Genomic DNA, 144,179 nt, shown 5'->3' on the forward strand with positions numbered 1-144,179 from the left:
ATATTATTATATTCGTAGTATTAATTTAAAATTTTAGGTGCATTCAGAACAAGGTAATTTACCTTTACCGGTATCATTCAGATTTGTAGAAAGTTAGAAATGTAAAATCCTCTAGTATTGAAAAATAAAGTTTGTATTCGACTGCGCCGAAATTAAATACCCACCATCAAAATATTGTAATGTATTGATATTAATATCAGCATCAATGTGATTTTCAGAGGAGGTCTAATTAGGTTTTTTTGTGTCAATTTTGGTCCAAATTTGCAGCCCAAATAGAATGAGTCTTCTAACTCGTGTTTTCAGCTTACAGACACAGAATGTGTATACTTTTTGGGTCGGTCTACGACCAACATTGCAATGTGCTAACAAGTAAAAAGTTATAGTTGGGCGAAGCCTACCATATAATACCCTACACCAGTTATAAAAATAAAATGTGATTTATTGTTCATAATAAAGCATCTAAGTTGAATTGTACCTTGCCTCAGATATAATTTAGCTATTTTTTGTTGAATAAAATTGTGTACATTTAAGTCATATTTCGAAGGGGGCTTTGCATAGGGGCTAGGGTCAAATGAGGCCGCATCATCAAAAAATGCATCAGGGTCATGAAGGCTAGTATAGAACTTGGTTTTGCAGCTTTTTGTCGAGTTACGAATATATTGAACATAATTATGAACTTAAAAACCCTATTTGGGGGGTTCAGTTGTGTGGGGGCTAGGTCAAATATTGGACCGATGTTATCCATTTTCAATAGGATCCGTCTCTAGTACAATAGAAGATCATGCAAAATTTCATTGAATTATCTTCAAATTTGCTGTAGTTTGTTTACAAGGTTTACACGGACGGACGGACAGACGGACGGACATAGCTAAATCGACTCAGAAAATGATTCTGAGCCGATTGGTATACTTTAAGGTATAGGACCAATATTATTGTGTGTAACAAACATCAGCACAAACCCAATATACCCTCCCCACTAAAGTGGTGTAAGGTATAAAAACGAAGTGAATAAATAAATTTATATGTGCTATGTGTATGGACTCATACCACTTTAAAAAATAAAAGGTTCAAATATGTATAAAATTAGCTCTGCGGAATTTTGTTTTGCATGAGTCAAAAATAAAATAAGATCGTAATTTTCAAATTAATGAAAATTATGGCTCAAAAAAAGAAAATAAAAACAGTTTTTTGAAACAAATCCTAATCCCGAAAAAATCCCGGGATTTATTTTCCAAATCCCGGGATTCGGGATTTGCCAATCCCGAAAAATCCCGGGATTTTCGGGATCGGGATTTCGGGATTGGCATCCCTAGTGATAATGGTGTGGGATTTTTGGTGGAAGGTGGTGATATGGGTGTTTTTGTTGTAATTCTCAAACTGTTTGTTGTTAATGAAATTTTGCCGAAGGTCGTGCAACTCACCACGTATGAGCACGTATGAGTAATATTAAAACTGCGGTAGAGTGGGACAAGCGACAAAAAACCGCCGACGTTTTTTCTTGCCGTCGACGAAAATAAGTTTTTTATTTAAAAAATTTAATTGAAAAAAGGAAAGAAAGAAAAAGAAGAAGAGAAAAAAATAACAGAGGTAAGTAAAAAAAGAATGGGAGGTTGTTGGTGTATGAGTAGGTGTGGAAAGGGGGCTGGAAGGAAGGCAGTGACAGATGAATCAAAAAAAGCAAAGTTTTTTTTAAGAGAAACTTACCACACTTGGTATGTTGAACATACATAAACTCACCACACTTAGTATAGTGAAATTGTTATTCACCAACAAAACTGTATTATCGACCATAAAATGACGCCAGCTAAAACAACTGCTGTAACGACAAAACCTGCTTTATCAGTGGTGAGTATGTTTAATAGTGATACAACGCTACAGCTGATACACTGTATTAACAGCAACGGCCTTATCCAGAATACTGCTTTATCAGGCTAAATGTGAAATGGTTGTTGAATTAACTGCAAGAAAAAAAAAAGAAATATTTATTGTGTTTTTCTTTTTGCAGAGCTGTGTATGTGTTTTCTTAATTTTTACGCTATTAAATAAAACTCCTTTAACTTTTTTTTTTATTCATACAATATTTTTGTGTATTTTTATTTTTTATTTATTTTAATATTTTATTTTATTTGTTTGTTTTTTTTTTCGTATTTTTATTTAAGTTTTTTAATGTTTATTAAATTTAATTTGATTTTTTTACCTTTACTTTTTGGGGTTTTTTTCCGTTCGTTATGTTTTGTTAATAATTTTTTGTGTTATTTTATTAATAATAATATATAATAATGTTAAATTTATATGCTACATATAAATATTAAGGTTTTCTTTTTTTTGGTTTATAACTACATTTAAGGGGTTTTTTTATAATATTGTTTAGGGTTAATATTTATTTTTATTTTATGTTTATTAAATCAATAAAATAAAATATAAACAATTTAAGTTAAGAATTTAGTAAAATTATTAATACAAATAAACAAAAACTGTTGGTTTTCCCTTCCCTGGTTGGTAGTTAAGATGGAGTTTTGAATCTTCTTTAATTAGGGAGGTTAGGGATTTTAATGGGTTTAAATTTGTTTTTAAACTTATATTATTTTACTTTTTACATTTTTAAATAATTATTATGTGTTGTTGCTGTTTTTTTTTTTTTTTTAATTTTTGGGCGGACTGTCAAAGATTTCTTTATATACCAGTTTTTGTTGTTGTTTGTTGTTTTTAAGGGCATTTTTTTATTACTTTTTATTGAAAATAATTGTTTTTGTTATTTTCGCAAAATTTTTAAATTATTTTATAATTTTTTTTGGGGGACCCCCTTCTATTTAAAATAAAAATTTATTAAAAATAAGAAAAATTATGTATTATTTTTAAATTAATTTAAAGTTTGGAAGGCAGAAGAAATTTTTGTTGAATTTTCTTTTTCCTTTCAAGAAATTTAACAATTTCTTTTTTAATAAGAAAATTAAGAAGGAAGGGAGGAGGAAGGAGGTGTACGAGTATAAATAAGAAGTAGGGAAATTTTCTTTATTTAGTATAAATTGGCTTGAATTGGGGATAAGGATGTAAGGAAAATTTTTGGAATTTCTTAAAAATTTATTTATTATTTGTTAATATTTTAGAATTTCTTTAAAATTTATTTTGGAAAAAAGGTCCCCCGTTTTTTGTTTATTTTTTATTTTAAATTGTGTAAAATATTGTTTGTTTTTTTTATTTATTTAATATTAATAGTGATATGGTCTGTTTTAATTATAATTTTTTTTTGTTTAATAAATTATTAAAAAAAGAAATATTTTTTATAGTTTTATATACAAAAAAGTGTTTTTTTAGAAAAGTTTTTTAATTAAGGAAAAATATAAAGTGCCTTTTTTGGGGGGGATTTTTTATAAGAATTATTTACAAATTTAATTAAAATAAAATGTTTAAATATTTAATTTTATTTATTTTAAATTTTTATTATATTTTTTTAAATTTATTTTTTATTTTTATATATATTTTTTATTTTTATTTATATTTTATTTATATTTATTTTTTTATACTTTAATTAATTACGTATTTTGTTTTTTTTTTTATAATTATTGTTTTTTTTTTAATTATTTTTTATATTTAGCACCTTTTTTCTATACAAACTTTCTTTTCTGTTGTTGGGGAGGAAATTTAAATAAAAAATTTTGTTTTTTTTTAAATTTTATTTTATTTATTTTTTTGAGGTTATTATTATTTTTTATTAATTATTTAAATAAAAAATTTGTTTTTTTAAGTTTTTAATTTTATTATTAAATATTACGTACTTGTTTATTCTTTTAAGGAAAACAGGGGGCTTATTTTATAAGTTTTTTTTTAAAGATATTATTTTTAATAATATTTATTTTGTGTTGTTTTTATTAATATATTAAACTAAATAACTTTTTTTTAAGAGTTTTTTTTAATATTTTGAAGTTTGTGTTTTAAAAGTCCAAAATTTTTTAGATTTTTTTTTTTAATGCGAGGTTTAAGGTTCCCCGTAAATTTTTTGTTTAATAAAAAATAAAATAAAATTCTGTTGTTGTTTATTTTTGTAATAATTTCAGTTTGTTGTTTTTATTTAAAAATGTATAAGAGAAATTATAATAATAAAACTAAGTTTTTAACTAAAGCAAATTGTTAAAAAAAAAATTTTAAAAAATAGAAATGCAGTAATAATGTTTTTATTTTAATAATAAAAAAAGTTTGTTTAAAAATTTTAAGTTTTTTTTTTAACAAAAAAAAATAATCAAAGATAATAATAAAAATTTAATTAAATACTAGATTTTAAGCTTAAATAACTACTATATACATATTTTATTAATAATTAAATTTTTATAGGAAAACTTAGGATTTTTTTTTAGTTTTAATAATAATAATAATAATTTTTGGAAAACTTATTTATATTTATTTTATAATAATTAAAACGATATGCTAAATTTGTTTTGTGTGTGTGTGTAAGTTTTAGGTTAAATAATTTAAAGAAATTTAAACTATTATAAGCTACTTGTTATTAATTTTTTTAATATTTAAGGGCAAGTTTGTATATATTTTATATATAATAATTATTTTATAATTAATAATTATTGTTTTTTTTTTTTTTTTTTTTGTTAAAAAGAGATTCAGTTTTAATAATTAAAGTTTAACTACCTTTTTTTATAAATATTTTAAATTAAATTTTATTTTAATGTTAATTTTATTTTGTAAATTTTAATTTTTTATAAAAAAATTTCTTGTTTTTGTTTTCTGGTGAGATCAAAAAGGAAGTTAAAACTGTTTTTTTTTTACTTAAAAAAAAGAAATACTTAAACAATATAATAAAATAAATCATTTAAAAATATTTACAAGATAAAAACTATATACATTAAAAAAAAAACCTAAAAAATTAAAACTAAATTTCTAAAAATAAAACTTATAACTTACAGTCTTGTTTATTAAATGATAAAAAAGAAAAAAAGTAAGACTTAAACTTAAAAAAAACTCCTTTTAAATAATACTTTTTAATTTTTTGCTTAAAAAAAAGTTTCTTTTTCTTTTCAAAACTACAAACTATTATATACATCTTAATCTCTAAAAACAAGAAACTTTCTTTCTTATAAATTAAACTTAAAAACTTAATCACAAGTTTAAGTTTCATTCAAAAAACTTAAAACCCAAAACTATTTACCAAATTTTATAAAAGAATCTCTCAATTTTATAAGAAATTTTTATTAAATCTTAAAATATTGTGGTTTACGTTTTAAATTCCTTCAACAAAACTTAAGTTTTAAAATCTAACCTAAAAAAAAAATCTAAATAAAAACAAACATTTTTTCTTCATTGCACTTGTCTAAAAACTAAACTATTCCTCTTTTCAAAACCAGAATTTTATAAAGAGTTTTTTTAAAACCTAAAAACTCTAAAATCCCTTAACTTTTTTGCTACTTAATTATTAAATCTCTAATAATTCCACGCTGTTGCTGCTGGGTTGCTGGTGGCAGCATTACTGCTGTTGGCCAAGGTTTCCTCCTCACTGCTTAAACGATTGACACGCACCATTCTCAGCTTGTCTTCTTGTATTACCTTTATTCTTTCCTCTGCTAAACTTTCCTCATTTATTCTATCCTTTTCATTATCACTTTCGCAGTCTTCTTTTTCCTGTTTGATTACCACCTCAGGTTCCATGAGATTGGGGTGTGGAGCCTCCATCATCATGTCGTTTTCCTCTTCCTGTTCTTTATTACCTAAATGCTCCTCCTCCTGAGCCAATTGCTGCTGCTGCTGTTGTTGGGCCTCTTCTTGTGCCTGCATCACGCATACGCCATTGATAATGCGTTCGCTTTCAGAGGGCACGGCTGGATTGACCCATTGTGGTGCGGCAGGTTTTCTTCTATTCAAACGCATATTGTTGAGAAATTGCTGGGCATTTAAACTGCTGCTTAGGGCAGCATTTCTATAATCACTTGTCTTATCCTCATCGTCCAAATCCTCATTTTCATTTTCGGACATATGACTCTCATCCATATCATCTTCGAAATCATCATTGCGCTCGCGTTTCAAAGAGCTCATGGATAAATCCAAGCCAGACATTTGTTCTCTAAAAGCTTGATTGAGGGCTCGTAATTCGGCCTCATTGGTGGGCAAGGCGTTTTGGGGATTGGTGCCGGGCATGCCGGCCAATGAACGTCCCAGTAAAGCTGCTGCTGCGAAATAGGGTGGATAAGGCAAGGGGGTATTGCCACTCAAACCCATGCGTTCCTTGTGCAACTCTAGCAATCTTTGCTGCAGCAATATGCGAAACTGGACGGGATCAAAGGGTGTGGAATTGGTGTTTTCCCTAGTGGGTATATTGGTTTCCTGCCCAGGTGGCCCATGTGGCACTTGTTGTTTCAAACGCATGCGATGATTATGGAACCAGTTGGTTATGGTGCGTGTGGCCAAACCCAGTTCATTGGCCAAAAACTCTATAGTGCCCACATTGGGATAAGGATCTAAGGCAAAAGCTAATCTCAAGGCCTCTTTCTGTTCCTCAGAGAATAAAACGCGCTGTTTCTTATTGGGTGGAGCACCTGAGCTGCCCACGGAGCCGGGTCCCGGACTGGAGGTGTAAAAATCATTGGTATCATTGCTGGAAGTATCAGAGCTATTGTCCTGTTGATTAGGTCCAGTGGAACGTCGGCGTTTGGAGGCCTCTCTTCTCTCATTCTTTAAAACCTGCAAACGCTCCACATTATTGGCATCCGACAGCCACAGCTGCATGCGTATGAAGGGTTCTCGGCCCTTAATCGATAACATATGCCAGGGTTTAGGTTTGCTCAGCAATTCGGATACGGAACCCTGGGACAAACCCAATACAGCCTCGCCAAAGATCTTCTGGCCAATATTGTTGGTTAGCAAGGCTTCCTTGATTTTGGTGGTGATAACCTGAGTGTCCAAATCCTGGGTCAAGGCGGCCATTTCATAAACGGTGGGTGACATATGCTGGTGCATATTGCGCATGGCATTACCTTGGTGGGGTGAGTGTATGGGCATCATCATGGGCTTCTTGTCGGGTGTAGGACCGGCGGGTGTAGTAGTGCCTGAGGAAGGTTGTGAGTTGGCGGCCGGCAAGGCGATGGTATGCTGGGGAGGCAAACCCGGCGAAGTCAAAAGCATACTTTGATGATGTTGAGCCGCTTGAGCGGCAGCAGCCGCCTGGGCAGCTTGTACAGCCGCTTGAGCTGCCTGTTGTTGTTGATTTTGCTGAGCCACAGCGGCGGCCTGCTGCTGTTGATGTTGTTGCATGGCGGCGGACATTACAGCGGCTGCCTGCATTTGTTGCATAATGTGAGCTGGTTCCTGCAACTTCAGTTCGCTCATCATTTTTTGCATGGGCAAAGAGGCCTGCATTTTACTGGCCAAACCCTGAGGTATTTGTGGCGAGCCACTGTAATTACCGGTTCTCATAAGCTTCTCGGGAGCTATTTTATATTGGGAAGCCACCAGTTTGTGTACTGCATTTTCATCTTCCAAAAACATTTTCATGCGTATGAAAGGTTCACGTCCCTTTTGGGTCAACATATGCCAGGGTTTGGGGCGAGCCAAAAGATCGGAGACGGAACCCTGCGACAAACCCAATACGGATTCACCAAACAAACGCTGAGAAATGGAATACTGAGACAAAGCCTCCTTAACGCGACGCACTATATCCTCGGTATTGAGATTGTTAAACATATCAAACTGCTGCTGGGTAATGGGAGGCAAGACCGCCTTGGTGGGTCTTTGTGGTGGCGTATGATGAGGTGGTACGGGTGGTTGTGTAATTAAAGAATTGGTAATGGAGGCCATTCTCTGCAGAGGGCTGGCGGTGGCAGAAAATTCCTCATTGGGTGTCATAGCAGGCGGGAGTATGGAATTGCTGAGAGGACTGGGAGCTGCAGAATTGGTATTGGTGGTAGAAGCATTGCTGGAAACAAGAGGCGCTGGAGTCTTATTGCCCTGTTCAGATTTCACCATACCAGGATAAAGTCTTTCCACTTCGTTGGAGTTAGAATCTTTGGCATTCGGTGTGGTTTGGCCATGATTACTGAGTGAGCTCTGTGAACCCTCAAATGAAGTGCGTTGACCATTTACCTTGTTGTTGGAGTCCTTGCTGGGTTTGCTGTTAGAGTCATCTGGGCCTAAAGAAAGATCCTGGGCACCATTTAACATTTGCTGCTGCAAAGCCATAAGACTAGAGAAATTGGCAAAGTTGGGTGGTTGGGCAGCATGTTGCTGTTGTTGGAATTTTGACATTTCACGCTCAAAAGCCAAACGCATATTATCATCACCCGCCAAACCGGGGAAAGCATTGGCAGCCATACCGGCGGCAGCAGAGGGAAGACCACCACTGAAAAAGGGTGAAAGCAAGAAACTAAAATTAAAATAAGCATTTAAAGTTCTTAAAACAAAAAAGAAAACTTACCCTGGAAAAGCTTCCCGTGGAGCTCTAGCCATTAATTCCTGATAAAGTCTAGCCATTTTCTCAGGATTCATATCATCACCACGCATACCAGCAGATAAACTAGATTCAGCACCCTGCGACTTGCTATGATGCTCTTTATAGAAAGGAGAGGCACAGGGCTGATGAGGTGATTTGGAATCATCATTACTGCGTGAATCTTCAGGCAAAGCTGAAGATCTTCTTTGATGTTCATGCATAACAGCGCCCGATGAAGAAGATTTCATTAAAGAAGAAGCCTCATTTAAAATATGAGCAATACGTTCATCGGACATTGAATCATCACCACGACCACCAGCTGCACCACTGCCATAAGGAGGTAAACCAGAATCTAAAAACAAGTAGAAGAAGAAGAAAAGGTAAGTATTTGCTGAATAATAAATTTCCCATTAACGGTTGTAAAATGGTCTACTTGTAGTAGAGGCAAATGAAGAAGACAAAATCAATCATGTCATAAAAATTAACTTAAAAAAATATAAGGAACCAAAGAAGGGGAGAATGTTTTAAAGGTATAAAATGTTTTTATGATCCTTTTTCTACATGAGTTGTTGTGATGTTATGTGTGTTAAGAGCTAATTCATCAATTGCTTTGGGCGTTTAGATTTTATGACAATTTATTGATCTGACTGACTGAACGAACTGCTTTGTTTTGTTTTTTTCTTTAGAAATTAAGTCATAAATGAAAGGAATTTTTTAGCAAATAAAGGTTTTATGAAAAATTTAGAATTTAAGAAGTTTAAAAACTTTTTTTAAGAAAATTTGTGTTCTGAGGTAAAGTATGTTGAACTTTTTAAAGCAACTCTAATGGAATTTATAATTGAGGTTAGATTGAATGTAAAATTGTGATTGTTTTAGAATTGAGGTTATGTTTAAGTTTGTATAAAGTTTGTGTTAAAGTTGAGGTTAGGTTAAGTTCAGATTTAAGCTTTTGAAATGTTTGTTTCTGTTTTGAAGTTAAATTTGTGGAACATCAAGAAAGAAAATCTCTTGAAATTTCTAATTGAGGTTAGTTTGAAGTTAGAATTAAGTTTGTTTTAAAGTTGAGGTTATGTTTAGGTATGAAATGAGTTTGTTTTAAAGTTAAGGTTATGTTTAGTTAAAATTTAAGCTTTTGAAATGTTTGTTTTAGTTTTAAAGTTAAGTTTGTGGAACTTTTAGAAAGAAATCTCTTGAAATTTCTAATTGAGGTTAGTTTGATGTTAGAATTAAGTTTGTTTTAAAGTTGAGGTTATGTTTAGGTTTTTTAAAATTTGTGTTAAAGTTGAGGTTATGTTAAGTTCAAATTTAAGCTTTTGAAATTTTTGTTTCTGTTTTGAAGTTAAGTTTGTGGAACTTTTAGAAAGAAATCACTTGAAATTTCTAATTGAGGTTAGTTTGAAGTTAGAATTAAGTTTGTTTTAAAGTTGAGGTTATGTTTAAGATGGAATTAAGTTTGTGTTAAAGTTGAGGTTATGTTTAGTTCAAATTTAAGCTTTTGAAATGTTTGTTTTAGTTTTAAAGTTAAGTTTGTGGAACTTTTAGAAAGAAATCTCTTGAAATTTTTAATTGAGGTTAGTTTGAAGTTAGAATTAAGTTTGTTTTAAAGTTGAGGTTATGTTTAGGTATGAAATGAGTTTGTTTTAAAGTTGAGGTTGGGTTAAAGTTGAAATTGAGTTAAAATTTAAGTTTTTTACTTTTTTTAAGGCAAAATCAATAGCTATATCAAATTGAGGTTATGTCAAAGTTCATTTTGTACTTTTTATTAGATTGTCTTTATGTTTTTTTGCTAAAACAATAACATGGCTTAATCCTAAAATGAAGTTTCTCTCTCTCCCTCACTTTTGCTAACAAAAACCTAACACTTCTCTAACACTTGGTTTTTTTTTTTGTTTGCCTCATACTTATTGAACAAGTTTATCCAAGGATATCCTTGTTGTTGTAAAGTATAGGTATTTAAAGTTGTTTTATTTTAGTTGTTGTTGTTGTAATAATAGTATTGAAAAGGTATAAATGTTAGCAACTATTGTTAAAGGACATGAAACATAACAATTCAACCGTTATATGCCATTTGTCATTCATGTGTTGATTTCCGTTTCCTATAAAACGAAAAGAACGACAATGAAATTTCAAATGAAATGATACGTTTTATAAAGAAAATAAAAAGAAGTAGGGGAGAAGGGGGGGGGGGGGGGGGGGTGTTGGTTTCAGAATGAAAGGAAAATATGAATATGAATGAAGGACTGGTTGTTTAGATGGTTGGATGTATGCTTTGAAAAGCTTAAGCGGATGTTAGAACAACCATTTATGTTTGTTAAGTGTTTGGCTCCTTTGGGAATCGATTATTATCCTCTCCTAAGCAATTGTAAAACAATTTATGCAAAAAAAAAAGCAAAAATTCTTTAAATTTTTTTTGGGTTTGCAGGAAAAACCACTTGTATGATTAAATTTTTTAAAAGTTTGTAGAAAAATTTAAGTTTTAAAATAGATTTTTTGTTAGAATCCTATAAATCAAAAGCTTGTGGCATGAATTTTGAAGCAATAATGCTTGATGTTTGGTTTGATTTCAATATAATAAAAATTTTTCTCTCTTTCTTTCTTTAACAACAAGGTCATATACATGTTTAACAAAATTTTTTTTTTGGTTTATTTTTCAATAAACCTAGAAAATAATAAAAAAAATTTTGCATGTTTTTCAAAAGGGAGTTTTATGGACTGCATTCACATGGTCTTTCTATGTCGGAGGGGATATGAAATTTGAATTTGTTTCTGTGTTTTTTAGCGTATTTGTGTGCTTAACCATGCAAGAATAATGAAAAAACAAATTGAATTAGCGTTTAATAATTGTAAAAAGAAACAAAAAATAATAGAAACAAAAAAAAAAAAAAAAAAAATATCACAAAACGTTTGATGTTTAATTAATTTAAATCTAATAAAAAAGGATTTTTTTCCGGTTCATACAGGAGAAAAAAAATCAAATTTGAAATTTAAACAAATTTAAAACTTTGAAAGATTTTAAATTCCAAAAAAAAATCTTAAAAATTTATGAAAAAAATTTATTAAAAATTTCTTAATTAAACAAGAATTTGCAGCTAAAAATTAGAGATAAAAGTTCCAATTTGTGGCAAATTGTTTCTTTTTAAAGAGTTTTAAGTAAAATTTTTTAATTTTAATTTTGTATAACTTTTAACAAAAACCAATTATTCTATAGCATAAATTTATATTAAAATATTCAGTTCGAGTATTTTTCAAAAATTTTTCAATTAACCCCCATCAATGTATTCAATGATTTTTATTTCAAAAATTTTATTTCCACTAATTATTCAATTATATTTTATATTTTTTGCCAAGAAAAACATATTCCATTTTTTTTTAATTAATAATTGCATTGTAAATCAAATTTATGCTAAAATATGCCAACTTCTTTTTTATAAATTTCTTACTCTTTGAATCTGCTGTTAAATTGCGTAAAAATGAAATAAATTCTAATTAAAATGCCTATCAAGTCAAACAACAGCCCTAGATCCTCAAACACCTTATATAACAAACCCTTACTACCTCTCTCCTTAACTTTAAACAGATTTTGTTGTTGTTGCTTTGTGCAAGAACATAATAACACTTCAAAATGCAATAAATTATCTATGGTAAAAAGAGAAATTGCAATTGAAATTGGTTTTTAAAAAAATAATAAAAAAAAAATTAGAATAAGAAATCTAGCTAAATACTAATAAAGCGGGAATAATGATAAGTAATAAAAAAAGGGTGTTAAAAGAAAGACAAAGGTAAATTACAAAGATAATTAGTATTCAAACTAAAGAGGGGTAGTAAAGGTTTGAATTTGAAAAAAGGGAAAATAAGAAAAAAAATTTCTCAAAAAAAAAAAAAAGAATTTTAAAATTTTCAAAGAGAAAATGTTTTAAAATATAATATTTTATAAACATTAACATAATTTGTAATAAAATAGGGCAAAACAAAGCAAAAATTCAACAAAAAATTTAAAATTAAAAAAAAAAAAATATAATAAATAAAAAAAATAATTTTAAAATAAAAAAAATCGAAAATTTTGTAGGCAAAGAGTTTTAAAATATTTATATTATATAAAGTAAAACAAAATTCTAATAAAATTTTGAAAATTAAACGAAAAAATGATATTTTTTAAAAAAAATTTTCTCAAAAAAAAAAAAAAAATAAAAAAAATATTGAATTTTCACATTTTTAAAGAGAAAATAGTTTGAAAACATAATATTTTATACACAGAAAACATAATTTGTAATAAATTATGGAGGAACAAAGCAAAAGTGAAACAAAAAATTTAAAATTTTCTCAAAAAAAAAAAAAAAAAAAAAATTAAAAAAATATTAATTTTTGAAAATTTTGAAGAAAAAGAGTTTTAAAACATCATATTTTATAAACAATAACATAATTTGTAGTAAAATATGGAATTTTAAAGCAAAAATTCTACAAAAAATTTAAAATTTTCTCAAAAAAAAAAAAAAAAAAAAAAAAAAAAATATTAAAAAATTAAAAAAAAATTGAATTTTGAAATTATTGAACAGAAAAGAGTTTTAAAACATAATAGTTTATACACAAAAACATAATTTGTAATAAAATTTACAATAAAAAAGCAAAATTAAAACAAAAAATTGAACATTTTCTCAAAAAAAAAAAAATTAAAACAAAAAATATTGAATTTTGAAATAATTGAACAGAAAAGAGTTTTAAAACATAATAGTTTATACACAAAAACATAATTTGTAATAAAATATGTAATTTTAAAGCAAAAATCCAAAAAAAAATTAAAATTTTCTCAAAAAAAAAAAAATTTAAACAAAATTATTAAATTTTGAAATTTTTAAAGAAAAAGAGTTTTATAACTTAATATTTTATACACAAAAATATAATTTGTAATAAAATATGAAATTTTAAAATAAAAATTCAACAAAAATTGATTTTCTCAAAAAAAAAAAAAATTAAATTAAATTAAAATTAATTTTTATTTAAATTTTTTTAACAAAATTTTATTAGAATTAGTCATTTTAAACAAAAATTGCAATATATTTAAATTTTTTTAATAAAAATAAAATTTTAAAAAATTTTTTAAAATAAAATTACAAATTTTTTTTCTAATAAAATTTTGAATTTTTTTCTAAAAATTTTCTTTTAATTTTCTTAATTTAAAAAAAAGGATTATCATTTCTTTTAATGAACATTTATTATATATATTGCAAAATTTATTTATTATAACAATAAAATTAGAAATTTGTTTTTCTTAAAAATGTTCAAATAAATTTTTCAAAAAAAAAAACCATGACGTTGTTGCTGCTGCTGGTGATAAGTTTTTTTTTTTTTTTTTTAAATCAATAATAATGTCTATAAATTAAAAAAACATGGTTAATCCCTGAATACTCAAACATAAATTTTGATTTACTTCATTAATTTAAAGAAGAAAAAAATGCAAACGTGTATCATCAAGAGACTGATTCTAATGAACAAAAAAAAATAATATTGAATAAATAATAAAATAAATTATAATAAAATCATATAAAAACAAAATTTTCAAAAAAAAAAAAAAAATTAACACCTACTCAATATATAGAAAATAAAACGGCAAAATAAAAAAGAAAATTCAATGAAAAATTTTAATGGTTTTTCTTGTTTTTTGGGGTGATATGCCTATATTTTCTTGTACAAATTTCTTGGTGATTTGTATTAGCTTATAAATCTTGAATAGAGAGAGAGTGAAAGAAAGAAAAAATATCGGAATTTTTATAGTTGTTGTTTAGCTTGTTGTTTTCTACTCATATAATAATAATATTCCTACAAATTACATGTTAAAGAATGTGTCATCATTTTTTTCTGCGTGTGTTTTTTTTTTTTTTTGTTTTAGGTGACAATTTTCGATTTTTCATTTCAATGATGTGTAGTAGATGTTGATGATGGTAAAAAAGTAAAAAATATATATAAAACCAAAACAATTTTTTAAATGCTAATTTATGGCTTTTAGTGTGAGATTTTTTTTGTTGTTTTTGTAGCAAAAAAATGAAGAAGCCCATTAAAATTTATTTAGCCAGACAAACAGGTCAAAATATTTTAAGTAGTAATTTTTAAAATTGTAAAACAATTTTTGAGAAAATAAAACAAAAATTTTATTAGTTATTAAATAATTAAAAACATGAATGTAACTAAATTTTATTTATTTTTAAATTTGAAAAATTTTTGTAAAAAAAAGGATTTCTTTTTAAGAATTTTGAAAATTTTTAAAAATTTCTTTTAATTTTGTTAAAAAACTTGAAATTTTTTAAACTTTAATTTTTTTTCCAAAATATTCAATTTTTACTCTAAAACTTCCAAAATTTTATTTTCTTTTAAATTTTTAATATTTTTTTAATTTTAATATTTTTCCAAAATTTTCTAATATTTCTCCGAAATCTTCTAATATTTTTTCAAAATTTTCTAATATTTTTCAGAAAAATTTTAATTTTTTTTAATTTATATTTTTTTAATTTTAATATTTTTCCAAAATTTTCTAAAATTTTTCAGAAAAATTTATTTTTTTTTTTTTATTTTAATATTTTTCCAAAATTTTCTAAAATATTCAATTTTATTTAATTTATATTTTTGTTAATTTTTATATTCTCTAAATTTTTTTAATATATTTCCAAAATTTTTTAAAATCTTTTTAAAATTTTCTAATATTTTTCAGAAAAATATTCAATTTGATTTAATTTATATTTTTTTAATTTTAATATTTTTTCAAAATTTTCTAATATTTTTCAGAATTTTCTAAAATTGTTCCAAAATTTTCTAAAATTTTTCCAAAATTTTCTAATATTTTTTCAAAATTTTCTAATATTTTTCCAAAATTTTCTTATATTTTTTAAAAATTTTTTTCTAAAATTTTGAAATTATTTCAAAAAATTTTATTTTGTTAAAATTGTTTGAATTTTGTTTTATTTTTTTTTTTTAAAATGTTGAATTTTTTTGAGAAATTTAATTTTGAAAATTATTTTCCAAAATTTTCGTTTTAAAATCCAAAAGAAAATCAAACCTTTTCTTCTAATAAAACTAGCTTTCTCTCTCTCCCTGTCGTCCTCTCTTTCTTGCCATTTATTAAGAAATCTTTTTTAATTTCAATATTTTTTCAAAATTTTATAACATTTTCCAAAATTTTTTAATATTTTTCTAAATTTTTTTTATATTTTTTCAAAATTTTCTTTCAATTATTCTAATTTTTTCAAAAAAATTTATTTTGTTAAAATTGTATGATTTTGAAAATGATTTTCCAAAATTTTCCTTTTATCCAAAAAAGTCAGACCTTTTCCTCTAATAAAACTTCTTTTCTCTCTCCTTCTCTCTTTCCCTCTCTTCCTCTCTTTCTTGCCTTTTATCTACAATCTATTTTAATTTTCAAAATTTTCAACATTTTTACAAAATTTTCTAATATTTTACAAAAATTTTCAAAATATTTTTTTCTTATTTGATTAAAATTGTTTGAATTTAAAAAAAAATTAATTTTTAAAAAAATTTTGAATTTTTTTTTTGAAAATTTTGAATTTAAAAAAAAAATTTTGATTCATTTTCAAAATTTTTGGAGAAATTTATTTCTGAAAAATTTTCCAAAATTTTTCTTTTAAAACTCCTAAAAATTCTTTTCCTCTAATAAAACTGTCTTTCTCTCCCTCTCTCTCTCTCTCTTCCTACCTTTCATCAACAAATCTATTTTTATTTAATAACAGAAACAACAACAACAATAAAAACGTCATTCATTTGTTTTTTTTTTACATTTATAATTTTTCTAACAAATTATTGTTTAAAATTCATTGACGCTTAAAATCTCTAGACGTCATATTTCTCTCTCTCTTTCTTCTTAACTCACTCTTACACACTTTTTTCACTTTTCCCTTGTATACAGCCTTATGCATAGGCTATACGTTTTTTTTTCCTATACAACTCTTTAATTTTTGTTTGGTTTGTTGCATTTTATTGTTGTTTTTGCAACAAACTTCAAAGGTTTACTCTTTCTTCTGGCCCTGTTGTTAAGCTTCCTATTGATTTTTTGTTCTTTTCTCCTTCTCTCTCCATCTCTCTCATAGTTATAAGTTAATACAAACAGTTATTGTTAAAACAAATAATAATAATAAAAAGTTTTAGCTAAAAGTAGGCAATACATTTTGTTAAGAGTTTAAAGATTTGTTAAATATAAACTAAAAAAAGTTGAGGAAAAAAACACTTGCTTTATGGAAAAGAAAATTTTGTTACAAAATTTTTTTTTTTTAAAAACTCAAAAAGGGTTATAATTTTTTATTAAATTTATGTTTAAGTTTTTTATATAAAATATTAACACCCTTATTATTCCAATACTTTTTTGTTAGTTAAACTTCAATTATTTAAAAAATGTTTGGGTTGTCCCGTTTGTTAAGGATTAACCAAACAATGTCACATGTTGTTACAACAAAAATGAAAGGAATCGTGCAAAAAAAAACTAATGGTCAACCCTTGGAATATGTTGGTTTTTTTAAACCAGACAAGTCGAAGCTAAATTTAATTGCGTAAAGTGTTAATAAGTATAACATAAAGAGCAGGAGTTAGTTTAGGCATAAAGTAAAGCATACTTTAAGGCGGTCTTTAAAAATTGCTTAACAAAATAAAACCTTCAATTATAAGGTTTTCTTTCTATTTAAATTCAACTTTTAACCTTTTTCTTATGAACTTATAAGGTATTTCTTCTACATTCAGGAAATCAAAAACCAATAAATCTTTAAAGTGTCAAGTGTCACCTTGTATTTCTGGGCCGTTTTTGGAAAGCTATTTAAGTTTATATTTACCAAATGACTCGCTGTTGCTTTCTTTATAGAAAACGCGTTTATTGCAAAACAAATAACAAGGATATTTGAAAAATTGCATGTTTCCTTTTTGAAAAATACCTAAAGGAAAACACACACACACACACAAAACAAACATACAAATGTCAACATTTCAAAAAGTATTGTGTATTTGTTGCTATTTGCAAATGTCTTGATATGCGCTATATTTGCCCCTTTCTACGGCCCACATTAGTTGTTTTAAATGTGTAGATATATTTATTGGTTTTTAAAGACAAACGTTTTATTTGCACGCACCATAAAAACAACTTTGATTTGTAAGCCAGCAGAAAACCCAGCAAACATTTTAATTACAAATTTTAATAAATTTGTAAATGTTTAAAGAAAATTATGAAAAAACTTGTCTTTAAACTATTAAAATTAAACAATTAAAAAGCAAATAATATAGAAAACCTTTTAAAACCCTTATTGCCAAGAATTTAAATAAAATCTAAAGCCTAATTTTAGGCATAAAAAGAAAAAACCTTAAAAATACCAATAACCAAGTTTAAGTTTCTAATTTTTTGCTTTAAATGAAAGCAAAATAAAAAAATTTAACATGTTTAGAAAGCTAATAGAATAAATTAAGAATTAAGACTAATTTACTAATATAAAACCAAATTTGAAGACTATTTTTAGGCTGAGAAGAAATAAACTCTAAAAAATTTAGTTTCACAGAAAATAAAAAGAAATTGTTAAAAAGGTTTAAACAAAAACAAACAAAACTATAGAAATTTAAAATTTTGAAAAAGCTTAAGAATGTAATTAACATTGATTGATTTTATAAACTGGAATGTGAAGCCTACTTTTAAGGGCTACAGTCTAAAACTTATAGGAATTATGATAGAAACTGAAAAAAGAATAAATTGTTTAAGGTTTTAACACAAAATAAAAGAAAACAATAAAAGTTACACATTTTAAGAAGCCTGAGCCTAAAAACTAGAATAAGAAGTCTACTTTTAGGGGCTAGAAATGAAAAAAATCCTAAGAATTTTGTTAGAAATTGTTAAAGGTTTTAACACAAAATCAAAGAAAACTACAAAAGTTTCACATTTTAAGAAACCTAAGCCTATAAACTAGAATAAGAAGCCTACTTTTAGGGGCTAGAAATCTAAATCTTATAGGAATAATGTTAGAAACCGAAAAAATTAGAAATTTTTAGACATTTTAACACAAAATAAAAGAAAACTATAAAAAAAATTACATTTAAGGAAAGTTGATTTTATAAAGTGAAATATGAAGCCTACTTTTAGGGGTAGGAAATCTAAAACTCATAAGAATTTTGTTAGAAACTGGAAAAAGAAGAAATTGATAAAGGTTTTAACACAAAATTCAAGAAAACTATAGATATTTAACATTCTAAGAAAGTTGATTTTATAAACTGGAATATGAAGCCTACTTTTAGGGGTAGGAAATGAAAAAATCCTAATAATTTTATTAAAAATAGAAAAAAGAAGAAATTGTTAAACATTTTTCGATATAACACAAGAAAACTAGATAAAATATTAGGGACTACTAGAATTTAACAAAATTTAAAGCCTAACCTTAAGGGGCAGATAGGGAAATTGTATAAAATTTGTATGTGGAAAGAAAATAACAAGAAATTTAACAAAATTTGTCTTACAAACAAACGAAATTTAAAAACATATATAAAGTTTTATAAAGACAACAAAATTTAAAGCCTAGCATTAAGGCTTATTAAGGAAATAACACAATTACTTTAATTTTAAGATATTTTTGAAAATTTTATTTATAATTTTCTTTAAGAATTTAAAAAAGAAAACCTTTTAGTTTTGTTTTTTTTAAATAAGACAAGGCTGTATTTAGCCAAACCCTTAAGGATATATTTTAAATTGTGCTAAATTCCTTTTTAATCATTTAAGTTGAACATGCAAATTTGCATGTTTTGAGGTTTTTCTTTTGTAATATTGATGGTTAAATGATGATTAAAATCTTTCTTAAACTTAAGTTTTTTTACAATAATTACAAAATTTTCTTGCTTTTTTTTTAGACAAAATGCATTTAATTGCAAAAAAAGAACTTGCTTCATGTTAATTAAAGTTTTTAGTTTGAAAAAAAGAAAGAAAAAAAAATACCAACAAACGCGCAAATTTGTAAAAATTGATGTCTGTCTACACGCCAAAATTATTTCATTTTAGTTTCAATAATTAAATCAAAAAATACAAGAAAAAAAATCGCAAATGTATACCCTTCAAAGACATTTTGTAAATTTATTGTAAAAAATCATATTATAGACCAAAACTGTCTGCTTATTTTTCAATTTTGTTGTTGTTTTTTTCTTGTCATTCCTGTGCAGAAATCAAAAATAATTATAAAAACAACAACAAAATCTTGATGCCATCTATTGCTGCTGGTAGTTTGTCTATTTGGTGGCTGGCTGGCGTTTAGCCAGTTTATAGATACTTGATTTGAGGCATATAGAATAAATAAATATCTATATATTATTACAAGTATATGACATTAAAAAAAAGAAATACGTGTATAATAGAGAAGACAAAATAATAAATATTTAATTTTGTAAATCGTATTAGAAAGAGATGGTTGTAAGAAAAAACTAAATGATTTTAACTTTACTATTTCATCAAAAATGTTCTCATTTTTGTCCATTTTTTAAAATCCATTACTAATTATATATTTTAGCTTAAATTTTGTTTTATTTTTAATTTTTTGTGTTTTTTAAAGAAATTTCTTTTTTTTTTAATAAAAATAATTGTTTTAAAATAAAATTATTTTTTTTTTTTTGTGAAAAAAATGTGTGAAATTTTTAGCTAAATTTAATGAAATTTATTTGATTAACAACCACATTAAATTTAAACATTATGATTTCAAAATAAATTCTCTAGCAGCAAATTAGAAATTTTATAAATTTTGGCAGCATAATGAAGAAAACAAATCCTCAAACGACTAAATAAACATATTATTTAAAATAGCTGATTCTTTTAAAACTGTAAACCAGCTTAAAAACCACTAAAATTATACTAAACTCCTAAAAATAGGCTACAATTTCTAAAACTCCTTTATAACTAAAAAATTTTTATGAAAATTTCCTCAAAATATCATTAAAAAACTAAAATTTATAAAATTTCTTTAATTTTATAAAAATTTTTAAAAAAGTACTTAAAATTTCCAAAAAGTACCTTATTGGTACTTTTTTAAATTTCTTCAAAATGTCAAATTTTCTTTATATAAATGATTTTTAAAGCAAATTATGTAAGATAAGTCAAAAAAAAATTAGTACTTTTTAAGTACTTTTTGTAAAAATTTTTTAAAATTTCCAAAAATTTTTATGAAACTATTAATAAAATTTCTTTAAAAAACCAAATATTACAAAATTTTTCTTATTTTTAATAAAATTCTTAAAAAGTGGTAGAAATTTCAAAAAAGTACCTTTTTAGTACTTTTTTTAATTATGTTAAAATGCAAAATTTTCTTTATTTTAATGATTTTTAATGCAAATTATGTAAAATTAGCATACGAAAAATAGTACTTTTTGTAAATAAGGGGAAATTTCCTATAATTTCCAAAATTTTGTATGAAACTATAAATAAAATTTCTTTAAAAAACCAAATATTACAAAATTTGTTTTATTTTTAATAAAATTATTAAAAAGTAGTAAAAATTTCAAAAAAGTACTTTTTGTAATACTTTTGTAAAATTTTAATAAAAAAAAGCTAAAAGTAGAACTAATAATGTTACTAACTAGAAATTTTACTATTTAAGTAAAAAAATTAGATTTTTATTAAGTACTTTTTAAGAAAAAAGGAAAATTTTCTGGATTTTGTTAGAAATTTTCAAAAAGTACTTTTTCTATAAGCTTACTCCTTAAAATAGGCTTTAATTGTTGTCATTACTAAACTCCCTCGAAGTATTAATGAATTTGCTTTAAAGTCATCTTAAGCCTTAACATAGGCTAAAATTTTGTAAAATTTTTAAAGCTGATCCTACATAACCTCACTTTATTCAAAATTTTGTGTGGATTACAGTCTAAACTATTTAAAAAAAATTAAACTCTAGAAAAAAAACTTACCTTTTTTGGGTATTAAAGATTTGAGCAGCATCACTGCATTATCATCACAAGACCAGGCATGCATTTTGCGATAACTGTCACGACCCTTCTCGGTCAATTTATCCCAAGGTTTGGGTTTCGACAGCAATTCCGAAACAGTGCCCTGCGATAGACCCAATATATATTTGGCAAATATACGTTGACCAATATTGTGCACCGACAGCAATTCACGTACACGCCTAGAGATATGCAAGGTATCCAAAGCCTGATTGGCATATTTGTCCATATTGTAACGTAACATTTCCTGTAGTTTAGCCTCCATGGGATCACCCTTGGGGATCAAAGACTCACCCAAACGACCGGCCATAGAAGTGCCGGGGGGCAATTGTAAATCATCGGCAAAACGGAAGTGGCCACGTTCTTGAAATTGGAATGGTAAACCAGGCAAAAAGCCATGAGGCAAATGTGAGGCATGACCAGCGCCCATATGATGACCCGTGGGTGTGGCACATAAACTATTGTTATTATCCTCCAGATTCTTAAGTGAGCCATTCAAAGATAAACTATGATGATCTTCTGAGTTCTGGCGTTGTTCCTGCAAATTGGGGGTGCTGGCACTGGAGGCCGAGGAGTCATGATGATTAAGAGCAGACTTATCATGTTCCGACGTTAAATGGCCGGGCAATTGATGGTGCAGGTGGTGGTGATGATGATGGTGGGGCTGTAAATGATGATGGTGTGAAGCAGCGACGGCGGCAGCTTGAGAATGTGAAAAACCATCTGCAGAACGTAAAGAGGATTGAGTTGTAGAAGTATTAGAGTTGGGAGTAGAAAAAGTAGAATTAACTAATTGACTAAGCAAAGTGGTGGAGGAGGGACCACAGGGTGGCTGAGACTGTGGTGTTGATAAATGCGTTTGTGTGGAGGAGTGAGGTTGATGATGCAGTTGATGATGATGTTGGTGTTGTAGGGGCTGATGTTGCATAAGCAATTGCTGTTGTTGTTGGTGTTGATGATGATGCTGCTGCTGCAGAGAACGTTGTTGTTGTTGCTGCTGCTGTTGCAAATGTTGCTGATAATTATTGTTATACAAGGCTTTGCTGTTATCAAAACCCCGACGCCAATAAGTATTCACCAATTCCTCACCCAATAAAGTGCCAAAACGTTCCACATTCTGTTTAAACGAAGAAGAAACTTCTTCGATATCATTTTCAGTTTCTTCTTCTCCTTCTACTGGTTCTTCTTGATCATGTTCTTCAAGTGGCTTAATTACATGGGCCTCTGAAGTTTGTTCGGATTGTTTTATTTGAGAATTACACTCTTCTACCACTTCCTCTTCATCATCATCATCATCGAGTATTTCAATTTTTGGCACTTTTGAGGAGCTGTCTGTAGTTAGCTCTTCATTGTTATGTTCTAGAGCTTGAGTCTTTTTATCAGTTTGTAGTTTAGAATCTAAACTTTGAGGCTCTGGCTCTTCAGTATTTGTTAAGCTTACTGTTTTATATATATATTTTTTTTTGATTTTTTTGAAATACAAGAAGAATTATACAAAAGTTATAAAAAAACCTTAGTGTGTTTTTAGGGATTTTTTGAAATTTTTTTTTAAATATTTTATTTTTGTTGAGATGAGAGAGTAAAGTGAGTAAAAGAGAGAGTGAGATTGTTTGATTTGAATGGCAAGAAAACTTAAAAAAAAGTGTAAGAGCAAAACGCCAATTTGTAAGAACTTAATAAAACTGTTTTAACATGCTTAGCAAACTTGTTGGTTTTTGCTAGTGGTATTTAATAGATAACATTTTCATTATCTTTATAATAATATTTATTTTGTTAAGAAAAAGACAGCCATAAAACTTGGCGCCTATTTGAAATGTAAAAAAAGTACATAAAGCCGCCCACAGTTTTGCCTTTTTTTGTTAAATATAGAATGCTTTTTATGGTATAAAAATGTCCATAATTCTTTTGTAAAAAACCACACCAATAAACACATCAACAACAACAACAACACAGCCATAAATATATAAAATTTTTTCCAATTCATTTGTTTAAGTTAAAAAAAAAACTGAATAAATTTCTTTGTTTGTCAATTAGGTAAATATTGAAATTAAATAATAAAATGTTTTTTTAAGGAAAAAAAGAAGTTTAATTTAAGAAAAATTATAAGGTTTTTTCTTTCAGTGTTTAAAGTTGTTTTATAAATACTAATAATAAGAAAAGCAATTACCTTCGTTATTCTTTAATGCCTCAGCAGCTACCAAAGCTTTGGTTCTTTCCATTAATAATTCTTGGAATTTATTGGGATCATTATTGCAGGCTGCTGCTGCGGCGGCGGCAGCAGCAATGGCATTTTGTTGGCTAATCGAGTCTAAAGATAAGGGTGATCTAAAAAGGAAATAAAGCAAAATTTTTAAGAAAAAAAAATTATTAGAAAAATTTTTTTTATAAATAAAATAAAAACAAAAATTTAAAAATATTGAAATTTTAAATTTTTTAAAATTTAAAATAAAAAATTTCTAGTTCAGTTCTAGTTTAGTTCTAGTTCAGTTCTAGTTCAGTACTAGTTCAATTCTAGTTCAGTTGTAGTTCAGTTCTAGTTCAGTTCTAGTTCAGTTCTAGTTCAGTTCTAGTTCAGTTCTAGTTCAGTTCTAGTTCAGTTCTAGTTCAGTTCTAGTTCAGTTCTAGTTCAGTTCTAGTTCAGTTCTAGTTCAGTTCTAGTTCAGTTCTAGTTCAGTTCTAGTTCAGTTCTAGTTCAGTTCTAGTTCAGTTCTAGTTCAGTTCTAGTTCTAGTTCAGTTCTAGTTCAGTTCTAGTTCAGTTCAGTTCTAGTTCAGTTAGTTCAGTTCTAGTTCAGTTCTAGTTCAGTTCTAGTTCAGTTCTAGTTCAGTTCTAGTTCAGTTCTAGTTCAGTTCTAGTTCAGTTCTAGTTCAGTTCTAGTTCAGTTCTAGTTCAGTTCTAGTTCAGTTCTAGTTCAGTTCTAGTTCAGTTCTAGTTTAGTTCAGTTCTAGTTCAGTTCTAGTTCAGTTCTAGTCAGTTCTAGTTCAGTTCTAGTTCAGTTCTAGTTCAGTTCTAGTTCAGTTCTAGTTCAGTTCTAGTTCAGTTCTAGTTCAGTTCTAGTTCAGTTCTATTCAGTTCTAGTTCAGTTCTAGTTCAGTTCTAGTTCAGTTCTAGTTCAGTTCTAGTTCAGTTCTATTTTAGTACTAGTTCAGTTCTAGTTCAGTTTTAGTTCTAGAATTTTTATTAAATTTAAAAAAAATTTTGAAATTTTTTAAAATTTTTTATGAAAAAATTTGAAATTTTTCAATTTTTTTTTTTTTTATTTTTTAAAATTAAATTTTTTGTTTTATACTCTACTTTTTACTTACTGTGTTTCCTTTTTGATTTGTATATCTTTAACAGAATCTTTAGTATTTGTACACTCTTCCATATCTAAAGAATTTTGATTATTATCTGCTCTAACTTCAGATGAATCCTCTTCCTCCTCCTCTTCTACTTCATCATTATTTTCTTTTTCCTTTATTAAATCACAGTTTCTATCTTTAACAATTTCTTCGCAATCATCATCATCATCGTCATTCTCCACTGGCTCGTCAATGTTTTCAATATTAACAATATCTTGAGCCTTAGTTGTTTCCTTAATCTCTAACATTTCACAGTCTTTGTCCTCAGACTCGGCTGGCTTCTGCTGCTGCTCTAGTTGGTTTTGTTGTAAAGCTTCATTTATTTGCTGTTTATCCAATTTGGATTCTAAACGTATTATATGCTGGCGTTTGGCTTCCAAATGTTCTTCTAATCGATGGATTTGTATTAAGTGTGTTTGTTCTACGTTTCTTAAACGTTTAACTTCTTCGAATAAGGCTTTAATCTGCAGAAGAAAAAAAAAACAAAAGAAATTAAAGAAAATTATTATTAAATAAAAAAAATTTTCTTAATTATTAATAAAAAAAATAAAACAATAAAAAACATCCTGCAAAAAAAAAAATAAACTTTGTCTTTCATATAACTTCTCTCGAAAAGAAATTATTGAAATTTCCCTTGTCAAATTTAGCCAATTATCATATTTTCAACAACACAACAACAACTATATAACAAGAAAATTGTTTAAAAACTTCCACGTCTTGAAAATCTTGCAACACATACTCTTTTCTTTTCCTATCTATCTACCTAATGTTAACTTGATACCTTTGCTTACAACAACAAACCCCCCTTTAAAATTGTCATAAAAAAACAACAACACACATATGAGCTGTGATTTTTACCCTTATGTTAATTTTATTAAAAAATTTTATGTTTTTTTATATATATCCATATAAGAAAAAATATTGTTAAAAAGAAGTTTGTTCAAACAAAAAGAAATTTATTGACGAGCCTAAATGTATGCTATAGAATTTAAACGTTGCTTTACAAGTTTTTGTTATACACCACAAACTGTTGGTTGTTTAATGGTAGTAGTTGTTGTTGTTTTTTGTTGGTATTTTTATGATATATACCTTGAAAAATTTTATTTTATAGGCAAAATAAGCCTTAAAGTATGTTATACAATTTCTTTACTTTTTATTAATATTCATTAAGAAGGTTTTCTTTCTTTCGCTGTAGCAGACAAAGGAGGAGGGGAGTTTTTTGTTAAATAATAACATAACAATCAATTAGGTTTTAAAATTTTAAAATCTATATTTGGTTTTTAATAAAAGTACAGCATACTTAAGGGTTTTTTGTTAAAAAAAATTAATTTACACAATAAAAATTTATTTTAAAAGTGTATTTTGTAAAAATTTTAGTTTAAAATAGAGAAATTTCTTAAGAATTAAAAAATTTTCCAAAAAAGTACTTTTTTGTTAACTTTCCATAAAAGTACTTTTTGTTGGTACTTTTTTAAATTTTAGTAAAAAACTATAAATTGTTAATTTTGTTGATTTTTATTCAAATTTAATTAATTTATTAAAAAAATTAAATTTTTTTTAAAAAGTAGTGAATTTTTTGAAAAAAGTACTTTTTTGGTACTTTTTTCAAATTTAACTAAAAAGCTTTAAATGGTTTATACTAATGATTTTTAAGCAAAATTAATAAAAATTTTAACAAAAATTATAAAAATATAAAAAGTACTTTTTAGGTACCTTTTGGTACTTTTTATTACTTTAAAATTTTGTTAAAAAAATTCAAAATTTATAAAAAACTTAATAATATCATTAAGATATTTATTAAAAATTTTACAATATGAAAGAAAAAAATATTTTTTTTAAATAGTAGTGAAATTTTCAAAAAAGTACTTTTTTGGTACTTTTTTAAATTTAGCTAAAAAGTTTTAAATTGTTTATATTAATGATTTTTAATCAAAATTAACAAAAATTTTGCAAAAAATTTAAAAAAAAATAAAAAGTACTTTTTAGGTACTTTTAAGTACTTTTTGTTACTTTTTGAAATTTTGTTAAAAATGTTCAAAATTTGTTAAAAACTTTATAATTTAATGATTTTTAGTAAAAAATTTAAATTTTTAGAGAAACAAATTTAGTACTCTTTTTGGGGTACTTTTTGCTTAAGTGATAGTTTTAAGACAATTTAAAGTTATATTTAAAGCTTTTTCAAGTTTTTTTTTTGAAACTAGTAATAGTTTTTCAAGTAGTTAGCTAAAAATAATTGCCTAGTTTTAGGCTTTTTTTATAGCAGTTTCACAATTTGCGTGTTTGTAACCAGTATAACTCTTTTTTCCCCATAAACACATGTGTGTTTATAAAGTTGTCATATACATTTAAATCAATGACAATAAATTTTTGTTTTATGGTAATTTTTAGGCGGTAAACTATTTACAAAGACACACATGTTAGTTAATAAGTGGGTTTTAACCCCCCTGTCCCTTTCCTCCCCGGACTTTTCTTTACTTTACTAATATGATTATTGCCAATAAACAATAAAATGTTGCCAACGCAATAAAATGCAATTATTAGAATTAAAAACCTATAAAAAACTCATGTTCATATACATAAACCTAAAAACAAACAATAATTTATAAATAATAATAATAATAAAAATTAACATAGTATAGACAAGAGACATAGATAAATTAACAAAGTTTTTGTAAAAGGCATAAACTTTAATGTTATACAGAAATCAACAAAATTAGCATATGAGTCTACACATGTGTTGGATACATACATACATACATATGTATGCATGTATGTAAGAGTGTATGTGTATGTAACTTTTACCTTGTTTAAAAGTATTGAATATAAAAGGGTGTTTTTGTTTTTTTTTTACCAGATTTCATAATTAATCAAATAAAATTTATTTTTTTTTTTTGGAAATCTTTTATAAGAAAGACACAAACCACCCCTTTTTTATAGAATTTAACAAACAAACAACAAAACTAATTAGTTATAGACAATGTTGTCTATCATCTTAATAACTCAAACTCAAAATTCTAACAAATTTCAAACTCTGAAGGAAAAAAATAACTTTAAGCAAAAACATCAAACTTCAGCTGTCGTCAACACTCCCCTTAAAATATGCTATGGATTTTATTATGCAAAATATGTATACAAAATAATCAATGACTTTTGTTGTTTATTAATTTATTTTTGTATTATTTTATTTCATTTTTTTTGTTGCTATAAAAGTTGTATTAAAGGATCTTGGTATTAAGACACTCTTACACCACCCCTCCCTCCCCTTTCGTTTCAATGCCTTAATAAAATAAAACATTTTCAAATGGTTACAAACTGCCAATTATTAATGAAAATTCTGTAGATCCAACTGTATCATTTAAAATTTTCTTAGAGCTAGAAAAGTTGTGGCATTGTTGGTAGGGAAAACCAGAAAGTTTTTAATATTTTCTCAATGTTCTAAAGTAATCAAGTCATAAGGTAAGCAAAGAATAGATGAAATTGTGTGTAGACAATTTTGTAATAAAATTGATAAATTAGTTTTTTTATTGGGAAAGGGTAGAGGAGAGAAATGTTTATAAGTTTAAAGTTAAACTTTTAAGTTTTTATATTTTTGTAAAGAATTTTTTTTTTAATTTTTCATTTTTTTTGAAAGACAACTGTACTTTATGTAAATAATAATTTTTGTATAGAAATTTAATTAATAACAAAAAAATAAACCCCCTTAAAAGTATGCTTTACTTAATAAGCTTTAACAAACAAAGGGTTAGAAAAACTAAAGCCTATACATAGGCAGTAAAAAAGTAAAATAATACTTAAACACTGTTGAAATCATTAGAAATCAATGATATTTGTCACTTCTACTCTTACATATTTGTCTCTAACATGTCCTGGCAAAAGCAGCCAAAACAAAATCCTTTTGAACAGAAAAAAAAACAAAATTTTAACCCTTTATTGTTTTTAAAAGGCAAAAAAGTATTAGCTGAACATGTGAGTTAAGGAAATACAAAAGACATTTGTGTATTTAAATTTCAATATTTATGTAGTGGTAATATTTTTAAAATTTTTCTGCACGACTGAATTTTAATTTCTATACAAAACAACGTCAAAGTCATATTTATAGCAGGCTAAAAGTATGCTATAGATTTTAAGTCAATAATATAGAGAAAAATAAAACAGTGGAGTTGAAAGGAAAGATATGTGTGAGTAGAGTTATTAAAAGTAACTGTCTTAGATGTTAGTGTGTGTGTAAGAGAGAGAGTGTGTGTGTGTGTGTGGTTGCTGTAAAGTGTGTTAACAATCGTTTGTTTTTTTGTTGATTATTTATGTTGATGATGAGTTTGAGTGGCTGCTTGGCAATTTTGTTAATTACAAATCGGTTTTATATGTAGAGTAGATATTATTATTTTATATTATTGTCTGAGACCTTGTACAGCTTCTTATCATATGAGGGTTGTTTTTTTTATTATTATGATGATTTTTAAATCGTATATATTGTATATATATTTTATTTGTCTAACATGAGTTCGATTTTTAAGAGCTCTTCTTTGTATTCATATTTACTTTTTGTTTCATGAATTTTGTGTAAATTATGAAATATCCCTTGTTTTGTTTTTGTGATTTTTTTTGTGGGTTTTGGTTTTTTGAACATAAAGTGACCATCATTCAAATGCCAATGTCCAAGTTTTTTTTTTGTATTATTATTAAAAGGGTTTAGAGGGCCTTTCACATATGAGTTATTAACAAAAAAAGGACATTTTTTAGAGACAAAAAAAGGTATTTTTATATTTTTAATATGAATGTCATTTAAATGATAAAAATTTCCCCCCAAAAAAGGGAAATTAAGGGAAAGAGCAGAGTTTTAAAAAAAAGATAAAAGCTATTTTTTAAATAAATCAATAATTAAGGCAGAAAAAAAGTAAAATCTTATACCCTAAAACAAAGTAGCTTTAAATAAAACAAAATCTATAGCCTAACTTAAGGCGTGCAAACCTAAACAAAAACAAAGTCTAACTTAAGGCTTAAACTTAAAGTTAATTAAGGCAGAAAAAAGATAAAAACTCACTTGCTAATACAAAGTAGCTTTAAATAAAACAAAATCTATAGCCTAACTTAAGGCTTGCCAAACTAAACAAAAACAAAGTCTAACTTAAGGCTTTAACTTAAAGTTTGTTTATAGATTAGACTGCTAAATAACTTTAAATAAAGCCATAAACACTGCCTAACTTAAGGCTTTACAACTTAAACAAAAAACAAAGTATAGTTTAAGGCTGATAATATGCATTCCTTTAGATATTTTTCAATTTTTTTTGTTTTAGAAAAATATGATTTGTGTTCAACTAAAACAACAATTTTTCTTATGGAAAAAATAAATTCTCATAAATAACACTTAATGATTTTTTGTGGTTTCATTATCTTCAATTCCTAACACAAACAACAACAACAACATTTTATAATATTTATGCTACATTAACTGTCAGTCACTAAGATAACCGGTATATCATTGTTTTCAGCCAAAAAAAAGCAAGGAAAGAAAGACACTGACTGCATCATCAACAGCAGCAGCCACAGACATAAAAATGCTCTTTTCTAGCACGATAATCATCTTTGTTAATGTCTTAATGTTAGACATATTGAAAAATCGTGTATTTTGCAAACAAACTACTTGAAATCTAGGTAACACCCTACTCCTACCCCTTAACTAATACAAACAACAAAAAAAACTAATAATAATTTACATATGCAGCAAGGAAAACCACTTACATGTCTTGCTTTTTTCCCAAACAGTGGAAGAGTTTTTTAGCACAGCTTAACGTAAAAGTCAAGGATTACAAAACAACAATAATATTTGAAGGGGTTTTTTGTTGCTGTAGTTGTTGTAGTATTATTAAGGCAAGGAACAGGTCATATTTATACATATACTTTTTAATTTATTTGTTTGAATTTGAATATTTTTATTTGGGGTTTTTTTAGTGTAAAAAAAAAAACAAAAGAATAATCATTGAAATTGTTTGGTTATTTTTTTCTACAGAAAAGACACAAAGGAAGGAAGGATAAGCCATTAGATAGTACAACGAATTTATACTTTTTTTGGGGGGGTATATGGGGTACACATATCAAGCAGGGTCTCAATGAGTTATAAAAATTTATGAATTATATTTTTTTGGATTTTATTTTGGGAGGAAAAACTCATACCTTAAGCTTACAAGAAAAAATAGAAATATCTAACTAAACAATTTACAAAATATGAAATAAAATATTAAGGGCAACCAAGTCAAGAAACAGAAATAAATCTAAATCTTGATTTTTGCTTTAGCAACATGTAGAGGCAACTTTTTTTTTCAAACAAAACTTTAAAATGTTTCCTAAAGAAGATAAAAACTTAACAAAACTTTAGTTATTCTTCTCTTTAAGTTTTAGCAACATTGTTGTGATACCTAGTATAGCAACATTGTTTGGCAACTTTTGTTGCTCCATATAATATTGTGACGTACTAAACAAAATTTTCTATAAATTAACTTAAAATGTTTCAAAGTATAAGAAACTAACTTAAAATTTAGATTTTTCTGCTAAAACACCAAGTTGAGCTAAAATGTTGCACAACATTGTTAAGCAACATTTAGTAAAATTAACTAAAATTTATTTTTTTTCTATGTAATTAAAGTAAATTTTATTAACATTAAACATTTTTATTAAAAAATACCAAATTTTTGTTAAGCAACTTTGTTGCAAAACCATGTTGTTGAGCAAAATTGTTTAGCAACATTTGTTAAAATTTACTTATTTGGTTTTTTATTTAATTTTTCTTTAATTTTAAATAAAAATCTTGAATTTTTGTCAAAAGTTCCAAAAATTTTCTTAGCAATTTTGTTGCTCAACAATGTTGCTTACAATGATCTGGACAGTTTTTTAAGAAATTTTTATAAAATTTAAAAAAATTTAGTTTAATTATGTTTAAAAGAGTTAAAAAATAAAATTTTCTTGATAAAATATTAAGTTTAACTAAAATGTTGCTAAACATTTCTTAGCAACATTTAGAAATTTTAAACAAAATAGCTTTTTATAAAGATATTGCCGGTAATTATTATAAAACTTAATAGTTGTTGATAAAATTTAAAATTTTTGTTAAGCAATTTTGTTGCACAACAATGTTGCTTAACTTAACATGACGAAATTTAAGGGAAATTTTCATAAAATTTGAGTATATCATAAAAGTAAATGATTTATAGAAAAGTTTAGCTTTATTTTGGGTTAGTTTTCTTAATTTGAGAATTTCTGTTAAGCAACTTTGTTGCACAACAATGTTGCTAAAGTTAATATGGTGTAATTTAAGGGAAATTTTCATAAAATTTATGGATATGATAAAAGTAAATAATATATAGAATACCCTTAATAAAGTTTAGCTTTACTTTGGCTTTGTTTTCTTCATCTGAGGCAGGAGTTTTTAGAGAGAGAAAAAAAGGACAATTGTGATGTGTTACACTTATTGTCGAAATACAAAAGTAACCAAACACATTCTAACTAAAAATTATTATTTATTATGGACCAAATGCTGATGTTCCTGCTGCTGCTGCTGCTCATCATATCCTTACTCATAAATTATTGTCTAGACTATGATTTTCACAACCATTTTTTGATTATGATTTTACGAAAAAAAGTAAAAGGTCTTCTTGTCTTGTGAGTTGTTGTAGTTGCTGGTAGAAGTAGCTAGCTAGCAACATACGCGCGATATCATATCAATGTTATAATATTGACTGTATAAATATGAGTTGTAAAACCAACCAACAAAAAAATTCCCAAAAAAAGGATTAAAAAACATAAAAGGACTTTGCTTGGTTATAAAGATGATGAGTTAAGTAGTAGTAAGCCAATTTTTATTTCTATAAACAAATATAAATGAATGTCAAAGATATATATGTATATATTTTTTGAAAGCTAAAATAAAATATATTTTTGTTCAGAAAAAAAAATGGAATTGATGAGTAAAGGAGTAAGTTTGGTTTGTTAAAAGTTTAACGAATTAGAAAATATGAAATATGTATATATTTGCCCAAGATGTGCTTTTGACGTTGAGTCCATAATAAAATTGATTAACAATATACAAATAAAAAAAAACGAAAGGATATGTCTGCTGGCAATTAAAGTATTACCAAAAAAAGGTTTACAGTTTAAAAAAAAATTTCAATAAATTACTTTAGTTTCAAATTTTTCTTTAAAAATTTTCAAAATATTTAAATTTTTAAAGGAAAACCTTTTGCATGTAGGTTTGCTTAAGTTTACTTTACATTTTTAACATAACTAAATACTCTAAGGAATTATATGCTTGTTATAAGCTTTCAAAAAAACGTGCAGAAAAAAATTTATAAAAAAATATATAAAATAATAAGTAAACATTGTATACATTGTAAATTTTTTATAGAAAATCCTAAAAAAAAACTAAAGAGAGCATAACAATTTTTGTTTTGTTGCTGTTGCATATTTGTCTCTAAAAATTCCATATTTTTTTGCTGCAGCAGCAGCTAAAAGGAGGAACAAAAAAAAAATAAAATTTTGTTATATTATTTATTTGTTGTCTTTCTTGTTTGATAGACAATTGTCATCTACACAGGTATCTCCTTCATATCTCTAGCTCTAGCTGATGGGGAGGTTAGTCAGTCTGTCATCCTCTAAAGGGACTTGGAAGGTATCGTCAAGCTATTGTTTGTTTGCCTTAGACTCTGTATTGAAGTGTATGCAAAGTATATATAGTACATAAGTACATTTAGCTAGAAAAATGGCATTGCAGCTTTAATACCTCCAGGGTCTACTTGTTAACTTGTACATACCTATACACACACAAACAAAACAAAACAATATAACAAATACATGGTGTATAATAGTGTAAAAATATCTTGTTATTATTATTTGTTACTTCTTTTATTTATTTCTATACCAAAAACAACAAAAAAACAAAGATCTTTAAAAAAAAATCTACACAAATAATTTAAAAATAATAAACACTCACGGCAGGCAATGACAATTTCATAAAAAAAATAAATAATAAAAATTAAAAAATTATATATTATTAAAATATTAAAAATTAAATTTTAATTTTTACAAAAATTTTCTAAAAAAATAACAAAATATTTTATATTTTAATAAAAAACAATATACAACCTAAAAATTTCCTAGAAAATCTTGCTTTTTAATAAAAAAAATTTAAGGTTAGTATGCATTTTTGTTAATATCTTGAAAAATCTACCAAAAACTAAGAAAATATTTTATACATTTGTTAGAAATTAATAAAATCTATTATATAAGTACAAAATTTTCAAGAAATTTCCATTTTTAGAAAAAAAAATTTTCAGGTTAGTTCGAATTTTTATTAATAACTTGAGAAATATTGCAAAAATTAAGAAATTATTTTATACAAGTTGTTTGATTTGTGAAAAGCTATCGAATTCATTGAAAATTTGTGAGAAAATCCCATTTTAAGAAAAATTAATTTTGAGGTTAGGTCGAATTTTTGTTAATAACTTGAGAAATATTGCCAAAATTAGGAAAATATTTTATACATGTTGTTTAATTTATGAAAAGCTATCGAATTCATTGAAAATTTCTTAGAAAAACCTGTTTTTGAAAAAATATTTTTTAAGGTTAGAAAACATTTTTGTTAATAACTCAAAAATTATTGCAAAAATTAAGAAAATATTTTATACATATTGTTTAATTTATGAAAAACTATTATATTTGTAAAAATTTTTCTGGAAAATCTCTATTTTGGAAAAATTTATTTTGAGGCTAGGTCGAATTTTTGTTAATAACTCAAAAACTCTTTAAGATATTGCAAAAATAATTTATGCATGTTGTTTAGTTTGTTAAAAACTCTCGATTTTTAAGAAAATCTCCAAGAAAATTCTGTTTTTGGAAAAATATTTTTTTAAGGTTAGAATGCATTTTGTTTAATAACTCGAAAAATCTAAAAAAAAAGTTGTATTGTTTATTGAGATGTATGTATTTTCAAGTAAAACCAAAATATTTCTTTAGAATTTTAAATATTAAATAAATATTATTATTTATTAGAACTATTTTCAGCAACATGTTGCTAGTCCATTTTTTACGTCTCATTTGTTACACGTTTTTTTATGTTTATGTTTATTTTATTTTAATTAATAATTTGTTTTTTATTACTTTTTATTCTATTTTAATATTTCACAAAAAATAAAAATGTTTCCTCAACATTGTTGCTTCAACATATATGTACATATGATTTTCCTTTTCTTTTCTGAGTATTTAAATTAACTTAACAACTTTTCTTGAATGTTTTATGACAGTTTAACATTTTTTTGTTTAAATTAGTGTAGATAAATCATTTTTCTAAATACTATTATGATTTGTTGAAATAGTTTTATGAAATTTTTTCCATACCTCAGAGAACACACTCTTTTATGCCTCCCTCACTTTTTGGATTTTTGTTGATTTTTTTTTATAGAAAAAAAAAGCAATCGATGTGGTTTTGTTTAGTATAAGAAATAAATTATTTTTTATGAGTTTTATAATAAACAAAACAATATTTTTTTTTTTGTTGTTTTGAAACAAAAGAAATTTTTTTAATAAAATATTTATTTATATAGATTTTGAACAAAAACAACAACAAAATTAACCTCTATAATTTGTTAAATCTTTAAAGATAAATTTTATGGCATTTTTTTGGGCTTTAATATAGCTGCCAACATAAAAACTCGTAAATTTTAATAAAATTTATTACATTTTCTATATAAAAAAACTAAAGAAACAAGTCAAAAAAAAATCCTCTATATACAAAGGTATATAAGCAATTTGAATTTAATATAAAAAAATTAGCTTAAAGCTAAGTTAATTAAAATCGATTTATAATTAAAAATCTTTACTACTACTACTACCACTTACTCATTACTACTGTTTTAATACATAAAATTATATTGTGCATTTAATCTTCAAAATCATCAAATACACTCGTGGATTTTTTTTATATATTTTTTCCTACAATCTTCAGTTTGACTTGGTTATTTTGTTGTTGTTGCAGAGTATTTCATGCTAGAAATATAACATTGAAACGGAAATGATGGTAGTATTTAATAGTCCGCAACCGTAATTAAATAAGCTGGATTTTTTTCGAGTTTTTTCTTTCTGTTTAACCACATCTTTTGCTCTTAGTACTCTAAATTTGTGTTGTTGCCTATAAAAATTTACCCTTAGCATTTGTAGCAGAAAAAAAAGACCACCAGACATTAGTTAATTTCAATGACAACTTTTCCTTTAACTTACTTACTTTTTTCTATAAAATATAAAATAAGTATAACCACCAATTAATTACTCTATAGACATTACAACTTCAAGCAAAAAGTTGACATTTTAGTCTGCTTTCCTTTAAGAAACCAAAAAAAAAAAAATTCTGCTTTTCAAATTTATTCAGCTAGAAATCATCATTATCTTCATATATACATATACGAAATGAAATGAGCAATTGTTCTTTCAATTAGAAATTATGTTCTTTTTATTTTTTTTTTTGTCTATCATGATGATTTTGCATGTTAAAATCAATTTGTGTTTATGTTTAATCCTGCCTAACATTTCTATCTTCATTTTCAATTTAATTTATTGCCAAAGTTTAGTTATTGATTTGTGTGTGTGTCGTTTGTTATGGTAAATTTCATATTAAGTATGATTTTGCATGTGTTCTACACATTAGATTGACACAATTTACTTTTTCAAACTTCAAATATTTACACACATGTGTTTCAATCAAATTTAACATATACAAAGTTACGTTTTAATAAATAAAAATCATTAAGCTAATAAAACAAATGGTTTCTTAAGCTAAAAACTATAAAAAACAAAAAATTTTCATTCTAACCTCAAAATTGATTTTTCCTAAACTTAGATTTTCTTTAAAATTTTTAGCCTATCCGTGTCATTTTAATACATAAAACAACTTGTTTAAATTAGTTTTTCAATATCTTAAATAGTTTTCGAGTTATTAACAAAAATTCTTCCTAACCTCAAAAAATATTTTTTAAATAAAGCGATTTTCTTGGAAATTTTTAACAAATTTAATAGTTTTTCATAAATTAAACAACATGTATAAAATATTTTCTTATTTTTTGCAATAATTTTTGAGTTATTAACAAAACTTCATTCTAACCTCAAAAAATATTTTTCCAAAATTGCGATTTTCATGAAAATTTTTCACAAATTCAATAGTTTTTTATAAATTCAACAACATGTATAAAATATTTTCTTGTTTTTCACAAAATTTTCCAAGTTATTATCAAAACTTCATTTTAACCTCAAAAAATTTATTTTCAAAAATCGTCTTTTCTTGAAAATTCTTAAAGTATGTAATAGATTTTAACATTTTATTTAAGATGTATAAAATATTTTCTTATATATATTACAATATTTTCTTATATTTTCTAAATTTTTTTACACAATTTTTTTTAAATTATTTTATTTAATCTTCGAATGTAAAACATTCATTATAAATAAAAAAAAAAACTTATCATCCATCATTTAGATTACTGTCATTTTTAATTAGAATTCTTTTCTAAAAGTGCTGATTTTTTCTTCTATAACTTTATGTGGCCCAACCTACACAAATCAATTAAAAATATTAAGAATTCAATTTCTATGAAATTGATTTTTGTGTTTCTTCTATATTTTGTGAAAATTTTATTTACAAAATTGTATAAATTATCCATAAATTAAAATGATGTCTTTCGTACAGCAGCAACAGCAATCAGAGACAAGTAAAGACGATGAGATAAATGATAGCTGATGCTGCTGCTGTTGCTCAAGTATATAGAGAGAAGATGTCATTTTAACTTTTGCTTCGATTGCTACTAATTGAAATGTTAAATTTCCGTTCAAGCTTGTAATTGACTTTCAAATATCATAAACGCCTACATATTTAAATACATCTATCTCTTGCTACATACAAACATACATTTGTATATGTGAATATGTATCTATCTTTTAAATTTACAGCTAAATAATTTTCAAACTATTACATATTAGAGGGTTATACATACATACATACAGTTCTTTTTGTCATTGACAGTAGCAAATATTTAAATGACAAATTGTCACAATATTCTTGCTCCTACTAATAGCAATAAGCAACAAAAATATGTAATTTTTAAAAAAATGAAGTTCCCAAAATATCAAAAAATTGTTAAGTGTTTTAAATTGATGAAGACATTTTCGACATTTTCACGCCATCATGGCGAAAAAGTAAGTAAAAGTCTAGTTTTTTTCTTAATGTTTATGTTTATTTACACATGCTTAACATGTGTCTAAGAGCATAAAATCTAATTTTTCATATTATAGTTTTCGTTTGAAATTATTGCGTATAAACAAAAAAAAAAAAACACAAAATTTTTTTTATTAAAGATTTATTGATACATTTGGCACGTTTAAAAACATTAGACAAGGCAGATGTTGGGGTTTTTTCTTTAGAAGAAGTTTGTCAATTAACTTACGATTTTGGCCATTAAATATTAATGTCTCAAGTAATAAATAAAATTTGGCCTTAACAATTATACGAAAATTAAGCAAAAAGTATTGAAAATTATTGGTTTATTTTAATTAGATTTTTTTTATAAATTTAATGAGTTTTGTCTTTAAAAATTGTGTTAAGCAATTGATTCACGTCTGAAATTTAATGGTTTAACTATATAATTTTGTTTAATATTTGTAAAAATAATTAAAAATTGCATACGTGCTTGAAAAACAAACCTTTTAATATAAAAATAACTTGATTTTATATAATTTTTTTGTTTGTGGGGGGTAAAATATTTCAACACTTATTTGAAAACATTAACATTTTTTTTTTTTAAATTAAACAATAACTTTAAATTATAAATATTTCATAAAATATGGCAAATAATGCGAAAATATTTTATACATTTAATTTTATTAAATAAACACTTTAATATTTAAACAAAATTTCTAAGAAAATCGTTAAATTTCAAAAAATATTTTTGAGGTTAGAATGAAATTTTATTAATAACTTGGAAAATCTTGTGAAAAATAAGAAAATATTTTATACATATTGTTTACATTATTATAAACTATTGAATTTATAAAAATTTCTAAGAAAATCTCATTTTTAGAAAAATCATATTTGAGGTTAGAATGAAGTTTTGCTAATAACTTGGAAAATCTTCGAAAAAATAAGAAAATATTTTATACATCTTAAATAAAATGTTAAAATCTAAAATCAGCTTTAACAATTTTCAAGAAAATTCGATTTTTGAAAATAATTTTTTTGAGGTTAGAATAAATTTTTGTTAATAACTCGAAAAATCTTTAAGATATTTGAATAATGTTTTATACAAGTTTCTTTATTTATAAAAATATATTAATTTGATGAAAAATTTTAAAGAAAATCCCATTTTTAGAAAATTTAATTTTGAGGTTAGAATGCGTTTTCGTTAATAACTCAAAAAACCTTAAAGATATTAAGAAAATGTTTTATACAAGTTTCATTATTTATTTAAATGTATTAAATTTATGAAAAATTTTAAAGAAAATCATGTTTTTAGAAAAATAAATTTTGAGGTTAGAATGAATTTTTGTTAATAACTTCAAAAATCTTTGAGATATAGAAAAAATGTTTTATAGAAGTTTCTTTATTAATAAAAATATATTTATTTGATGCAAAATTTTAAGGAAATTCCTATTCATTATTCATTTTGTTTGATTTGTTTAAATTTTAAGGGCTTTTTTTGTTCGATTTAGTTTCAATTTTTTTTTTTTTTTTTTTTTTTTTGTTTAAATTAATCATCATTTTCTCTTCAATTTTATTTTAGTTTGGTTTTTTGTTGCTGTTTCTTTTAATAAGGAAATAATCAATTTACAAAAATTCAAATCATTTATCAGTTTTAATACTCAAACAATACAACAAGCACAATTTTCAATTTCAATTTTTTGTTTTTTTTCTCTCTTTTAGTTTAAATTAAACGAAAATAACATAATCATCTCACGATTATCAACATGATCAACAAATGGAGCAACAACAATAATAATAACAACAACTTTTTATTGGTCACAAGTAGATAGTCATCAACAACATCAAAACTACTATAGTAAATATTATTTAAATTATTTGATGACATTGCTTATAACAAAATATAAAGATGTAATGATTTAGACAAAAAAAATTTTGTAACAAAGAAATTATAATAGAAAACTACAGAATTGTTTAATTTTGCCTTAAGTTAGGCTTTGGTTATTGTTAGAAAAACTTACCCAAATTATAGACTCCATTTAAACATTAATATTATTACTAATTACTTAATTTAAAACAAAAATTTAAATTTGAAATTGTTAAGCTTTAGTGTTGAAGGTTTTAAAACCAATTGATAACTAAATTAATTGAATTTATTATTAACTTTAAACTACCAAAAACAAATTTTTGCGCATAACATATGTTTCGTTTTTTGGTTGATTATTAATAAAATATTTCATAATTTTTTAATATTGTTGTTTTAAATAGTAGACAATTATAGACAAAAAAAATTTTAATAATAAATTTTGTTTTCCTGACTGATAGACAATAATCATTTTAAAATAATAATCATTATCAAATTTATTTCTAAAATACACCAAAAAAAATATAATAAAAAAAAAATCCACAAAAACAAAACATATAGAGAGAGTATTATTGATTTGTGACTTGAAAGCTTTGAAATTAAAACCCTCAAAAACCTCAGATCACATTTGAAATTAAGTTTTTTAAACAACAACAGCAACAACAACCATAACATTAAGTTATAAAAATAGAAAACAAACAGAATATAAGAAATAGATTATAAGAATCGATAACCAAAGTTTGAACAAGTGTTTTTCTAAAATTTAAAAGAATTTTTTAAATTTGAATTATTAGTTTAATAACCTTCACTACAAAAAAACAAACTATACAAAAACAAATTTTAGACATTTTAGGTTTTATTACAAATTTATAGATCACCCCTATATATATAGAAAATTAATGTGGTCAAACAAAAAATTCTACATTTAACAAACCATCAATCGATCTATCAATTGATGTAGTCAAGCGTACGTTTTAATTCTATTTTTTTTTTTTTTTTTTTTTTTTGGAAACATCAAAATTTTTTGTTGCCTGTGTGATCTCGCCTACTTTAAACACGCAATCTTAATTATTAATATTTTTGATGGATTTTATGAAGCGTTACAAATTTTGTTTCTGCTTTAACTACGGGTGTTTACAACTGGAGTATAAAGAGCAAGACTAGGGTTTTATGAGGCGCCAATCAAGCTTTACAGATTTTGTTTTTTTTTTCTAGTATTGACATTAACACGCAAAATTTGAAATGGTCAACAAATCACACCATTTAGAAAAAGTGAATAAAATTTATAACAAATAAATAAAATAATTAAATTATTATTGAATTTTAAAAAGAAATTTTCTTAACAATTTGAAAAACTATTTTATACATTTAGGTTAATTTGTTACTAACTAAACAAATCTTTTTAAATTTTAAAAAAAATTCTTATTTTAGAGAAATTATTTTTGAGGTTTTTTTTTTTTTTTTTTTTTTTTTTTTTTTTTTTCATTTTAGTTATTATTTATTGAATCTTTCTTACATAGAAATTTACAATAAGTATTGAAATCTTAACCTAAACTATAACTAACGTCGTTATTGCCACTGCAATTTCAACAAAAGTTCTCGATAATTTGATTATCTGGCAAAATCCAATGTTTCCGTTCTTCTCAGTCGTCTGTGACCCTCAAATGACAGCAACTCCCTGGCAAGGGGATTTGGGTGATCCATTAGTTTCGACAGGTAGGTTAAACAAGAGAGTTTGATCTCCTCGCGTATTATGGGGACATTGAGATCCCTATGAATATTACTATTGCGAATGTACCACGGGGCACCTGTTATTGACCTTAACAGTGCTGACTGCTTTCTTTGTAATTTTTCAACATTTGATGAGGAGGCTGTTCCCCACAGTTGAATGCCGTATAGCCATATCGGTTTTATAACTGTTTTGTACAAAAGCACTTTGTACTCCAAGTCTAGAGCAGACCGTGGTCCAATTAGCCAGTACAATTGAGCTGACTTTAATTTTATTTGTGTAACCTTGGCTTCAATGTGGTGAGTCCATGTTAAGCGGCGATCAAGGTGGATACCAAGATATCTCACATGGCTTTGTTCAGGAATTTTTATATTGTTTATCTGCACGGGAGGACAATTTTCCCTTCTTAAAGTAAATGTAACGTGAGTACATTTTGTAGCATTGACTTTTATTTTCCATTTGTCCAGCCATTTTTCCAATTCGCCGATGTGAAACTGGAGTTGTTCAGAAGCTATTGAAGGGTTTGCATGCATGCTTACAAAAGCGGTATCATCCGCAAATGTAGATGTGTGAGTCAGTGCGCTCGTTGGCATATCTGCAGTATATAAAATATATAGGAGCGGACCTAGAATACTCCCCTGGGGTACTCCAGCAGATATTTTTCGACGTGAAGAGATCACATCTTTAGATCTGATTTGAAAAGATCTTTCATATATGTAATTTTTAAGCAGTTTGTGAACATTCGCAGGTAGTAATGTGATAATTTTGTGTATTAGTCCATCGTGCCAGACTTTATCAAAAGCTTGAGAAATATCTATGAATAATGCAGAGCAATATTGCTTGCTCTCGAAGGCCTTTCGAATAAGAGTTGTTATTCGATGTACCTGTTCGATAGTGCTGTGCTTTCTTCTGAAACCAAACTGATGGCCAGGAATAATGCAATTATCGTTAAAGTGTACTAAAAGGCTTTCAAGCAATAACTTTTCAAAAAGTTTTGAGAATAAAGACAACAGGCTAATGGGACGGTATGATGTCACTTGAGTGACATCTTTCCCCGGTTTTGGTATCATAACAATCTCGGATACTTTCCATGAGTTAGGGAAGTATCCAATACGTAGCATCGAGTTAAAGATGAACAAAATAATTCTCAGTGCTGAATTGGGCAGGTTACTTATCATCGTGGTAGTAATTTTATCTATACCAGGTGATTTTCCTGCCTTTAGACCTTTGATTGTCATCTTCACGGTAGAGAACCGGAATTTTATTGGGTGTGGAACCACATTATTTATAATGTTAGCACTAATAGAAGAATCTGTATCATTTTGAGTAAACACATTCTCCAAGTGATTGGCGAATGCTTCAATTTTTTCTGACGTATTTCTTGCCCATTGACCATTCTGAAGGCGTATAGGTGACTCATATGCAATAGGGCACTGCATATTTTTAACAGCTTTCCAGAGACTATATTCTGTTTTCTTAGTAGGGTCTAAGTTTTTGAGATAATTTCTCAGATTAGATTCCTTATTATCCTTTAAAGCGATGCGAAGTCTTCTTTGGCACTGATTAAGTTTAACCTTTATGTTTGGAGATCGTGATTGTTGCCATTGACGTCTGAGTGTTCTCTTTTCTTTAATAAGAGACTCAATGTTCCTAGGACATTTCGATTTTTTGAAGTCTCCCAAGGTGACTGGGGGTGTAGACACTTTGACAGCATCTTGTAAGATATCCGTAAATATATCGACAGCGAATTGTATTTCATGGTCATTCTTCAATGAAATGTTTTGTGGCAGGTTAGAATGTAATTTTGTTAATAACTCAAAAACTGAAGCAGATAACATGAAAATTGTTTTTAAAAGCGTTTTTGTTTAATGAAATCTATCAAAATCTTTAATAATTTCTAAAGAAATCGCAATTTTAGAAAAATTTATTTTGAGGTTAGAACAAACTTTTGTTAATAACTCAAAAAATAAAGCAGATAACAAGAAAATTGTTTTTAAAAGTGTTTTTATTTAAGGAAAACTATTGAAATCTTTAATAATTTTTAAAGAAATCACAATTTTAGAAAAATTTATTTTGAGGTTAGAACAAACTTTTGTTAATAACTCAAAAAATAAAGCAGATAACAAGAAAATTGTTTTTAAAAGTGTTTTTATTTAATAAAAACTATTTAAATCCTAAATAATTTTCAAGAAAATCCTGATTTTAGAAAAATAAATTTTGAGGTTAGAATGAATTTTTGTTAATAACTTTAAAAATATGATGAAAAATTTACAAATTTTTTATACAAAGGTTTTTGTTTAATGAAAACTATAAAATTCTTTAATTATTTTCCAGAAAATACTAATTTTAGAAAAATTTATTTTGAGGTTAGAATGAATTTTTGTTAATAACTCGAAAACTAAAGCAAATAACTTAATTTTTTTTTTTATAAAAGTATTTCTATTTAATAAAATCTTTTAGAAACTTTAATAATTTCTAAGAAAACCCTGATTTTAGAAAAATTTATTTTGAGGTTAGAATGAATTTTTGTTAATAACTCGCAAATTAAAGCAAATTACTTAAAAATGTTTTATAAAACTGTTTCTATTTAATAAAATCTTTTAGTAACTTTCATAATTTCTGAGAAAAACTTGATTTTAGAAAAATAAATTTTGAGGTTAGAATGAATTTTTGTTAATAACTTTAAAAATACCACAGATAACTTAAAAATTCTTTATAAAAAAGTTTCTATTTAATGAAATTCATCAAATTCTTCATTAATCTTAAAGAAAATCCTGATTTTAGAAAAATTTATTTTGAGGTTGGAATGAATTTTTTTCAAATATTTCAAAAAATTTAGCTGAGAGGGAATACATTTGTTAACTAAAAGTTTTTATAAGATAAAATCTTTTATATTATAGGGATTAAAGTTATAATTATAAAAAATTCGAAAACAAATTTCCACAAAATTCTTTAAAATTGTTTATATTTTTCATTTCTTTCACATAATTTTTCCCTTTTTTCATTTAAATTTTAATGAAAATTATTCATTATTTTCCCTTTTTTGTGGAATAAATTTCAATTTATTTGAAAGCTTTTTTTAAAGGAATAATTTCCAATTGCTGGCTAAACATTATTGTTTATTACCAGACTAATAATAGAAATTGATTTTTTTGTGTTTGTGTTGCTGCTGCAATTTTTGAAAAAATTTGCTAAAAAAAACCTAAAGCCTATTTTGTCATTTGTAGCTTATTGTTTAGGGTGATATACATATATTTTTGCATTATGTATTTTTTTGAAACAAAATTTCTTTTTTTTTTTAACGTATAAATAGTCAATGTAATAGTAAGGGTATTCCTATTATAAGGAAATAAGTTAAAAAAGAAATTTGTTAAAAAAATATAGAAAAATTTTGTAAAAAAAAATAAAAAAAAAAAAATGTGCTAAATGTTAGATTTTTGTTTTTTAGAGAATACCCTTGTTGTTTTGAAATTACAAACCTCTACACCTTCTGCTTATTCTTTACAATATGTTTTGCTGCGTTCACACCTAACAAATATCAGAAGAATATAACAAAAATGTTATGTAACAAGAAAGTTTTAGCTTTAGTTGGCTTTTTTAGATGTTTCAATATTTTTTCTAATTATTTAAATTAAGTGGCAACTAAAACTTTTACATAAAATGTTATTTAAGACTTTTTTCGTGTGAACGCATTAAGGTATTTAAGCTTTTTTTTAATGGATTTTTCTCTTTTTTTTTCGAAATGCAAACATTATGATTGAAATGCATTCAATACTTTTCTTTTAATAGAAATCTAAAATTCAAAAGATAAGTAAGACAATGTGGGTTTAAGTGTAAAGCTAAAGTATTAAAGACAATAAAGGGTTTATCAGGGGGGTAGAAAAAAAATATTTTTTTTATTAGTTTTTTATCATAAATTTTTTAAACATAAACCAACTTCCGCTAAAAATGTATCCAATAATTTAAAATGTTAAAAAAAATTTTTTATTTTTTTTTTTTGTTTGACAAACTGATAAGTCATCATTGGCCACCATCGAACCATAATAAAGGGGACAAATTTTTATATATATTTTTTTAGGTTTCAAACTAATATAACACACTATAGTTAATAAATTTTTGTGGTTGTTTTTTATTTTATTGAAATACTTTTGTTAATTTGATAACTAAAATGAAAATAATCTAGGAATTTATTATAAACAAAAACCACAAAAAATATAATAACCAGCGATAAATACATATTTTAATTTGCTAATCATTTAAAAAAAATTAAAAATTTGTAACATATTTCATAATTTTTCTTTTCACTACAACTAAGATAATTAATAACCAATAATCAATTTAATCGGGTGGTAAAAATTTCTTTTGATTAATCAATTTTCTTTGCCACAAAATCCTCATAAAACTCTTTTAGCCCAAAAAAAAAAAAAAAAACAACAACAAAAAAATTCATCAGCAGGTCGTTCATTTAAAACAACTTGTGTGCCTTAAAATCATCGTCATCTATATCATCATCATCATCTGCTAAAAGATCTTTAGAGACGCATAACAAATATGCAACATATGCGACCATAAAATTTAATGTCTATACGAAATCACAAAAAAAAAAGTCTCAAACCAAAATGCATTTATATATTTATTCAATCGTTTGCAGACAGTGTAAAATATTTTGTTGTTGTTGTTGTTTTCTACTTTACATTATAGATGAAAATGTTCATAATTTTCAATTTTATTTAAGATCTCTTTCGTGTTTTTTTTTTTTCTGTTTCTTTAACCAGACACAATTTGGATTATTTGACAAGTTTGTTTTCTTTACTAAAATCATTATTTACTTTATGGTTTCAGTTTTTTTTTATAATTTTTTTTGAAAATTTTTTCTTAAAGTGTTTGTTTTTTAGTTTTGGAACATGATAAATCTGTTCAAATGTTTTTAAGTGACACTCTCCAATAATTTTGCTTTTATGAAAAATAAACAAAAACAACACAACAAAATTTATTTCTTACATATGTTCATAAATATCATGTAATATTTTTGAATTTGAGAGAAGGGGAGAAGTAAATGAGGAGAAAACAGAAATGATCAAATAAGAAAAATAAAAAAAAAAAAAAATAAACCAAAATAATAATCATAAAAACCATAGATAATAAAAAAAAAAACTGAAAAAATCGCCTAAAAGTAAACTTTACAATATAAAATAAATTTACAGCCTAAAACTATACTTCAATTTTGTATAAACCCCTATAGACTCTAAAAAAATAAAAAAACGCTAAAATTATTTTAACATTTTGAAAGAATTCAATGAATTTCTTCAATAATTTTAAAGAAAATTTAGATTTTAAGAAAATTTATTTTGAGGTTAGAATGAATTTTTGTTAATAACTTGAAAACTAAAGCAAATAATTTGAAAATTGTTCTTTAAAGTGTTTTTAGTTAATGAAATCTATTAAATTCCTCCAAAATTTTAAAGAAAATCGCGATTTTAGAAAAATTAATTTTGAGGTTAGAATGAATTTTTGTTAATAACTCGAAAGATAAAGCAAATAACTTGAAAATTGTTCTTAGAAGTGTTTTTATATAATGAAATCTATTAGATATTTCAATAATTTTTAAAAAAATCGCGATTTTAGAGAAATTAATTTTAAGGTTAGAATGAATTTTTGCTAATAACTCAAATATTATAAATAGTTTCATTTAACAAAAACCATCAAATTCTATATAAATTTCCAAGAAAATCGCGATTTTAGAAAATTTAATTTTGAGGTTAGAATGAATTTTTGCCAATAACTCGTAAATTATGGCGAAAAACTTGATAGTTTTTTATACAAATAGTTTTATTTAATAATAACTATCAAATTCTTTAAAAATTTTAAAGAAAATCAAGATTTTAGAAAAATCTATATTAAGGTTATAAAGAATAAAATCCCAATTTTGTAAAAATTTAAGGCATACAAAATTTTCTTAATAGTTCGCTTGGTGTTTGGTTGTCTTTATTTCAAATTAAAACATGTGTTTTAAGACAATTAATGTTCTTTTTTTCAGAAAAAAAAAAAAAACAACAATTTGTAATTTATCCCCTTTATGTAAAAGTCTCTTATTATGGAATTTTTAAGTAATAAATTAAACATCTTGTTTTTACTTAAAGATCAATGGTTTATTTGTTTTTTTCTTCCACAAGGTCAAATAAGTGTTATAAACTTTAAAGGACTAAAACACAAAGGGGGTCTCTCCAAACCTTTAACCCTTTTAGGAACTCAAAAAAAAAAGGGAAAAGTAGAAATAAACTTTTTGAATTTGTATTGACTTGTCTTTAACTTTTGATTTGACTTTTATTTGTTTAAAAAATTTTCAGCTATTTTACTGTTATTTAACTAGATAATTTGTTTTAAAACAAAACATGCCAAAAAAAAGGGTCGTTTCTAACCCAAAAAAAAATTTTCAAAAATTTTTCAAAGGGGGGACCCTTAACAAATGAAGGCGTAAAGAAATTATGTTGTCAATATAAAAATGAAAGACATAGAGACTTTTTTGTAAATGTTTCTTAAAAAAAAAAAGAAAAAAAACCCTGCCAACAGGAAAAACAAACAACTTCCTTGCAAGCAGCTAAAGGAAAGTAAAAAAAGGAAAAAATTTCAACAAATTTTTAAGCTTAAAAGAAGGGGTTGAAGTTGCTGCTTAAAAGTATCAATGAGTAAAGAATCCAGCTAATAATACTGTCTGCGGTTTAGCTAAACGAGTTTACTATGCAATATGATTTTTTGAAGATAAGGTCCTTTGCAGGACATCAAGTCCAAACCCTTTTAAATAAAATTTGAAAAGTAAAAAAATCCAACTTACCTCTTTATCTTTGGCAGCTAATAATTCCATATGATTGTTTTTCATTTCATTATTGTTAAAGTTGTTATTATCTAATAATTTCCCACTTAATACCTCAGTGGTATCCATATGTTGTTGTTGTGTTTCCTCTTCCTGTTGCTCCTCTTCAGCTAATTTATCTTTAACATCCGTACAATTTTCTGTATTTACACTATTTTTGTTGTTACTATCACTATTAAAACTATTATTATTGTTGTTGTTATTATTGTTATTACTACAATCGGTATTTGAGACAGCATTAGTATCCTGTTCTCTATCTTGATTTTCTACATCATGGGTTGTGGCAAGTAGGCTATGGTTGTTATCCTGTGTTTGAGTATCACTTAATAATTTGGAATCTAAATTATCTTTGATTTCCTTTGTATTGGTGGGTTTAGCTAATAAAGCTTCAACATTTTCATTATCCTGTTGCTGCTGTTGTTGTGCTGCAGGTTGTGGCGAATGCATGGGTGATTGTTGCTGTTGTACTGCAGCCGCAGCGGCTGCGGCGGCCGCTGCAGCAGCTGCTGCTTCCATCATCATGACCTGTTGGGCGTGATTGAAAAACAATTTGGGATTTAAGCAACCGTTCAATTGCTGTTGCTCTTGTTCGTTAAGTTGCTCCTCCTGAGCACCACTAACGTTATTGCCAGCGTCCGATAAAGGAGGCGAGGGTGAGGGTGTGGTAGCCAAAAGATTACCACCGTTTTGGTGTAGTGTAATGGCGGCGGCTACACTATTTAAAAGTTTGGTATTGTTGTTATTAAACGAGGGCGACAGTAGTTTATTTGGTGGGATTTGTGTGGACAAAGCGTTTAAGACTTCGTCGGCGTTTGCTTCAAGTGTATTGCTAGCAGTGTTGCTGGCCAAGTCACCAGCGTTATTGTTATCTCCTTCAGTATTGGGTGTATTGGTGGATAGTTGTTCTTTTAAGGTGTTCACTTCCTTTTCAGCCAAGGTAGCTCTCTGTAAAGAAAACAAAACAAACAGAAAAATTAATATTTTAAAGAAAATTTTTTAAAAAATTTAAAAAAATTACATTGTTTACATCATGTAAACAATAGGAAAAATTGTTGAAAACTTTTAAAGTTTGCAAATGTTACTGTTTTGTTGCAAAAACTTAATGTTTTGCCATACTTTACATTGTTTACCTTATGTAAATAATGCATAAACTAGGTTTTACATTGTTTACATTATGTAAACAATAGAAAAAATTAATGAAACCTTTCAAAGTTTGCAAATGTTAAGGTTTTGTTGCAAAAACTTAATGTTTTGCCATACTTTACATTGTTTACTTTATGTAAACAATGCGTAAATTAGGTTTTACATGTAATTTTTTATAAATTTTATAATTAAAAATTAAAGTTTATTAATATTTGGAATTGTTTACATTGTTGACCTCATGTAAACAATGGGTAAACAATGAGTAATTAACAAATTTTACATGTTTTGAATAAGTAAATCGAAAATATAAAAGATTTTTAATTGTTTACATTTTTGACCTCATGTAAACAATAGGTAAACAATGAGTAATTAACAAATATAACCAGATTTGAAAAAGTAAATCGAAAATACAATAGGTTTTGAATTGTTGACATAGTTTACCTCATGTAAACAATGGATAAATAGGGTTTAAATTCAAGAATTTTAAAATTTTTTAAGTTTTGTTGGAATAATCTTTAATTTTTACTTATTTTACATTGTTTACCTCATGTAAACAATAAGTAAATAAGGTTTAAACGCAAGAATTCTCAACTTTTTTTTAAGTTTTTTTGGTATTATCTTAAATTTTTCCTTATTTAACATTGTTTACATTAGGTAAACTATGGGTAAATAATGATTTATCAAGTAATTTTACACGTTATAAGCAAGTATTATGAAAAACTAAAACATTTGTTCAATTATAGACATTGTTTACCCCATGTAAACAATACATTACTATATGTAATCACTCTTTTAAAGTAAAAAAAATAGTTTTTTTGGGGGAATTTATTCCTTTTTTGTTTTAACTTTTGTTATTTATGTAAAATTTTGTTAAAATTTTTATCTATTTTTACAATTATAAATAAATTTGCAAGAGTTTTTGTTAAGCAATTAACCTTTTTCCATCAAGCTTAGTAAAGAAAATTTATAGTTTTATCCAAAAAAAAAAAAAAAGTTTGACCACTTTTAGAAAAAGTCCAACAAAAAAAACACATATTGAAAATGTTATAAATTTCCAGAGAAATTGTCCTTAATTGTTGTTTTTCTCAGTCATAATAGTTTCCTTTTTGCCAGAAACCCTCATTAATTTTACTTTTAAAGTCATTACGGGTTAAATTTAGCCAAATTAATACATATTACAACAAAGTTTTGTTTTGTAGTCTACCGTCTGGATTTACATTTATTGTAGTTTATCGATAAAGAATTCGTTTTTCTGTATTTAAATATTTCGAACTATTAGTGGGTGTTTTTATGAGAAAATTGCCAAAAACAAAGTAAAAGTTATTTTGGGCAAATTAGTTGGTTATTGTAAAGGGGTTTGTGTTTGAGTATTTTTTTTTTTTTGGGGTTTCTACAAATATTAAATGCATTTAATAAACAAACAGGAAGTAATGAGCTTTCGATTAAATCAACAGAAACTAAAAAGTTTTTTTGTTAAAAAAAATAAGAAAATTAATTGCAAAAGTTATAATAAAAAGAAATCAATATATTTTTTTAAAAGGAATTTATAACCTAAGGTTATATGTATAGCTGTTTTAAAACATGTAATCCGGTGATTAAACATGATCGACTTTGAAATCAATGTTCGCTATATTGGAAAAAAAGCTTAAGGCAATAAACAGCCAAAGCAAAAAGCATTACAAAAAAAGCTTTAAAAGGCGAATATCCTTTGCCAGGCTTATAATAGAATTCAGGCAAAACATGCTTGACTGCTTAAAGTAAAATTGTCTGTGAGACCAACTGTCTAACTGTGGTCGTATTAAAAATCCATTTTTTTTTTTTGCCAGCCAAACAGCCAGACAGACAATCATAAACATCAACATGATGATGATTTCTCATAACGAAAACCTCTTTAAAAACATTGTCAATGTCCTTCAGATTCATCAATATAAAGCAGGCAAAGTATGGCTGGCTTCCTTTACTTTTTAGAGACAACAACCTACAACAAGTCCTTTTGGTTTTCTAAGGACTTAAAAACTCAGATGATGATTGTTGATAATTTCTTTGTTTTATTTTGTCTTTAAACACAAGACGCGTTATTTTGAAATATAGTATTTATGCTTTAGGGTTTTATTTGTCATCAAGCAAAATCTATCAATATTTTTTGTTTTCAACAGCCCAGAAGAAAGGGTTGTTTGCTTTTGCTCTCTTAAGTATTTTAAAGCTTTCAAGTGTTTTTATTGTTGTTTTTTGAAAAATCGATTATTATTTATGATTTCTATTTAATAATTCATAATTACCTTTATGCTTTACATAAAAAGGATTTAAAAATATTGTTAAATAAATATTTGTTTAAGGTAGCAAAAGCTTTAAAATCTTAAATCTAAATTTTGTTTTTTTGTCAAAGATTGGGCCAGTGTTAGCAGCAGCACTTGTTGAAATTCTATCCACGTGAGAATTTAAACAAGTGTTGTTTTCGTTTCCATTTTTTTGTTTTCGTCATATACAAACAAAGGAATATACAACATTTTTTACAGACTCTCTCTCTTTTTCTCTTTGTGTGCTTTAAGTCTAAGGCAGTAGTAGTTGTTGTAGAAAGAATGAAAAAAGCAGTCAACTAGCCTTTAGAGGATTATAAGTTTAAAGTAATAAACAGTAAGAGAGAAGGACTACAAATGATGTTAAAGGAAAGCCAAGGAAATTTAAAAAGCTTTAAAAAAATTTAAATAAAATCTAAAAAAAAAATTATGTAAAATTAAAAAAATATAAGAAAAGCTTAAAAAACTGTATATTAAAAGCTTTAATAAAGCTTTTAATAAAGCTTTTATAAAGCTTAAAAGCTCTTATAAAGTTTCATAGATTTGAAAAATAGCAAAAAACACATAGAAATCATAAAAAAGCTTAAAAGATCTTATAAAGCTTAAAAGCTTAATAGTTTTAAAAGCTTAAAGCTTTATCAAATATTAAAATTTTTACTTTTGGAGGCTTTAATCAAGCATAAAAGCTTTAGAAAAGCGTAAAAGCTTTAATAAACCCCAAAAGCTTATAAAGCTTAATAGTTTTAAAAGCTTAAAGCTTTATCAAATCTTAAAATCTGTACTTTTAAAAAGCTTTAATCGAACTATAAAGCTTTAGAAAAGCGTAAAAGCTTTAATAAATCCCAAAAGCTTATAAAGCTTCAAGCAAGCTTAAAAGCTTTAGAAAAGTTTATAAGCTTTGAAAAGCTTAAATGCTTTAATAATACTCAAAAATACTTAAGGAAACTTTTAGATAACTTTCAAAGCTTTTTTTCTTCATTTTAAACATTTCTTTCAGAAAATTATTGTTTTTCTCTTAAACTTTCTTAAAGTTCCACTTATTTTTCTCGATTCCAATTTACTATTAACAAATTTAATTAAATGATAAAAATCTATCATTTCATGTTTATTCCTTTTTTTCAAACTCTTAACTTTTTTTTAGGGAAAATGAAATATTTGTGGTTTTATCTTTTTAGCAATAATTTTTAAGCCATTGAAAAATGTTATTCAAGAGTTTGTATAACTGCTGAAATAAAAGGGTTGTAATTTTCATAATGATTATGTTAAAATGAATACTTTTTGGCCATTCATTCAGTTTCTTCTTTTTTTTTGGAAATTTTTTAAACAAATCAATTAATGTTCATACAACATAAAGAGTTTTGTATACTCCCTATACACTCTTGTTAACCAAAAAAAAGAAAAATTTCCAAAAAAAGCAAAAAAAAGCAAAAGATTGCAAATGAGTTAATTAACTAAAATGCGGGTGGATTACATTTAATGCTAGACTACTACAGACTAAAACGAGTGTTGTAGGTAGGTATCTTGGCAAATACAGGAAACTTTTGAAATGATAACCTTTTCTTTTTTTTTTATTTTTTTTTTCTATAGATTCATATATAAAATATTTGGCCATCAACGGCAAGAAAAAAAATATATGTATGATATATGGGTAAAAAAAATGTTAAAAGCTTTAGCTTTACTGAAAAGTAAAGGTATGTATGAGTATTCAACAAATTTCTATAGTTTTCATTTTTTTAGGGAAAATTAAAAAAAACATGAAAAGAAAACAAAACACAGCATATGAGTTTTTAACACAACTGTGAAAAATTGCTAAGTTTAAATGCTAGAGTTAAAAGGTCATTTACATAAAAGTGTAATATGTTTATTATGTAAAAACAAAAAAAATGTTTACTTATAGGGGAAGTCTTTGACAGGGGAAAAAACCAATGAAAAAGCAAGAGTTTGGGTATTTAGGTTAAAAAAATAAAGAAACTTTAGAAATTAAAGCAAAAACATTTAACTTAATCGAAAAGCTTAAATGGCTAATTTTTAACAATAAATTGTAAAATTTGCCTTTTTGATGATGATGTAATTTTTTATAAAAGAAGTGCATTTTAAGTAAAAAGCAATTTTTAAGCAATTTTTTTTTTGCAAAATTAGCACTTTTTGCAAATGGAGCTTTTATAGCTTTCTTGAAATATTAAGTAAAATGTTTAAATTTATACTAAAATGTTGAAATTTTAAGTAAGTTTTAAGTCAAAAAGCTATTTTTAAGCAAATTTTTGCAAAATTAGCACTTTTTCCAAAAAGAGCTTTTAAAGCTTTTTGTGAAATATTAAGTAAAATAGTAAATTTTAACAAAAATGTTGAAATTTGAAGTAAATATGCAAATTTTAACAAAAAAGTTCGAAAAATATGATAAATATGAAAGCTATGAAAAAAGCTTTAAAAGCTCTAAAATTTTATTTCTCAAAATTGTAGCGAATTTTGTATAATATCAAGAAATTAGCTTAATTCTTAATGAAATGGTTAATTTGCACAAAATTTAACAAATTTTAACGATTTTTATAAAAAAGTTTTTAAAGCTTAAATTTTTAATATATTGGAAAAAAAGCTAAAATTGTTTTAGAATTGCATAAGATTAAGTAATATTTAAAATTAAGAGAGAAAAATTAAAAAAATATGATTTTGGTTAGAAAAAGCTTTAAAATTTCAAAAGCTTTACATATTTAAAAATTTAAGGTAAATTTTTTTAAATTTAAAAAAAAAATTACATAATTTTAAGAAATCTTCGCAGATTTTAATAAAAATTAAAAAAAAAAAGAAATTTTTACAAAAAAAAAAGCTTTAAAAGTTAAAGCTTAATTTTTTTTAATTTCATTAAAAAATTTGAAAATTTTTTAAGGAATCAAAGAAATTTAAGCAAAATTGTTAAGAAATATGAAATTTTGTTCAAAAAGCTTTTAAAGCTTTAAGCTTTTTAACTAAAATTTAAGAATATTAATGAAAATATAAATGGTTATATAAGTTTTTTGATTTTTACAAATAATCCTTAAGCTTTAAAGGTTTCTTTTCCAAAGCTTTTGTTTTAAATTTCTTTTAATCTTTAAATTTCTATGGCAATTTATTGAGTTGCTATTGTTTACTTTTTCTTTTTTTTTTTTGCAAAAGAGGGTTGATCATAATTTTTGCTACAATTCCAACTCGTGTTGCTCTCAAGTCTTTCTTACACAAAAATTTCTTTGATATTTTTAAAGACTTTTGAAAAAAAAAATCATTTGTTCCTAATTATTAAAGTTTATAAATAAAGCGCTACACAATTTGTTTGCCAGCATTGTGGCTTATATTCAAGCACGCGTCAGCTGCAATTGCAAAAAAAGATTATATACATATGAAGAAACAATACATGGAAGAAAACTATAGAACGCGTGCTAATATAAGTGTTGGTAGGTATACAAATATTTTCAAAAAAAAAAAAAAATTTTTTTTGTAAAAATATTACAATAATGTGCAATCGAGAATGGAGTAAAGAAGGGTTGTTTCCTTTCACTGCTGGTTAACAATAAATCAAAGCAAATCAATGTGTATGACGACGACAATGAGAATGTTAAGGATGTTGATTGTGGGTTTTTTTTGTAGAAAACATACAATTTTTTTGTTTTTGGTCTGTAATATTTTTATGTGCATTTGTCACATGAGAGCCGGGAGTTTTACATATTGTGTGGTGACTTTAAATGGGTATAAAAATGCCTTCAAGTGACAGTTTGTGACAGCAAAATTCTTTTTAAAATTTTTTGTTTGTTTTTTTAAAGATTTTTTAATGAAGTTTTTTTTTTGTTGTGCAGGCAACAAAAGGAAAGCCTGGGTTAAGGCTTTTTTTGTTTAAACTTTAAAAATGCTAAAAAAAATGTTAAAATTTTAAGGAATTTTTTGAAAATTTCTTAAATATTAATTGTATTTCTTATTAAATTTGTTTTAAATATTTTTAAGAAATTTTATATCAAATAAAATTTTTAAAATTTTCAAAGTAACAAGGGGGAACCCTTGGCTTTTAAAAACAAACTTTTTTCTCCTGCCCTGTTTTTTCCGTTTTTTTTTTTATTACAGCTTCTTCAATGTTTTAATGTTTTAACATGTTTTTGTTTTTGAAACATTAATTCCAAACAAATATTTCTTAAACATATTTGCAATTACACACACATTAAACAACAAGAAATGAAAATAAAAAATTAAACAGAAATTTCAATTTATACTCCCCACCCATCCCCCACCACCTTGCCAATCAAAAATTTTAACTCTTCAAGAAATTTAATGAAAATAAAACAATCATACATACATGACAGTTAAAAAAATAAAAAAAATAAAGTCTAACATCAGGCGTTAAAACAAGGCAAAAAGAAAAAAAAGTTTTCAAAACAAATTGGGAGTGAGTAAGTATGGTTTTGAATTTGAACATTCATGTCAATTCAAATTACAAAAGACAAAAATGAAGGCAGGCACAGCATCTCTGACTAAAGCTTCCTTTCCTGCAGCAGCAGCAGGAGGACATCAAGAAAAAATTTATATACACTTGATAAAGTCAATACTGTTACATACCTACATTACACATATGACGCTTCCTTTAAAAGGCAGACAGACAGTCAGTAAAATAACAACATCTAAATGTATGTATGTGCACGTTTAAAAGGCTTTTTTAACAAAAATAAAAAAACGTTAAAAAAAAATTTTGTGTTGCAAGCTTAAGCAGTTAAGTTAGCAACCCTTTTTTTAATTTTAATTTATATTTATGCTTCATTTTTTTCTGCAGTCTTCCTCTCTAACAACAAAAACTGGCATCTTCTTCTTTAGCTGTGCTTGCTGCTGCTGCTAATGTCGAGTGTAGAAGATTCAATGTTTTATGACAAAAGCAAAAATTGTCAAAACCCTTTACACCCAAGCAACCAAACCTCCACCACTCACACCCACACTTCTAACAAGTCCTGTACTCAATACTGTTTGCGAAAAAAGGAATGTATATGTATAAGCCATCATTAGTTACTTTTGTTGTTTTACTTATACTTAGACATACAGATAAATACAAATAGATTTTATTCCTTTGCATACCAACCCCACTCCCCTCCGTAAACCTTTAACAGCCTAAAAATATGCTCATCTTTTTATTTATTTACATTTTTTTATTATTATTATTTCTCTCAGTCATCATACGCAATTTTCTTACATACATACATATTTTTAAGCCTTAAACGTAATTAGAGTGTTTGTTTGTATGTATGTGTGTGTATATATGTTATTTGCTTTATTGTTGTTGTAGCTACATTATGAAATCATCTAATTTTATGCACAGGCTGTATTTTTTGTTAAAATAAAAGAACTCTTATGTTACAGCAAACTCTTACTCCTCCCAAAAGTAGGCAATCCATACATATGTGTAGTTAAAAAAAATAAATAATCCTGCTTGTTGTTGTTGTTTTTTTTCCAACAAATGACAAAAAACCCTTTCCTTTTTTCTTTAAACTAATGTAATTTGTAAATTTTTTCTAAAATAATTGACAAATTGTTAAAAAATTTTAAAGCCTACTTAAGGGAGTTATATAAACCCTAAATTAAAAAATTTAAAATTATTTAATAACTAAAATATTTTAACAAATTAGCTAAAAATCTAGCATATTAAAAAAAACATGGCCTACTTTTAGGTGTTTTTCTAACTTTTTCCCTATTTTCTTTAAAAATCTCCCAAAAATTCTTTAAAAACTTAAGAAAACTTTTTAAATTACTATTTAAAGCCTTAATATGTGTTTCTTTTAACGTTTTTAGCTTTAAAATATCATAAATTAAAATTTTTACTTTCGCCTAAAATTAGGCAACACTTTTTGTAAATAGATTTTTTACCTTATTTTATAACATTTCAAACTTTAAATTAATAACTTAAAGTCCCTTAACAAAAGATCTATTTAGAACCAAAATTTTGTACAAAAAATGTTGCCTACTTTTAGGTTTCAAAACAAAATTTTGTAAAAAATTTATCTTTAAAATTTAAAAAACTCTTTTGAAATCTTCTAATTTTGTTTAAAAGCCTTAAATTTATGTTATTGAAAGCTAAAATATTAAGATTTTGAATATATTGATGCGCCTAAAATTGGGCAACACTTTTTGAAATTTACATTTTTATAATATTCTATAGACTTTTCAAACTATTAACATGATTATAACATTTTAAACTTGAAAACTTAAAATTTTGAAATTTTTAGCTCCTAAAATTAGGCAACAGTTTTTGAAATTTGAAATTTTATAATAATCTGTAGACTTTTCAACCTGTTAACAAGTTTAAAACAGTTTAAACTTTAAAAATTTTAATTTTGAAAAACTTTCAGCGCCTAAAAATAGGCAACACTTTTTGAATTTGGAAATTTTATAATATTCTGTAGACTTTTCAAACTATCAACAAGATGAAAACATTTTTAACTTGTAAACTTAAAATTTTGAAATTTTTTTCAGCGCCTAAAATTAGGCAACACGTTTTAGATACTTGATTTTTTGATACATTTAACAAACTTTTTGGATTCTTTTCATAAATTATTACCTGTAATTAGTAATTTTCTACATTTTTGTGCCCAAAAGCTGAATTTGTTTATCAATTTTGCTTACAAGCCTTAAGTTAGACTTCTAATTTAACTAAAAATCGATTTCCGTTTGTTTTTAAAAAATGTTAATAATATTTTATACCTATAATTTCCTTTGGTCAATAAACATCAACATAATAAAGTTTCTTTTTTTTGGGGTTTTTTATTATCAAACAAAACACCCAAAAGTATGCTAAAGCCTTTCATTAAAATATGTATAAAAGTATTTTTTTTTTTTTTTTGCCCAAAATTTTTTATATAATGTTTTTGGAAAAAAACCTTTTTTGGTAAAAAATTAAGAGAAACACACATGTGTAGCAAAGACCAAAAAAAAAAAGGAAAGAGGTGTAAAGTAGCCCAAAGAGAGGGCTTGAAGGGGGGATCGTAACAGTATGGTTTCATTTCTTTACTTTGTGTTTAATATTTAAATAAATAATTAGCAAAAAGGTTATTTTTTCCTCATATATTGTACATGTATAAGTTTGCATATAAACTCTGTATGACTGTTTGAGAGTTGAATATTTGCTTTGGTTGAATGAATGTTTGTTTTTTCGTAAATACACAATGTTAATGATGTTTGGTATTAAAAAGCAAATGTTATGAAAAGGAAAAATCTTCTATAATTTCTTTTTTTTTGTATTATTATTTCATGCACAATACATTTATGTTTGCATGTATGTATGTATGTGTAGTAGAGGAGTCAGTCATCAATGTTAAATGTTTACCTTTTTATAAAGCAAACACATAGATTTGAGATGCTGTTGCTGCTCTGCTGTTTAGAGGGGGGGGGGGGGGGGGAGTCGAAACTAAAAACTCTTTTTTCAATTAATTGCTAAAAAGTAAACAATACATTAGACGCCTACAAATAGGCTATGAGTTGTTAGCTATCTACTAAAACTAAACAATAATGCATATGTAATTATTACTAATTAAAAGTTGGGAAAAAATAATATATATTTTATGTTTAAACCTTTTTTTTTGAAAGAAAAACTATTAACATTTTATTTATTTAGCCTTAAGCTAGGCTATGATTTTTCATTAATAATTGCTTTCTAAAGGTATGCTTTATATTTTTCATTTGGCACAATAAATTGGGTTTTATATCCTTATGATTAGCTGGTAATAATGTATGCATACCTTTTTTGTTCGTGTAAGTAAATACATCAAAAATTAATGTTTTTCCCCACATGTTAAACAAAAAAAAGTTTCCTTTTTTTTAAGGTTTGACCATTGTAATTTTTGTTTAAATAATTTAAATAAAAAAATTGTACCTTTTTTAGCTTTTTGGTTGGTGGGGGGGTTGTGTAACAAGAGATTATAATGATTTTTGTTTAGACATTATAGATTACCAGGCTAAAAATTTCGTTTGAAAAAATTATTGCTGCAAAAACTGCTCAGTTTTAGATAAAAAAACAGTAACATGTTCTTTGAAATAATTATAACATAAAGCTTAAGCTTTATGTTGCCTAAAGATATAACGATTTCCATTAGATTTATAGCTACTCCTAACAGTAGGCTTTAGTTTTAATCTAAAACCTAACGAAAGTAGCTGTTAGTTTATTTTAAAAGCCAGCAATATCATCACATGAGTGATTACCTTTAAGCAAAAGTTGTTTCTTTATATAACTTAAATCAACCCCTTTAAGTATGCTTTAGTTTTAAAATTTCCCTTTAAAACCCCTAAAATATGCTATATAACTTAAATTTTTCTATTTTAATTTAACCTCTTATTTAAAATATTGATTTTTTCTTTCTGCCAAGAAATATCCATTAATTTAAACTATTTCCTTTAAAAAATAATAAATTGTTATCTATGTTAACTGTCTTTTTAAATACTTAGCCACAAAATCTTGTCTTTTGCTTACTACCTACCATCAAAGTAAAGGTAAAAATCCAATCAAAAATTTCCAATCAATGTCAATTTCTAAAAACCTAACAAACCCGCCTAACTACTCTTTAAACTTTAAACGAAATATAAATGTCATTATCCTTAAATGGGACTGAAATATTGTGTGTTCTCTCTCTCTCTTTCCAACCCTTTTGTTTCTTAATAAAACACAATTTTGTTTTTCGAAAGTTTTGTATTAAAACCGAAACGAATTAATTTAATTAATTACAATCATGTCTTATTAGATTTGGAAATTTTGTTAAAGCTGAAAGAGTTTGCTGCTCCAGCACTTCATACATACATACGTTCTTGTTATTCCTTAAATTGCTACAAAACAAATGGTGTTTGGTTTTGAAAATCGATGTGGCATTAAAATAGAAATGCTTACATCATTTATAAAATGCCTGATTTGTTGAAGCACTTCACTCACTTCAAATTTGCTATTCTTACTTTGTCTTTAGCTGGTGTGTGTAAGTGTGCAAGCACTACATCGATATAAAATTCCTTAAGGACTTTTTGTAAAAGATAAAATTTTCTAATCATTGATAGATATTTAAATGGGTGTCTAAACGTACATATACATATATATATTTAAAAAGGAAAGAAGTTTGTCATTAGTAAACAATTTTTGAATGATTGTCACATACAAAATTTTTAACGATAAATGACAAATGAAAAGGGTTGTCTCTACACTAATCAAGGAAAAAAGAAAATTACATAAATAAAACATAAAAATTTGATGAATTGATTGGTAAAATATTACAAAAAAACTTTAGTTTTTAAATTAATAAAGTAAAAAATAAAAACTAAAGCATACTTAGGGGATTTGAACACAAAATAAAGACTACTTTGGGTTTCAACATAAAGAAATTGCAAGAATTTCTTAATTTCTAGCCAAAAACTTTCAATTTAACAACATTTTGATGTAAAAAAAGGAAATTTTAAAAAGTGTTGCCTACTTTTAGGTGTTTGAAATTTAATATTTTTAAAATTTATTAGATACTTTCAAACATATTGCAAAAGAAATTATATAACACTAAAATCCCAAAATTTTAATAAAATTTTAAAAAGTGTTGCCTAATTTTAGGTTGCTAACATAATAAATATTAAAGAAAAATTTGCAGTTTTTAAAATTTCCCTAATTTTTGTTGTTTTTATGCTAAAATAAACAATTTTCAAATATTTGCTAAGATTTTAAGAAATTTTAACAAAATTTTAAAAAGTGTTGCCTAATTTTGGGGGCTTAACATTATTATATTAATAATATTATATTAAGAAAAATAAGCAGATTTTAAAATTTGTTTTTCTACTAAAAGAAACTTTAAGCAATCATTTTCTAAAATTTCAAAAGGTATTGCCTAATATAAGGTGTTTAAATGAATAAAAATTCAAAAATACTTACAGGAAATTTCAAAAATTTTTAGAACTTTTGTTAAGCTAAAAGAATCTAAAAGATTTGAAAGCATTTTAGGAAATAATAAAAAGTGTTGCCTAGTTTGAGGAGTTGAAATTTTAATAAAAAGTAAAGTGTACTTAGAGAGAAATTTCAAAAATTTATACATATTTTTTATTTTATAATTTATAACTTTATTCATTATTATATCAAAAATCATACAAAAACTGTGGCCTATTTTTAGGTGTTTGCTATAAATCAAAAACTAAAGTTTACTTTTAGGTGTTTTTTTTAATTTTTAGCTAAAATTAGTAACTTTTCATAATTTCCTTTAAACTTAAAGTATTCTTTCTTAAAATTTATTATATTTTTTTTGTTGTTGTTCTGGCAGACACTTCAACGCCTCCATATTATAACACAACAACAACAAAAAATCTTTACAAAATCAAGCCGTATTTTTTATGCAAATTTTCAATAAGATTTATTCAATTAAAATTCATATTCTTTTCAGCACACAAAAAAAGGGATTGATTATGATCATCACAGCCTTAAAATATTAACTTCATTATGAAGTTTAAAAATGATCAAGCAATCACTAAGCTTAATAAATGATGTTGTGATAAATGTTGTCGTCGTCATTTGTTATTTAGTTGTAGTTATTGTTGTTGGTGGGTTTTTATCAATGTTTTTTTTTTTTCTTGTTACAGGAAGAACCCAAAAAATTCATTCATTGAATGGTTTGCTTTATGAACAGCCACAGCCAGCATATGTTTAAATTAAAACCAATCTTTTAGTAGTGTTTTTTTTTTAATAAAAAACAAAATTTTTGTTTTTTTGAGAATATTGATTGTTGTTGTTGTTTTTTATTGATATCAAAAGTTTAAGTTCATTTATGTTTAAATGATTTCCTGTTTTAAGCAAACAATTGATATGCAAAGGAAAAAATACAAAAGAATTGAAAAAAATAATAATTAAATTCGATCGAATTTCAAATTGTCAAAAAAACACAGAACAATGCTGGATGAAAGCTTTATTTAGCATAAAAAGGGAAATTGAATAAAATGCAAAAAATTATTGGCAAACAGCTCAGCGTGGGAGTATTTCTTTGGGAAACTTTAAAATTTTTTTAAGGTTAAATGACCTTGTTGAGTTTAAGATTTACAAAAATTGTTCAAATATTGATTTTCTTGTTTACTTAATTTCTAAATAAGACTTATTCCTTGTTTCTCTAACTCTCTGTCTAGTTTTTATACTTATTTTCTATCCATTTCCGTTTCCTGTTGTATGAGTAAAACTCTTCAAGTTTTCCGTTACTTTTCTAAATATCTTTTCTTTTTTTTGTATGACAACTTCTCTAGCTGTTCTACACATATGAACTACAGGATTTTGTTTTCTCTTAACCAAAACAATAAACCTACTGCTGTAGACGTTTTGTTGTTGTTGTTGTTTTGTCAACTAAACTCCTTTTTTTCTTTGTAAAGATATATCTTATTTTGTCAGTCATCATCATCATCCTCAGCTTTATAATGTTGCAGTTGTAATATAAAATAAAAATTTTCTATATGATTTATAGTATGTCTTTAGAAAGAAATATTTAAAAAAATAATAATCATGTCTATACTTTTAATGGTTGGGTAACAGTAAAAGAAAGGTTTTAAAAAGGAAGTTGATTATTATTTAAAACAAAAACTATACAAACATTTATGTATAAAAATAACAAAAATTTTTAAAAAGAAAATTTAAGAAATTTTTTAAAGTTAACATATTTTTTAGCCTAACTTTTGAAAGGCAAAAGATATTGAGTTGTAATTTGGTATTTTGAAAGACCTTTGCTTGTTTAATAAAAAACTAAAACAAAAATTTCAAAAAATTATTTCAAACTAAAGTTATATAACTTTGAAAGTTACACCAAATTTTAAATTTTTCTTATACATATTTGAATGCTATTTGGCAACCTAAAACTATGTAAAATCTATATATCCTTTTCCTAAACCTTTATTAAAGGTTTATAAAACAAATTTACTTAAATAATAGACTTAAGCCAACTTAACTGCAATACCTTCTGTCTAAACTTCAAGCAGTTTTAGGTTTATTTTGGTTTTTCCCAAAAACAGCTTTCTTTTAATGAAAGTCTGAGGGGTTTAGAGTTCATAGAACTTTCAATGTCATTTGTTGAGGGCAAGGGAGGGGGGTGTGGTGGTTTGGACACCATATAAGCAACAGAATGTTTGCTGTTTTTGCGCGTTTTTTTGCTAAAAATGCGTGAGAATTTGCCTACATATAAACGCCCTCACTCTTCTTCTCTCTATCTATGAAAATAAAAGCCAAGGCAACAACACATGCAATTGACACATATTTTGTTGTAGCCTGGTGTTGGCTACAACTCCATCAACAACATCATACACATACAAACACACAATCAAGGCAACAGCAGCAGCAGCAGCAACAACTTTTTTTCATACAGGCAATGACCGCCAAAATATAAACCAGTCAAAAGACAGACAGAAAGCAAAACGGATGGACAGACAAATAAACATACATACATACATATGTATGTAGAGCACATACATACACACACACATACATACATTTGCATACATACATAATAACAACAAAACCAAAGCTTTTGTTGCATTTACAACCACAAAACAATACCACACACTTATACACAGTGGTGGGGGCGTTAGGAGGTTTAAAATGCAAATGTGTAATGTAGCCAACAACAACATAATAAAGACAATATGCATGATATTTTAAATGTTTGTAGGTGTGTGTGTGTGTGTTATCAACAAAATAGAAGGTTAAGCCTGCAATTGATATGAAAGTGGACATTCAGTCACATACACTTTCCCCACATCCAAACTCACACACACATATAAATTTAGTCCTGTATGCAAAAACAACAAAAAAAAATTAACAACAATATTGAAACAATAACAACAAGTATAACATTTTGTATACAAGTGTTTAACAGCAACAACAAAACCGCGTTTATAACATTAATACAGCCAAGTTAAGCCAAACAGTCAAGCCAATTCAGTCATACAATAGAATATGACTATAGAAACAGCAGCAGGAGGAGGAGGAGGAGAAGGACGAGGAGGAGCAGCAGGTTTGTTTGGCTGTTAGGTTGTGTGGCTGTTATTTTACTACTTTTTTTGTAAAATACCCAGAGTATTTTTATTTAAATTGTAACATGTGTTTGTTGGAGTGTGTTGAGCTTTTTTTTTGTTGGTTGTTGTTGGTTTAAGCTAAATTTGCAACAGTTTTTTTGCGTTTTTTTCCGCAACTATTTTCTGCGCGCCAAAGTTAATGACATGTATTGTGGGTTGAAAATTTCTTTACAGAAATTAAAGGTCAAAAAACAGAGTAAAAATTAGTTTAAATCTGGTATAATTACAATTGTTTACATTATGTCATTTATGTAGAAAATGTAAAAACATTAAAAAAATTACATAAAAGTGAAAAAATTTTGTTAAAACGTCTTAGAACTTGAAAATTTTTAATTGTTTACCTAATGTCAACAATGTAAAGAATGTAAAAATTATATAAAAAGTAGTTTAGAAGTTAAAATAAAGTTGAACATGTAAAAATAACATAAATTTACAATTGTTTACATCATGTCAACAATGTAAAGAATGTAGAAAATCAATAAAAATCGTTTTAAATCTTAAAATTAAGTTAAAAATGTAAAAATCTGTAAATTTTGTAATTGTTTACCTAATGTCAACACTGTAAAGAATGTTAAAAATGCCTTAAAAACCATTTTAAGGCTAAAAAATTGTCAGTGAAAGCAAAAGTATTAAAATTTACAACTGTTTACCTTATGTCAACAATGTAAAGAATGTAAAAAATGGGTAAACATTACTGCAAATGTTAGAATTAAGTTAGAAATGCTATAGTTACTGAAATTTTCAATTGTTTACCCAATGTCAACAATGTAAAAAATGCCTAAAAACGATTTCTAAGGCTAAAAAATTGTCAATGAAAGCAAAAATATTAAAATTTTTCATTGTTTACCCAATGTCAACAATGTAAAGAATGTAAAAAATCAATAAAAATCGTTTTAAATGTTAAAATTACATTAAAAATTTAAAAATATGTAAAATTTTTAATTGTTTACCTAATGTCAACAATGTAAAGAATGTAAAAAATGCCTAAAAACTATTTCTAAGGCTAAAAAATTGTCAATGAAAGCAAAAATTTTCAATTGTTTACCTTATGTCAACAATGTAAAGAAAGTAAAAAATGAATAAAAATTGCTGCAAATGTTAAAATAAAGTTAGAAATGCTAATATTACTGAAATTTTCAATTGTTTAACTAATGTCAACAATGTAAAGAATGTAAAATATGAGTAAAAATTGCTGCAACTGCTAAAATTAAGTTAGAAATGCTATAATAACTAAAAATTTTAATAGTTTACCTAATGTCAACAATGTAAAGAATGGGTAAACATTGCTGCAAATGTTAAAATTAAGTTAGAAATGCTAAAATTCCTCAAATTTTCAATTGTTTACCTAATGTCAACAATTTAAAAAATACAAAAAATCAAATTTTTATAATAAATAAAAAAATTTATTTAGAATTTCTTTTGAAGTTGTTTAACTTTTTGAAAAAAATTCTTATAAAAAAAAGAAAAAGTCTAAAGTTTTAAATAAAACGTATTTGTCATTTTTAATAATGGGATATTTTTTGTTTTGTTATGAACTCTCAAAAAAGCTGCTGGTGAAGAACGACAACAACAACAACATCATTAAAAGAATTTAAGCCATTAGTTTTCTTAGAGATGGGGCGGCTTTTGCTGAAGAGATCTTTCGTATATATTATATTGTGTCTTAAAGTATTAATGTAATTTGCCAACGCATTTTATTTTCTTACTCGTTGGTACTCGTCATATATCTTTAGCACTTCAAATTGTCATACAAATTGTTGTAGGCCTAAATAATCTTATATATGTATAGATATTTTTTACACTAAATTTAGCACTTTTTTTGCTTTTCAAGCAGCAGCAAGGAAAGGAAAAAATTATAAAATATTGTAAATTTTATTTTGCATTGTTGTTGCTGCTGCTGCTGCAGACAACAGCAGACAATGTTTTATTGTTTTTATTGTTGTGGTTGATGTTGTGAAGAGACTTTTTGCTGCTGATATTTAGCATCGATTTTTTCCTATCAAATCCATAATGTCAGGCATTAATTAATTTTAAGTTTTACGCTTTGTAACAACAAGAATATGTAGACTACATTAAGAAAAAAACAACAACAAAAATCATATTGCTTTGTTTGTTAATACATGTCTGCTGTTAAAACACTGAGAAAATTTTGTGTTGAAAAAAATTTCTTTAATATTTTAAGAAATTTTTTAAATTTAAAATTTTTTCTTACAGTGTAAAAAATTTCATTTTATTTGTTGCAGTTTTATAATGAACAATAAAAAAAATCATACAAATTTACACTCCACTTGTCTGTACAAATTGTATTGTTTTGCTGTTGTTATATGTATGCGTTTGTTGTTATTGTTGTGGCATGTTAATAAAAATAGGCAAATAATTATTTAAGAATTCTTGATTAATTGGCATTGTAGTTTTTAGTTTTGTTTTTAATATTCAAATGAGTGCCAAAAATTTTTCGTTTTTTTTTTTCAAGTAAAATATTTTTGAAATTTTAAATTCTATACTAAATTTAAACATTATGTAAATATTTGTCCATTAAGTATAAAAAACAAAACTTAAAATAAATAAAATTTTATCAGATTTTTACATTTTAAAATTCTTTAAAACAAAACTCTAAAAATACATTGTTTACATAAGGTCAAGTTTTAAAATTTATTTACATTCTTTACATTGTTGACATTATGTAAACAATTGGAAACTTTACTTATTTTAACTTTTCGTAGTTTATTTTAGGTTTTAAAGTTATTTTTTTGGAAAATTTTACATAGTTTACATTGTTTTACATTCTTTACATTATTGACATTAGGTAAACAATTGAAAATCTTAATGATTTTATCTTTTCTTACTCTGTTTCAAGTTTTAAAGTAATTTTTAGTAAAATTTTACATTTTTTACATTGTTGACCTCATGTAAACAATTGAAAAATGTACTAATTATAGCTTTTCTTACCTTTTTTTTTTGAAGTTGTTTTTTGGAAATTTTTACATTGTTGACATCATGTAAACAATTGCAAATTTTAATGATTTCAGCTTTTCTTACTTTGTTTTAGGTTTTGAAGTTATTTTTTGGAAAATTTTACGTTGTTTACATTGCTGACATTATGTAAACAATTGAAAATTTTAATGATTTTAGCTTTTCTTACTTTGTTTTAGGTTTAAAAGTTATTTTTAGTAAAATTTTACATTCTTTACATTGTTGACATTAGGTAAACAATTGTAAATTTGCACAATTTTGTAATTTTTAAACTAATTTGAACTTGTAGAACAGTTTTTAGAAAGTTTTTACATTGTTGACATCATGTAAACAATTGCAAAAAATGACTAATTTACCTTTTTTTAGTTTATTTTAGGTTTTAAAGTTATTTTTAGTAAAATTATACATTCTTTACATTGTTGACATCATGTAAACAATTGTAGAATTGAGTAATTTCAGTCTTTATTACTTAGTTTTAGGTTTTAAAGTAGTTTTCAATAAATTTTTACATTCTTTACATTGTTGACATTAGGTAAACAATTGTAGAATTAACTAATTTCAGATTTTCTTAATTTATTTTAGTGTTTAAAGTTATTTTTTAGAAAATTTTACATTGTTTACATTGTTGACATTAGGTAAACAATTGTTAATTTCCATAATATTTGCTTTTTTAACTTAATTTTATACTTTGATAACATTTTTAGAATGTTTTTACATTGTTTACATTGTTGACATGAGGTAAACAATGGAAATTTAGCGATTTTTTAATGAAGTTTTATAAAAAAAGGATATTAAAGCCACAATTTTGTTCTTTTTTGAAGTATTTCTTAAGGTTTTGTTGTTTCTGTTTTCTTAAAGTTTTGTTAAGCTTAATCAAGTTATATGAATGCTTTATAAATTACTTTAACTTTAACTTTAAACTGTCTAAGCTAAGAGCAAGTTTTTCTTCCTTTTTTTGTCATTATTTTGCATTTTGAATTCATTCATAATTTTGTAAAAAACCCAGACCTACAAAACAGCCTTGAATTTGTGTATATGGAAGCCTAACAGAAAAATGACAACAAAACAAAACCTTTTTTAAAAGGAATAAACTGGCTTTTTTTGGAAAGAAAAAAAAGCAACAAAAAACGCACCTTTATTATTTTGTTGCAGCAAAACGCCTACACTACTAAGACAGCAACAAAATAATGATGATTTGCTTATGAATGAAATATTTAGTTTTATAAAATTTTGTTTGGAGCAATTGTTAAAAAAAGAGCTTTTATAGGCATCATTAGTAACAGGCAAAAGAAATAAAGTGTCATACAAATAATAAAGGTTTTCAACTACTGTCTGGGCTGGCAAAGAAGGCTTAAAAGGGTGGCCAGAGGAGAGTTTGTTAAAAAATAAACTTAAATACTTACTTAGAATTTAATTAACAAAATTTGCAAATAATTACCTAAAAAGAAAAGAAAGAGAAAAATTTGTTAATAAAATGTTATTTATTATATAAGTTAAAAAAAAATTTATTACTTTTTGGAAAATTTTTAATTTAAAAATTTGTTTTTCTATATAAACGTTTTGCACCCGTCAAATAACCATTAACAACTGTTTGAATGATAACCAAGAGAAATTATTTTTGTGAAACAAATTAAATTCTACAGATATTTCATCATTGAGTACTAAAACAAAAAAAAAACTAAATAACAATAATAATAAATCTTTTACTCTACTACTTCGCCATTTGTGTATAGAAATCCTCCAAAAAAACGCTTAAAAACAATACAAATAACAACAATATTATATAGAATTTTTTAGTAGATTTTATCAATTTTTTTTTTTTTTGTTTTTTTTTATAATTATTATTATTACTTGTATTTGTTGTTTATTTGTGAAGTAATAAAATGAGTAGCATGTCTTAAAATAAAAAACAACCAAAAAGATAAAATTTATAAAAAAATTATTAAATTATTAAATAAATAAAGATTTTTTTCGAAATATTTGTTGAATCATAAATCTACAAAGATTTCTGGGTAATTATTTTCTTATATGGAGACTATTTCAGTTATAAAAGATTGCTGTCTATTGGCTCAAGTTTTTTTTGTTGAAATTCATTTGATATTATAAGATAAGATAAAGAAATGATAGATTGTGTGCTCCTCCTCATGAAAAGCTGTTCAGTTTAGCTTTATTTTTTTATTCGTAATTTAACTAGTAAATTACCCTGATTTGATTGGTTTTATTTGCTTAGTTTAACGTATGCATATGATCATATATAAATGATGATGATGATTATCTGTTTTTTTTTCGAAATTAAATATGGCGGCCAGCAGTGTTACTGTATCTCATACATTTACACATTTAATATAAATTGTCGTATAAATATCTTTTCTGTTAAACAAATAAAATGTTTATTTTCGAAAAAATTAAATAAATAAATTTATTTACTGCTGATAACAGTTTTAAAGTAAGGTAACCTTAATAATATGAAGAAAACTAACATTTTATGGATTTGAAAATAAAAAAATTCCAGAAATTTCATCTTAATAACAAAAAGCTTTTAAAGAGCTTTTCTTATTTAAAGGAATGTTATGCAATTTTATGCCAAAAGTCTATATTTTCCATAATTCTTATAAAACTATTTAATTTTTCTAACAAATTTCCTAATTTCATCAGAATTCTGTAAAAGCTTTTTAAAAGCTTTTATAATTTTAAGTCAGAATGTTTGAATTTTAAGTTCAAATTTCTATTTGCCTTGTTGTCTAACTAATACTAGTAGAAATATTGCAATTTTTAGCAAAACTTCGTAAAAGCTTTTTAAGAGCTTTTATTATTTTCGACAAAAATTCCAAAATTTTAATGTAAAATTGCTATTTTTTTCTTAAATATAACATTCTGCTGCAAAATGTTGTAGTTTTCCACAAAATTTTATAAAAGCTTTTGCTAGTTTTAAGCCAAATGTTTGAAATTAAAGTGAAAATTTAAATATATTCCAGATCTACATAAAATCACGCTAAAAGTGCTGTTGTTTAGAGTGAAATTTAAAAAAAGCTTTTAAAGAGCTTTTACTTTAAAAAGACAAATTGAGTTAAACATTATTAATTTTAAGTAATTTTGTTAAACAAAAGGAATTTAACTAAGAAAATAGGTATTTTGTGTAAAAAAATTAAAAAGCTTTAAAGAGCTTTTACTTTAACAAACCAAATTGAGTTAAACAATAGTCATTTTAGGTAATTTTGTTAAATAAAAGAAATTTAACTAAGAAAATAGGTATTTTGTGTAAAAAAATTAAAAAGCTTTTAAAGAGCTTTTACGTTAAGAAGCTTAATTTCGTTAATTAAGTGTGTTTTTAAGTCATTTTGTTAAATAAAAGAATTTTAGTTAAGAAATTTGATATTTTGAGTAAAAGTTTCAAAAAGCTTTTAAAGAGCTTTTATGTTAAGAAGAAAAATTAAGTTAAAAATACGTGTTTTACAATAATTTTGTTAAATAGCATGATAAAAGGCTTTAAAAATCAATATTTTAAAGAAAGTTTTTGAAAAGCTTTTTAAAGAGCTTTTACTTTAAGAAGCAAAAATTAAGGTAAAAATTAGCTTTTTACAATAATTTTATTTCATAAATGATAAAAGGCTTTAAAAATCAATATTTTAAAGAAAGTTTTTGAAAAGCTTTTTAAAGAGCTTTTACTTTAAGAAGCGAAAATTAAGGTAAAAAATAGTGTTTTACTAAAATTTTGTTTAATAAATGATAAAAGGCTTTAAAAATTAATATTTTGAAGAAATTGTTGGAAAAGCTTTTTAAAGAGCTTTTACTTTAAAAAGCGAAAATTAAGGTAAAAATTAGTGTTTTACAATAATTTTGTTTAGTAAAAGATAAAAGGCTTTAAAAATTAATGTTTTGAAGCAATTTTTGGAAAAGCTTTTTAAAGCTTTTAGTGGTTTTTAAGGAAATATTAAAGGATTTTCATGCAATTTTTTAGGTTTTCTTCAAAAATAAGAAATTGTTTAAGATGTAAAGTGATGGGAGCAATACTATATGAAAGCTTTTAAAGTTTTTTTTACAATAATTTAAAATTTTGATTGGTTTTTATAAAATTTTTTATCTCTTACTATAACCAGCAATAAGATTTATGCTGATGATGATTATATATATTTTCCCCTTAATATTTTGTCATTTTTTTATAGAAATTGTTGTTATATATAAAGGTGCAAACGAGTATTTTTTTTTTTTTTTTGCCATAATAGCTACGATGCTTACATTGCTGAAGAGAGCCCTGCTTAGCACCTAAAAGCATACTATAGATTTTTTTTTGTAATAAATAAGAAAAATGCTAAAATACACACAATTTTTTTAAGCATTTTTTTTATAACGTACGCTGCTCTTCAACAATTTTTATGTGAAGCCCTCTTCACTCAAGCAAATAAAGACAATCAAGGCAAACAGCAAAAATATATAGAAAAAATATAAAAAAAATTTATATATAAGGAAAATTCTATGGAAAAAATCACATAAAAATATAAAAAAAAAATTTACCCAAACTGTTTTTAACATGTACAAGAGTAATGACAACAACAACAAAAAAAGTAGGTGGTACTCTTTTGGTTGATATTAAAGTTAATGTCATTTATATACTTCTAAAAGAAGGAAAAATCGAAATTTGTTGTTGTGTTCAAATATTACACACCCTATGGGTATAGAGTTTTATAGATGGATTCCCAATCGTAATCAATGTTGGTTTTTTTTTGCTATATACTTTAGATATATGCCAGCAGTTATATACATATGCTCTTCAATTTTATTTTCTTTTTTTGTATTTTCTTTTTGTGTGATATAAATTAAGGGATTGTTTTGGTTAGGGGAGAGAGAGAGAGGGGGGGGGGGGGGGTGTAGTATGGAGTCAGGCTAAAAGTAAAGGGCATTTACAAATATATCACCAATACGTTTATGTAGAAAAAAAAAAGGTTGCTGTTTGAAAAAAAAAAAAATATCCTTACTCATACATTGATATAAAAATTTGTTATTGTATTATAAGAAAAAAAAAAGCTTAAATACTCTTACATATAGTAGAAATAAAAGTTAACGACCATAAGAGTAAAAGAGAGTGAGTTTGAGTATATTTGTACGTATGTGTAGCAAAAGTTTTTTTTCAGCTTTTTTGTTATTTTTTTTTAAGCCAAAAAATGTGAGAGTTTTTTTTCACCAGTTAAAGCGCCTGCGATAGAGAGCATACTATACACAAGGATTCAAAACATTATTACAACAACAACAACAAATAATACAAAGCTTTCTTTTTTTAACATATAGCCATATTATTTATAAAAATTCAATAAATACATATAGAAAAAAAAAAACGAAAACAAAATGATGATGACGTTGTTGGTTAAAGAAGAAGCTGTAAAATAGCGTTAGTGTCAAGAAGAGAGTCTTGTTGGGTGAGTAAAAAGAAGAAAAACCTAACAGGGAGAAATGTCATTATTGGTAAACTGGTTTGTTAATGGTGTTGAAAAACGTATAAAGAAAAAAATACGGAAAATATCCTTAGAATTTACCCCCCTCCCCACTCCCCTCTAGCTTAACACATAAAGAGAAAGTTATATTTACTACCACTACCTATATAAAGTATAAAATTTATATGTGAAAATAAAATAACGTTATTCAATACACACTCGTGTATTACGCTTTTTTTTTTGTCTTCTTTTACCAATAAACTTTATATACCTTTTAAGCTTCCTGCCCTTCCTAAACTCCAACTCCCCTGTTTGGTATGAAAACTGTTAGTCTATGCATTGGGTTCATTGGATGTTTTTTCGATTATATATTTTTTTCTTATTTTTTTTATATTTATTTTGTGTTTGGAGCGCGTTTTCGGGTGTCAAAGTATAGGAAAAAAAATATGAAAAAAAAAAATCTTAACAAGGAATATAAAAATTTCGGTACATAGTTTGTGAGAATTGAGAGTCAATTGAATTCGATTGGACGAATGGCAGACGTTGTTGGCACACACACATAATGTGTTTTTTTTTTTCAAAAATTTTTCTTTTAAAAACTTTTTCTTTTATAAATAAAAGAAAAACAATATAAAAAATATAAAGAAAAAAATCCAACAGAATGCTCTATACAGCATCTCAAGAAGGAGTGGTAAATGTAAATTTATTACATATACTACATATGTATTACTTTTGGCTACACTTACACACACACACACAAACATATAAATAATACATACATATGTAAAACGTTAAAATAAATTAAATGATTTTAGAAAAAAAAGCACAAAATTCAATTGCAAAACTTATCTTTAGAAAGCCATAAACTCTAAAGCAATTTATAAATGAAAAACCTAAAAACTAAAGCATATATTTAGGATACAACAAAAACCATAGCATAGTTTAAGGCTTAATACAAAAAAATGCTTAAAAAACTTTATATTTTTAAAAAAAATTTAAATGAAATCAAGATTTTTATACAAAATATTTAGTACTAATATATAAAACTTAAAAATTGCTAATTTTCTTTAAAAAATGTTTAGTACTAAAATTTAGTACTCCATCAATTAAACTCTGAAAAGCTAAAATTTAACATTTTTCTTAAAGAATATCTTACTTCAATGAAAATTTAAAGTAAAAAGCAAATTTTCTTAAAAAAAAAAATTAGTACTAAAATTTAGTACTCCACCAATTAAACTCTGAAAAGCTCTAAAAGGCTAAAATTTAACATTTTACTTAAAGAATATCTTACTTCAATGAAAATTTAAAGTAAAAAGCTAATTTTCTTTAAAAAATTTTTAGTACTAAAATTTAGTACTCCACCAATTAAACTCTAAAAAGCAAAAATTGTTTATGTTTATTAATGAATATGTTAAAATAACAGAAACTGTATTTAAAACTTTCATTTTTGGACAAAAATTTTAAGTACTAAAATTTAGTACAGTACAATTTTGCTTAAAACTTCCGTTTTCAAAAAGACACATACCTATATACCCTTATTGGAGTCAAATTTATTTAAAAATCTTAAATTTTGCTTCAATTTATCAAGTACTAAAATTTAGTACAAAATATTTTTTGTTAAAATTGCATTAAAAATGTATATTTTTTAATTTTTTTTTTTATAAAAATAATAGTTATAAAGTAATTTGTTTTAAAATATAAATTTCAAGCAAATTTTTTAAGTACTAAACTTTAGTACAAAATATTTTAGAACTTTAATAGTACTAAAAGTGTAATTTTATTAATAAAAGTTTATAAAATTACTAGTTATTGAAAAACATAAATTTTGAGCAAATTTCCTAAGTACTAAAATTTAGTACTTAAAAGTTTTTTTCTAAAAAATTCTAAAATTTTAACTAATTTTTCATAATTTCATCGTAATCAAATTTTAAACGAAAAAAAAAAAAACAAAATTTCATTGATTTTTATTAAGTACTAAAATTTAGTACTAAACGATTTAACAAAAAATCACCAAAAATGTTCATAGATTTTTTATACAAATCTTTAAATAAATAATTAGATTTAGTTGAAAACTAATTTTTAGCTTATTTTATTAAGTACTAAAAGTTTTTTACATAAAATATGAAAATTTGTAAAATTTTTTGCTTTAGATGTTTTAGAAAACAAGTAATTTACTTAAAATAGTAATATTTGGCTTTAAATATTAAGTACTAAAATTTAGTACTAAATTTGTTTGCCTTAAAACTAGCTGAAGTGGGTGATTTTTTTTAAATCTTTATGTAATTGAAAGTAATTTATTAAGCAAGTTAAGTTTTGGCTTTAAATATTAAGTACTAAAATTTAGTACTAAATTTTTTGGCCTTAAATTAGACCAAAAATGGAGATTTTTTGTTAAACTTTTCATATTTCATGTTAGTTTTTTCTAGTTAGTTTTATCAAGTACTAAAATTTAGTATGTACTAAAAATTTTTTCTTAAAAAAAAGTAGCAAAAAATTTTAATTAATTTGTATTTTTTTTTAATATTATTAACATTTTTAGTTTGTTCTATTATATTTTTATAAAATTTTTAATTTTATTATGAATATTTTTTTGTACTAAATTCAATTTACATGTTTAAAATTATCTAAAACTTAATAAAACGTCATTTTATGCTTTTTTTCCTTTTGTACAGAAAATAAAGTATTCCATTTTTTTTTGTAATATTTGACTCAAAACGTAAATGACATTTCCATATAATAACCACGTCAATCATTTAGATTTTTCAAACATTACATACAAGTCCTTATAGCTAAACAAAAAAAAAAAAATCATATTATTTGTATGAGGAATAAGCTTTTTGTAGTTGTTGTAAACCATGTTGTAAACATTCATTCATACAAACACATACAATTTATTTAACATATACAATGTCCGTCCGTCTGTGTCCCCCCCCCTAAATACACGTTAGTTTTTTCCTTTTATATACTCTCATGTTGGATACCTTGTAAAACAACGTAAAATTTCTACAACAACAATAACATTTTAAGCGTCATATCATCATAAGGTTGTTGTTGCTTTTATATAAATTTGCTTTATTTTTATTTCAGTTTTTTTTTTTTGTATGTGTGTTTTTTTTTGTATATTTTGCTCAATGTCCCGCAGTCAATAACATCCAATCAGGTTTGTTAAAAATCTATCTATATACTAAAGAAAAAAAGAAATAAAAACCAACAACAACAAGAAAACATACAAACAAATATGAGTGTTTTTTATACACACATATATAATGCATTTTAGCTCAATGCTTTTTTGTGCTATAGCAGACTATAGAGCAGCCAGCAAACACACACAAACCCCTACTAAAAACATATAGAAAATCTATAAGAGAAGTGGTTGTCTAACTGGTATGAACTCAGTAGTTAGGTTTTGTTGTTGTTGTTGTTGTTTATTGAACATACATTGAATTGGAATTTTGTTGTAGGTTCTTTCTGCTTAAAAATTGTTTTACTCATATGGCTATATGCTGCTTGCTGCTGCTGCTGTTAGTATTAGTAAAATGTCAATATATTTTTCATTTTTATATGCAAGTTTAATGCTCTAACCTCTACACTACCCCTCCCCCTCGCCAAGCAAAATTTGTTTTTTTTTTCATCACACAAACTACAAAAAACAATCATCCATCTTTGTACTCATTTAATATGCGCTTCATTTCTTTCTTTTACTCACATTTATAGCTAAAAGAATTTTATCTCTCACTAACTGTCTATCTCTCTCTCACTCTCTCTCTTGCTCTTTATGTTAGTCTACCAAAACTCTCTATAACTTTTTAATATAATATTTTTGTATTGAATTGAGTAAAAATAATAATTGATATAATCAAATGTTCTCTGTCTCTCTCTTGGCTAATATTTTATATGTAAAAGAGAGTGTAATGTATTAGTGATAGAGAGGAGAAATATTTATATGTATGTAGCTGTTTGTTGTTGTTGTTTTTGCTTTGTTTTATAATAAAAATCATGTTTAATGTGAATGGTTGCATATAAAGGTACGGATTTTTGTATTAAATTTTGGGTACTTTTTTTTTTTGGTTACAAAAAGTGCTTTAAAAAAAGCCGTCGGTAGGTTGGTTAAAAATTAAAGGAATTTGTTTTTTTTTTTTTGTAGAAAATTAAGGAAATTTGTAATTTAAGAAAATTTCAAAAGGCAATTGTTTAAGTCATTGAAATTGTTAAAGAATTTTGTTAAAATATCCGAAATTTTAAGCAGAAATTTTATATTTAAAAAAAATTTTAAAGAAAATTTAAAACTTTAAAAAGTTTAAGATATTTCAAAATTTTACTATAACTTAAAAGACTATACTATAGACCAACGGTTCCCAAAAGGGGGTCCGCGGACCCCTAGTGGTCCGTAGCAAAATCCTAGGGGGTCCGCGAAGACGAACGAAAAAAATCATGAATAAAAAATATTCTCTATATGTTAGAAAATATTAAAAATATCTCCAAATTTTTCATAAATACTAAAATACACAATTTTTATTCAATAATCCCAGATTTGTTGATGACTTTTTGAATTTTATTGTTTCGGTCGTTTATCAGGATGAAGCTAGGCCCTACAAATTTATTGTTTCACTTTTATAAAGTAAAGTATTACGTGATTTGTAATTTTTATAAATGTATATGTATCGAAATAAATGTTTTTATATCAGACGGATAATGATTTGCCTTAGAATTAAATACTGATACTGGTATCCCGGAATATGAAGTTAGGTCACATTTCATAATATTTTTTTAAATTGCAAGCAAAAGTGTTAATCTAGTTAATTTTAAATATAAATATTCCATTCCAACGTGATACACAGATTTTAACTTCATTTTGTTGTCCAATATTATTAAATCAACATCAGAAAATTCATAGCGTTTTGCGTAAATAGTCAAAACCAGGCAGTAAAATAATTCGTAGGTATTTTAAAATTCAAATTTAAGATCCAAATTCACAGTACATTCGCAAAGAGTTCAGGTCATATTTTATGTGGGTAACGCATTCCGCAACAGCATCGAAGAAGTCTAATTTTCACATATTTTCCCGAAAACTTAGCTTACATACTCAGCTCACTCCTATGCAATCGCAAAAAAATTTAGAAACATGACTCTTTAAGCACATGTCGACAATACTTGATAAAGAAAACTTTTCGCTACCTTGACGAGAAATGAACATGAAAGCTCTCACGATCATAAAATTAAACATCATGTTAGAAGTCATTCTATATTTAAAACCATGCAATTGAAAACATCTCCGAAATACTAAATATTCTCAATGTACGGGAATATTGTATAGGGTTTATGGACTAGGACTAAGACAATTTTCGGATGAACAATTATTTATAACAATAAGATATCAAAATATGTATGGGGGTCCGTGAAATTAAATAAATTCCTCAAGGGGTCCGCGAAGTAAAAAACGGTGGGAACCGCTGCTATAGACTGTAGATTAGACTATAGACTAGACTATAGACTAGACTATAGACTAGACTATAGACTAGACTATAGACTAGACTATAGACTAGACTATAGACTAGATTATAGACTAGACTATAGACTAGACTATAGACTAGACTATAGACTAGACTATAGACTAGACTATAGACTAGACTATAGACTAGACTATAGACTAGACTATAGACTAGACTATAGACTAGACTAGACTAGACTAGACTATAGACTAGACTAGACTAGACTAGACTAGACTATAGACTAGACTATAGACTAGACTATAGACTAGACTATAGACTAGACTATAGACTAGACTATAGACTAGACTATAGACTAGACTATAGACTAGACTATAGACTAGACTATAGACTAGACTATAGACTAGACTATAGACTAGACTATAGACTAGACTATAGACTAGACTATAGACTAGACTATAGACTAGACTATAGACTAGACTATAGACTAGACTATAGACTAGACTATAGACTAGACTATAGACTAGACTATAGACTAGACTATAGACTAGACTATAGACTAGACTATAGACTAGACTATAGACTAGACTAGACTAGACTATAGACTAGACTATAAACTAGACTATAGACTAGACTATAGACTGGACTATAGACTACACTATAGACTAGACTATAGACTAGACTATAGACTAGACTATAGACTAGACTATAAACTAGACTATAGACTAGACTATAGACTAGACTATAAACTAGACTATAGACTAGACTATAAACTAGACTATAGACTAGACTATACACTAGACTATAAACTAGACTATAGACTAGACTATAGACTAGACTATAGACTAGACTATAGACTAGACTATAGACTAGACTATAGACTAGACTATAGACTAGACTATAGACTAAACTATAGACTAGACTATAGACTAGACTATAGACTAGACTATAGACTAGACTATAGACTAGACTACAGACTAGACTATAGACTAGACTATAGACTAGACTATGGACTAGACTATAGACTAGACTATAGACTAGACTATGGACTAGACTATAGACTAGACTATAGACTAGTCTATAGACTAGACTATAGACTAGACTATAGACTAGACTATACACTAGACTATAGACTAGACTATAGACTAGACTATACACTAGACTATAGTGTTACAAAATTTATTTAAAATTTATTAAGAATTTTTAATTTTTTTTTTAGATTTTATTAAGAATTTCTTAAATTTATTTAATTTAAATCAAAAGATTTTGCTATATTTTTAATTTTGTAGCTAAATTATTGAGTTAAACCCTCATTTTTGTCATCGTTGTTGTTGTTTGTTAAGCAAGGAGGAGCTGTAAACACAATTTGAGTGGGTTTTTCTCTATTTTCAATATATTCTTGTGTTTGATTGAATTCATTACTAATAATGAAATAGACCAAGCAACCCCACCTACTACTACAACTGTTCCCTACTACATATACTCAAAACGATTATACCTAGTCAATATTTTTGCTACAATTGACGATAAATGAATGTTGTTGTTGTAGCTGTTGTTGCCTTAATGATGATGATGCCAATGCCTTTTGCGCAACGCATTCATCCTGACATATTTCCAATATCATTGGTCGATAAATATATATGTATGTATGTATAAAATGTACATATGAAAAACAACAACAAGAAAATTGCAAAAAAAAGCAAAGAGCCATGGACCACCAAAAAAGCATACTACATATAGATGTACATATGGATGTATGTAAGTATATATGAACTCAATTTGAAAACAGCAACAACAACAACAAAGAGAAGAAAACGATGAGAATTGTAAAAGAAAAAAAACATGTAAGTAAAATCCCTATTGCAATAATAACAACAACAACAAGAAGCGTAACACTCTAGCAATAGCAACTCAATAAATAAAGCAAAAGAATAAGAACAACAACAGCAATAAAACACTGCTGCTGTTGAAGGCAAAAAAGGTAGTAAATATTGCAAATAGTAGTTGTAAGAGGAAAAAAAGTAAGCTGTCTAAAGGACTGTGGGGGTAAAGTAAAAGGAAAATTGCAAAAAAAAAAGAGGAGGAGTGTTATAAACATTTGAAAATACATTAAAATTTTTCCGAAAAAAATAAAAAAAATTATAAGATTTTCATTTAATTAAAGTAAAATAAGTAAAAAATTCAAAAAATAAACTAGAATCAAAGTATAATTTAAGGCGTTTAACAAATATTATTTTAAATTAAATAAAATTTAAAAAAAATTAAAGAAATTTTTTATTAAAGCAGTAGATTTGGCAACCGTGTTCAATGTGGTGAATATTTTAAAAAAACTGTAGCATACTTTCAGGCATTTACAGTTTTTTTTTAAAATTTTCTATATTTTTTCCAAATTTTTTCTGTAAAAATCAACTTGAAGTTTATGGTTAGAGGATTTCACTGTATTTATATCCCTCCTTGAGGGGATTTGTGTTTTTTTTGTTGTGTCTTTTGAAAGTAAAAAAAGCTAAAAATATATATATATATAATGGTTTAGCAAATGATATCAAGTATATAGAAAAAGAAATATGGTGGAATAATGTTAAACATTTTATTGGAAATATATACCAAAAATGAAAACACAAAAGAAACGGCAAAAATAATAAAGAAAATGAAAGAGATTTAAAGAAAAAAACCCAAAAAAAAATAAGAGAAAAAATACCCCTAAATCCTTAGAAAGGAAGAAAGGAAATTAACCCAAAAATATAAAAATTTCGAAATAATTATGTTTAAAAGCATATTTTTAAGTTACAAATTCCAAAAATTTTCTAAAAACTTTCTTTAAAATATTGAAAATTTATTTAAAATTAACTAAAATCTAAAATCAAAGCATACTTTTAGGTTGCAAATCTCAAAATTGTCTAAAAATAATTTTAAGCTGTTTTTTCTTAAACAATTTCCACAAATTTCTTTAAAATTTTAATTATGTTCCTTATTTCTGTTAAAAACCTTCCTTATTTAAGCTACAATTAAGGCATATTTTTAGGCTAAAAATCTTTAAAAGTTCTTAACAGCTTTAAAGTGTTTTTTCTTAAACAATTTCCGGAAATTTCTTTAAAATTTTGAATATGTTCCTTATTTATGTTAAAAACTTTTCTAAAAGCTAAAATTAAAGCATATTTTTAGGCTAAAAATCTTTAAAAGTTCTTTAAAACAGCTTTAAAGAGTTTTTTCTTAAACAATTTAAACAAATTTCTTTAAAATTTTGAATTTGTTGCTTATTGGTGTTTAAAACTTTACTAAAATCTAAAATTAAAGCATATTTTTAGGTTACAAATTTCAAAACTTCCTACAAACTACTTTAAGGTGCTTTTTGTATAACATTCTTAAACAATTTTAACAAATTATAGAAAATTGTAAAATTTTGTTTAAAATTTTGAAAATTTATTTAATTTTTTTTTTACTTTTAGCATGTTTTTAGGGTTCTACATAAAATAAAGCCTATTTTAAGGAGCCACTAATATAAAGCTTTATAATTGAGTTTTTCTTAAAGAAGTTTGTAACATTGTTAGAAAATATTTAAACAAATTTTTGTGCGTTTTAAAAGAAAATATTTTGTTGTTTTATTTTTTATTTCGGTAAACCCCACCAAATGTTAGTCGTTAATCTTAGAAAATTCCCAGGGAACATAGCTCCCCTTTTTTATAGGCATTTTTTTTTTTTTTTTTGAAAATAAAAACTATTACTTTTTTAACATTAAAATTGAAACTAAAACTATATTTAAAACAAACACATGAAAATATACTGTAAATGATTTAATTACTCTTTTTAAAACACATTTAGGCAGAAAGAACAAGGGGGAAAAGAAACTCCAACAAATAATAAAAAAAAATATTGAAATGTTTAGTGTAGTGGCAGCTAAGTTAGTGTCAGTGTGGCAGCTAATAATGAGCTGTAAGTAGTCATAATATTAGGCTCTTCAATGTTGAAAAACCAAATAAACAAATGCGGGCTGTTGTTGTTGTTGTGTTTTGTAGTCATAAATTCCCTTTTACACAAAAAAAATTTAAATTTTTTTTCCCAAAAGGAAAGGAAATAGTAAACACAGAGTGTTAAAAGATCATGATGATCAAGATGATGATGTTGCTTAAGAGTGTGTGTGTTAAGTTAAGTCTTAATTTTGATTTATGGGCACGCCCGCGCAGTTTTACATGTTGTCTTATAACACACCGTTGACAATTATTTCCATTAAATATATTTTTTTATAGAATTTAAAAATTTTAAATAAAATCATTTTATTTTTGTTTTAAAGCCTTTTAAAATGTTTTATTTTATAATTTTTTGTTTTTAAAGAAAATCCTTTTTATAACAACAGCTGTTGAACTCTATATAAAATTTATTACCACCATAACATCAGGAAGTTGTATTAAATATTAATTTAAATTTCCGCTTAACAAAAACAACCTACACAAAAATTTTAATTTAAACCTAAAACCCCCCCCCTTGGAAAACTTTGATTTTTTATGATCACAAGTGATCTTTAATACAAAAAGAGAGATGATGATGCTGATGTTGATCAATTTACAGACTTGCTGCTGGTCTCTTTAATTTATAAATAAACTTAGTTAATATATAAATATTAAACATATGTATGTATGTATGTACATACATTTAAACAAATATGGTTCAAGATAAATCTTTATTTTGTAGATGAGGCTGCTGATGATTTAATTCAATTGTTTAACTTCCGTTGAAATATTTTTGCATCAATCGAATTCAATTATCTTTATACAGTTCAGTTCAGTTTAAATCAGTATATGTACCAGATTTTAATATATATATAATTTTTTTATTTAAAGCAATTGATTATCATTGTATGTTGGTTGTTGGTTACAGCTCAATGACTGATTCAGTGAGTGAATGAGTGACTGACTGACTGTTTTGCAAGTATGACGGTTTGATAAATATTTGTAATTTTCATCGTTTTTTTGACGACTGTGATTTACTACTGATCAGCTTTAGCCTCATCTTTAAACTCACACTCTTTAGTTTTTTCAATTTCAATTTCAATTTTTATTATTATTTTTTATGATATAAAGTATCATTTATTTAACAGCAAACTGCGTAAAAATAGTATTAAATTAAACCGGATGTTGTTTATAGTTTGTGTATTGGTAGCTAGAGGCTTAAGCTATTAGTTGTTGTTGTTTTTTATAAATTACAATTTAGACAGTTTATTTCAATTGCTGTTTATATATTTGATTTATCTTAGATTAAAAATGATTAAGGTTTGATTAAAAGCTTTTTACTTCTTAAACAAATCAACAGCATAAGACAAGCCTAAAGAAAGAAAACTAAAAAAATTTCTTAGAAAACTTTAAACTATACAAAATCTTCAAAATTAATTTGAAAATCAAAATATAAAGCCTACTTTTAGGCTTTCTTTTACTAAATTCTTACAAATCAACAAAATTTCTTTAAATATTCTGTCATAATGTTATAAAATTTTCAAAATTTAAAGCCTACTTTTAGGACTAAGTTATTTCAAAATTTAAAGCCTAGTTTTAGGCTTACGTTTTTCTAAATTCTTACAAACCAACCAAATTTCTTTAAATATTCTGTCTTAATGTTATAAAATTTTGCTTTAAATAAAGCTGTTACTTTAAATTATCTTTCTTTAGTAAACTTTTCAAAATTTAAAGCCTACTTTTAGGATTAATTTAAAAATTAACCTAAATTCTTACAAACTTTTAATAAAACAATCAAAAATTTCTAGCATAATGTTATAAGATTTTGCTTTAAATAAAGCTGTGACTTTTAATTAACTTTCCTAAGTTAACTGTTTAAAATTTAGAGCCTACTTTTAGGCCTAAGCTAAAAATTTATCCCAATTTTCCTAAATTTTTAGGAACTGTTTATAAAACACACAACATTTCCTAAAAATCTGCCTCATAATGTTATAAAATTAGCTTTAAGTAAAGCTGTTACTTTCTTTAACAAAATTTAAAGCCTATTTTTAGGCTCAAACAGGAAATTTTCAAATTTGTTGCAAAAAATGTAAAGCCTTAAGCCACAACTTTAAAATTTAAATGTTTAATATTATATTTGCTACAATTCATTGTTTTTTTTGTTTTTTTGCATTTTATGATTATTTAAGCTCAAGGACATCATGGTTTTGTCTAACTACTACTGCTACAGTCACAGTACAGTAAAAGTCCTATATTTAAAACTACTACATACATACATACATATATAAAAATTTGTGTTAATATTTGTTGCTGTTGTTGTTGTTGGCTGCTAAGGTTATTAAACGAGTTAAACCATACTTTACATATAAACATTTAAATGTCTGTCCTGTATATTTGTAAGTGTGTTTGTATATAGCTGTGTGAAAAACTGGCAAAACAGATACAAACACTTGGTTGCAAAAAAAAAGTGAAATTAAAGTAAGCGCCTCATATTTAAAACAACAAAGTTGCTGTTGTTTTTTTAAATATTAAAAATATAAAAATACACACACATACACACATTTAGAATTACAAACAACTAAAACCCAGACAAACGTCCAAGACGTAAAGCTACTTTAAGTCTATATATTCATAATGTTTCTCATAGTCTAAATATGTTTTTTATATAAAAAAAAACAATTTTTGTCTGTTGATGATTTCTTGTCTGTCGTTATGTCCGTCCTTACCATACTGTCTGTCTGTTAAGAGTCTAAAGAAAAGCAAAAATATTTTTCCCCTTTTTTTTGTTGTAATCACAAAACCCACTACTACATTTAAAGCCGCCACCACCACCACCAACTACTGGCAGCACCAACAACAACAACATCACTATTTTTATAAATAAAACAAGCATCATCAACAGCAGCAGCAAAAGCAGCAACATGTTCATGTTGTTGTGCTTTAATGAATGAATGTTTTAGAGACTGTAGTTGTTGTTGTATACAATAATACAAAAAAACAAGTAGCAATAGCAGTCGTAGTCATAGTCGTAGTAGTAAAATAAGGAATACCTTAGATTTTTTCCAACAACAGTTTTTGTTTCTTAATTTGCAACATGGCAAAAATTTTCTAGTATACACACAACCCCTTTTTCTATGCTTTAGAAATATGTATACAAAATAAAAGGAAAAATTTAAACGAAGTCTTAAACAGCTGTATAGCAAAAGAGTAAGAGTTTAAAAGAAGGTGTTAGAAAAGCTTAATTTTGTTTTATTTAAGTTAATTTGTGTGTGTGTAGGATACAAGCACAATTTTTAGAATTTAAAAGAAAGTAAAAAAAGCCAGGAAGTTTTGTAAGGATTTTAAGCAAGAGCAGGGTTAGTGAAGAAATTGTTAAGGAAGGTTAAGATTTGCTATGTTTTTTTTCCTAAATTAGAAAATCTTAAAGTAAACACACAGCTAAAACACAAAAAATAGAAACTATAAAAACAAAAGTCAACAAACTTTAGCATACATTTAGGCTGTTACACAAAAAAATAAATAAATAACAGAAATTTAACAAATAATTAAAGAAATTTGTATAAACCACAAAGATTAGTATTTAAAAATGTCTGGAGTTATAGGTTAAAAAGTAAACTATTGATTTATTTAATAAAATGTTATTTTCAAAATGTAATGCCTACTTTTATGTGCAGAAAAATTTTAAAAATTAAGAAATTTTATGAAATAATTTTAAAATTAATTGATTTGTATGTATATAAAGCGATAAATTATTCTTTGTTCGAGTTTAAAGCAAATTTCAAAAAGTGTTGCCTACTTTTGGTTGCAACAAAATTATTAAAATTAAGAAATTTTAAGAAAAATTTATAAAATCAATTGCTTTGCATGGATTTAAGGCAAAAAATTGTCATTTGGTGTGATTAAATGCAAATTTCAAAAACTGCTGCCTACTTTAAGGTGCTTAAAAATTCTAAAAAATAGTGAATTAAAAGAAAAAATATGAAATTTTAAAGTGATTTATTGATTTAGAATCAAAACTATTCATTTGGTTTGATTTAAAGCAATTTTCAAAAACTGCTGCCTACTTTAAGGTGTTTAAAAATTCCAAATATTGAGAAATTGGGGAGAAAATTTTAATATTATTGATTTTTATGGATTTATAGCAAAAAATTCGCCATTTGGTTTGATTTAATGCAATTTTCAAAAACTGTTGCCTACTTTTAGGTGTTTAAAAATTCTAAAAATTAGAAAAATTAAAGAAAAAATCTAAAATTTCATAGCGTTTCATTGATTAAGAATCAAAATTATTAATTTGGTTTGATTTAAGGCAATTTTTAAAAAGTGTTGCCTACTTTTAGGAGTTAAAGAAATTTTATTTTTATAGAAAATGTTTGCTTAAATAGAAAAATCTTGTAAAATTTGTTAAAGAATCATAAAATTAAGTTTCAGTTTTGTTTTTAAGGACTTTTTTAAGAAATTAACAAAAAGTGTTGCCTAGTTTTAGGCGTTAAAAATTTTAATATTGTTTAAAATTTTAAAAAATTGCTTAAAATTCATTAAGAATAATTAAAAATAAAGTAAAATAGTTAATATTTTTGTAAAAAATTCTAATTTAAAGGCTTATAGAACCGGTTTGTATTTTTTCCTTTTCTTGAAACGTGTTTTTTTAACTTTTTAATTTTTGTTTCATTTCTAATAGTTTTGTGTTTAAACTATTTAATTACGCACACGTTTTTCGGTAACTAACAAAAAAAGAAAACCTTTTATATTGTTTGTTGTGTTAGTTATTGTTGTTGCTATTGTTTTGATTTTTGCGGCATTGTATGAGTTTACAAACAAACATTACTAGATACTGAAAATTATACCACAAAATTTTACATTTTTGTATATATGTATAAATATATTTCAAGCACATAGAGAGAAAGCAGCGGCAAAACAACAACAAAAAACATTAAAACAAACTATATTTAGTAGAGCATAGTTTTAGGCATGTAGTATATACATAATACAAATGTTTGTAAAAGTTTAAATTTAAAATAGGATAATTTTATATGTGTAGGTGTTTTACCAGTTATTATGATATGTAGTTAAGTATGTAGGAATGTATACGTATGTATGTGTATGTGTAGACAATGATTATTTAAAGTTTATTTTTAAAGGCTGTAAAAGGCATATGTTGCAGTTTACTTTTACGTTTATTTATATGTTGAAACGTATATAGGTATGTGTGTTTATATAAGAGTAAAATTATTTTAAATTAGTATATACATTATATACTTTATTTGTATATGTGTTGGTTTTAATATATAACTAAACATGTGTTTAAAATTTTTAAGTATATAAAGTTAAAATTTTCATTTTTGCATATGTTACGAGTAAAATAATAATAATAATAATGAAACTAACTGAACAAAAAAACAACTTTAAGTATTTAAAACGCAAAGTGTCCTTGAAAGTTGTTGGCATAGTTTTTGAGTTGTATATAAATTTCTAAGTATGTGTGTTGTTTTTAGGTATATTTGTATGTATATGTGATATTAGAAATTGCACGCACTTTTGCTTAGAATATTTTCATATACATATCTTAGAGATAACAACACTATGTTGTTGTTGTTGTATGTATCTGTAGCAGTAGAAAACAAACACATTTTAAATGTGGCTTTTTTTCTGTGTTTTTTATATTGTTGTTGGTTTTTTTGCAGCTTTTGTTGTTAAATTGTAGACATTTAGGGTTGCTGGTTGCTGCTAAAAATGCTGTTGATTTTCTTTGTATTTTTAATAGTGTTTTTTTTTGTCGACGACAACAACGAGCTGAAAAACACACACACTCTCAAAAAACAAAGTCTTTGAACTTGACATGTTTGTTTTATATATATAAAAACGAACACACTAACTGTAATACTAAATAAAGTAGTTTTTTTATATAGAAAAAAACAGGAGTTTTACATATGTATTTATAGCAAAAGAAACAACAACAGGTTAATGACTTAACAAAAACCTATTTTAAATGATAAAAATCTTTTTCCATATAGAACAATTTTCTAACAAAATTTTTAAATAAACAAACACCCACAAAAACTACTCTACTAATCAATAATCTCTTATTAACCATTCATGATTTGACAAAAATCTTAAGGAGCATCTTTTGTTTAGACAATTATCCTTTTTTTTAACTAAAAATGTTTTCAAAAATTTTCCCTTTTTTACTTATTATTAAATATATGAGTGTTAACGTTAAGATAATTTAATTATTATTATTATTAAGGGTTGTCTATACTTATGTGTGTGAGTGTTTCCAAATATTAAGCTTTAAACATAATAATTGTCATTTTCTGACGCCTGTTTATTAGGCAATTATTAAAAGGCCTGTTTAACGCTGATAAATATGTTAAAGTTTTTATGTTAGTTATAAGTTATAACTGTAAACGTTTTAAAATAGTTTTAGAGTTAATTATTTCAATAGAAACTAATTTTTTTTTAAAAAAGCACGAGATTTTTCAAAAGTTAAAGACTAGTTTTAGGGGTTTTATTGTAGTAGGGGAAAAGGGTTAAAATTGAAACCTAAACACAGCGGGCATTTAAAGTCAACTGTTGTAATAAAAATATGGGAACACCAGCTGTGACTCTTAGCTAAAAGGGGAACATGTTTAAGGCACGTGAGCATAAAAATATTAATTAAAAGCACCTAAAAGCCTACACAACAAATAAAAAATTAACAAAAAAGCAGAGCTCAACGCAAGCCTATTACTAAATCTGTTATTTCTACTAAGAAACAAGTTTGTTATAAAAAATTATCTAAACAAAATCCTGAAAATATGAAATTTTTTAGAATTTTTTTTAAATACTGTTGAAAATTTGTTTAAAAATTAAAATTTTCTAAATTTATTAAAATGTTGCAATTTTGATTTTTTGTTACTTTATCATATGTTTTGTTTATATTTTCTTTTATTATTGTGTTTTTTTTTTAATTATTTATGGCAAAAAAAAAACTTTTTTTTTGGCATTTTTCTTATTTTGTCATGCGCGTGCTGTTTAATATTCAACATAAATTTTTTTAAAGTATCTAACAGGATTTATATATTATTTTTTTTTTCTTTCCACAAAATAAAATTCAAATTTTCAATAATTTTTTTTGTTTTAAACGCCTACAAGTTTAAATAAAAGATTAAATATTTCGTTTTTTTTTTCATGATGATCAACAAAGATCAATATAAAAATTTTGTTTTAGTAGTATTTAATCCAAATTTATGTCAACCACTTGAAAATTTCATTTGTCTTGTGTGTTTTACTATGACAAGATCTCTAAAAGTGATCAATTGCCTAAAAGAAAGACAACAAAAAAAAAAAAACTACTTGAGTGAACAAAAGTATAGTTTTTTCATGTTAAATGATCTTCAGTTTTTTTTTTTTTTTTTTGATCAAGTGGTTGCTGAAGTAGCTGAAAACATTATTTTTTAAAACATGATTAGCTATTTAAATAGTTTTTTTGTGTGTTTGATTTAAGAGGGAACTATAGGAATTGGTATTGATGAGTTTAAAAAAGATCTTGAAATGCAAACAAATGATCTTGTCAAAGCTTTTTTTGTAAAAAGAATTATGTTTAAAAAAAATTCTTAAAAATTCTAGTTTAATCTTAAAAAATCTTGTTTTTTTATAATTTTCTTTAATTTTTTTGTAATATTAACGATCATAATTTTTATTACGTCTAGTGCTTTGCAATGAGCCGCAAATATGTTATGCTTTAAGGCATTTTCGTCAAAAGGAAAAATCTTTCCAATTTTCTTGATTTAATAAGAAACTAAGCAACACATTGAAACACATTTTTAGTAGAAAAAAAATTGAAAAAAACAACCAATAAATTCCCCCTTTTTTTGAAATATTTTTTTTAAATCAAAAGATGTAAAAAGTGGAAATATCACTCGGTCTGAAATATTTCATTTTTTTTTAATTTATTATTTTAATACCCATAAATGTGGAACTTTTGAGCAGATGTCATTTAATCAAAAAGTATACATTTGCATACCAACAAATTATGTGTTTGTAAATCAAAGGATATTTCTTTAAATCCAAAACTAGCAATAGTCAAAGAAAACCCACCCCTTTTCAATCAATTAATAGATTTTTTAACAAAATTTTTTTCACCCAGCTTTAGTTCTGGTCAACATTATAGCTTAACCGGTTTTGGAAAAGTTTAAAATTTATTTTTTGATATATTGATTTGTATAACAAATATAAAAAATTTAGTGTTAATCAAATAATTTTTTTATTATTTTGATTTTTTGTTCGTTTTAAGCTGTCAAACCGGTTTTGTTAAAAAAAATTTAAATATGGCCGCGTTTTTCCATATGTGCTAAATCTTAACTAGAGATAACATTAAAAACAGTAGCATACTTTTTATATTTGGGACTGTTAAAAGAGCATACGATAGGGGTTAATTTAAATTGAAATAAATATTCTTTTGTAATCTCTCTAGAGTGTATTTTTTGTCTAGAATTTGAAAATTGTAAACAAAAACTATTGCTGGGTGTCAAAGGCGTTTTACAGAGATAATTTTCAGTAGCTAATGCTTTGCACAATGGTCAAGGAAATAAAAATAAGGGTTTATTTAGATAAAGTATTTTGAGATAAAAGTAAAACATGTGTTATTAAAAAATTCAAACACTAGTGCAAATCTTAATTAAGAAATTTATATGTTTTTTCAAAACTCTAAGAATTTTTATAAATTTTAAGCTAAAAAAACTTAGAGCTTTCAAAAGCTTTTTTCGAAAACTGCTTAATTTTCATAAATTTCCTTTAAAGCTATGATTTTTATTTATGTTATAAAAACTATTTAAAATTGTACACATTTTGTGTTAAAAAAATCATAGAGCTTTCAAAAGCTTTTTTTGAAAATTGCTTAATTTTCATAAATTTCCTTTAAAGCTATAATTTTTATTTATGTTATAAAAACTCTTTCAAATTGTACAAATTTTGTTTTAAAAAAAAGCCAGAGCTTTCAAAGCTTTTTTTGAAAAATAAAGAAAATTTAAAAAAATTTTGACCTTTAATCAATATTTTGTTAATAAATTTAAAAAGCTTAATATATAAAAGTAAAATTTTTCATCAAAAAAGAAAATATTTCAATTTTGCATTTAAACAACAACCACAACAAAAAAAATCTTTTTATTATTGTCTTTAAACAAATTTGAAAAATTCTCATAAAAAATCTATAAAAATAAATAAGAAGAGGAAAAAAACATATATAAATTTAAAATATAATAAATATTCGTATACAAAGTATAATAAATTAAAACAATTCAAATTGAAGACAACACGACAACAACTAAAATACAATATTTATTTTTAAAAAAAAAACAAAAAACTTGTGTTGGTTTCTTTGAAACATTTTTCTATATATTTTTCAAAATGATCATAACGATCTGTCATTTCGATTTATAATCAAATACAAGAAACCCAACCAGATCAGCAACCAATAGATAGATAGCTATTGTAAAAAAGGCTTGTTGGTGTTTGTTTTATAAAAACTATATACATATATATTATAGAAAAAAAACTACACTTTAGATGATAAAACGTCAGCTGCATATTAAATTTTAAAATACTCAAACTAAATACTTTCAAAAAATCAACAAAAAATACCACAAAAAATAAAATTTATTTTAAAACAAATCAATCGTTTGCTTGTTAATCACAAAAGAAAAGTAAAGGTGTTTGAGGGGAAGTAGAAGGAAGGAGGGTTATTAGACTTGGTTACACCAGCAACAAAACAACAATGCAGTTGTTTTAGGTTTATTGTCATATTGATGTTAATGTCATGCCATGTGAACTAGTACAACTTGTAAGAATTGTTTATGAGGGTATTGTGTTTTAGTTTTTGTTTTTAAATAATTTAAATTACATTATAAAAAAAAAACATTTACAAAAAACAAGAATTTATTAGAATTAAAATTAAATTATAATTAAAGAAAAGACAAATAGTTAAACATTAAGAAAGAACATAGACAATGAAAACATTAACTTTGAAATATATATAATTTTTTAAAAAATTATTAATAATTGTCAAAATGCGAAGATTTTTTGTTAATTTTTTGAAAAGCTTTTACTTTTTTCTTTAATTTTTTTCCCAACATAAGCATTTTATTGATTTTTTATGATAATCATCAATTTTTAAAAATTTTACAACAAAAAAATCCTAAAGCTTTCAAAAGCTTTATGATTTAAACTTTATTTTTAGAATTTTTTTGCTCTAATGTTATGATGTTTTTTGCTCTAATGTTATGTTTTGTAATCTCTATAAATTTTTAACAATTTTAATTGAAAAAAAACTTAGAGCTTTCAAAAGCTTTAATATTTTAACTTTAATTTAAAGAGCTTTTTGCTTTAATGTTATGATTTTTATTTGTGTTTCGTATTCTCTATAAGATTTCAAAATTTTTGGCAGAAAAATATCCTAAAGCTTTCAAAAGTTTAAATTTTAAAAATTTAAATTTTGAAATTTTTTGCTCCAAAGCTATTATTTTTATTTATGTTTGGTAATCTCTGTAAATTTGAAAAAATATTGGTAGCAAAAAATCTTAGAGCTTTCAACAGCTTTAATATTAAAATTTAAAATTTTGAATTTTTTGCTCCAAAGCTATAATTTTTATTTGCGTTTTGTAATCTATATTATTTTTTATAAATTTTAAGACAAAAAAATCTTAGAGCTTTCAAAAGCTTTTTTAAAAAATTTTAATTTTAGCAAATTTTTTTGAAAAAATTACATATTTTTATAGTACTATCAATACTGACAAAATTTTGTTACAAAAATTGCTACAAAAACCTGGAGCTTTCAAAAGCTTTTTTTAAAAAAATCCTAAAATTTTATATATTAACAAGATTTATATCCAAAAAATGTCTAAAAGTCTGGGATTTTCCATAGCATTATATTGTATTTACGTATATTATTAGAAAAATTGTTAATATTTCCTTTGACTTTAATATTTTGTTATTAATTTCTATTTTTAATTTTTTAATTAATAATTCTATCTTTTCTATATAAAAAAAGTTCAATAAATTTTATTTGGTTTGTTTATTTGTTTGTCATCTGTTTTAGTCATGTTTCTAATATTAAAAAAATATACATACATGTCAAAGCTTATTAATCATTTAAATACATTTAACAAACATTTAGAAATATGTATTTCGTTTAATATAAAAACTGAGACATCTAAAACAACCCCCTCATGCTGCCCCTCTGCCAACACAATTTTAATATGATCAATAAACATAAAAATTTATTGATCAAATTTTCACACCCCAAATGAGAAAACCAGAAAAAAAAACTCATAAAAACCGAACAAAAAACCATAAAAAATTGGGACAATTTTTAAATGATTTTTTTTACACAAAAAAAATTCTTCCAAAAAATAAAAAACTATTTAAAATTGATCATGAAAAGATCATGAACTTTTATTAAGCTTCATTGGAAATAAGAAAAAAAATCATCTCAAAAACTCCCCCACATGGTGTGTATGTGTGTTTTTGTTATTAGTAATTTATACAAATCGAATATAAATTAATAATTTTTTTCCACAAAATGTGGGGTTTTTTTAATTTCCGTGCTGACAAATTAATTTAATATAATTAACTATAGAACTGCTACTAATAGAAGCTTTAGCACACAAAAATTCCTAAGCTTTCAATTTCATTTATTAATTCAGTAAATGTTAGTGGAAAAGAGTGAGAAATGATTTTTATGAGGGCGTTTGATTAGTTTATTAATTTTATATTTAAATTTAGAAAAACAAGAAGAATACAAGTCTAGACTTTATACTTTTTAACGAAAAAACAAACAAAAAATCGTTAATAAAACTAAACATTATTAATATTGTTGCTTTTAATTTCCATAAATTATTTGTAATTTGTAACGATTTTATAGTATTTTTTTATATTTTAATAGTAATTTTAACATTAATGGTTTGTTAAAGTTTATTGATTCTAGACAATACTGACTGACATAACAGTGGCAAACAAATGTGGTTAAGAAAACGAAAACAAAAAGTAAAACTTGTTTTTAAATATCTATAAACAAAAAATTTTTTATTAATAAACAAATTTTCCTTCTATTTTCTTTTCAGCTTATCTAGCACTTTTTCCACCTTCACTGTTAATTTTTTTTTTTTTGCTGTTGTATTTAAAATTGTATTTTGTTTTTACTTGTGCTTTTGGAATATTAATTGTGTTCGAAATGTTTTTGGCATGTTAACAAGAAAACTGTTAATATGAAAAAATATATATATATAAAAATCATACAAAAACAACAACAAATTAAATTGGAAAAAAATCCATAATAATATCTCAGTGAAAAAAGCAACAAAAAAAAACTTAAAAAAAATTTGTAAAGTGAATCATCATTTAAAATGGAGCAAAATTTCAAAAGAAATAAAATTTAAATGCAAATATAAATATAAAAAAAGCTAGCGTAAATTAATAAATAAGTAAATATTTAAATAAAAAACAAAATGACAATTTAAAAGAAAAATAAAACACTGAGAGAAAAAATAGCTTTTAAAACTAAAATTTTTATTAAATTTTTCTAATCTGTAAAGTTTTTTATATATTTTGCTTGAAAAAAATTTTAGAGCTTTCAAAAGCTTTTCGAAAAAATGGCCTAATTTTCAAAATTTTGCTCTAAAGCTAAGAATTTTATTTCTTTTTTGTAAAAAATCCTAGAGCTTTCAAAAGCTTTTTAAGAAATTTGCTTTATATTGAAAATTTTGCTTTAAAGCTAGTAATTTTATTTCTTTTTTGTATTGTCTTTGACATTTTATAAATTTTGCCGCAAAAAAATTCTAGAGCTTTCAATAGCTTTTTAGGAAAATTACTTAATTTACAAAATTTTGCTTTAAAGCTAGTAGTTTTATTTCCTAATTGCTTTGTCTTTAAAATTTTATAAATTTTGAGATAAAAAAATCCTAAAGCTTTCAAAAGCTTTTTAAGAAAAATTTAAAATTTTAAGAAAATTTAAAAAAATATTAGAAATTTTAGTAGTTTTATTAATAACAACAAGATTTTAAGACAAATTTGCTTGTTTTAGAAAAAAAGCTTTTTAAAAAAATTTTTAAATTTTAAGCAAATTCTGTAAAAATTAGTAATTCTCAATGATTTTAGCAAAATTTTGCCTAAAATTGCAGTAATTACCTTAAAAACTTTTTAAAGCTTTTTATGAAATTGTTTTAATTTCAGTTTTTTCTTTTAAGAATGTTTTTTTTATGTTTGTGTTATTGGTGTTAAATTTGTTTACATTTTTGTTAAGCTTTAGTTTAATAGTTATCTAGATTTCTATGTTTCTAGCGAAATTTGTGTTTATAAGTTTTTCTTTTGTGTTTAGATTCTGGTTATTCTTGATTTCTTTAATTATATCATTTTACAAGTTTGTTAAACCAATAATGTAAAAAGCTATGATCAGCTTTTTTTTGTAAACTTTTCCGTATTTTGTAAATTTCTTGCAAAATTTATAAAAATAAACTTGACCTAAATTTAAATTGAAAACTATTACATTATTGATAGTTTTTATTTTTAAGTTGACAAAGCACAAAATGTTTTCGTTTACAGTTAAACTTGGTCTAATTACTTGACCAATATTATTTGTGTTAAAAGAAGAAGAAGAAGAGTTTTGTTTAATTATGATGAAATGCCTTTAAAATAACTAATGATAATTTATTTTTAATTTCTTACAACAACAGCAACAAAAATTCTTAAGAAAATCAAAACTATTGTATATAATTTATTAGTATTGATCATTTGGAGTGGTTTTAGGAGTTTGGTTTTGGACAATAAGTTGTGTGGCAGCAGCTTGAAACTCATTAAAGACGTCATCAGCAGCAGGCAACAAACATTGCAGGCCAAAAACTTTTAGTTTTATGAATAAAAATAAAAAAAAAACAAAATATTTGCAACATGCACGCACTCACTTAACATTATAAACATGGCTAAAATACAACAATAAAACGATAAAACATTTTGGTATACAACTCGAACATGTATAGCTAACAACTGACCAAAAGGGGTGTGTACAAAATGATATTTTATTCAATATCCTACACACGCAGCAGCGATTTGTCCTTTTCACAGAATATGTTTGTATGTATGTAAGACAATGTATACAGCAATCCATCCATCCATCTGTATAATGTTGGTAAAGTGTATCTTTTTAAATAATAACAACAACTACAAAAACAAAAAAAACTCACAAATACGATTGATGAGTCTGAGAAATTTTTCTTCTACCCGATCTTTATTCGACATTTGTATGAATTGTTTTTTTTTTTTTGTTCCTGTTCATAGTCGTCGTCTTCGTTTTTTTTCTTTATTTTTGATGTATTTGCGTCTTAAAATGTGAAAACCTAAAATTAAAAACTCATAAGATATCGACTGATATATTGAGCTGCCGCTCTTCAAAATGCTTTTGGCCAGGGCTAATGTGTATATATTCTTTCTTTCTTTTGCTTTTAGCGGCAGCTATAAATGATCTTCAATGAATGTTACTTTTTATGGCTTTAAATACTAAACAAAAAAAAAAAAAAAAGAATTTTTATAAATTTTTTTATGGAAAATCAAAAGGCAATTAGCTGGTTATTAAGTTGTATCTATAAGAATTTCCTAGATTTGAGATTTTTTTTAACAATTGTTTAAAATTAATTTTGTAATTGATGTTTTAATAATACTTCTTTAGCTTTAAAGCTTTTCTCTAGCTTTTAGTGTAGGTAATTTGAGTAACAAATAATGAAATAGACAATAATGCTATTTGTTAGATATCTAATAATTAGCCCTTTAAATTGTTAATAATTTCCTGTGTTAATTTGTTAACGCATTAAAACTTTGTCCTAAAAAAAGAGCTTTTAATTGTGTAATAAAGATTAATGGAAAAAAAGTTTAATAAATTTAGCTATAATTGATAAATGTTGGTTATTAAAGCTTAAAAAAGCTATGAGAGAAATTTTTGTTTAGTTTTTTTGTTATTTTTACAAAATGTTTATATTTTTCTTAATTCAGCTAGCTGAATAGCACGAAAATTGACTGAAATATAAAAAACTATTAATAATTTTTAATATTACAAGTTTTTCTACTAATTCAGCTAGCTGAATAGCAAGAAAATTACTTGAAATATAAAATAATTTTAATAATTTTTAATATTACAAGTTTTTTTACTAATTCAGCTAGCTGAATAGCAAAAAAATTGCTTGAAATATAAAAAATATTAATAATTTTTAATATTACAAGTTTTTACTAATTCAGCTAGCTGAATATCAAAAAAAAATGCTTTAAAAGTAATAAAATGTTAATAATTATTAAACTTCTAGGGATTTTTTACATATTCAGCTAGCTGAATAACAAAAAAATAAGCAATTAGTTAAAAATTTTGTTATATACATATTAAAACTGTTTTATTTTCCATATTCCACCAGCTGAATTGTAAAATAAAGAAATTTTTATGGAAAAAAACTAATAAAAATAACCAAATTTAGAAATTTCATTCCATTTAGCTAGCTGAATTAAGCTAAAATTAGTCAGAAAGCTAGAAAACTTTGAATAAAATCGGTATAAGTTAATTTTTAAGCTATTCAACTAAAGAATTCGTTTTAAATTGTAGTTTGGTGAAAATTTAATCATTATTAAGGGAAATTTTATAGAAATCTTTAACTTCAGCTAGCTGAATATGTTTTAAAGCCTTTAATATAACAAAAAATTTATTATTTTATGGAAATTGTGAAAATTTTATAAAATTCAGCTAGCTGAATAGTAATAAAATTTAATATTTAAACTATAAATGAGGATTATTAACTAAATTAATTAATTTTCTTTATATTCAGCTAGCTGAATTTGTTTTAAATTACAATTTTATGAAAATTATATGTTTAAAAAGAGGAAATTAACAAAATTCTTTAAGTTCAGTTAGCTGAATATGTTTTAGGGGCTATAATATAACAAAATATGTCTTATTTTATGGAAAATATTTAAGATTTATACAATTCAGCTAGCTGAATAGTAATAAAATTTAATATTTAAACTAGAAATGAGGGTTATTAACTAAATTAGTTAATTTTCTTTATATTCAGCTAGCTGAATTTGTTTTAAAGCCTTTAATCTAACAAAAAATGTCTTATTTTATGAATAGTAATAAAATTTAATATTTCAACTATAAATGTGAATTATAAACTAAATATCATAATTTTCCTTATATTCAGCTAGCTGAATTAGCTTTAAAATGAAATTTTTAAACGAATTAAAGCTTATATGGAAAAATTTTAATAATTTCTTTTAAAGCATTTAGCTGAATAGAGTTTTAAAGGGGAATTTTGTAACAAAAATTATAATTTTTTTTAAAAATTAGTTTAATTTTTTTACCTTTTAAAGGGACTTAATAACAGAAAGAAACACATAAAAGGGCATATATGGTAAATTGGCTTACTGCCAAAATGTCTAGGAGTAATACACAAACAACACACTAGGCGGCAAAAAACAACAAATGTTAATATTTTTTGCAACATAATGATGAAAGTAAGCAAAATGGCAAGACAAAAAAAAAACAAGAAATCTTAACACCAAGTCTAGACAAACTAAGTAAGAAGAAAAATATATAGAACAAAAAAATTTTAAATATAAAATGATTTCTTTCGATAAATTATAAAAAAATGACATCATTATTATTTTTATTAAAACTTTTTCCATAAATTATTGTTAATATTAATAATTAATATTTAATAATAATTAATCAATCACATGATGTGAGAGAAAACAAAAACAAAACAAACAAATCAATTGTAAATTATTATTAATACCAGAGAAAAACCTGTTAAAAAAAAACTAAATATTTGTTTTTCCTAAACAAATAAATACTTCAATCAAAAGTAATTTTCAATAATTTTATTGATTAAATGTAGCTAAACACACACACAACATGAAATAGCAAATCAAATAATAAATTTGTTTTAAACAAAAAAAAACTCTAAACACGCAAATATAATTAATTGTTATTAGTTTTAACTTAATTTTTAACATAAATTGAAATGGCATTTAATAATGTTTTATAAAGAAATTAAAAAAAAAAAAAACTTAAAAATTTAAGCTTAATTTTTTAAAATTCATTTAACGTCATCTAATATTCTAATTTCAATACATTTTTTGTTCAATTTAAAAAAAAAAAAACTCATTAACAAAATACAAAGTTGTTTGCTTTTTAACTAAAAATTCCTAGAAGCAGCAGCAAAAAATTCTATAGAATTTTTGAAAACAAAATATTGATTTGCAAAATTTACTGAAGCTGGAAAGGAAGTTTTATTTTTTGCATTTTATGCAAGATTTCGATACATAATGATCTTTTGTGATGGTCGTTGTTGTTGTTATTTTCTGCATTGCTACAAACAAAGATTGAATTTCAAGCAAGCGTGCAACTAACAGATAAATTAAAAATGTTTTAAAAAGAAACGGAATATTTAAAACGTATGAATGAATGACAAGTAATAAAAAAAAAGCCGACGGCATTAAACAAAAATTCCAAAAAATTTTCCAAAAAAATTTTAAGAAATAATAAAAATTTTTAAACATAAAAAAGAAAACTAAAATAATTAAAAAAAATATATGAAAAATTATAAAAAAAAAATTTAAATAAATTTTTAAAATTCTAAAAATTATAAAAAAAATATTTAAAATTCTAAAAATATATTTAAAAAATTTTTAAAAATTATAATAATTTATTAAAAATTTTCTTTCGTTTTTTTTCAATTAAAATTTCTTGTCTTTTATTAAATTTTATATTTCCTTTTTTGTTCATTTAATCACTTCTTTTATAACAGAGTGTTTGTTTTAATGTCATGCCTTAATGCGTTTTATCATATGATGGCCAATAGCCATCATTATTTTGTGCAATTAGTGGAACCTCCAACATTAACAGACACCAGATAAAACACTTTACCAGAAAACAAGATAAAACTATAATTTTAAGGAGTTTTTTTTTCAATACAACATAAAATCAAAGAAAAACATAACATTTCTTACAAAATTTCCTTTAAAAACCCCTAAAAATAGGCCAAAATTTAAAGCTAATTTTCAACACTTACTCTAACTCTCTAAACTTCGAAGTTAAATAATTGTTAAACAAATTCTTTAGAAAACAAAATTTACAAATTTAAATGGTTTAAAACAAAATTAAAGCAAAAATGGTTAAATTTTAAAATTTCCCTTAAAACGCCTAAAAGTAGGCAATACATAATATATGTTTTAGGCCAATAACGTTAAAGTCTACAAAGTTTAAGAATTCTTTAACAAATTCTTTTGAAAACAAAATTTCTTTAACAAAATTAACAAATTAAATTAGTTTTTATGGAAATTAATGACAAATATTGAAATTCCCTTAAAACGCCTAAAAATAGGCAATACTTAAAAGCTGTTTTAGGCTAACAACTCTCAAGACTTCTAGCTTTAATTACACTTAAGCAAATTCTTTATAAAACAAAATTTCTTGAACAAAATTAACAAATTAAAGTGGTTTTAAAGAAAATTAAAGCAAAAATTTTTAAAATTTGAAATTTCTTTTCAAACGCCGAAGAATAGGCAACACTTAAAAGTTGTTTTGGGCTAACAACTCTTAAGACTTCTAGATTTAATTATACTTAAACAATTTTTTTCTAAAGCAAAATTTCTTTAACAAAACTAACAAATTAAAGTGGTTTTAAAGAAAATTAAAAAAAAAATGTTTAAATTTTGAAATTTCTTTTCAAACGCCTAAGAATAGGCAACTTCACAAAACTGTTTTAGGCTAAAAACTCTCAAGACTTCTGGCTTTAATTACACTTAAACAAATTCTTTATAAAACCAACTTTGTTTAATAAAATTAACAAATCAAATGTTAAATTAAGAAATTTAACCCAAGAACGCCTAAAAGTACTATATAAAACAACAAAATTAGGCAACACACGCTCCAAACTTCTAAGAACAATTATGCTTTTAACAACTATTCCTAAAACAAAATTTGTTTAACTTAAGTTTTAACCCAAATGAAAACTAAAGCGAAAAAAACGCCTAAAAGCTTACAATATGTTAAAGAAAATTAAGCTATAATAATAAAAGACTTTCAAAAACCTTAAAGCGTGAACTAATTTCAAAATATATAGAATTTATTTAACTAAATTAACTCACAAAACTAAGGAAAAGTATTGATATATTTATTTTACATTTTTCTTTAAACCCTAAAAGTTTACTAAGCTTTACTTTAAAAATTTTTGTTTTAATGTTTATTTTATATAGTTTTAAACTATTTGTCTTTTGTTTGTTTTTTTCCAAATAAATGTTGTAAAAATTTAACTGATTGCTTGCTATTTATTTACTGCAATAAAAAACATTGACTTTGCACGCTTGAAAAACTGACTTAAAATCATCAAGATTTTCCGCTTGAAATTTTTTAAAAATAAAAAAAAAGCTTTTTTTTTTTTTGAAAAAGAAATATACAAGAAAAATTTATTAAACATTTAATAAATAAAACTAATTTTAAATTAAACAAGAACAAAAAAGCAGAACCTTTTTTCATTAAAGGCAAAATAGTTATAAAAATAAGAAATTTATAAAATTTTTCAAATATTTAAAAATTTTAAGAAAATGAAAATTTTTTCTTCTGTAATTTGTTAAGAACTAATTGAACTTTCAATAAAACTAACAAGTTTTCAATTACAACAATATGTATTTTCTTATGAACAGACGAAAATCCCAAAATTTTTCAAACTTGTTTACTCATAAGAAAAAAAGCTTATTTTGTAAAATGTTTCAAATATTTAAAAATTTTAAGAAAATTAAATTTTTTTCTTCTGTAATTTGTTAAAAACTAATTGAACTTTCAATAAAACTTAAAGTTTTCCAATTACAACAATATGTATTTTCTTAACAGCAGTCGAAAATTCCAAAATGTTTCAAATTTGTTTCCTCATAAAAAAAGAAGGTCAATTTGTAAAATGTTTCAAATATTTAAAAATTTTAAGAAAATTGAAAATATTTTTTCTAAAAATTATTAACAATCCATTGAAGTTTGTTATAAACAAAATTTGAAACAATTTCATTAATAGAGTTTTCATATAAAAAGCAACAAATACGGGAGTTTTTAGCCAACCAGAAGCTATTTTCACTAATTTTTTTGTGACGTTTTTGAATAAATTTTTTTTTGTTTTCATTTAAAATTTTATTTTAGGAATCGAATTTTATGGATTTACAAAGAATCTCAAACTTTTGATTTAAAATTTTTCAACTAATTGGACGATTTTTTAAACTTTTGTGGTTTTTATTGAAAATTTTTTCATAAAAATATTAAACACTTACCTGTTGCCAAAATTGTGCCAATAAATAAATTTGTTCCTTTTTGAAAAACCAATCCATTGATTGCACAGCCGTCAAATCCATATCGGCTGTACCGGCTGTTTGTGGCAATGTTGGCTGCATTCGGCTGCTTTTTTGATTTGTTGTATTTGGATCCAGTAGTAAATTAATTTCTTGTTGTTTAGGAGCTAATGTTATTAATGAGTTGGCTAATGAAGATGCTAAAGATGATGATGATGTTGTTGATGAAGGGGGTGGTGGTGGTGTTAGTGAGTTGTTGCCACTTAACAAGCCAGCAGTCTTGGTAGGGGAACCACCGTTAGACGACTGTTGGCCTAAAGTTGTTTTACACGTTATTTTTTGTTTAGCTTCCAGTTTGTCTTTTTTTGTTGTTGTTGTTAAGGTTTTTATAAATTGTTTTTTTTTTAATTAATAATTAAGAAAAACTTTAGTGTTAAATTTTTTTAGCAAAAAAATTTTGTAATTTTAATTTTATTTTGGCCATTTAGCTTTGATTTTCTTTAAGTTGTTTTTGTCATATTTTAAACATTTTTTTTTTTAATTTCATAAAATTTTGCCAATCATTTTTGTTTAAAAATTGAGTTTTGTTTTTAATCCCAGATAATTTTATTCAATTAGTAGTTAATTAATCCATTAGTTAAAAAAATTTTTTTGTTTTCAAACACCAAACACTTGTTTTTGTTTTGTTGTTGTAGTTGTTATAACAATTTCTTTTTAAAATTTGATATCAAACACTTGTTTTTGTAATTTAAAACACTTGTTTTTATTTTTCTTGTTGTTGTTGTTGTTGTTGTTATTTAAACAAATTTTCAAACTCCTTTTATTTAGAATTAACTTTTCAATTTAAAATTTTCTTTTTTTTCACATAAAATTTTCCATTTTTTTTAAATCATTATTATATGTGTTGTTGTTAGGTTTTACTTAAAATTTAATTCAAAATTGATTGATTTTGTTTTCTTCTTCTGTTTAATAAATTTCTTGCTTTGTTGTTGTATTTATATTTGTATATATAGTAAGTGTGTTGTGATTTGATTATTAACTAAATAAACGACAGAGCAACGTTAATCTAATGAGATGTTGCCTGTCACGAATTCAACTGATGACTGAACAAATCGAACATTAACGCAGCTTACACAACCCCATTAAACAAAAACAACATTATAGAGTACAAAACCAAATAACAACAACAATCAAGCAAGCAAAGCAGCGTTTTTTTGTTTTTGTATTAAACTCTACTCATTTTTATCTACTTCAATACTCATTCTCAATTTGTGTGTTATGTTTGAGAGTGTGTATGAGTGTGTGTCGCAACATTTGCTCTCTCTCGCGCGCCCCTCATTCAATAACACAAAACTGTTACTCTTACTCAAACCCTAAAGAAAGAAAAAATAGTAGCATATTACAACAACCACATTACGGATAGTTAACCACACGTGAGTATTGTTGTTGTTGTTTTTCAATTCTTGTAACAAATATGTTTGAGTTCGTTTGTCTGTTTGTTTGTTGTGTGTGATAAATTTAACAATATTCTAAATATTTCTATTCAAGCAGTATGAGTATGATTTGTAAAATTTTCCTCTTTTTTTATATTTTTGATTCATTTCCAGTTTTTATTGTTTTTTTTTTTACATACAACTCTCTCTCGTAAATATATCGCTGCTCTCACTCTCGGTTTAATAACAACAACGTCTGTCGTAATGTTTGATTTGTTTTATTCAATTCAAAATTTGTATTTTATTCTTACACTCATTCATATTGCTCCTGCTCCTCAAATATGAATATAATTTTGTATTGAAAAGCAAAAAAAAATACCTCACACTTATTACAAGCAAAAAAAAATCACACTCTCTCTCTATCTCATTTAATAATAGGCAAAAAAAACAAAGTTAAGCAGTATATTCTCCTGTTAGGATTACAACAAAACCTTAGTATAGGCAACAGCAACAACAACAACAACTACACCAACCAGTAAAGAAAAGAAAAACTGTCATGATAATTTTATTTCAAACCAATACTTTGATAATTTACATTTTGAGTTGTTGCTTGTTGCCAGCATTAAAGGAAAAAAAGGAGTTACGGCAAAATCCCCAAGTCCTTAAAGAAAATCCCCAAAATGTAAAATATTTTTAATTTAAATGAAAATTTACAAATTTGTTTATTAAATGAAATCAGGAAATAGTTTTTTTTTAAAAAAGAAATTTGATTTAAGACAATAGACTGGACCATAGTCAAGACTATGGAATGGTCTGTAGTCCAGACTATAGAACGTTCTATAGTCCAGATTAAAGAATGGTCTTTAGTCCAGACTATAGATTGTTCTATAGTCCCGACTATAGAATGGTCTATGGTCCAGACTATAGAATGGTATATAGTCTAGACTATAGAATGATCTTTAGACCAGACTATAGAATGGTCTATAGTCCAGACTATAGAATGGTATATAGTCCAGACTATAGAATGGTATATAGTCCAGACTATAGAATGATCTTTAGACAAGACCATAGAATGATCAATAGTCAAGAATATAGTCTAGTCTATAGTCAAGACTATAGTCTAATCTAAAGACAAGACTACCGTCAAGTCTATCAACATTACAGTCTAGTCTAAAGTCAAAACTATAGTCAAGTCAATAGTCCGGTTTATAGTCAAGATTAAAGTCTAGTCTATAGTCAAGTTTATAGTCTAGTTAATAGTCAAGATTATAGTTTATTCTATACTGAAGGCTATCGCCTAGTCTAAAGTCAAGGCTACAGACTGGACTATAGTCAAGACCATAGTATATAGTAAATATTATAGTTTAGTCTATAGTCAAAAATGTAGTCAAGATAATATGTAATCTAGTCTATAGTCAATATAGTAGACTACTCTATAATCAAGACTACAGCCTAGTCTATTGTCATGGCTATAGCCTAATGTCTAGTATTTATTCAAGACTGTAGTCTAGTAGATAGCCAATACTATAGTCTGGTCTATAGTCAAGACTATAGTCTAATCTATAGTAAAGAATCTAGTCTATTGTCAAGACTGCTGTCTAGTCTATACATAGTCAAGACTATGGTCAAAACTATATTGAAGTCAATACAATATTATAATCATTTATTAAAGACTAGTCTATAGTCAGGACTATAGATCAGTCTATTTACTGGACTTTAGATCAGTCTGGACTATAGGTCAGTCTGTAGTCTGGACCAGCGACTAGTTTAAAGTATGAACCACGTATTAGTCTACACCACAGATTAGTCAATAGTCTAGACTATAGATTAGACTATAGTCTGGACTATAGATTAGTCTCTAGTCTGGATTATAGATTGATCTATAGTCTAATTTAAAGAATAGTCTATACTCTGGACTATAGAATAGTCTATAGTATGGACTATAGAATAGTCTATAGTCTAGACTGTAGAATAGTCTATAGTCTGGATTATAGAATAGTCTATAGTCTGGACTATAGAATAGTCTGGACTATAGAATAGTCTATAGTGTGGACTATAGAATAGTCTATAGTCTGGACTATAGAATAGTCTATAGTGTGGACTATAGAATACTCTATAGTCTGGACTATAGAATAGTCTACAGTCTGAACTATAGAATACTCTATTGTCTGGACTATAAAATACTATAGTCTGGACTATAGATTAGTCTATAGTCCGAACTATAGAATAGTCTATAGTCTGGACTATAGAATAGTCTATAGTGTGGACTATAGAAAAGTCTATAGTCTGGACTATAGAATAGTCTATAGTCTGGACTATAGAATAGTCTATAGTCTGGACCAAATTGATATCCAATTTTTGAAAATCCCCCCTTTTTTAACTGGCAATACTGTTTACATATTTATGATGTTTGATTTTTTATAAGTATTTTTTATTTTTGTCTTCTTCAACTCTCTATAGATTAAGGAGAGTGAGTTTTGGTTAAAAACAAGCTCTCTTTTCTTATTTAACTCACCTCCCCCTTTGCCGTTAAAACAAACTCTAACCCCTTCTTCTAACAGCAACAACATTACAAATGTTTGGGTTTCTGCAGTTGTTGTGTGTTTTTTTTTTTGGTTGCTGCCAGAAAATTAAATAAATTAAATTTCTTTTAATTGTATTTTTATTATAATTTTATTTATTTATTTAACTCTTGCTCTCTTGTACAAAAATTTCAAGTACTCTTTGTTGTTGTTGTTTATTAAGCCAGAGCTCTCTGTTATTTTCCTGTTATTATGTGTATGGTTGATTTTTTTCGTTTCTTATTGTTTTTTTTTTTTTTTGTATTTAGTCCCCCCATTTTTTGTTGTTGGATTCTTTGATTACTTGACAATAAGCAAGCTTTCTCTTTCTCTCTTACTAGCGTTGTTATTGTATAAGCTACCCAGTTAGTTGGGTGTTTGAATGTGTGTACATGAATGTGTTTGTTTTGTTGTTGTATAAATGGTGTTAAGCTCTCAGAGTTCGATTTTTTATGTCTTTTGCATTTATTCAATTCGATAAGTTTTTTTGTTGGTTTTTTTTTCTTTTCGTTGAAGATTTTTTCTTCGTGTTTTTTTTATATGTCTCCCGATTTGCTGTTATTGTTGTTGTTGTCTGCTATGTGTGTGTATGTTTTTTGTGTTTTGTAAACCAGTAAACAAAACGTAGAGTGAGGTGGAGCAGAGCAGGCTGGCAGCAGCAGTCAGTAGTAGTAGAATTTGTAGTTGTTGTTAACAATTCATTGTTGTTCTGCCATTTCTTCTTTTTTTGTTGTTGAAAGAATTAAAAAAAAACAAATAAAATAATGCTGTTTCTTGTTGTTATTGCTGCTGTTTCTCTTAGTATTTTTCATGTTGTTTTTGTTATTGTTATTATTACTTATCCCGTAGCAAAATGTTGCTGTTTTTTTTTTCTTTCTGTATAGAAAAATCGTCATATGAAGTTGTAAGAGTAAAATTCGTTCATTTTTATTTCTATTTAGTTGTGGATTTGATTGTATATTTTATTATATTTTTTTTGCCATATTCTTTATTTGGTCTCCTCTTGATTTTTTTCTTTCAATTTCATTTCTTTGATTCTGTTTTTAGGGGTTTTATTATATATTGGTTGCTTGTCGTCGTTGTTGCTGCTGTAAGGGTGTCTCATTTGGTTGTATTCTTAAGTGTAGGGAATATATTGTGTTAGTTTGAGTTTTGGGGGCAGGTGGTTTGTATTGAATTTTCTCATAGATATGTTTTAAGATTAGATTTTTTAATTTTTTTATGTGTAAATATATTCCTATCCTTATAAATACATATTAGTAGAGGGATTTAAATTCACATTAAAGTTATTTATACAGAATTTTATCGTGATACTAGTGCATTATTGACATTCAAGTCAATTTCGAAACGGGACTTTGTATGGGGGCTAGGGTCAAATGAGATCCTAACATTACTCGGCAGTAACATTGAGACCTACATATGTACAACAAAACTAAGTTGTGCCTATTTATGTAGAGATGCTAGCACATTTTACATAATTATGTGCTCAACAACTCTTTTCGGGGGTACGATGTTATGGGGACTATTCAAATTTCATCAAATTATCTTGAAAATAGACACCGGAAAAGGTTTACATGGTCACACAGACGGACGGACTGACAAACGGACCAACAGATGGACAAAGCTTAATCGACTCAGAAACAGCTCTTTTCGAGGATACGGTTGTAAGGGGCTAAGTGAAATTTTCTATAGTGTTCATCCTTGGGCCGTAAGAGGTGTATACTCAAAATTGCATCAAATTATCTTGAAAATTGCGAACTGTAGCGAGTGCACAAGGTTTACATGGAAACGCAGACGGACGGAACATCAGACATGCAGACAAACGGACATAGCTTAATCGTCTCAGAAGCAACTCTTTTCGAGGATACGGTTGTATGGGGGCTAAGTGAAATTTTCGATAGTGTTCATCCTTGGGCCGTAAGAGGTGTATACTCAAAATTTCATCAAATTATCTTGAAAATGGCGAATTGTAGCGAGTGGACAAGGTTTACATGGAAACACAGACGGACGGACGGACGAACAGACAGGTAGACAGACGGACATAGCTTAATCGTCTCAGAAGCAGCTCTTTTCGAGGATAAGGTTGTATGGGATAAGGTTGGGCCGTAAGAGGTGTACACTCAAAATATCTTGAAAATTGCGAACTGTAGCTAGTGCACAAGATTAACATGGAAACACAGACGGACAAACAGACAGACGGACATAGCTTAATCGACCCAGAAAGTGCTTTTAAGCCGATTGGTATACTTGAAGGTGGGTGTAGCGCCAATATTTTTCGGTGTTACAGACATTACATTACAATTATTCAAATATTATAAAATTTTCTCTTTCTAAACTTCTTAAATAGGTGATGGTATTTTGCATAAAATTCAAATTAAATAAAAATTTGCAAACAAATTTAATACAAAACTTCTTCTCACTTTAATAACTAAATACCAACAACCCGGTAAATTTACAAACAACAAAGAAACCTTTAAGCTAGAGAGAAAAAATAACGAAAAAGATTCAAAAAAGTACTTCAATCTCTTAAATAAACTGGAGTATGGGGCACCCTATAATTTCATACATACAGCAAAAACAACAACTACAATAACAATCAACTAAAGAACAAGCACAAAACGATAGCAATACCAGCTCCAACAACAACAACAACGACAGAGCAGCAGCAATAATAACAAATGTATAAGAACAAGAAAAAAATGGGAAAAATTTTTTCGCAAAAAAAAAACACAGGAAAAAAATTGGAAAAAAATCATTCTTTCTCGTTTGTGCACACATGTGGCATTAAATATGATTGACAATCGATGGATGGATGGTTGGTTGGATGAACGAACGAACAACGACTCCGACTATAGAGAAACATACACACAAGCACACATAAAAAACCAACAAAGTTAAAGGGGGGAACACGGCAGCAAATGTTAAAGAAAGCAAAAAAAAAAATCGTAGCAACAACATTAAATGAAATAAATACGGGATGAATGAATGGATGGTTTGATAAATGTATATGATGGAAAATATGGATTCTATACATCGTTTCCTCTCCTCCTGCTGCTGGTCTACACGACCCTATTGCAAAAAAAAAACACAAATTGTAGGTGCTTGCTTATGTGTCTCTCTATAACAGTTTGTAGCTGTATGTCTGTGTATTTGGTACTTGGTAACAGTTTGAGAGGAAATTGAAAATGTTGTTTAATAAAGAGCAGGGGGGCTATAAAGGGGGATTTTCTTTCATAAGGTGCTTACATACAATAAACCCCTACAGCATTTCGCCAAGTCTGGGTCTCATTTTCTATACTTCAATAAAAGAGAACAAGAGGTGACTGATTTGTTACGACGTAAGGAAAAAAATTTAATTGGAGAAAGAAATACAAAAGTGTGAAATAAAAAAAAAATCACCTATACACCCTCACACTCACCCAGAGCTTTAGCCATGACACCCACAGTGGGGTCATATGGCTCGGGGGTTGTGTGGAGGGCTGCTGCGTACAGACAAACACTTGTGATTGATAGATTGTAGATAGTTGGTTGGTTCGTTGGTTGGCTGAATTGAATTGCTGCTTGCAGCAGCAACATGTAAATGTTAGGAAAATTGGAAAATGTTAAAGAAACGAAAAAAAAGAAAAAAAGTTTTTCATGAAGGGATATATAAATTGGTGTATAAAGAACCAAATAATTAAGGGAAATGTAAAATGTATAAAAGGTCACAGATTAAATTTTTGGTTAAACTAAAGTGTAGCACGAGACTAGGCCACAAATAATATTAAAAACTAGACTATAGTCTAGGCTATACTAGAAAATAGACTGCACTATAGACTAGCAAATAGAAAAGACTACACAAGAGACTACACTTTATGCTACAGCATAGGTTGAATTACAGATAAGACTACAGACTAGACTACAGACTAGCCTATAGACTGGACTTTAGACTGGACTATATACTAAACTACAGACTAGACCATAGAAGAGACTAGACCACAAACTAAGCTATAGGCTAGATTATAGACTAGACTATAGGCTAGACTGGACTATAGACTAGACTATAGACTAGACTAAATACTAGAGTATAGACTAGACCTCAAACTAAGCAATAGACTAGACTAAAGACTAGATTATAGACTAGACTATAGACTAGACTATAGACTAGACTATAAACTAGACTATAGACTAGACTATAGACTAGACTAAATACTAGACTAGACTGGACTATAGACTAGACCATAGACTAGACTAGACCACAAACTAAGCTATAGACTAGACTAAAGACTAGATTATAGACTAGACTATAGACTGGACTAGACTAAATACTAGACTATAGACTAGACTAAATGCTAGATTATAGACTAGACTATACTATAGACTAGACTATACTATAGACTAGACTATACTATAGACTAGACTACAGACTAGACTACAGACTAGACTATAGACTAGACTACAGACTAGACTAAATACTAGAATATAGACTAGACTAAATGCTAGACTATAGATTAGACTAAACTATAGACTAGACTATAGACTAGACTATAGACTAGACTATAGACTAGACTATAGACTAGACTATAGACTAGACTATAGACTAGACTATAGACTAGACTATAGACTAGACTATAGACTAGACCATAGACTAGACTATAGACTAGACCATAGACTAGACTATAGACTAGACCATAGACTAGACTTTACTATAGACTGGACTATAGACTAGACTATAGACTAGACTAGACTATAGACTATAGACTAGACTAGACTATAGACTAGACTAGACTATAGACTAGACTTTAGACTAGACTATAGACTAGACTATAGACTAGACTATAGACTAGACTATAGACTAGACTATAGACTAGACTATAGACTAGACTATAGACTAGACTATAGACTAGACTATAGACTAGACTATAGACTAGACTATAGACTAGACTATAGACTAGACTATAGACTAGACTATAGACTAGACTATAGACTAGACTATAGACTAGATTATTGACTAGACTAGACTATAGACCAGACCATAGACTATACTATAAACTAGAAGAATCTGAAAATGATTATTATAGTTCCAAAAAATTGGAACCCGAGGGTCAAAATTTAGATTTGAAGGTAAAAAAAGGAATAATTGTAATTATTTGACATCATTTGCAAAACTTTAATAAATCAAGGAAAATTTCGAAATTTTTGAGTTGAAAAATCTCAAATAATGTGGATATTAAAGTTCATTGGAATAATTTTCATTGAGAAATTCTCAAATGGTTGTCCCAAAAACAGCAGTCAAACTTAATGAGAAGTTAGAATTACACAATCTGCATGATTATGTAAATCCCCATTAAAAATCGTCTGTCTATAGTTTCCCTTAAAATACCAACCAATAGTTTGGAAAGCAGAATTGATAAATTTTCAATTGGTAAGAGAAGATTTTAAAGGTACTTTGAAATTTCGGAATTGAGAATGATAGAAATCTGCGGAACTAAAAAAATATTTTTATTTTAAATCCAAGAAAATTATTAAAAATCAAGTGACCGTTCCCTCTTGAAGATTTAGACAAACAATGCAAATCTTTTAAATACTATCAGGATGAGGAGTTTGTTAAAATATGATTATGAACCGTTATAAATTAATTGAATTGAAAGTTTTTCATTTACTTTAACAATTTAACATTATTTTGTTGTTGTTTGTTGTGATTGCATGCCGTGTGGCACAAAAGACTTTTCTTTTGGAAGAAAAAAAAAACAAAATGTTCTCCAACTTGCTTGCCATGCTAGTTGGGACAGCAAATACGACAACGATGATGATGATGATGAGAACGAGTAGTGACTGTTTTTATGGCTGTCTGCCACACACAACTCCAAAGTCAAACTAAATAGATAAGCTGGAGTTTGAATGAATGGTGGGTTTAGTTGCAATAAAATTCAAATTCATAATCTTTAACATAATAATGAGATATTTAAAATGATAATTATGCTGTGGTGGGTTGTCAACATCATGAATTTTTTATAGTTTTTTTCAATATTTTCAGCTGTTGTCCATAAAATTTTTTCAAAACTCTTTTTACCTTCTAAACCTCATATTTCCCCTTTATCTATCTTTTTTAATAATAATGACACAAAAAACAAGTGTTTGATCTGTATTTATTTCCCATCACTAAATGCAAAACATAAACATTTCTTCCTTATTTATATTATTGTTGTTGTCATACCAGCAACATCACTTTTAATACAAAACCACTTTACCAAACATTTCATTTACTAAACTCAACAACACAACAAAAAAGATACATTTGCAAGATATTTAATAGAATAACAACAACATATAAACTCAATTCATAAATATGTTACTCACCTTTCAAACCACGCTCTCTCTCTCTTCTCTTTACCATAATCTTTCTCCTTCTTAACAAACATTTTCCTATCAAACATTCTCATTCTCTCCTCTCCGGCAATACCTCTTCTTTTTTTGATGAAAAACCAATTAGTTTGTTTGTGTGTTTTTTTCTTTTCATTTTGTTGCTTGCACTGGTATAATGTTTGTTCATACATGTTAATGTTCGAAGGGGTATTTGTTTTAGGTTTGTTATTTTAGTTTTCCACACATTCTCATTATTAAGGGGTAGTTGCAACATTTTGTTAAAAATTGAGTGTTTTTATGTTTTAGATGTGTGTTTTTTGTTGTTGCTGCATAAAGATGAGTGTTGTTCGAAAATGTTTGAAGTTAGAGTTTATTTTCTTTTGATGGTTTCAATAAGCTATTGAATTTGTTAGAGAAAGGAATGTTGTTGTTGTGTTGTAAGATACACTCGAGGAAATTTTAATGTTAAAGCTGGAAATAGAATAATATACAAATGGGGGTTTAATTTTTTATAAATTGATATTTTAAAAGAAATATCTTGTAATTTTTATATAAAAAAAGAGTATCCTAATAGCAAAAATACTTCTCGGAGGCAAAAATGGCTTCGGTAACCTTTGACCTTGGCGTTTTATTAGAAACAACTTAATATATTAATCAGATATTAATTTTACAGCTTATGAATTGATATTTAAAAAGAAATATCTTATAATTCTTATATAAAAGAGTCTCTTATTAGGAAAAAGCAAAAATGGCTTCGATAACCTTTGACCTTAATTATTATATTAGAAACAACTTAATATATTGATGACATATTAGTCTCACAGTTGAAAAGCTAAGATTATTTCTTATAACTTCTTAAATTGTCCTTCAAATATCAAACAAAATCATAGAAATTTTATTAAAAAAGTTTATGTAACCTCTGTTATTATTAAAATATTTTATCAATTACATTCTTTAAATAAAGTTTTAAAAAGTTCTGCTTTAAATATCTAGTGTTAGACTTATTATAATGATCACAATTTGATCTAAATCTCTACCACAATTCAATTTCTTTAAAATTCTCTAATTTTATTGCAATTTTGACAAATATTGACCACAATAAAGAACTTTAAATCAAGTTCAAACTTTTGCTTAACTCTCGCTTTTGTTTATTAGCATTTTCTTCAAATTTTGTTAAAGAAAATATTTAACAAAAGTTTAGTTTTGAGTTTTCTAAACTTTAAAATGTCCACCAAGTCCACAAAAACTTCTTAAACATTTATCAAAGGTTTATAAAACAAATTTTGTAGGAAAGTTTCATTAATAAACATTTGATAAAAGTTTATGAATAAGCCTCTAAAGCAAAGTGAGATTTTATGACCTTTAACCTTAGTTTTTATTAATATTTTATTTTATATGATGAAAATATTTGCGCGAGATCAATTTTGAAACCATGGAAAAAATTGGTAAAGCCTTAATAATTTGCCCCGATTTAGTGTTAATTGAAGAAAATGTAAGATGTTTGATCCACCTAGTTTTGTGACCTTTGACCTTAGTTTTTATACACATTTTTTGCAATAATAAAAATATTTGGAGAGGATGAATTCAGAAACCATTAACCTTTAAAGTTTCTAACAAATTTTGACAAATATCCAGCATAATATAGCAAACTTTAGTAAAACAAGGTTTTGTGACCTTTGACCTTTAGTTTCTTTCACATTTTCTTTTAGTAAATAAAATATTTGCTCGAAATCAATTTAAAAACCATTAAATTACAAAAAAAAAGTAAAGTAAACCTTAACTTATTGATTTGATTTGGCTGTAATTGAAAAAAATTTAACCTTTGACCTTAGTTTGTACTGCAATAATGACGATATTTGCATGAGTTCATTTTTTAGACTATTAACCTTAAAGAAATTTGAGAAAAATTGATGTGATATGGCTTTAATTGAAGACATGATTCAGTTTCTTTAAAATTCCTTACAAAATCTGACAAATATCCAGCATAATGATAGAAACTTAAGTAAAATGAGATTTTATGACCTTTGACCTTAGTTTTTATTAAAATTTTCATTCTTTTGAGAGCATTTAAACTTAAAAATATTGAGAAAGCTTTGACGTTATGGAAAATTTAAGACATTTGATTCATTATCTTTAAAATACCGATATTTTCTTTTAAAATATGAAAAAATAGCAAGAAATTTGGAGGATATTTAAGCAAAATTGTTAGGTGACCTTTGACCTTTAGTTATATTTACAATTTCTGGCGATTTAAAAGCAAATTGTATGAAAATATATATGACATACATATGTACGATGTAGTGCAACAGACTAGTTGTTTTGTTAGGATTCGAACTCAAGACCCTGAAACTGTTAGACTAGCACCATAACAACTAGCGACCCTTAAGAAGATTTTCTAGTAAAATATTTAGTTATTTTAAATTTTATAAATTTTCTTGGCAAATTGTATGATAATTTACTAGGAAAATAAATTTTAAATTTTTAAAAGATTTTCTTTGCATTTTATAACATTTTAATAAATTTTCTTTAATATTTCTTATAAATTTCCTTAATTCCCTTTAAAAATCATTAAAATTTACTATTTTTATTAGCTGTAGTCTATTACTATTCAAATTTCCCCTACCATCACACTCTTTAGAAATATTGCTCTTACTTATTATAACTCATACCCCTAATACTCTTTTAGCAAACCGCAAAAAGAAGCTTTGCTCTCATTTTTCCAATAAATCTAAAAACGAACAACAACAACACACACATGAGCAAAAAAAATTAGCAAAAAAGCACACCAATGAGTTAAAAAAAAAATGTGGTCGTGATGAAGAACTCGGAATGTATACAGAAAAGCAATAAGATTACAATAATAACAATAACAGCAACAACAACAATAACAAACATATACGTTTTAGCTAGCAAAATCGAATTCAAGACAAAATGTGAAAAAAGCCAATATACACAAAAAAAAACAATAACAATTTTTTTTTAATTTAAGCTCCGCCTCTTTTGATTGGCGAGCCATACACACAAGGTAGAGGTAGACATACACACTCAATTACAAACATGTATACTAAAGCAAAGACTAACAGTTCCAATAGCAAAGTATTGAAAACAGTGAAAAAAAACAATAACAATGATGATTATGGTCACAATCATGTATAGAAAGGAAAAAATTGTAAGAGAAAAAAAAAAACACTTGAAACAAATCAAAGTTGTTTTTTTTTCTTCAAACACACACATGTTCAAGAGTTTGAAGGTGTTTGTGGGCAAAGCAATTGAATGAATGTATATAAAAAGTGTCACAGAATTGGGCAAGAGGGGTTTGCTAGATCAATATTATGTTTCAGGGAAAGAAAAATCTTTATGATGATGTTGCTATAGTTTTTCATGTAATTTTTGTATGCTTTGTTGTTACTGTTGCAACAGTAGTAGAGACAAATTAGCTTGTTGTTGTGCTGCTTTACATCACTTTGGAAATTGTCTTGGTTTTCTAGGTATTAAGACCCAACTCTTTACATTAGTTAAGAATCTAAGCAAGTTACTGCCAATATGTTTGGTTTTCTTATTGTATTTTTTTCTCCCATTATTTTCTCTACTCTTCTTAACTCCCTTCATAGGTACATATGTACATGCGTGTATATTCCAGGTGTGTTAAAGAGTGAGTAAGCAGCAATATAGCTGTTCCAGTTCCACCACCATCATTAAACAACCAACATCATCATCACATCACCTGATAATTATTATGTGGATTAATAATGAGTTATTAGTTCATCCATCTACTTATTAAATACTAAATAAAATACACACACACATACATACATTGCTACGCAGAAACACTTGGATATACACGTACAACACTCACACAAATAAATTTGAACGTGTTTAAGTTGAATCATTAAATAAACTTTATAGGAAAAGGTGTTAATGGAAAATGATATGTTAATGAGAGTGGGAATATATTTAATATTGTTCACATTGAAATTTGATTACAAATGTTCATAAATTTAAGAAAACTATGGACTAGACTAAAGACTATACTATAAACTAGACTATAGACTAGACAATAGAATATATCATAAACTAGAATATATACCATAGATTCGAATATAGGTTAGAACATAGACTATACTATAGACTAGATTATAGACTAGACTATAGACTAGATTATAGACTAGACTATAGACTAGATTATAGACTAGATTATAGACTAGACTATAGACTAGACTATAGACTAGACTATAGACTAGACTATAGACTAGATTATAGACTAGATTATAGACTAGATTATAGACTAGACTATAGACTAGACTACTAGACTATAGACTAGACTAGACTAGACTATGGACTAGACTATAGACTAGACTATAGACTAGACTATAGACTAGACTATAGACTAGACTATAGACTAGACTATAGACTAGACTATAGACTAGACTCTAGACTAGACTATAGACTAGACTATAGACTAGACTATAGACTAGGCTATAGACTAGACTATAGACTAGACTATAGACTAGACTATAGACTAGACTATAGACTAGACTATAGACTAGACTATATACTAGACTATAGACTAGACTATAGACTAGACTCTAGACTAGACTATAGACTAGACTATAGACTAGACTATAGACTAGACTATAGACTAGACTATAGACTAGACTATAGACTAGACTATAGACTAGACTCTAGACTAGACTATAGACTAGACTATAGACTAGACTCTAGACTAGACTATAGACTAGACTATAGACTAGACTATAGACTAGACTATAGACTAGGCTAGATTAGACTATAGACTAGACTCTAGACTAGACTAGGATAGACTATAGACTAGATATGACTAGGACTATAGACTAGACTATAGACTAGACTATAGACTAGACTATAGACTAGACCTATAGACTAGACTATAGACTAGACTATAGACTAGACTATAGACTAGACTATAGACTAGACTATAGACTAGACTATAGACTAGACTATAGGACTAGACTTAGACTAGACTATAGACTAGACTATAGACTTAGACTATAGACTAGACTATAGACTAGACTATAGACTAGACTATAGACTAGACTATAGACTAGACTATAGACTAGACTATAGACTAGACTATAGACTAGACTACTAGACTAGACTATAGACTAGACTATAGACTAGACTATAGACTAGACTATAGACTAGACTATAGACTAGACTATAGACTAGACTATAACTAGACTATAGACTAGACTATAGACTAGACTATAGACTAGACTATAGACTAGACTATAGACTAGACTATAGACTAGACTATAGACTAGACTATAGACTAGACTATAGATAGACTAGACTATAGACTAGACTATAGACTAGACTAGACTAGACTATGGACTAGACTATAGACTAGACTATAGACTAGACTATAGACTAGACTATAGACTAGACTATAGACTAGACTATAGACTACACTATAGGCTAGACTATAGACTAGACTATAGACTAGACTATAGACTAGACTATAGACTAGACTATAGACTAGACTATAGACTAGACTATAGACTAGACTATAGACTAGACTATAGACTAGACTATAGACTAGGCTATAGACTACACCAAGAATTTCGTTAAACAAAGTTGTTTATTTTAAAAAAATTGAATTTAGTTTTTTTAACTTGAAATTTAAACACTTTACCTTTCTCTTCATTTGTTTTGTGTCTATATTTTTTTTTGGTTTCTCTCTACTCTACAAGTGTAATTTTTAAATAACCTCCTTAAATATCCTATTACAACGGTTTAACCACTTAAATGAAATGTTAGAGTCATAACAAAGCAAAACAATACCCAGCACAAGCCAAATGAAAATTTGAACCCAGTTTAACTGATTTTTATATTATGCACACGCAACAAATGCAATTTAAACAAAATTTGCAAATGCACTTAAACCAACAACAATTACAACAAAAAATAAACAAAACAGCGGGTTGTAAACAATGCAAAAAAATTTTATACGCAAACAAAACAAACAGTAACCGTAACAAGGATATGCCCAAAAAAATAACAACAGACATACACACACACACAGACAAAAGGGAAATGCAACAAGCCAAAGTAATTATACTCAATCGCACACACAAAGGCAGATAAAATAGAGAAATTGCATTGCATTTTAAAAAGTACAAAAATAATAAAAACAAAAGGCGGTAATGAGCAGTAGTGAGTAGAGTAAGTAGTAGTAATGCTAAGAGTAATTTAAACGCATGCTATGTCATGAATAATATTTTGTAAGAAATATTATGTTCTAGTGAATGTAAACATGTTACAACGAGAGAGAATGATTTTCGTGTTTTTTGGCAAAGTACTGCTTTACAAGAAAAATTACAACAACAATACACACACACACTTAGAGGCTAGATACCAGAGTGCATTATAATGCAAAACAATAGCAACAACAACAAAGCCCTTTTCATAACAAGGGTAGTGAAGAAAAGTTAAATTGCGAAAAAAAGGGAAAGTGGCGAAAATTTCCCAAAAACCACCACCACCAATTGCTCTTCAAAACACTGCGAAATCTGAAAATTGCTTTTGTTTTTTTTCTGTTTGTTTGCCAAAACCAAATTGATAATTACACTTGAAACATTGTTTGGCGAGACCTTTTTTCTCTATTGTTTTCTTTGTTGTTATACCGTTGTGTTACACCGAGAGAGTAATTGATCTCCTATTGATTTTAGCTAAACTGTAATAAATCTTTTTTGCAAAAAACACCAAACAACCATAAAAGGTCAAAAGGGTAAAAAGCAAGAGAGAAAAGGATTAATATTTTATTTACAGCAATTATTGCAGAAAAAACACTACAACAAGGGGATTTTTATTGTTTTTATAAGCAGTTTATTATTTAGAAATCAATCTGTTTGTGTTTTTGCAATAAATAGTTTGATTGAATTTCATTTAAAGGGAAAATTATTTCCACATCACTTTTTTATGGAGGGAAGTTAAAAAAAGGGTTAAGTGGTTTTTTGTATTGTTTAGGAAGTTGACTAATGATGATGTGAGTAGCATAAGAAATGATTAATTGGTGTCAAATTAAAATTTTAGCACATTTTAATTGAAAAAGATATCAAAAGTAAATTTTTATCGTTTTGGTACTTTTTCAATTTTTTTACTTTATCTTTATATTTAGTTTTATGATTTGCTATACTTTTATTTTGAAAAATGATTTTTTGGTACATTTTTCCAATTTTGGTACTTTTTCCAATTTTGGTACTTTTTTAAATTTGGCATCTTTGGCAACGTTCTTTTATTAGGCAGTGAAAATAACTTTATGAAGTTAAATTAAAGTTTTTTTGCAAGATTTGGTACTTTTTTGTACAAAATTATTTTGGTACTTTTTAACTTTTAACTCTTAAAATGTAACAAAACCTATTTTCAAAAAGAAAAAAAAAAAAAAAAAATACAACTAAATATTTCATTTATATATTTTGCATAATTTGGTACTTTTTTGCAGGAATTTGATTTTGGTACTTTTTTGGAATTTAGTACTTTTTACAATTTTAGCACTTTTTGCTTTTATTAGGCAGTATACATAATTTTATAAAGTTAAATTGATGTTTATTGCAAGATTTGGTACTTTTTTTGTACAAAATGATTTTGGTATTTTTTGTCAATTTGGCGAATTTAGTACTTTTACAAATTTGGCATCTTTTTTTGAATTAAAGTTTATTGCAAAATTTGGTACTTTTTTGTACAAAAATTATTTTGGTACTTTTTTCAAATTTGGCACTTTTTGTTCTTAAAACCCTGTAATACTAATTTTTAAAAGTAAAATTCATTTAAAACTATTTGATTTTTATTTTGTGGCGTGATTTGGTACTTTTTTTGCATTATCTTGATTTGGTACTTTTTTTGAATTTAGTACTTTTTAAAATTTTAGTGCTTTTTGCTTTTATGTGGCAGTAAAAATAATTTTATGAAGTTAAATTAAAGTTTATTGCAAAAATTTGGTACTTTTTTGTACAAAAATTATTTTGGTACTTTTTTCAAATTTGGTACAATTTGTTCTTAAAACCCAGCAATACTAATTTTTAAAAGTAACATTTTTAAAACTATTTAATTTGTATTTTGTGGCATGACTTGGTACTTTTTTTGCATTAACTTAATTTTCACTTTTTTTGGAATTTAGTACTTTTTACAATTTGATAACTTTTTGCTTTTATTAGGCAGAAAAAAATAATTTTAAAGTTAAATTAATGTTTATTCTAAAATTTCGTACTTTTTGTACAAAATTATTTCTTTGTGTTGGTACTTTTTTGCAGTAATTTTTGAATTTTGGTACTTTTTCCAAATTTTGTTCCTTTTACATTAAAATAGCAGAAAAATGTTTTTTAAAACAAAAATTATTTCAAAATTTTGTACTTTTTAGAAAAAACTAATTTTGGTACTTTTTTGGAAATTTTGTTGCAAAATTTTGTACTGTTTCGAAGTGTTTGACTTTAGTACTTTTTTTGTTTCTATAACCTAGCAAAAGTGACTTTAAGGATTCAAACTATATTTAGTTTTTATTTTCTAATTTTTTTTTTCCAAAATTTGGTACTTTTTTGTAAAATTTTGATTTTGGTACTTTTTTCAATTTAGTACTTTTTGTTTCTAAAACATAGTAAACATTACTTATAAGACCTATACTACTATAATTTCTATTTTGTACTTTTAAACGTACTTTGGTACGTTTTGCTGCTAAATTTAATACTTCTTTGAAAAGTACCTTTTTAGTACCTTTTCTAAATTTGGTTGATTTTGCTTTGTGAACATAATTTTAAGCAAATAAATTAACATTTAATTTTTATTTTCTTAGTTTTGCTGCAGTATTTTGGTACTTTTTCGAAAAGTAAATTTTTAATACTTTTTGAGTATAGACGATCAAAGAGGGCAAAATATTTTTGAATAATTCTAGTTATTTTCATTTTAATTATTCATTAAATTTCACCATAAAATCTTTATCTATAACTTAGCTTGTGATATTTATAATTTATTTACGTAAAAGATAAATATAAAAAAAATACATTTCAAACTACATATTCATAAAAACAAATAAACTTATCTGAAGTAATTCTAAAAAAAATTAAAGCAATTTATTGTTTTTGTCAATCTTTTAGTTAAAAAACATTGAAATTTTCTTAAATAAACAAATTTAAATAAATACCAGTTGAGTACTTTATAAAAATTAAATAAACTACAGTTGTACAAAAAGTATTTTAGAATGAAAAAAGTAAATAAAATAAAAATAAGTGAAATACCTGTTAAAGGTACGTGGTGGTTGGTGTATTGCACTTGTTTTCATTTAAATGACATTATGTAAGTGAGCTAATTTTGGAAAGATGATGTTGCCAGCTATAATGCTGTAGTATCACTTTAACTGATAACGACAGCAACAACAAGCGACCACGCTTCTTTCATTTGCCACTACAGGGGTTTGTGATGAGTTTCTTATTCTCTCTCTGTCTTTGTGTTTATTAGTATTTCTAGATTTCTAGATAAAGTTTTTCTTCTAGATTAACTAATATTTTTCGTATATATAAGTATTAGATTTGTTATTGTTTTTTCGCACATGTATTTAAATTTGTATTATTTTTTTAATTTTTTTCGAAGAGATAAGACACAGTTAGTGCTACTTACTTTTCTCGAGTTTTTAATGAAAAAGGGGTCATTGTTATTTCTATGTATTTTTAAGATTTTGTTATTAGATTTGAGTAACTGTCAACCTTTCGAATATTAATTTTTTTTAATAACGCCCAGGGCAGTTTTTGTCCTTTGACATGCTTTGTACCACCTGAAGAGGTGAGAATTTGTTAATTTTCTTCAAGTAAAATTATGGGTTAATTAGTTAGTTCCTTAGTATTTCGTCAGAACAATAGTCTATAGAGAATTGAACCAGAACGGAACTAGAACTGAACTAGAACTGAACTAGAACTGAACTTGAACTGAACTAGAACAGAACTAGAACTGAACTAGAACTGAACTAGAACTGAACTAGAACTGAACTAGAACTGAACTAGAACTGAACTAGAACTGAACTAGAACTGAACTAGAACTGAACTAGAACTGAACTAGAACTGAACTAGAACTGAACTAGAACTGAACTAGAACTGAACTAGAACTGAACTAGAACTGAACTAGAACTGAACTAGAACTGAACTAGAACTGAACTAGAACTGAACTAGAACTAGAACTGAACTAGAACTGAACTAGAACTGAACTAGAACTGAACTAGAACTGAACTAGAACTGAACTAGAACTGAACTAGAACTGAACTAGAACTGAACTAGAACTGAACTAGAACTGAACTAGAACTGAACTAGAACTGAACTAGAACTGAACTAGAACTGAACTAGAACTGAACTAGAACTGAACTAGAACTGAACTAGAACTGAACTAGAACTGAACTAGAACTGAACTAGAACTGAACTAGAACTGAACTAGAACTGAACTAGAACTGAACTAGAACTGAACTAGAACTGAACTAGAACTGAACTAGAACTGAACTACAACTGAACTACAACGGAACTACCGCAACTAGAACTGAACTAGAACTGAACTAGAACTGAAAGGAGAACTGAACTAGAACTGAACTAGAACTGAACTAGAACTGAACTAGAACTGAACTAGAACTGAACTAGAACTGAACTAGAACTGAACTGAACTAGAACTGAACTAGAACTGAACTAGAACTGAACTAGAACTGAACTAGAACTGAACTAGAACTGAACTAGAACTGAACTAGAACTGAACTAGAACTGAACTAGAACTGAACTAGAACTGAACTAGAACTTGAACTAGAACTGAACTAGAACTGAACTAGAACTGAACTAGAACTGAACTAGAACTGAACTAGAACTGAACTAGAACTGAACTAGAACTGAACTAGAACTGAACTAGAACTGAACTAGAACTGAACTAGAACTGAACTAGAACTGAACTAGAACTGAACTAGAACTGAACTAGAACTGAACTAGAACTGAACTAGAACTGAACTAGAACTGAACTAGAACTGAACTAGAACTGAACTAGAACTGAACTAGAACTGAACTAGAACTGAACTAGAACTGAATTGGAACTGAACTAGAACTGAACTAGAACTGAACTAGAACAGAACTAGAACTGAACTAGAACTGAACTAGAACTGAGAGTTTGTTCTTTTTATTAGTCTAAAGTTTATTTAATTATTTTATATCTTTTCCTTTTCTACGTTCTTGGAATTAATGTATCTTTTGTATTTGATATTCCAAATTTTAATCTCCAACATAAATCATAAAGTCCTAAACCCTTTAATTTCAAAATTTAATGTTTCCAAAAATGTATAAAAATAATATAGATTTCTATCATTAACAAAAGTAGTAGTTGCAAATGTAATTAATTTTCATAATTTCATTTAGAGAAGAGAACGAATGAAAAAGGAAAGAAACGAATTGAACTGAACACAACAGAAACAAACACCTTGACAATTAAACACCTTTTGCTTATTACCCAAAAGAAATAATACGTCATACAAGAAGAAAACGAAAACAAACCCTTCTAAAAGTTTCGAAAAAAAAGAAACACCCTTGACCGTATAACAGCCAAAAAGGAACATTTGCTGTGTTCATTCTAAAAAAAGTAACCCAGAGCTCGTTTGCATATGAAAGTGTCCTAATACAGGCGTTATTGAATGTGCGAGAGTGCAAGCGAGTGTGTGTGTGTGAGTTTAAGTTTTATTAAAAGATCCTTTCAATTTCCTTATTGAACAAAAGGAAACTAAAAGCAACACCTTTGAGTGTAACACAAACTGCTTAAAGGAGGATCGCTAGAGAAAACGAAAAAAAAATTATAATAATTAACAAAACTTTCAATTCTCAATGCAAACGGTAAATTGAGTAATACAACTACACACACCATTAAAGGAATTCAGTCTTTTGTTCAAGCAAGGACATCTGCTTATAAGTTTCAATTTCGATTTTCAATTGTAGAGTTATACCTATTAAAAACTACAGTTTTTTAATTTATGCAAAAGTCAACACAACAAGAAATTTAACATAAAAATGTATTTCAAAACTAAACTAAAATATTTGAAATATTTAACTATGACTCTTTATTAATTTTCTTTATAATAAATAAACTATAATTTAAAATTAGAAAACGTGGGAATTTAAGTTTTATAATGTCCATCCATCCCCAGCTACATTGTCATTTATTTAGTTTGCCAACCAGTCAATTGTCTAACAATCATTATTTGTAGATTATGGGGTCATACGTACTAATCAAATTTTCTATAAAAAAATGGGAAAAAACTAACAATTTGTAAGTTAATTTTATTTGCAGTCAAACACACATTTGAGTTAGAAAAAAAAAAAAACTGTAATTGTGTGTCTATATAAGACCTCCCTAAGACACGCCATTTCATATAAAGATAGAAAGATTTTTTTTTTTTGAAAAAAAGTGAACAGTTTTCTACACACACAAATAATTAATATGAAAAAAAATTATATAAAAAATACTGAATCAAAAGCGATTTCAAATTCCGAAACTAGGTCGTGCAAAAATAAATAAAAAAAATAATGGAAAAAATTGTCATAAGTATTATTACCAACGAAAACAATTCAATCATTAAATAAAACAAAACATATAACAAAATAAAAACTATAATACACTTAGAGAAAGAGGTAAATTTGGTACGCATAGATCAGTCGAGGCTGTAAACTGGACGATGATCTAGTTTATAGTCCAGACATCAGTCGAAGCTAATGTCCAGAAAGAAGTTTTGACTACAGTTCAGATAAAGGTCTATTGTCTAGATTAGGGCTAAATTGTAGGACAGATCATAGACTATGATATATGATCCAGTCAAAAGTCTATCGTCGAGACTAGTTTAAGTCCTGTCTAGCCTTAAGTTCATAATTTTCTAGTTCTAGTTCAGTTCTAGCTCAGTTCTAGTTCAGTTCTGTTCTAGTTCAGTTCTAGTTCAGTTCTAGTTCAGTTCTAGTTCAGTTCTAATTCAGTTCTGGTTCAGTTCTAGTTCAGTTCTAGTTCAGTTCTAGTTCAGTTCTGGTTCAGTTCTAGTTCAGTTCTAGTTGAGTTCTAGTTCAATTCTAGTTCAGTTCTAGTTCAGTTCTGGTTCAGTTCTAGTTCAGTTCTAATTCAGTTCTGGTTCAGTTCTAGTTGAGTTCTAATTCAGTTCTAGTTCAGTTCTAGTTCAGTTCTAGTTCAGTTCTAGTTCAGTTCTAGTTCAGTTCTAGTTCAGTTCTAGTTCAGTTCTAATTCAGTTCTGGTTCAGTTCTAGTTGAGTTCTAGTTGAGTTCTAGTTCAGTTCTAGTTCAGTTCTAGTTCAGTTCTAATTCAGTTCTAGTTCAGTTCTAGTTCAGTTCTAGTTCAGTTCTAGTTCAGTTCTAGTTCAGTTCTAGTTCAGTTCTAGTTCAGTTCTAGTTCAGTTCTAGTTCAGTTCTAGTTCAGTTCTAGTTCAGTTCTAGTTCAGTTCTAGTTCAGTTCTAGTTCAGTTCTAGTTCAGTTCTAGTTCAGTTCTAGTTCAGTTCTAGTTCAGTTCTAGTTCAGTTCTAGTTCAGTTCTAGTTCAGTTCTAGTTCAGTTCTAGTTCAGTTCTAGTTCAGTTCTAGTTCAGTTCTAGTTCAGTTCTAGTTCAGTTCTAGTTCAGTTCTAGTTCAGTTCTAGTTCAGTTCTAGTTCAGTTCTAGTTCAGTTCTAGTTCAGTTCTAGTTCAGTTCTAGTTCAGTTCTAGTTCAGTTCTAATTCAGTTCTGGTTCAGTTCTAGTTGAGTTCTAGTTCAGTTCTAGTTCAGTTCTAGTTCAGTTCTAGTTCAGTTCTAGTTCAGTTCTAGTTCAGTTCTTGTTCAGTTCTAGTTCAGTTCTAGTTCAGTTCTAGTTCAGTTCTAGTTCAGTTCTAGTTCAGTTCTAGTTCAGTTCTAGTTCAGTTCTAGTTCAGTTCTAGTTCAGTTCTAGTTCAGTTCTAGTTCAGTTCTAGTTCAGTTCTAGTTCAGTTCTAGTTCAGTTCTAGTTCAGTTCTAGTTCAGTTCTAGTTCAGTTCTAGTTCAGTTCTAGTTCAGTTCTAGTTCAGTTGTAGTTCAGTTGTAGTTCAGTTCTAGTTCAGTTCTAGTTCAGTTGTAGTTCAGTTGTAGTTCAGTTCTAGTTCAGTTCTAGTTCAGTTCTAGTTCAGTTCTAGTTCAGTTCTAGTTCACTTCTAGTTCAGTTCTAGTTCAGTTCTAGTTCAGTTCTAGTTCAGTTCTAGTTCAGTTCTAGTTCAGTTCTAGTTCAGTTCTAGTTCAGTTCTAGTTCAGTTCTAGTTCAGTTCTAGTTCAGTTCTAGTTCAGTTCTAGTTCAGTTCTAGTTCAGTTGTAGTTCAGTTGTAGTTTAGTTCTAGTTCAGTTGTTATACTCCAGACTATAGTTTAGCTGTTAGATAAGAATCCATTTGATAGTCCGACTAGGCTATAGTTCAGTGTATTGTCTAGTATATAGTCAAGTCTATTGAAATTCATCACTTTTTTAATCACCTTTCCATCAGTGTACTTTTAGTTACTGTTTTTAAATTAATGATTAAACATTTTTGTTGTAATAACTATTTTTTCTTGTTATATATATTTTTTTCTTAAAATCCATAAAACTACTTGAGAAAATCACGCATTTGTGTCTGTCAACTTCACCGCATGTTTGTTATAAACGATGGGAACCTCTGAAGGCAAAGTCAATGAATTGTATTAGATTTTCGTCATTAAAACTTAAAGAGAAAAAATATTGTACATGCAACTGTAATAGTAAATTTACAAACCCTTCAGTTAAAAAAAAATGCGTTCTAAATGAGAATTTTCTTAAAGAACCTCCGGTTCTGGTCTATTAATTAAGTTAAGTTTTTCTTAAGTTTTAGTTTTCATTTTCTGTAGTACATAGTTTTATTATTATTACGTGTATTTTTTTTTTTTTTGCCTACAAGACCCATAATTGTCTCATAAAATAATCTTTGGAAAAAAATCTTGACAAAAATGATTTTGTTGTGTTGTCGAGTGTGTGTGTGTGTGTGTGTGTGGGGTTTTTCAGTTAAAAGTTGTATTTTTCTTAACTAATAATTAACAATTTAAAGCTTAAATTGCCGACTTACTTTACCGCAATTGTAAGAAACTGTGTAAGATTTTTCAAGAAAAAAAAAAATCATAAAATTACGAAATATTTTGGTTTGTTTTTCATACGTCATGGGAATTTATTTCATTATTGTAATGTAATTTTTGAATTTTTTGTTTTAGAGTTCAATTGTTTATTCAGTTAGAAACAAAACAAAGTTATTAAATTTAAATTTTATTTAATATAATTGTTTTTATTTTACCCACACTTTAAGGGGCCCAAAAATTATATGTTTTTTGTCAATTGCGTAAGATCATAATTTTTATTATTATTATTAGTATTTGATTATTTATGGAAATACTTATACAAGGTCTGCAAATCTGTAATTTAAAGATTTTTTCCTATTTTTCTATGTAAGTGATCTGATTTTTTTTATACTATTCATCATTTTTTATACAATTCTTTCAATTTGAAAATTCAAACGTGTCCATAATCTTTAATACCTCATAGCTAAACACGTTCTATATTTGCTTGTGCTCTGATAAAAGATTTCCTATAAGAAAAATATCATAGAGAAATAAAATTTGAAAAGCAAATCTTTACTTTATTGTCTGCTATAGTTTTTTTTTCATCACAAAAGATTGAGATTTTTGATTTTTCAGCAATGATAATGTTACAGCCCAGCCATAGAAATACCAACAAAATGTATTATTTTTCCTTTCTTCCATTAGCAACACCATTGACCATTGAATGAGCGAACGAGGTTTTTGAAACTAAATCATTTTATTTGAAATTCGAAGGGAACTGTAAAACTGACTGCCATTCTCCTCAGGATGGTTGGAAAAATTTCAATTGAAATGCAAATTGTAAGAAAGCTTTTGAAAACATAATCACGCTTGTTTAAATTACATTTAACTAATGTTTTTTTATTTATTTGTTTTTTTTTTTTTTCTATAAAAAAAATACGAGATCAGTTGTTTTGCTACTAGTCTGGAACAAAAGGTAATTTAAACCCTTGAAGTTGGAGTTGTTTGTGTTTTATTTTTTTTTATTCTGTATTTTTTTCAAATCAAATCAAGAAAACTTATAGACTTTAATATGAAATGTAAAATAAATAAAAGATCATTGTGACTGTTGTTGCTAGTTTGTTTTCGAAAAAAAAACTGACAACACTTTTTTTGGTCTAATAGATAAAAATATGTATAATAAGATACAACTACAAGATACTACTGTAAAAATATTAACACCTTAAGACACAATGGGGTGCAAAAGAGTCGTGAAGTCAAGGTATAGATCTAGTTTATAGATTAGACTAAAGATTATCCATAGATCAGTCTACCGACCGACTACAGTGCGGTGGACTACACTTTAGTCCACACATTAGACTAGATTATAGTCTAATATAGTCCATACTGTGACTAGGCTATGTCATCCAGACTATACACTAGCCAATAATTCAGACTATACAATAGAATATGTTTTAGACCGTATGGTAGAATAGAATAGTTCAGACCATAGGGTAGAACATATTCCAGAATGTGGTAGAATATAGTTCAGACTAGATTATCGTCCAGACTATAGTCTAGTCTATAGCTCAGTCCAGACTATAGTCTTGTCCATAGTATAGTCCATAGTATAGTCTATAGTCCAGACAATAGTCTAGTCTATAGTCCAGACTATAGTATAGTCTATAGTCCAGCCTATAGTCTAGTCTATAGTCCAGACTATAGTCTAGTCTACAGTCCAGACTATAGTCTAGTCTATAGTCCAGACTATGGTCTAGTCTATAGTCCAGACTATAGTCTAGTCTATAGTCCAGACTATAGTCTAGTCTATAGTCCAGACTGTAGTCTAGTCTATAGTCCAGACTATAGTCTAGTCTATAGTCCAGACTATAGTCTAGTCTATAGTCCAGACTATAGTCTAGTCTATCCTATGGTACAGACTATAGCCTAGTCTATAGCCCACACTATATACTGGACTATTAAGTCCAGACTATAGTCTTGTCCATAGTCTAGTCTATAGCCCAGATAATGTACTAGACCACACTATATGCTAGACTATTGTATAGTCTATAGTCCAGACTATATAGACTATAGTTCAGTCAATAGACTATAGTCTAGACTACAGACAAGGTTATAGTCCACATTACATACTAGTCCAACTAGACTATAGTCAAGTATGTAGCCTATGGTCCACACTATAGTTTAGACTATAGTAGACCAGAGTCCGGACTATATAGTCTGTAGTATAAGCCCAGACTATGGTCGAGACTACCTACTAGTAGAGGCTATAGACTAGACTATATACTAGACTACACTATAGTCGAGACTAAAATCCAGACTACACTAAAGTACAGGCTACAGACTATATACTATAGTCCAGACTACAGAATAAAGTATAGTCCAGATTATAAACAAGATTATAGCTGATACCATAGACTAGAGGATAGTCCAGACTATAGACTAGACTATAGTCGAGGCTATAGTCTCGACTAAAATTAAGACTATACTATAGTACCGACTAGAGGCTAGACTATTGTCCTGACTACAAACTAGATTATAGTCCAGACTATATTCCCGACTATATACTAGACTTTAGACTAGACTATAGTCGTGGCTATAGGCTCGATTAGAATTCAGACTATACTAAAGTACAGACTAGTCTATATACTATAGACTATAGAATAGATAAGAGTATAGTCCAGACTATAGCCTCGACTATAGACTAGACTATAGTCGAGGCTATAGTCCCGTCTAAAGTTAAGACTATACTATAATACCGACTAGAGCCTAGACTGTTGTCCTGACTACAAACTAGATTATAGTCCAGACTATAGACTAGACTATATACTAGACTATATACTAGACTATAGTCCAGACTATAGACTAGACTATCCAGACTATTCTAAAGTACAGACCTTAGTCGAGTTTGGAGTGTAAGCTTCAGAAAGGTTTAATTTTTTATATCAGTTTTTCATGTTCGTTTTATTATGTTATTGTTGTTGTTTTATTCCTAAAAGAAGAGTAGTAGAGTAACAAAATATATTTGTTTAAAACAATAATAACTAAACGATATCCAATGACTTCAACCTAATTTTGCAGTAAACCCCTTAAGCTCTCCACCTCCTTCCCCCCTTCCAACTAACAAGATAATGATTTTTGCTGTATCACTAACATTTAAGATAGAATTTGTTGTCGTCAAAAAAAAAAAATAAATATTTTATGTTAGTTAATTGTTTATTTTATTTAAAAAAAAATTAGCTGCTGTTGTTGTTGTTTGTCATCATTGAAATCCATATAATAACACAGATTTTAGTTTAGTTTTTTTTGCCATTTCAACACATCTCCAATCATCATCAGCTAGATATCACATGTCACTTGTTTTTTTATTTCTTTTTTTTTTGTAAAACAATCTTAGAAAAAAAGATTAATCTGTTGAGTTTTTTTTTTCTAATCTGCCATGTTATTTGAATAATGGAGACGTAATTAGAACTTTTAGACAAATGTCATAAATAAATTTAAATTAATGAGAAGCAGCCTAATGTAGGGTATTTTTAGATTTCATTGCAGACTTTTAAGAGATTAAATTCCTATCAAATGTTAAAGCAGTTTGATATAAAACACAAATGCAATTTATACAGTTTCGTTGTTTTTTTTTTTCGTGTCATAAAATTTTGTGTGGGAGTTTGTTTATAGTTAAAGATAAAATATTTTTGTAATTAGTAAATATTTATAAAAAAAAAACTATTTGTAATAAGAACAAAACTATATTTATTAGCAGAAGATAATAAGAAACTGTAATTATTTTCAAACTTTTGAAAGAAATATGCTAAGCATACAAAAACCTTTTCCTAGGTTTCTTTATGCTGTTTCTGAACTGTCATAAAAATTTATTTAATATTTTCTAAATGAATAAATTTAATTTCATTTATTATTTGCAAGGTTGGTTTTTTACAAAACGGCCTATCAATTGGTTTTAGAAATAGCATTTTTAAAAATTACTTTCAATTATTTTTATGCATAAGTAATTTGCATATTTTATTCCAAATTGAAAATGAAGATGAGCAGCTAAAAACAAATTAACAGGATTTTTTTCTTCTAACACGACTACTGTTTAGCAAAAGGGTGGTTATTTTTTAAAATAAATTTTTCCAAAAAGGTCAAAATCTTTGAAAAGATAGAAACAGTATAACGCTCTTGACAGCATAAAGGTTAACTAAGGCTTTACCTAGTGCTACCATTGGAAAAAATTAAACATTTGGCATTTATAGGTGGTAAACGAGCAACAAAATCCCCTAAGGATGCAATTGATATGTATGTGTCTAACAACTTTCATCTTTTAGTTCATCTATTCATATAATGATGGGGTGTTAGACAAGTATTTTGAAAAAACAACAAACAGCCACATTAATTACCACTCAATATTTTTGTATATTTTTTTCAAAACTCTAAAGTTTGTTTTTTAAAACACCGGCATATGTAAAGCACATAAATCTCCAACATCAATGTTTTATTAAATTGCCTTTGATTTACTGGTAAAATATGCAAATTTCAGCTTTAACAATTGCACTCATCTCTCTCTCTCTCCCTCTATCTATCTCTATCTAGTATAGAAAATATTCATAATTGTTTATTGGTACTTTGTGTATTCATAAAACTGCAATTGTAAATATAAAATCTAATAGAACGTTTATCTTGAATTGATAAATCTATGGCATACTTTAGCATACACGTAAATGTATATTAAGAATTTTGCATCTATCTAGATACTTTACACGTTTTATGCATAAAAAAATAGTTGTGTTTTGTTGTTGCTTTTGAGCTAGTAAATAAAAATGCACCGTTATATGCATTACGTGCATTTAGTTACAATTGTATCTTGTAAGGAAAAAAAAAAAAAAATAGATACGGATATAAATAGCAGTATGTTACATATTTTACTTAAATGTTGCTCCGGTATGCAAAACTATTTCAAAGAGTTCTATTTGAAGTTTAACAAGTTTGAATGTGTTGAGTTTTAAGTGACAGAAAAGATGACAGGAAAATCTAAAAGAAACTTAAAGAAGTTTGCTATAAGAAAAGTCCGATATCTGGACGTATTCTAGCCTATAATCTTAACCACAGTTGGTTTTATGCTACAGACTATAGTCTGCTCTAAATGCGTTATTATAAACTAGTCTATAGTCAGGGCTATAGTCCAGACTTTAATCTGGTCTAAAGTCAAGACTGTAATCTGCACTATGGTAAAGACTTTAGATTAGTCTATAATCTAGTCTATAGTCTTTAGTCAAAACTATAGTCTGGACTGTAGTCAATGCTATAAATTGGCCTATAGTTAGGGCTATAGTCTAGTTTATAGTCGAGAATAAAGTCGAGACTATAGTCTAGTCTACAGTCCAAACTACAATCTGGTACATAGTTAAGTTTATAATCTGGACTATACTCAAGACTATAGTTACGAGTATAGTCTAGACTATATGAAGATAATAGTCTGTACGACAAACAGATGTCATTTTAATAGTCGAGACAATAGTCTGATATATAGTCTAGACTTCAGTTTGGTCTTTAATGAAGACTATAGACTGTTCTATTTATAGTCAGAACACAAGCCAAGACAGTAGCAAGATCTCTATTCGAGACTGTAGTAAGGTCTCTTATCAAGACTACCTATAGTCTATTCTCTAGTCTATACTATAATCTACTAAATAGGCAAGACTATAGTCTAGTCTGCTCTATAGTCAAGACCATACTAAAACTATACTCTGGTCTATAGTCAAGACTATAGTCTGATGTACTGTCAGTTCTTTATTCGGGACATTAGTCTAGTCTTTAGTCTAGTCTATAGTCTAGTCTATAGTCTAGTCTATAGTCTAGTCTATAGTCTAGTCTATAGTCTAGTCTATAGTCTAGTCTATAGTCTAGTCTATAGTCTAGTCTATAGTCTAGTCTATAGTCTAGTCTATAGTCTAGTCTATAGTCTAGTCTATAGTCTAGTCTATAGTCTAGTCTATAGTCTAGTCTATAGTCTAGTCTATAGTCTAGTCTATAGTCTAGTCTAGTCTAGTCTAGTCTAGTCTAGTCTAGTCTAGTCTAGTCTAGTCTAGTCTAGTCTAGTCTAGTCTAGTCTAGTCTAGTCTAGTCTAGTCTAGTCTAGTCTAGTCTAGTCTAGTCTAGTCTATAGTCTAGTCTAGTCTAGTCTAGTCTAGTCTAGTCTAGTCTAGTCTATAGTCTAGTCTATAGTCTAGTCTATAGTCTAGTCTATAGTCTATAGTCTAGTCTATAGTCTAGTCTATAGTCTAGTCTATAGTCTAGTCTATAGTCTAGTCTATAGTCTAGTCTATAGTCTAGTCTATAGTCTAGTCTATAGTCTAGTCTATAGTCTAGTCTATAGTCTAGTCTAGTAGTCTATAGTCTAGTCTATAGTCTAGTCTATAGTCTAGTCTATAGTCTAGTCTATAGTCTAGTCTATAGTCTAGTCTATAGTCTAGTCTATAGTCTAGTCTATAGTCTAGTCTATAGTCTAGTCTATAGTCTAGTCTATAGTCTAGTCTATAGTCTAGTCTATAGTCTAGTCTATAGTCTAGTCTATAGTCTAGTCTATAGTCTAGTCTATAGTCTAGTCTATAGTCTAGTCTATAGTCTAGTCTATAGTCTAGTCTATAGTCCTAGTCTATAGTCTAGTCTATAGTCTAGTCTATAGTCTAGTCTATAGTCTAGTCTCTAGTCTAGTCTAGTCTAGTCTATAGTCTAGTCTATAGTCTAGTCTATAGTCTAGTCTATAGTCTAGTCTATAGTCTAGTCTATAGTCTAGTCTATAGTCTAGTCTATAGTCTAGTCTATAGTCTAGTCTATAGTCTAGTCTATAGTCTAGTCTATAGTCTAGTCTATAGTCTAGTCTATAGTCTAGTCTATAGTCTAGTCTATAGTCAAGTCTATAGTCTAGTCTATAGTCTAGTCTATAGTCTAGTCTATAGTCTAGTCTATAGTCTAGTCTATAGTCTAGTCTTTAGTCTAGTCTATAGTCTAGTCTATAGTCTAGTCTAGTCTATAGTCTAGTCTATAGTCTAGTCTATAGTCTAGTCTATAGTCTAGTCTATAGTCTAGTCTATAGTCTAGTCTATAGTCTAGTCTATAGTCTAGTCTATAGTCTAGTCTATAGTCTAGTCTATAGTCTAGTCTATAGTCTAGTCTATAGTCTAGTCTATAGTCTAGTCTATAGTCTAGTCTATAGTCTAGTCTATAGTCTAGTATAGTCTAGTCTATAGTCTAGTCTATAGTCTAGTCTATAGTCTAGTCTATAGTCTAGTTCATAGTCTAGTCTATAGTCTAGTCTATAGTCTAGTCCATAGTCTAGTCCATAGTCTATAGTCTAGTCTATAGTCTAGTCTATAGTCTAGTCTATAGTCTAGTCTATAGTCTAGTCTATAGTCTAGTCTATAGTCTAGTCTATAGTCTGGTCTATAGTCTAGTCTATAGTCTAGTCTATAGTCTAGTCTATAGTCTAGTCTATAGTCTAGTCTATAGTCTAGTCTATTGTCTAGTCTATAGTCTAGTCTATAGTCTAGTCTATAGTCTAGTCTATAGTCTAGTCTATAGTCTAGTCTATAGTCTAGTCTATAGTCTAGTCTATAGTCTAGTCTATAGTCTAGTCTATAGTCTAGTCTATAGTCTAGTCTTGTTTAGAGAGCATCTTTTTATCAAGTTCCTTATATCCTTGATCTTTAAAATTTGATAACAAATCTCTTATTCAAACATCTGTTTCCTTTTCCCAATAATAAAATAGCGAAAAAAAATTGTCATCAATAAATCAAGATATGAAAGCAAAAAACTAAATTTATCCAAAAAAATTAATTTTCAAAAGTATTAAGAACAAAAACTCTTCACAAATCATTCAGGCGAAAAGGTTACAGCAGGAAAAAAATTCGACAAAAATAATATGCAAATTTCTAGCAATATGTATTTAACAGATTATCATAAGAATTGAATATGATGAAAATATATGGACACGGCTACAATAGCAAAAACAATATAAGAAAACAGTCAATCAATACAGAAATAAAAAGAGTGAGACAGGACGCGTTTACTCAAATTCCTTGTATCTATGAAAGAAATTAAATAATACAAACAGTTCCAGTGCATATGTAATTATGAGAAACTAAAAACCCAAATATGCAAATTACATTTTTATTGAAGGACACAAAATTGAAAGGAAGTGAAAAATACCTTTAAGATATGAAACAGGCATCTGTGTTACAGAGAAGAGTAAAGCAAAAACTGCAGCTTGTGTTTAAAATAATAAACTATTGATATGCAAATTCGTTTTATATGCCAAGAAATTTAATCATAAAATATTGAGGGCAGTTTATTAAAGAGAACACGAATCAGGTAAGAAAAAAAAAAGAAATCAAACCACCCCTTTCGCTGGCAAGAAACAATCAATGATCTTTTACCAGCTTGTGACAGCAAAGATTGTCTTTTTTTCTTATTTTCTTTAATAGCAAGATATTGATACTCCTATCAATTGTCGATAATGCAATTTTTCTCATTGATTTGCCAAAATCCTTTTGTTTTTCTTATTGTTCTAGAGAAATTTGCCAAAACTATGAAAGTGTGGTGAAAATATCCTTTTGTTTGTCATTGTGCTAAAAAGAAAGTATTTTGGCGAATATTTATTGCTTTAATAAGGTTTACAATTAAAGAAAAGGGTTTTGCCAACAATTACTTTGAAAACAAAAAAACAATGGCAAAGGTTTGCAAATATTGCCGCGATTTTTAATAAAATTTTCTTTGTTAGAAATATTGTGATTCTTTGTTTTTTCTTTTAAAGAACTATGATGACATTGAGTGAGTGATTTATCTGGTTAAAGAGATCTCTTTTCTTCTATATTTTATTATAATTTTTTTTATTATCATAGTTGTAGTAGTTATAAAGCCGCCTTTAACTTTTAGGTTTTTAAGCAGATCTTTTCTATTTTTACTCAAACTAGTGCGTGCTTTAGGCTTTAATTAAGTTTTCTATAAAAAACATATTTTTTTTAAACAAATTTCAACACAGTTTGCAACAAAATCAACTTCTTCAGTTTTAGTTTTTGAAAAAAAAAAAAACAAAAAAAAAAAAAAAAACAAATTGTCTATGGTACATGCAGATCATCTGTATTATTTATATATCAAGTTATAAAGTTAATAAGTGGTACACTCAGGATAAAATACTATTATTCCAAAGAACAAAGTTTCAAACAGCAAAAAATCCCTCCAATATGGTTCCATGTACATACATATAGTGTGGACTATAGTCTAGTCTATAGTCTGGAATATATTTTATAGTCTGCATTATAATCTAGTCTATAGTCTAGCTATATACTGCACTATATACTGTGCAGCTTATAGCCTGCCTTTAACTTGGACTTTAGTCGTAGATTCTAGCCTGGACTATAGTCTTATCATATTATAGTCTAAAATCTAGTCTATATCTTACTATATAGTCTAGTCTATAGTCTAGACTATAGTCTAGTCGATAGTCTAGACTATAGTCCAGTCGATAGTCTAGACTATAGTCTAGTCTATAGTCTAGTCTTTAATCTAGTCTATAGTCTAGTCTTAATCTAGTCTTTAATCTAGTCTATAGTCTAGTCTTTAATCTAGTCTATGTCTAGTCTATAGTCTAGTCTATAGTCTAGTCTATAGTCTAGTCTTAGTTAGTCTATAGTCTAGTCTATAGTCTAGTCTATAGTCTAGTCTAATGTTCAGTCATAGTCTAGTCTAGTCTATAGTCTAGTCTTATAGTCTAGTCTAGTCTATATGTCTAGGTCTATAGTCTAGTCTATAGTCTAGTCTATAGTCTAGTCTATAGTCTAGTCTATAGTCTAGTCTATAGTCTAGTCTATAGTCTAGTCTATAGTCTAGTCTATAGTCTAGTCTATAGTCCTAGTCTATAGTCTAGTCTATAGTCTAGTCTATAGTCTAGTCTATAGTCTAGTCTATAGTCTAGTCTATAGTCTAGTCTATAGTCTAGTCTATAGTCTAGTCTATAGTCTAGTCTATAGTCTAGTCTATAGTCTAGTCTATAGTCTAGTCTATAGTCTAGTCTATAGTCTAGTCTATAGTCTAGTCTATAGTCTAGTCTATAGTCTAGTCTATAGTCTAGTCTATAGTCTAGTCTATAGTCTAGTCTATAGTCTAGTCTATAGTCTAGTCTATAGTCTAGTCTATAGTCTAGTCTATAGTCTAGTCTATAGTCTAGTCTATAGTCTAGTCTATAGTCTAGTCTATAGGTCTAGTCTATAGTCTAGTCTATAGTCTAGTCTATAGTCTAGTCTATAGTCTAGTCTATAGTCTAGTCTATAGTCTAGTCTATAAGTCTAGTCTATAGTCTAGTCTTTAATCTAGTCTTATAGTCTAGTCTTTAATCTAGTCTATAGTCTAGTCTATAGTCTAGTCTATAGTCTAGTCTATAGTCTAGTCTATAGTCTAGTCTATAGTCTAGTCTATAGTCTAGTCTATAGTCTAGTCTATAGTCTAGTCTATAGTCTAGTCTATAGTCTAGTCTATAGTCTAGTCTATAGTCTAGTCTATAGTCTAGTCTATAGTCTAGTCTATAGTCTAGTCTATAGTCTAGTCTATAGTCTAGTCTATAGTCTAGTCTATAGTCTAGTCTATAGTCTAGTCTATAGTCTAGTCTATAGTCTAGTCTATAGTCTAGTCTATAGTCTAGTCTATAGTCTAGTCTATAGTCTAGTCTATAGTCTAGTCTATAGTCTAGTCTATAGTCTAGTCTATAGTCTAGTCTATAGTCTAGTCTATAGTCTAGTCTATAGTCTAGTCTATAGTCTAGTCTATAGTCTAGTCTATAGTCTAGTCTATAGTCTAGTCTATAGTAGTCTAGTCTAGTCTAGTCTATAGTCTAGTCTATAGTCTAGTCTATAGTCTAGTCTATAGTCTAGTCTATAGTCTAGTCTATAGTCTAGTCTATAGTCTAGTCTATAGTCTAGTCTATAGTCTAGTCTATAGTCTAGTCTATAGTCTAGTCTATAGTCTAGTCTATAGTCTAGTCTAGTCTAGTCATAGTCTAGTCTATAGTCTAGTCTATAGTCTAGTCCTATAGTCTAGTCTATAGTCTAGTCTATAGTCTAGTCTATAGTCTAGTCTATAGTCTAGTCTATAGTCCTAGTCTATAGTCCTAGTCTATAGTCTAGTCTATAGTCTAGTCTATAGTCTAGTCTATAGTCTAGTCTATAGTCTAGTCTATAGTCTAGTCTATAGTCTAGTCTATAGTCTAGTCTATAGTCTAGTCTATAGTCTAGTCTATAGTCTAGTCTATAGTCTAGTCTATAGTCTAGTCTATAGTCTAGTCTATAGTCTAGTCTATAGTCTAGTCTATAGTCTAGTCTATAGTCTAGTCTATAGTCTAGTCTATAGTCTAGTCTATAGTCTAGTCTATAGTCTAGTCTATAGTCTATAGTCTAGTCTATAGTCTAGTCTATAGTCTAGTCTATAGTCTAGTCTATAGTCTAGTCTATAGTCTAGTCTATAGTCTAGTCTATAGTCTAGTCTATAGTCTAGTCTATAGTCTAGTCTATAGTCTAGTCTATAGTCTAGTCTATAGTCTAGTCTATAGTCTAGTCTATAGTCTAGTCTATAGTCTAGTCAAAAGTTAGTCTATAGTCTAGTCTGTAGTCGAGTATATAGTCTAGTCGTCCATAGTCTAGTCATCTATAGTGTAGTCGTCTATAGTCTAGTCGTCTACAGTCTAGTTGTCTATAGTATATAAGCCAAGTCTGTAGTCCTAGCCTATAGTCTAGTTTATAGTTTGGCCTGTAGTCTGGACCATGGTCTAGGTTATAGTCTGGATTAGTTTATAGGCTGAAGTATACTCTGGACTGTAGTTTTGCCTATAGTTTGGACCATATTCTAGTTTATAATCTGGTCTATAATCTAGTCTATAGTTCGGTCTATAGTCTATACTACAGGGGGTACTAGAAGCTAGTCTGTATTCTGAACTACATTTTAGTCTATAGTCTTGTAAATAGTCTGGACTGCAGTCCGGACCATATTCGTCTATATTCTTGACAATATTCCAGTCTATTATCTGGACTATATACTATTCCATAGTCTGGTCTATATTCTAGACCATGGTCTCGTTTGTTTTCAACTTTACAGTCTAGCCTATGGTATGGACTCTAGTCTGGGCTATGGCCTAGTCTATAATCTGGAATATAGCATAGTCTTTAGTTTTTATAATAGTCTAGTCTGTAGTCTAGTCTTTAATTTAAGTGTATTTGTTTTGATTCTGATTCTTTCCTTGTCAGTTGTCTTCTCGTATTGTAGTGCTGCTCTTTATTTTTTGAGATTTTTTTTTTAATATTATTATTATGATCACTCAAAGATCTTTTATATACACTCACACAACATCCAGAGTATAGGAAAAAAAAGAGTAGACTCAGAAAAATAAAGAAGAATATAGTGTCTTTCTTTTGAAATTTATTGAATGCGTGTTATGTGTGTTTGTCACGCCGCTACGTGATCACCCATCAAGGTGTAATAATTTTTATTAAAGTTTTTCCATTTCTGCTTTTGTTGACAATAAAAACCAAAATCTACATATGATTTTTTTTACTATATGAATTACGAGCAGATTGTATGAACTGAAATTAAAAATGAAATGAAATGTTGACTCTCTGGTTGTTTTGTCTTTCAGTCTATATGACAAAGATGAAGATCTTTATTCGTAGAATTAACTATAACAGTTTTGAATTTATATTTATTTATATTTATTTTTTTCTGGTTATTGTTGTTTTGGATTTTGTAATACAGATTTATAATAATTTTATTGCGTTGAACTCAATTTTGGGCTGGATTAATCATCAGAAATTTTTTTTATGATTTTTTTTTAAAAGAAAAAAGCTACTGTTTTGCTTAGTATATGTGATAACATGTTGTTTACTCCTAACAAATAATTTTTTGGAAAACTTCGAAATCCGTTTTGAAATGTCAATGTCTAAGGTTTTAAATAACAAAAATTTTCAAACTTAATTTTTCTATTTCCTGTTTACTCAATAGCATTAAGAGTTTTTTTGTTGTTGAACGACATAAATCCTTTTTTGTTCTATTTCTTTTGTTATTTCAAAATTATATGATTGTATTTGCCACATAATTATAAAACAACATCATTAATATGCATTAATTCCAAATCAAGAAATATTTTCTATAAATGGTTGGGAAAAAAATAAATGATATTTCTATCAAAATGGAAAAAAATTACAAAAAAAAAACTACAGAAAGGATTTAAATCAACGGAAATACAATCACACATATACCAACTGACACCCAAACGATTTGAATAAACATTTTGTAGAATTCACATGTGTGTGTGTTTTTCGTCAAAAGCAAAGAAATGTAACAAGCAAATGTGTGCCTAATGACATTTTGAGGTTTGAAAATGATTGTGTATAGATGAACTGATTTGCTTTTAGAAAAAAGGGTTGCTTTTTTACCATGAAAATATGACGTTTGTTTATTTGCATCATTTACCTTTTTTGCTTACACACACACACACACACACACACACACACACACACACACACACAACGTCACATATGAAAAAAAACCAGGATGTTGCATGATTTTGACATAATCTGTAATATAAACATGTCTCTGTAGCAAAAAGGAGTTAAAATAAATGAATTGTAAAAAACAGAAATGAATTAGTTGCAAAATACTGTTAGTGTAACCAAGTTAATGATGTTGTTTCAGGTCCAAAACAGCATAACAGACATGTGTAGTTTTTTCACACACACATGTATACAGACACACTCACGATATCAGGATGGATCATCAAGGATGTAAATTTTGCTAATAGTTGTTTTCTTTATATGCTAAAGACATTTCTTTTTGCCATTAAAAAGGAGCAACAAGAAAAATCGAATTTTAATTTGTAAGGTTTCAAAAGCAAGGATTATTAATGATGTTAAAGACAGGTCTTGAAAAAAGAAGTAGAAACAGGTTTTAAATGGTTGAAATCTTCAAAATTAAAAAAAATATTACTAAGAGAACTAGAAATAGGTGATCATATAGAAGAATATAACGATCATATATAAGAATAGGCTAAAGAGGATCATATTGATCTGGAGTGAATAAAAAGCTAATATAACCGATCATAATACAATAAATTTCTTACCCTAAAGATCAAACTGATGTAGATAAAGATCCGATATTAAGCTTCATGTTGTAGTTTAGAAACTTCTTTAGCTGAAAGTTCTTTAGCTGATGATCTTAACATACTACGTTAAGATCTTTGATTGAGGATCGTTCTAGAGAACATAAAAGTGAACAATTTAAAATATCAATATTTTAAATGAAGATCTATGATTGAAGATCATCATAAAACATAAAAAGATCTAAACATCGAAATTACATAGAAATATGTTAAGATCTTCAATTGGAGATCACTATGGTCAACTATGGAGGATCACGTTGAAAATAAAAAAGATCTAGGATCACTTTAAAGTTTAGAAAGCTCTACACCTGGGATCATACACCAATTGCAGATCATTTTGTTGAATATAAAGATCAACAATTGGAGTGTATAAAGATCCAATATTAATATTGAAAAATATAAAGATCTAAACTTCAAAGGACCGCTTTAAAGTTTAGAAATATCTACACCGATGTTTATTGCGATCTCCTATTCGCGATGATTTTGTAGTTTATAGAAATCAATAATTGAAGATCAGTTTTAAGTAAATAAATATCTATGTTTGAACATCATACTGAAGCATAAAGTGATCTAATAATCATTCTGTAGATTATAGAAATCAATAATTGAAGATCAGTTTTAAGTAATTGAAGATCTACGTTTGAAGATCATACGGAAGCATAAAGAGATCATCATATTATGATCAATCTGTAGATTATAGAAATCAATCAGATCAGTTTTAAAAAAATAAATATCAACGTTTGATGATCATAATGAAGCATACAAAGATCTTCAGCTAAAGATCATTTTGAATATTATAGAAATCAATAATTGAAGATCATTTTTAAGAAAATAAAAATCTAGGTTAGAGGATCAGAATGAAAATTAAAAGGTTCAACACCTGGAGATTACAAAGGAGTATATACGGATTAGCGATTGGGGATCATTCTGGGGAAAATGAAGATAAACAATTATAGATATTGTTACGTAAAGATCTACGATTAAGGATCATATTGGAGCAAAAAAGATCAACACATAATTTTAACGAAATATATTAAGATCTCCAATTGGGGATCATTCTCTAGAATATAAAGATAAGGATAAGACTATAATACTGAAGCATAAAAGATCTTTATCTAATGATCATTCTGTAGATTATAGAAATCAAATTGAAGATCAGTTTTAAGACAATAAAGATCTACGTTTGAGGATCGTAATGAAGCATAACAAGATCTTAACCTGAAAATCATTTTGATCATTGTGGATATTATAGAAATCAATAATTGAAGATCATTTTTAAGAAAATAAAAATCTACGCTAGATGATCAGAATGAAGCAAATAACTACGATTATGTATCTTGTGGGAGTATATAAGGTTTTCGCTGAAGTATATAAAGATCTACAGTTTATGATCATGTTGGTTTATAGAAAGATCTACGATTGGTGATCATTTAATATATAATGATATATAATGATCAGCTACTAATGATCTTCATGGAGTAATAAATGATCTACAATTAAGGCTTAAGATGGAGTATATAAAGATCTACAATTGATGATCAG

The 144,179-nt window shown here is 26.4% G+C and overlaps 1 protein-coding gene across 2 annotated transcripts; it reads right to left on the reverse strand.

The window, feature by feature from the left end:
• Positions 1–4,601: 4,601 nt before the first annotated feature.
• On the reverse strand, positions 4,602–104,124 carry LOC119609142 (homeobox protein cut). Of its 2 annotated transcripts, none has more exons than XM_037963854.1 (7): positions 103,002–104,124; positions 48,358–49,341; positions 24,672–25,171; positions 23,535–23,692; positions 21,332–22,090; positions 8,411–8,777; positions 4,602–8,359 (listed from the first exon to the last, which is right to left on the reverse strand). In XM_037963854.1, the coding sequence occupies exons 1-7, from the start codon at positions 103,119–103,121 to the stop codon at positions 5,428–5,430; spliced, it is 5,820 nt and encodes a 1,939-aa protein (XP_037819782.1). In that variant the 5' UTR covers positions 103,122–104,124; the 3' UTR covers positions 4,602–5,427. The 2 variants fall into 2 exon arrangements, with proteins under 2 accessions (XP_037819782.1, XP_037819781.1); XM_037963853.1 differs by having other exon boundaries at positions 21,332–22,807.
• Positions 104,125–144,179: the final 40,055 nt, after the last annotated feature.

Source organism: Lucilia sericata, unplaced genomic scaffold (genome assembly GCF_015586225.1).
Source record: "Lucilia sericata isolate MDLA Ls3-8-SP2 unplaced genomic scaffold, ASM1558622v1 Contig000938F_arrow, whole genome shotgun sequence".
Lineage (NCBI taxonomy): Eukaryota > Metazoa > Arthropoda > Insecta > Diptera > Calliphoridae > Lucilia > Lucilia sericata.

What these genes read in the sequence shown, in the direction of transcription:
- LOC119609142 (XM_037963853.1), bottom strand. Translation starts at nt 103,121, where the DNA reads ATGCAGCCAACATTGCCACAAACAGCCGGTACAGCCGATATGGATTTG. An exon ending in TAGCTGCCAAAGATAAAGAG is followed by an intron (nt 25,172 to 48,357) that starts GTAAGTTGGATT and finishes TTTCTTCTGCAG; the next exon opens with ATTAAAGCCTTATTCGAAGA. An exon ending in CCACGGGAAGCTTTTCCAGG is followed by an intron (nt 8,360 to 8,410) that starts GTAAGTTTTCTT and finishes TTTTAATTTTAG; the next exon opens with TTTCTTGCTTTCACCCTTTT.